Source organism: Pteronotus mesoamericanus, unplaced genomic scaffold (genome assembly GCF_021234165.1).
Source record: "Pteronotus mesoamericanus isolate MK-2021 breed Mesoamerican mustached bat unplaced genomic scaffold, CSHL_Meso_final scaffold_408, whole genome shotgun sequence".
NCBI classification, from domain to species: domain Eukaryota; kingdom Metazoa; phylum Chordata; class Mammalia; order Chiroptera; family Mormoopidae; genus Pteronotus; species Pteronotus mesoamericanus.
Genome location: NW_026555315.1, coordinates 4,999,682 through 5,136,933, shown reverse-complemented (window position 1 = coordinate 5,136,933; position 137,252 = coordinate 4,999,682). Strand labels below are relative to the sequence as shown.

Genomic DNA, 137,252 nt, shown 5'->3' with positions numbered 1-137,252 from the left:
TTCATAAAAATACAGCTTTGGTCTTCTCAAAAATACAAAACACTTTCACATATTTGCCAGGACCCTTCCAAGATTCCAGGGAGGTAAGGAGGAAAGTAGTGACTCACTGCAAAGAAACAAAGTAACATTATTTTGCAAGGGATTAAATTGGGACTCACGGAGAGGAAGGGACCTCACCAGAGCTTTACATGTTTAAAAAATAAGCAGTGTTCATGGCAGAGAAGTTCAAACACATCAATAACTTAAATGCAATATTTGTTTAATTGTTAAATAAAAGAATTCCTTCTGGAAGGTTGATGAGATTGTCTCAGGACGCATCTCACAAAGACCAGAGGAAATGAGTCAAGCATTTCTCAGGCTCTGGATTGGCAGGAAAAAAGTGAATATTTATGGCTTTGGGGTTTGGAGCTTCTTATCCAGATAGTTCATGGCCTGCTGGACCCACTTGTCCTTGGGGTTGGCACAGACCTCCTTGGCCTGTTTGGTCTTGAAGCTGTGGGAGAGAAGGGGAGCAATGAGAGGCATCCTCTTTGCAAACCATGCCCATTTAACCCCCAGATCTCCAGGACCACCTGCCATGGGGTGAAGGAGCTGCTATGGGCGAGGGGGAACGGGACAGAGGGAGGGTGGGGCTCTGGGATTAGCTGTTGCTCTGGATGACCCAATCGAGCCATCCTGGCTCCTGACTCGAAGGATTGGGCATGACCCAGACGTGCTTGCAGACAGAGGGCTAAGAGTGGACACGCCCTGCAGTGAAGATGCGTATGCTGCGTGGTAGAGCTCGGACTCTCTGAGCCTCTGCCTCCACGTGACTCTGCCACGGTTCTTGATCTCTGCCCCTAAAAATGAAGCTAGGGGCTGGGAGACGGTGAGCGCTCTCCACTTACATCACAGCTTTCTGGGGACATCTGCTGCCAGTGAGTTTCCTATAGCTTTCCAGTTTCTGAAGGGAGATCTTCTTGGCCATGCTGAAGCAGCAGACGGTTGGGACAAAACCTGAATTTGGGGGAGAAACCAAAAAAAAAAAAAGATGAGCCACTAATAACATGTAGATATTTTAAAGCATGCTGTGGTAAGGAAAAGAGAACATTTAGAAGAAGGCAAGAAAACATAAGAGGAGGAGGTAGAATTCATCTGCTCTGAGAGCCTGCACTTCTGCCCCTGAGTTGGGGTCCCCAGCTGAACAGTGAGGGCCCATCACCACTGGCCAAAGTACAGAGAAAACGTGGTCAATTCAATGAGCTTGAGCTCAGTTATCAGAGATCCACGCAGTTAGGTGACCGTAATAGTACCGTTCACCACATGTTCTCTCTGCTTTCTGGACACATGGTAGACTCATAGTTCTGGGCCACTAATTTTGGCCCAGAAGTGAGAAGCCAAAGTGACAAATGCCACTTCTGAGCCAGATTTAGTAGTTTCCAGTGCAAGAACACCTAGAGCTTTCTTTCCCTTTTGCTTTGGAAGCTGCACTTCTCTCTAGGGCAGTCGCTCCATCAGCCTGGAATCCTGAGAATGTGAAGCAGAAGGTCCAGCCAACATGTTACATAGATGTTTAGTATGAAGTTCAAGTCACTGATCATTTAGGGTCGTTTATTACCGCAGCATGCACGGCCTTATTTGTGCCAATAACACGCAGCACATCCAAGTCATCAGAGGATGAAACAATGAGTTATGAGAGAAACACTCAGATGCCCCCCGCCCGACAGAGTCAAAGTGTCACCTCGAGAGATTCCCGAGACACCTTGTTCCCTTCCTCTCACCACTGCTTCTGAAAGCTGCCTCGGAGTCCAGTCTAAATGCTGGGCCACCAGTCAAGCACACTTCCCCTCCAGCACTGCCCCAAACGCCCACCGCACCCACAGTGTAAGGGAGGGTCTGTCGTCCGTGCGCCCCATCTGCAGCTGCCACACAGGCTGCCCGATCACTCACATCCTCTCCAGCTTTCTCAGTACCCACGTCAGGAAAGAATGTCGGGGCTGCCCGGCGTTTCTAGTTCTAGGTCTTGCACTGATTGTGAGGCTGGGGGCTTCTTGTTCATGCATGGAAACCCGGGGTGAGAGTTTTGGAGGTGGTCGGCTCCCCCACGGGGAGAGCGGGGGCTCACCTGGATGAGCCACCACCTGGGTGCTGAGGGCGGCCACTGCGAGCAGCAGGCACAGCGAGGCTGCAGAGACCTTCATGGCGGGGCTGTGGGTGGGAGCTTCGGTGTGGACGTTGCCGGTGTTCCTGCTTGTCTCAGCCTCTCTGCTCCTCTGGCTGCTCTCTCCGCCTTTTAAAGATGCCTGAGGGAGTGGGAGCTCCAAGGAGGCTTCTGCTTTTGCCAGGTCATCGCCAGGTCATGGAGGGAGGTCCTAAATGGATAACTTCTATATCCAAGCAAGCAGCAGTGCTTAGACAGGCAGAGGAACAGCAAGACACTAGGCACATTATTATCCAATCTTGGGGCTGGAATGGGGAAGGAAGAGAGTTTGTGAAATAACTGAGCAAGGAGAGTAATCTGAGAAGGTCATTCTTAAAAGCTCTCCTTAAAGAGAAACATATGGAGTGCGGAAAGAAAGAAGGGAACGGAGGGCAGGGAGAGATGAGGAGCTCTAAGAGCCCCATTCCCCGGTGCCTGTGTTCACGTGGTGGTCTTCCGGGTGTGGGAGGTCCGGAAGGGGCCCTCAGACCTCTGCTAGGCTCCCACCAGAGGTGGGGAGACCCCAGCCGCTCTGAACATGGCCAGCTCTCTGGGAACCCAGGAGTGTTAGCACATGAGAACCTCACACCCATTATTCAATCTAGTGGTCACAGAACCTTAGTGCCCTGGGATGTTAGCGTCAAAGGACATCAGAATGGGGGTAGCTCGTTACTGACCTTGACTTTCTGTTCATTTCCTTCCAGCTTTATTGAGGAATAATTGATGAATAAAAGTAGTATGTATTTAAGGTATACAATGCGATGGTTCGATACACATATACATTGTGAAATGATTACTGCAATCAAGTTAATTCACATGTCCATCACCCCCATCACCTCAGATAGTTAACCCCCTCTTTTTTTGGTCACGAACACTTAAGACCTAGTATCTTAGCAAAATTCAAATATATAATATAATCACCAAGCAGTATATTTGATTCCAAGCACGTAGTCATCTGAAGCTGCATCTTCAAAGCAAATGAACCACGGCCACCAAAGAACTATTTGAGGACAGTCAATCCATGTGCACTGCTTTATCCCCCATACTTATTATAACACTCAAGAAATAGTTTTCTTTTTTTTTTCTTAAGCCCTGGCTGGGTATCTCAGTTGGTTTGAGCCTTGTCTTGATACCCGAAGGTTGTTACTGAACGAAACTGGGGTTTGGCTACCTGCTGCCATTCAGAGACAAATTCCGGAAGGAGAGTTTGGGGAGAACAGAAAGAGGTCTCATTCAAAAGCTGCCCGGTCTGGGTGGATAGCAGTCTCCTGTCCCGAAGGCCCTCTTTTCTGGAAAACCCCGCCACCCGCTGCCAGGCACGTCCAAGGCTGCACCCAGAGTTCCTTCTCCAATTTGAAGTCCCATCCTTCCGCAAGTACTGTCCCCAGGAACCTGCAGGCCACTGCTTAGTCATCCTCCAAGCAGCTCATCTTCCCTCCTGGCCAGGGCCGGCGACTCCGAAAGCCCATAGCTGCTCATCCGTGAAGTGGGTGCAAAAGAAGAAGTGCGTTCCCTACCTTTCGTTTATTTCCCCGGCCCCCCCACGCCGACCCCCGGCCAAACTTTCACGCTGGGAGGTCCTGACCCCTATCGCCAATGCTATCCTTTTCCCAGGCTAGAGTGACAGGTTTTTCCTAGCACAACACCTCCCCCTTTGCCCACGTTGACCATTAAGCTGTGTCCTCTGGTCCCACCCTCCATCAGGGATGAGGAGTGGGGAAGGAATTACTTAGCCAATTACTCTCACTGGCCTTGTGCACACTCCATGCAAGACCAACCCACCGCCCCTCTTCCTGCATTTTGCCCGGGGATGGGGGAATGCGTCCTCGTGCACCAGGCTGGCTTGGTTACCAGGGCAATGCAGCTTCACCCGCGGCTCCTCCCTGGACCCCTCCCTCACCCTCGTGACACAGGCGCGGCTGCCATGGAATCAAAGTTATGAGTTTGATCCTCAGTCATGGCACAGGCGGGACTCGCCAATGCGTGTGTAAATGACTGGAACAACCAATCAACGTTTCCCTCTCCCTCTCCCCTTTACTTCTCTCTCTAAAATCAGTAAATTTAAAAAACAAATACTTTTTTTAATAAAATAAAGAGTAAGACTACTCTTTAGCAGGCTGTATGTTATGCGTGTACCATTTGACAAATGTCTCCACGGAAATACAAATTAAAACCACGGTGACACAGAGCTTCACACCTGTTAGGACAACTATGGTCAAAAGCGATGCATAGTATGTTGGCAATGCTGCGGAGAAGAGCGACCCCTTGTACCCTGCTGGTGGGAACAGAAGTTGGTGCAGCCTCTATGGAAAACAGTGTGGTGGTTTCTGTGCATTTCTAAACTATTTTTTTTTAAGCCCCTAAAGACTTTTTCTATTTCCTAAATGGAATCAATAGCAAAAGCCTGTTCATCAAATACCCTGCAGTGAAATCAGTCTGTCTGAAGCACAGTGATGGCTCCCAATACCCTCACACCCCAAGGATTCAAGGAACCATTTGGAAAACCAGTGATTTCATTCACCCTTACTCCCTGTGCACACGTGGCAGACTGAGTGCTCAATGGTTAAAAAATAACGCAGAGAAAGAGGAAAGCAAGAAGAAGAAAGAACATATGAATTCTCTGCATGCAACAGGAGACCCCTGGTAGGAGGAGGCACAAGGAGAGGCAGCCTTTCATGGGGTTCTTAATGAGGTCCTTAATCAATCGAGGCCCTGCAAGGTCCTCTCCTGGCTTTTTCTGCACGCTCGCACATCAAATCAATTGGCACAGGTTGCGGGGTGAGATATGTTGAGAGAGACTCTGCAGCCTTGCCTAGGGCTGGGGGAGCGACCCAAGGCCTCAGTCTCATCTGATTGCCCATGCCCATTATGAGCAAAGGATTAAGACATTCTTGGTGGCCTCGATGGTCTCTAAGCTTCCATCTAAAATCATCGGTCCACAGTCGCCTAGAAAGGGACCAAGTAGAGGTCAGAAGACTTGGCTCTTCCTTGTTCTTTCCTGTTCATCGCCAGGCGAGGTAGTCTGGTGTGGACCCTGTAAGAAGGGTCCCGAGTTTGAAGAGTGGCTTTGCCACTCACTAGCGTTAATACTGTGGACAACTTACTAACCACTCGCTGCTAAGTTAAGGTAGGAAAAACGATCATTTCTGCCTTGGAGGACTGTTGTGAGTTAAATTAGTGTGAGAGAGAAAGAGACAGAGATAGAGAGAGAAAGAGAAAGAGAGTGTGTGTGTGTGTATGTGTAGTACTCGGAAGAGTGGCCAGGTACTTGGTAAGCAGAAATCCATACTTGTTATTATTAGGAAACAAGACAAGTTTTGTGGGCCAGCGATGCTGGAAAAGGACTCAGAGTCCGGCCACATTGCTTTCTCCATATGGTTCCCCAATTTTCCCACTATGTCCAAGCAAACACATGTTCCACTAGGGGCAGCTTTCAGGAAGGTCTGCGTTGCCCATGTGGAAGATGTGATTCTCAAAAGTTGTGTCAGGGTGAGTATAGAATGCCTTTGACCTTGGAAATATTTGGCTGATATCATCAGGAGATCGTGTTCCCGTAGTAAGGATTGTGTAACTCTTCTAGGGGTTTGGAGAGTCCTATCCACAAGCGGAATTCCTTTGCTGAGTTCTCCTCGAGGCCTTGGGAGTAATCTAAATGAGAAAAACCACAGTGGGAATAAATAAACTAAATCTTTAGACATCAGAGTTCAGCAGTTGTTCCATCTGGCTGGCTGCTGTCCCTAATATGTGGGAGCAGCTGCACCGACGAATTATTCTCTCTTCTTTGGAAGTAACCGGAGATAAATCCACTGCTTGCCTGTGGGCTCATGCCTGGGAAACGTGAGGCCTGGGCCAAAAATGACTTTGAGCGATGGGCAGAAAGTCAGTTCTCCTCTGTGAAACCAAATCTTATCTTTCTGAGCATTTTCCAAGGCATGATAGGTAAACAGTGGGCAGCATCCTGGAATCGGTACTCCTAGTTTAGTTTTGCAGCTCTGCAACGGATTTCCTCTCATAATGCAAAGTTATATACAAATTAGAGACCAGAACATTCATTTTATTCCAACTCTCTTAAAAAGAAATAGAATAGAGACCTGAGATTTAAGGACCAGTAACAGAATCCCTAAGGCAATGCAGCATATTTTAGGCCGAGCTGATTCTAGAACCTCAGTTTCCGGACTTCCTGTCTAGTGAAACCTATTACCATATGGTAGCCCTTGGACTCGGTGTTCACTTCTGCAAAACAGGACCAGGAAGGAGCTGCTCTCTCTCTTTCTCAACACCATGCCTGCAGTTTCTTGTGACTATGGGAGGAAAACGATCCCAAACCTACATCAGTATAAAAATTCTAACAATGTGTCTAGCAAACAGCACGTTCTCAGTAAGAATGCTAACTCAGTGCAATCTATGCAAGCCACTATTACGGCATTTTGCATGTGTTGGCTTATTCAGTCCTCCCAACAAACCTGTGAGGTGGGTATTCGCACTAAGTTCATTTTAAAAATGAGAAGAAAAAGGCTTGGGGCAGTTAAATGACTTCATCTCCTGTGAAACCATTTATAGAAGTGAAGGCTGCTCCTCCGAGTTGCCATGAGGAAAACCAAAGCTCTTTTTACAAAATATTCTTACTGTTGGTTCCATTATTACATACAGTCCTCTTGGGGTGATCAACTTGACTCTTGTGTACAAAGCTGAAAATTGAGGCACAGCATGCTGAGATATTTCCCCGAACCAGCTGGTCACGGTCATGCCAAGCTACGCTTCAACAATAACAACCAACAAAATCTCAGTGACTCATTGAAACTGGTACTTATTTTTATGTCATGGCCTCATATTGATAAGGCATGTTGAAGGTACTCTCTTCTGAGAAGTAACTCAGAGGTCCAGGCTGCTTGTAAGTTACAGCTGCCATGTGAAATACAGGACCTCCAAGTTCCCCCAAAACAGTGGGAGAGAGGCTGGGAGATCCCACAGGATGTTTTAGGGAACCAGTCATAGAAATAGTTTATTTCAACTCTGCCTACATCCTGTTGGCCTTAACACCTCATATGATGCTCATCTAAGTACCGAGCGAGTTGAGAAGGGAAGCAGAGGACATGCATATTTGGCAAGGACTAATAGTTTCCATCACAGTCTGTTCTTTGCTTACTTTTACTCAGCAGAGATGAATTAACCCATTTCTGAGATGATCCCATGGAGTCATCGCATCAGCCTAAATGGCCAGGACCTCCGGATGGCAGGTGGTCCTTTCTGCCAGGTGAGGGCATGGATCTACTTTGTCAAGTGACTTGTGAACTAAACAGACAAGTGGGTTGCCCCTTGCCCAATTCTTAAGTTTGGAAAAGACACAGTACATGCAATCGACATCTTCACTGACAGAGGGGAGGACAGCGGACGCCAGTGGCCAGCTGTCTGCAGCTGTTCCGCAGGTCTTCAGGCAAAGGCTGGTCGACCCCACGCCCCTGACGAGGCTCGCTGCTGTGCTCGGGGGAGCTCTTCTGTCTTTAGGAACCTGGCTCCTGATTGCCCTTGTGAGGTCCCTCCTTTGACATTAGGCCTCTGGGCCACTTCACGTGTTGGGGTAGAGGAGAGGCAGTTCTTGCAGGGGCCTACGCGCCTGTGAAGGCTGCTTGCTATGTCACAGAGCTTGGAGCTGGTTTTTATTTTGGACCGTCAACGGCTCTTTCTGCCTCCCAGTTCAGGACCATTCACAGTTTCATTGGCAATATAATGTCGTTCTCTTGATAACAGGTTTCTGTTCTCTTTCTACCCAGTCAGTTCCATGTACCAGCTGCCACAGCCCAAGCCTCTTTCTAAACATACTTCTTAAATTACTTTTCTGCTCATTCTCTCTCTCCCTCCCTCCCTCCCTCCTCTTAAAGAGGCTGGAAATGGCACGGTTACACCTTCCACTTAATTGTTTTTCTGCCACTTCACCTGATCGTTCTTTTCTGAATTTTTATTACTGAGATCTTTTTTACTCTTTTTTTTCCTCCTTAAATACCACCTCTGAAAGTTTGAGATCTAGGCACAGATGGCTTTTCCAGCAATGTAAGGCCCTGAATTGGTAGATTTTATTCCATTTTCTGTCTAGTTTAAAGTCAGCTCTTTTCTGAAATCATCTCTCTCTTGCGATACGTTAACAGAGAAGACAACCGCCACCGCCATTTCACTAACACATACCTTTCAAACTTCTTGGATCCACAAGTGCGGCAGACAGGACCTGAGCGTTCAGCACTTTGTAACCTGAATCTCCCTCCTTTTGATTTGAGATATTAGCTGCCTTACTGCCTGCTGCTGAATATCTCGGGCCAACACTACATATTTTAGATTTTTAATGGCAACCCATGATCATAGGACCAATTCCTAAGCAATTATTTATCAATGTTAAGGTCCAAACTTCAATGGCTTAACACAGCAAAAGGTTAAGGTATTCTCTCCCATGTCACTGATCAGGGCAGGCCAAGTGCCTCTCCTCCAAGCAATGACGAGCAACTTGGGGACAGGGGCTACCTCCACCTGAAAACTGAGCTTTATAGAGCACACTGCCTCCAAGGTCAGCGTGACAGAGGATGATGAGGCTGGAAGTATGTAGGTCATATATAGGGACAAGATCTGGAAGTGGCTTATATTATTTTAACTCTCACCCAGTGGTTAGAATTCAGTCACATGGTCCTGATATAAATGAAACTTAGGCTGGAAAATGTAGAAAAGCACATGAATATGTATGTGGTGGGCATCTGTAGCCTCTGCTACTCCAGGACGGTGCATGTCCAAACAGCCAAGTCTAGGCGGTAGGAGAGGTCCAACGAAAGGCACAGGTCAAGCCCAGAGACCGCACTGACCTGAGAGGGAAATTATCAAGGAACCTCAAAATATATCCCATTGCTAGTCCACAGACACAGCAGAGAACTAGTTAAAGAGATGCTCCGACCAGTGCAGCTCAGCTGGTTGGGCGTCGTCGCACAAAGCAGGTAGTTGGCGGTTCAGTTCCTGGTCCAGGCACATGCCCGGGTTGCAGGTTGGTTCCCCTGCCAGAGCGCGTGCGAGAGGCAACCAATCAATGGTTCTGTCTCACATCGATGTTTCTCACCCTCTCTTTCTCCCTCCTCCCTTCCCCCTCTCTAAAAATAAATTAAATTAAAATCTTAAGAAAATTAATAAATAAAAAGATGGGAAGGGCACTTTCCCCACCCAACATTCTGCATCAGAATCTTTTCTGATGGTACCTGGAAATCTGTGTCTTTCTTAGTGTCTAAGTGAATGCTGACACCAATATGAGAGCCATTGATCTACTATAAATCTCCAGTGATGGGGATCTCAACAGGAAAAGCAACTTCCCCAAATTTACTAACCACATTAGCAGTATATAACCAGTCTCATCTTTGAATGCTATTAAACCCAGTGCTCAGATATGTATCAGAGCTGGTTGTGGTTTGGGATTTCTCTCTAGACCTCCATACCCAAAGGGATCAAGAGACCCATGAGGGCAAGGACGTTTGGAATTTGTTGAAACTAAAGAGACATGGCCTGACAAAGAGAGCGTGAGCAGGTTCCGTTCGGGCTTGGGCACACGGAGCCCCCTCTCCACGCCTGTCCTGCTAGCTGGCACTCGGCTTGACATGTGCCCGTACCAGGCGGCTTGCTGCATCTCATTGCACTGAAGCATCTGTCCGGTTCCCCTCTGACTCCTGGCTGGCCTCCTGGTCTCCCCTGGAATTGAGATGACTCTGCTTATTGGCGTCTGGGGATGAGAAACTGAGGAGAGGCAGAAAGGGCTTCTAGAGCATCCATGGTGGCAGCAAGTTGTCACCAATACGTTGTCTCATTGCCACGGAGGTGTCTAAGTTCTCCCAACACCTTGACATTTCTACTGGGGCTTAGATGCAAATCCTCTGTCTCCAAGAAGCTCAGCATCATGTTAAGGACTGTCAGTATCCACCTTGGGTTTAGGATCCTCCCCTCCTGGCTCTTTCTCAAGGTAGAAATTTTTAAGACATATCGTTTCCAGATGCGGGGGGAAACTTATGAGGTCATGTCAGGCCCCTTCCTGATTTCTCAATGCAGGTGATGTGGGAATTATCCTGAATTCCAAGCTTGATGAGAAAGGGGAAACCCAGCCAGTCACGGGCCTGATGCAATCGAGGAGGAGGAGGCGGCTGGGTTGGGTATTGGGTGATGAGAAAATGAATGGATTTGGAAGGGAAGGAGGTATTTGAACAAGTGGCTGAAGCTGATGTCATATCTGGAGCCATGGAGCTGGCTAAGCGTGGCCCCGGCCTACCTGCCTCTCCTGCCTTCCCAGTGAGCCCAGCCGGTGGGCAAGCCCAAGGCCCATAATATACTCATTCCTCCAGAACAGCCTTTACAAACCCACCAAAGTCAGGTTGCATCCAAAAAATAGGTTATGTGAAAATTCAAGAGTCACGCATATAAAAACATTCAATTCTATAATAATATCGTGGCTTAATTGGAACATCAGCTCCTAAAAATAAAAATTAAAAAAAAAAAAAAGTTGCACTGATTCTTGGAAGGACCTTCCCAAGAGCACAGTGCGAGAGAAGGAAGAGGAACATTCCACTGCTCCAAGGGGCCTGACATAGCAGGGTGTGTCCGGGAATTTACGCTGAAAATCCACCCAAATCCAGGGCACATTTGATTAAAATATGAACTTTAAAAAACGATGAACTGTGATTTAAGAAAAACTATGATTCTTATTTTGCAAAGCTCACATTCTTTCAAATTACAATAAAATAACCTCAGAAGGCACCTTGGAAAGGACAGGGAATGTGACCTTTCTCTCAGGCACCGGCTGGGCTCCCCGGTAGGTGTGTGCCGAAGGGTTCGGAGTTTGGGTTTTCTGGTCTAGGTTTGCTGTGGAATCCCGGACCCACTCCTACTTGGGGTCATCATGGATCTCCCTGGCAGGTTTGGTCTTGAAGTCGTGGAGGACGGAGGGCACAGCGAGAGGCAGTGTCGTGGGCGTTTACCTGAGGAGGGGAAGCCTGTGGGAACACTTCCCGGCCGTCCCCCCGCCCCGGGGGAGGGGACTGCCCCAGGGATGGAAGAGGAAGGAGGGGCCTCGGGGAAGCAGGGACGCAGCTGCTTCTTTGGCCCAGTTGAGCACCGAACCAATGGCTGGACAGTGAGCTGCGAACAGGATGTCCTTCTTCTCTGGCATTCAGTTTTCCCATTGAGAAATTTCTGGAATTGGATCAGAGATAGTCTATACATTTGAAGGTTTAATTCCAGCTTAGTCTGGTAGGAACCCTTTTCCCTGCTTGAGGGTAAAGCGCAGGCCCAAGGGGTAAGTGCTGAGGCTCGTGGTCCAGTCACGTCCCAGCTTCTTGGCGACAGCGACAGGTGGTGGCTCCTCCGTAGCTCTCCAGCCTCTGGCCGGGGTTCCTCTGAGCAACGCATTGATCACAGCGGGTGGCAGTGGTATCAACCCATCTGCAAGAAGACAGCAACAACAAAAGGTTATTTGAGGAACATGTTGGGGACTTCCATTTTAGAAAGTAGGAAACAAGGACAAGGAGGCCTCAAGGAGAAAGGAAACTACCCACCCCAGGCCATGTCTCTGTCCTTTGAGGTGTTCCTTAAACGCTCGGTCTCGCTTGCGTGGACTCTGAAACATGAAGGCACCGTCCCTGAGCGAGAGGGGACAGAGAATGGGTGACAATGCTGGGCGGTGCCAGGAGCGGCTGATAGAACACTCCGACTCCCTGGGGCAAGGGGTCCCCACTGCGGCCCCCTGCGGGCTCCGGTCCGTGCCCAGCCATGAGCTCCCCTCGTGCTCGCCCACCCTGCAGAGCCGCGTCCCTGGAAGCTGGCCCGAATGAAGCACAGCCCGGGTTCCGGGTCTCCTTCTCCCTCTTCCCTGTGTCTGCACAGCGCCACCAAAGGCCCTGCTCTTTGGTCACCCAGACCCCAGTCTCTGCTGAAAGGCGCCAGCTGTAACGGCACAGAGAGCTGGAGGCCTGGAAGGAGCTGGATCTGGGCGCCCGAGCTGGGCTTCTCGCCCTGGCTCTGCCGGGCGCTCCCGTGTGCGCAGGCTCGCTCCTCCTCCTCCGAGTTTCCGGATCTGGGGAAAGCCGAGGGGAAGTGAGGCTGTGGGCGCCCCTCCTGCGGGGAGCGCCGTGAGCCCCCGGGGGCAGGTGCTTCCGAGGGAAGGAGGGAGGGGCCTACCCGGCTGAGTGAGAACCTCCTAGTAATATGTTTTTTGAATATGTTTTCTTGGGTATTGTTTAACAAAATTAAACAATAAACAAATGGGACTACATCAAACTAAAAAGTGTGTGCATGGTGAAGAAAATCAACAAAACTAAAAGACAACATACTGAATGTAAGAAGATATTAGCCGATGACATATTTCATAAGGAGTTAATATTCAAAATGTCTAAGGAACTCATTCAACTTAACTCCAATAATAATAATAATAATAATAATAACTCGACTAAAAAATGGGCAGAAGACCTGAATAAACATTTCTCTAAGGAAGACATAGAGATGGCCAATAAACATTTGAAAAGATGTTCAACGTCACTAATAATCATGGAAATGCAAATTAAAATCACAATGAGACATCACCTCATAACCTGTCAGAATGACTATCATCAATAAATCAACAAACAGCAAGTGCTGGTGACGATGAGGAGAAAGGGGACCCTTGTGCACTGTTGATAGGATTGGAAACGGATGCAGCCACTACGGAAAACAGTCCAGAGGTTCCTCAAAAAATTAAAAATAGAACTACCGTATGACCCAGCAATTCCGCTGCTGGGTATTTATCTAAAGAAACTCAAAACACTAATTTGAAAAGATATATACACCCCTGTGTTTATTGTAGCATCATTTACGATAGCCAAGATACGGAAACAACCAAAGTGTTCCCTGCTAAACAAACGGACAAAGAACCTTATATATATATATATATATATACACACACACACACACACACACACACATGGGGTACATATATACAATGGAATAGATTACTCAACCAACAAAAAAATAATGTCTTGCCATTTTGTGACAAGACCTAGAGTCCAATCAGGAGCCCCAAAATAAACCTTGCATTACAGTCAACTGTCTCCTAAACCAGATAAAACAAAGGGATAAGGCTCTGTTTCTTGGAAGCACTAAGTAGATGGAATATACACACTGGGTCAGAAAATGAGCTGTTATGATGGGTTATAGCAACGTGATCTGAGAAGACTCCCTGGAGGAGGAGGTAGGATGTAGACTGAATATTTACCAATTTTCGTACCTGGGAGTAATAGAAATTTGAAAAAGAGCCAATCGAGTAGCATAAGCAATATCAGAGGCCAGAATAGACTTGAGGTAAAGCTAAAGCCAGAATAAAAGCCTTGACTTGCTTCCAAGTCAGCTTTCAAGGCTATATTGTAGAACGCTGCAGTGAAGATCTTCCCTCTCTTGTATCCATGCCCATCGTGGGTGCTGCAGTTATGGGGGGTGGTTGGGGGGAGGCCACACAGGGCCCCTCATCAAACCTGTCAAGTGAGCTCAAAAAGAATCTGGAGGCTCTGCCGGAAATAAATGACGAAGATTTATTCAAGTGTCTTCGGGTTTGTTTACACACCCAAAACACAAGCAATACTCAGAGTGTTCCAAAGAAGAAGAAAAAAGCTGAGCGTTCTTATGGCAAAAAGTACAATTTAAAAAAATCCTCACCCTAGGATTTGTTTGTTGATTTTGAAGAGAAAGGGTGGGGGGGGGGAGAGAGAGAGAGAGAGAGAGAGAGAGAGAGAGAGAGAGAGAGGGAGGGAGGGAGGGAGGGAGAGAGAGAGAGAGAGAGAACGCCTGTGCAAGGGAGAGAAACATCAGTGTGAGAGAGAAACATTGATTAGCTGCCTCCCCTAGGCACCCTGACCAGGTATGGAGCCCACAACCCAGACGTGTGCCCTGACCAGAACCAAACCTGCAGCCTTTTGGGGTCCAGGGCGACGTTTCAACCTACTCTGCAACCTGGCCAGGGCAAAAGTACTTAAACAAACTTTAAAAACAATGACAGCTGACACACAGTATTAGTTTCAAGCGTGTAACATAGTGACCGACTTCTCTCTAACTTAGGAAGCACCCCGGCAGGCTAGCGCCCATCTGATGCCACGCACAGTCTTTACAATATTGTTGGCAACAGCCTCTGTGCTGCACTTCACATCTCTGTGACTCGTTCTGTAACCAGTGATTTGTACTTAATCCCTTCACCAGCTTCCCCCTGAGCCCTGGCAACCATCAGTCAGTTCTCTGTATCTACGAGTGTGTTTCTGTTTGGTTTGGTTTGTTTTTTAGACTTCACATGTAAGTGAAATCACACAGCATTTGTTTTTTCTGTCTGACTTATTTTACGTAGTTAGCATCATACCCTCTAGGTTCTGATTTTGCTTATGCTACTCGATTGGCTCTCTTTCAAATTTCTATTACTCCCAGGTACGAAAATTGGTAAATATTCAGTCTACATCCTACCTCCTCCTCCAGGGAGTCTTCTCAGATCACATTGCTATAACCCATCATAACAGCTCATTTTCTGACCCATTGTGTATATTCCATCTACTTAGTGCTTCCAAGAAACAGAGCCTTATCCCTTTGTTTTTTCTGGTTTAGGAGACAGTTGACTGTAATGCAAGGTTTATTTTGGGGCTCCTGATTTTGTTCTATGGGCCTATGTGTCTATTCTTATGCCAGTATAATATTAAATACTATAGCTTTTAATATAGTTTGAAATCAGGACCTCTGATGCTGCCAGCTTTGTTCTTTCTTAGGATTGTTTTGGCTATTTGACGTTTTTGAGTTTCCATATGAATTTTAGGACTTTTTTATTATTTCTGTGAAAAATTCCATTATAACTTTGAAGGATTTTCACTGATTCCATAGATGGCCTCGAATAATATGGAAATTTTAACATTAATTTTTCCTATCCATAAACATGGGATACCTTTCCATTTTTTTTTTAAATTCCTTTCATCAAAGTCTTATAGTTTTCAGTGTACAGACCTTTCACCTTCTTGGTTAAATTTATTCCTAAATATTTTATTGTTTGGATGCTATTGTGAAAAGGTTTGTTTTCTTCATTTTACTTCAGATATTTAGTTATTATTATATAGAAATACTACTGATTTCTGTATATTGATTTTTGCATCTTGAAATTTTACTGAATTTGTTGATTATTTCTAACAATTTTTGGTGGGGTCTTTAGGATTTTCCCTGTAGAAGATTACATTGTCTGCGAACAGAGAAAATCTTACTCCTTCCTTTCTGATTTGAGTGCTATTTGCTTACTTTTCTAGGCTAATTTCTCTGCCTAGGACTTCCAGTTCTATGCTGAAGAGGAGAGGGGAGAGTGGGTGCCTCAATCTTGTTCCTACTCTGAGAGAAACTCCTTTCAATATTTGAGTTGCTATCAGCTGTTTTTGGTATGTGTGTTTCCAATTTCATATGAAGATTTTGTTCGTTTCTCTTTTAATTGCTCTTTTGGCCCATGGACTGTTCAGAATGTGTTTAATTTCTGTACTTGTGTTTTTCAGGCTTCTTCCTGTCATTGATTTATAGTTTCATACCATTGCAGTTGGCAATGATACTTGACATGATTTTGATTTTGAATTTGCTTGTTTTGTTAAAAATGACTTGTTTTGTTATATTACATAACCTGTCCTGGAGAACGTTCTGTGTGTGATTGAGAAGCGTGTTTATTCTGCTTTTGGATAGAATGTGCTGTATATATCTATAAGGTATATTTGCCCTGATGTTTTCTTATTCATTTTCTGTCTGAATGATCTATGCACCGTTCAAAGTGGGTACTGAAGTCGCTTCCGATTGCCTTGCTGTCTATTTCTCTCTTTAGATCTGTTAGTATTTGCTTAATATACGACACTTAGGTGCTCCAATATTGGGTATGTATATGTTTATACTTGTTATATCCTCTTGATAAATTGACCCATTTAACATTATATAATGACCTTCTTTATCTCTTACAGTTTTTGGCGTGAAGTCTATTTGTCTGATACAAATATAACTACCATTGCTCCCTTTCGGTTTTCACTTGCGTGGAGTATCTTTTCCATCTTATTCCCTTTGAGTTTATATGTATCCTTAACCCTCAGATGAGTCTCTTGTAGATAGAGTAGAGTTGAGTCTTGTTTTTCTAACTCATTCACCCACTCTATGCCTTTTGATTGGAGAATTTAATCCATTTACATTTAGAGTAATGATGGGCAGGTAAGAACTTAATAATGCCATCTGACTAACTATTTTCTGGTTGCATTGTAGTTCCCTTGTTTCTTCCTTCCTTGCTTGCTGCCTTCCTTTGTAAATCCATGCTTTCTTATAGTGGTATGTTTTGATTCCCTTCTCTGTGGCTTTTTTGTATCTATTGTAAGTTTTTGCTTTGTGATTAGTTACCACGAGGTTGACATAAAACATCTTATAGATACAATAGTCTATTTTATGCTGACAACAACTTCAATTGCACGCAAAAACTCTACCATTTTACTCCCTTTTCTGTTTTTGATGTTACAATTAACCTCTTCTTTGTATTGTGTAATTATTAATAAATTATTGTATCTATAATTATGTATTTACTTTAAAAATTTTGTATTTATTGCTTTGAGAGAGAGAGAGATTTCTTGTTCCACTTACTTATGCATCCATTGGTTGATTCTTGTGTGTGTCCTGACTAGGTACTAAAACCACAGCCTTGGCCTATGGGGACAATGCCCTAGCAGACTGAGCTCCCTGGCCAGGAAGCTATATTTATTTTTAACATTGTTGTCTTTTAACCTTTGTCCTAGAGTTAAGTAGTTAATATACTGTCATATTACAGTGCTAGAATATTCTAAATTTGACTATATACTTAGCTTTACCAGTGTGTTGCAATTTTCATATGCATGTAACATATAAGTGTCCTCATTATTGCAGCCCGGAGAACTCCTTTCAGGGTTTCTTGTAAAACAGGTCCAGTGGGGACAAATTCCCTCAGGTTTTGTTGGTTTAGGAAAATCTCTCCATTTCTGCAGGACAAATTTGTCAGACAGTGTTTTGGGTTGACCTTCTTTTTTCCCAGCACTTCAACAGTATCAGTCCACTCTTTCCTGACTTAAGGTTTCTCCTGAAAAACTTGCTGATGGCCTTTTAGGGGTTTCTCTGTAAGTTACAAGCTCCTTTTCTCTTCTTCCTCCTAAAAATAACTTTTGGCTTTTCTCTTTGACAGTTTATTACACCGTATCTTGGTGATCTCTGGGGACCCATGCTTCATAAACTTGGATGCCCAAATGCCTCCCCGGATCTGGAACGTTCTCAGCCATTATTTCTTTACATAAGTTCTCTCCTGCTTCTCTTCTGCCTTTCCCTAGGACTCTAATAATTTTCAGACTGTTTCTCTTGGCTCTATACCGCAGATTACATAAGATTCTATCACTTTTTCATTCTCTTTTTGGCTCTTCTCTGTGTAGATCATTTCAAAGGCCCTGAACTCTAATTTAAATTTTTACTCCTTAATCCATTCTGCTGTTGATAACCTCTACTGTATTTTTTATTTTATTCTTTGTATCTTCAGCTCTGTAATTCCTTTCTTTCTTTTTTTTGTTATTTCTATCTGTTAAACTTCTAATTTTGTTCATGTGCTGTTTTCCTTATTTTGTTCAACTGTCTTTCCCTGCTGTCTCGTAGTTCATTGAGTGCCTTTAAAATGGCTATTTTGTGCCCTGGCAGAGTAGTTCAGTTCATTAGAGCATCACCTGGGTACATCAAGGTTAGCGGTTCGATCCCCAGTCAAGGCACATACAAAAGGAAACAAGTGAATGCATGAATAAGTAGAACAACAGATTGATGTTTTTGTCTCTCTCTCAAGTCAATAAAATTGCTACTTTGAATTCTTTTTCAGGTGTATTGTTGATTTCCTTCTTTTGGGGTCAGTCACTGGAAGATTATTGTGATCCTTTGGTGGTGTATCTTCTTGATTTTGTGTGTGTGTGTTCCTGAAGTCTTGCATTGTTAAAGTAAAAGTTACCTGCTCCAGTTTTTACTGACTGATTTCAGGAAAGAAATACCTCCCATCAGCCCTGCTAAGGATTTTGAGGCCTTTTCTCCGAATTTCTACGGGTATGCCTCCTCTGAGCTTCTTGCTCCCTCTTGTGGCAGATTTCTTCAGTTTGCAGGCCTCCTCTCTGCCCTGCCGCGCACTGGGCCAGTGCTGACAGCCTCTCTTCTGCTTTCCAAGGGCAGAGCTAAAGGGCAAGCTGGGTCTCTCCCTGGCCCACAGAGTCAGGCTGGCGTTCTGTGCACACACGGGATGGCTACCAAAGCCTGCTCTCACCGCTGTGGACAGCACTTGCAGGGGACCGGCCACCAGGTGCGTGTGCCTGTGGGCTGGTCAGGGGCATCTGCAGGGGAGACCTGCATCACCAGCAGGCTGCAGGTGGGTTACTGGATGGAGTTCACAATGCCCTTAATAACATCTGTATCGCTCTAATACCTTCCAAAAGTCCTGTCTGCTGCTCTGCCAGCTTTCTTGCTTCCCAGTCATACTGCTCACAGCTCAGTGCCACGGTGGCGCAGGAGAGCAGTAGGTCTCTTCGGCAGCATTCGGCACAGTCGGGGCGGGGAGTTCACACTCTCTCACTCCCCCCACCCCAGGAGAAAAAATGGGTGAAGAAGCTCTGGTTGGGTGCTGAGCTGTGCCTCTTTGGAGGAGGGAAGGTCAGGGGAACGCCAAACTGTCCCTTTTAGTCTCTCCAGTGTGTCTAGCCTTGTTTGCTTTTGCTGCAATGGCGTGCTGGGACTTCCGCGCTGCAAACCTGCACTTGTGCAAAGGCTCCCTCAGCTGGGAATGGCGGCCCGAGTCAGCGTTCCCCAGCGGCTCCCGGACCGCGGCCAAGAGCGACTCGTGCCGATCTACGTGCCGCGGCAAATTCTCCAGCAAGGACTGAGATCCGTGTGCCTTCTCTCTGATGAATGAGTAGGCTGGGCTCCTTCCAGCCCCCTTGCATGGCCTGCTAGATCTCACAGCTCCCAAAAAGGCCCCGTTGTCCACGGATGGATGCAAAGCGGTGGCTGAGGAAGAGAAGTGAATTCACTCTTCCTTCCCTGACTGTTTTGTGATAAGTAGTTTCGAACGTACCATTTCATTTCTTTTTCCCTTTATCATACGTGTTTAAGTTATTTTCTTAGGGGCTGCTCCGAGGATTATCATTATCATTGTAATTGACCACAACCTCGTTCGGGTTTATACAACTTCGATTTCAACAGTTTATGAAAACTGTAATCCAGCAGAGCTCCCCGACCTCCTCACGTTAAAGCTGTTCCGGTCGCAAAATGCATGGCCTCCCTGCCACGTAGAGTTATAATTATGGCTTTATGCACATGTCTTTTAAATTAGATGCAAGAAAAATAGTTTAAGCAGAACATACACTTATCCTGTCTTTTATGTGTATGTGGGCAGTTACTTTTGCTGTTATTTCTTTGAGTTACTATCTGGTGCTCTTTTCTTTTACCTGAAAGACCCCCTCCCCCTCAGGATTTTTTTGAGGCTAAGAATGTCTTCTTTCTGAAGGGTAATTTTGTCTGAAATAAATGTGTGGGTTGACTTTTTTTTGTTTCAGCACTTTGAATATGCCATGTCATCACTTCCTGCGGGCGGGGGGACCTCCATAGTTTCTGATGAGAATTAGCCGCTCATCTTACTGAGGACCCCAGTATGTGATGAGTATTTTCTCCCTTGCTGCTTTCAGTACCTTCTCTTTCTTCTTGGTTTTTGACTGTTGGATTATTACATATCTTGACGTGGATCTTTTTGAGTTTGTCCTACTTTGAGTTTGTTGATCTGAGATGTGTAAGGCAATGTTTTTCATCAAATTTGGGGAGTAGACGGTCATTATTTCTTCAAATATTATTTCCTCTGTTTTCTTTTTTATCTTCTTGGGGGACATTCCTTAGGTGTTCACTGGTGCACTTGATGGTGTTGATAGGTCTCTGTGACTGTATTCATTTTTTTATTCTGCCCTCAGATTAAATAATCCATTTTTCTTGTTGTTAACATCTTACATAGCCGTAGTACATTTCTTAAAATCGGGGAGCCCACATAGGTACATTACTACTAGCTAAACTCCAGTCTTCATATATTTCATCAGAATTTTCACTAATGTCCTTTCTCTCTCCCAAGATTCAATCCAGGATACTGCATTGCATTTAGCAGGGCTTATTTTGAGTTTGAGGGGACTCGAGTTAAGATACTATTCCAGCCCTGGCTGCTGTGGCTCAGTGGATTGAGTGCCAGCCTGTGAATCACAGGGTGGCTGGTTCAGTTCCCAGTGAGGGCACATGTTTGGGCTGTGGCCAGGCCCCTGGTCGGGGGCGTGCAAAAGGCAACCAGTCGATGTATGTTTCTCACATCGATGTTTCTCTCTTTCTCTCTCCCTTCCCCTCTCTCTAAAAATAAATAAATAAAATTTTAAAATCAATAAAACAGGAAGTAGTAGTTAAAAAAAAAAAGCTACTATTCAAGTTCCAACTATGTTGTCTGGTAAGAGCTGCCCAGAGAGATATCTTGGGGAGGGTTACGCACCTCCTCTGGGTCTGGGTTTATGGTGTCTTGATTGACATGCGACATCTGCCATGAGCACAGACTTAGGAAGTGGCCCCATCTACATCCTGTATTTGCCTCAGAGGGATCTTGGCCCTGTGTCCCAATGAAGACAGTTTCCGTGTGACATTAACGTTCTAGCTTTGGCCAACTGGATGTGAGCAGAAGTTACCTATGCCATCTCCAAGCAGAATTTATTTTCTCTCTCTTGGTTCCACTATGGCTTTTTCCCTCTTTACCATGAGGATGGCCTGACCCAGATGAGACTTCCCCTTCAGCCTGGATCACGTGCTGACGAAGATATATGCAGCAGAGACACAATAACCTTTACAAGACATAAAGAAAATAGGGTGCTGCCCTGGCTGGTGTGGCTCAGTGGATCGAGTGCTGGCCTGTGAACTGAAGGGTCGCCAGTTTGGCTCCGGGTCAGGTCACATGCCTGGGTTGTGGGCCAGGTCCCCAGTAGGGGACGTGCAAGAGGCAACGGATTGATGTGTCTCTCACACATCGATGCTTCTCTCCCCTCTCTCTCTTCCCCTCTCTCTAAAAACAAATAAATGAAATCTTAAAAAAAAAGAAAGAAAGTAGGACATTAACATTGGAGGAAGATGAACAAGGGGTAAGGGAAACCCTCTGTATTATTTTTGTAACTTTTCTGTAAGTCTAAAATTTGCTGAGAATAAAAACTGGGATCCACAGCATACCAAAACTTATAAGATGCAGAGAAAACAATACTAAGAGAGAAGTTATAACTGTGATTACATTAATAAAGAAAATTATTCCAAATCATCAATCTAACTTTACACCTCAAGGAACTAGAAAAAGAACAAACAACCCAGAGCTGGCAGAAAGATGATGATAATAAAGATTAGAGGCAAATGAAGCAGAGATCTGAGAAACAATAGGGGAAAATCAATAAAACTAAGATTTTTTTAAAAAGATTAACAAAAATGACAAACTTGTAGTAGAATAATTAAGAAAAAGAGAGAAGACTCAAATTACTAAAATCAGAAATAAAAGGAGGAACATTACAATGGTTACCACAGAAATAAAAAAGAAATTATAAAAGATCACTATGGACAATGTTATGCCAACAAACTAGATATCCTGGAAGAAATGGATACACCTCCAAACACAAGATCATGAGAAATAAAAATCTGCACAGATGATGACTATTAAGGAGATTGTATCAGTAATCAAAAACCTCCCAACAAAAAAAAGATCTACATCAGATGACTTCACTAGAGAATTCTACTGAACATTTAAGGAAGATTTAACACCAATCTTCCTTAACATTTTCCAAGAACTTAAAGGTGGGAAAACACTTCCAAATGCATTTCATGAGGCTGGCATTACTCTGATACCAAAGCTAGACAAAGACATTGTAAGACAAGGAAACTACAGACCAACACCCCTGATGCATATTGATGTAAAAATCCTCAACACAACACTAGCGGCTGAATTAACCAGCACATTAAGAGGATTACACAGTGCAACCAAGTGGGATTTATTCCTGGAATGGAAGGGTGGTTCCACATAGAAAAATCAGTCAATGTAATACAGTACATGAGCGGAACAAAGAAATAAAAACGCACATGATCATCTCAAATGACACAGAAAAAAAATCTGACAAAATTTAACACCGTTTCAGGACAAGACACGTAAGCTAGGAAGAGTTTGGAAACAGAAGGAAACTACCTCCATGTTGTCAAGGACACATATGAAAAGCCCACAGCTAACATCACACTTAATAAAAAAATGAGAGGCATTTTCTCTAAGGTTAGGAACAAAACGGGATGCCCACTGCGACCTCTTCCATCCAGCACAGCACCAGGGGTGCCGTCTGGGGCGGTCGCACAAGAAAAAGAAGGAGAAGACCTCTAAATTGGAAAGGAGAGAGTACCATTACCTCTGTTTGCAGGATGTGTGTATATATGTAGAAACCTCTAGAGATTAAAACATCTGTTAGCAATAATAAAAGAATTCAGCAATGTAGCATATTAAAATCAACACAAAAGCAAGTTGCAGTTCTTTGCACAAACAATAACAAAATCTGAAAAGAAAATTGAGAAAGCAATTTTCCATTTCACACAGTGTCAAAAAGAACACTTAGGAACTGAATAATAAGTTGAAAGACTTGTTCAACGAAAACTACAAAGCATTGTTGAAAGGAATTAATAAGTGAAAAGACATTTCGTGTGCACGGGCTGGAAGATTTGATATTGTTATGATGTCACTAACCACTCAAAGCCGCCTTGCAGATTCACTGCAGTCCCTGGTAAAATCTCAACGGCATCTCTGACAAAAAAAAAGTGTGTGTATATATATTTTGTATATTATATATAAAAATATGTATATATATTTATATGCATATATATATGTCCTAAAATTCATATGGAATATAAAGGGACTCCAAAAACTCTTTAAAAAAAAGAACAGATTTTAAAATTTCACACTTCCTGATTTCAAAACTATTAGAAATAGTTTTCTAATAACTATTAATAATAACTAATAATCAAAATAGTGTGATACTAAAATAAAGACAGATGCAGATGAATAGAATAGAATAGCCCAGAAATAAACCCTCACGTACATGGTCAAATGGTCTTAACAAGGGTGCCAAGACCACTCAATTGGGAAAGGACAGTCTTTTCAACAAGTGGTGATGGGAAAATTGGATGTCCACATGCAAAAGAATAATTTGGACAGTTATCTTACACCATATATAAAAATTAACTCAAAATGAACCAGAGACCTAAATATGAGACCTAAAGCTGTTAACTTATTAGAAGAAAACATAGGGGGAAATCTTTATGACACTGGATTTAGCAACGATTTCTTGCATGTGACACCAAAAACACAGGAAATAAAGCAAAAATAGACAAATGGAACCCCATCAAACTTAAAAGCCTCTGTGCATTGAGTTATATAACCAAGAGAGTGAAAAAGCAACCTACTGAATGGGAGAAGACATTTACAAAGCAATGGGTTAACTTCCAGTGTATATAAAAAATTCCTGCAACTCAAAAACAACAAAATAACCCAATTTTAAAGATGGGCAAAGGCCTCGAACAGACATTTCCCCAATGGCTAACGGTATATGGGAAGATGCTCAATGTCACTAATCATTAAAGAAAAGCAAATCACATTAAGATGAACTATCACTTCATACCTGTTAGGATGGCTGTTATTTTTCAAAAAGTCTTGGCGAAAATGTGGGGAAGATGAAACCCACGTGCACCGCTGGTGGAGCGTAAGATGGAGCAGCCACTGTGGGAAACAGTGCGACAGGTCCTCAAAAGAGTAAAGAGAAGATTACCATACGGTCCAGCGCTCCCACTTCTGTGGATGAGCCCAAAAGAACTGAACGTAGGATCTTGAAAATACATTTGCACAACTGTGTTCATTGCAGCATTATTCACAATAGCCCAAAGGTAGGTGCCACCTAATGTGCACTGACGAACAAATGGGTGAGCCAAATGGGCACATGGACAATGGGATACTATTTATCCTTAAAAAGAAAGGAAATTTTGTCACATGCTAGAGCATGGAGAAATCTTGAGGACATTATGCTAAGGAAAATAAGGCGGTAACACCACGACAACAAAAAGAAATGCCCTGTGATTCAACTTGTGTGAGGGACCTGAGGCCGTCAGATTCATAGAAATGGGGAGCAGGGTGGTGACCGCCGGGAGCTTGAGGAGGGGGTAGTGGGGAGCTGTGGTTTAATGGATAGAGAGGTTTAGGTTTGCAAGATGGAAAGTTCTGGAGCTCCATTGTACAACAATGTTAATACGCTTAACACTACTGAACTGGACATTGAAACATGGTAAATATGGCCAATTTTCCGCTGTTCTTTGCTAACCACAGATTTTAAAACTTAAGTTTTTAAAAATGAGATTATGAGGCCCCGGAGAAGTAAATTTTATGCTTCCACTGCTCAAAAGTGAACGATTTGCCCCTGAACCCCCCCGCACACTGGGTGGAATAGTACCAGCAGAGTTACGGTGACTGCTCCCTCTGGGACACCAGCAGAGCCGGGTGACAGCCGGCCCCGAGGCGCGGCTGGGCGGGCCTCGGGGCGTCCGGGTCCCGGGGCGGGGGCTCCGGATCTGCCTTCGGCCCCGCTCTTCTCGTCCTCCTCCTCTCACTCACTCTGGGAGAGGAACTCAGGGGACATGCCCTCCTTTGGTGGCTGCCACTGCTTGTCTCTAGCTCATGGGAGATTCAAAAGTTGTTCTCCAGGTAGGACAATTAAAGCCTTTTTCAGTCTTGGCTTCTGACTCCCTCGGCCACACAGTTCCCTGCGCAACCGCCCACGGGGGCTCTTCTGAAATAGGGAAGCCCCTCCTGCGGGCGGCTCTTCCCCGCCCCGGGCTCGCTTTCAGCCTGGCTCTCCCTGGCTCCGGTGGGAACGCCGCACCCTGACCTGCCATCCTCCCGAAGCTGCCCTACCCAGCTCAAAGGCTTTACGCATGCTTTGTTGTTTAAAACCTTTTTAAAATGGCACCTCTCTGCCTGGGGTGATGAAACAGTTGGATTTTTGAACTCTACAAGGTCTTAAATTTCTGGCCTTCAGAGTCCCTTGCCCTCCTGCTTGGAAACTGATCCTGTCTAGGTCGGAACAAAGGACACTAAGAAAGTCCAAGGCTGGCACCTCCGGCGCCTTGGCCTTGGGGGACCTGAGGAATACAGGACCCCATGCCTGATACAGGAGGTACCCGAACCTCCTGAGGGTCTCATAAAGTGGACCACTGGGAAGAGGGGCCTTCCTCCATTTCAATATCCTAAGTCAGAACCCTTGGGGAGGTGCTGACGTTTTTAAAGGAACTCAGGGGGACGTTGATGCGTAGGAAACTTAGGAACGACTTGCTGCACAAAATAAGTCCACAACCTATGAGCCCACTGATGGAAGGTGATTTTGCAGTTATCTCAGAATTTACACACCAAACCAGGTCCAGATCTCAAGGGCCAGGCCACAGTGCCCAGCTCCCTGTTGTAAACTGGCACCTGGTCCCTAACCGAGGTAGCCTGAATAACGCCCGCTTCCCGAGGATGCCCGCGTCCTGACCCAGTCCCTGGACATGGCGATATGGTACCGGACACGGCAAAAGGAACTTTGCAGATGTCATTAATTTAAGGATATTGAGATGGCAAGATTACCTTGGATTATCCAGACAGGCCCAGTATAATCACAGATGTTCTTATAAGATGGAGGAAGGAGGACAAGAATCAGAGACGAGATGTGATGTCTGAAGAAGAGGAGGAGGAAGGGGAGAAGGAGGAGAGAGAAAGAGAGAGGGGGGCAGAGAGAGAGAGAGAATATTTAAAGAGGCTTTGAAGATGCAGGAAGAAGCCCATGAGCCAAGGGATGCAGGAAGCTCTTACAAACTGAAAAAGGCAAGGAAATGAATTCTGCCTCAGAGCCTCCAGAAAGACTCCTGACCTCCAGAGCTTAAGATAATATATTTGTGTTGTTCTAAATCATTAATTTTGTAATAATTTGTCACAATAACAATAAGAAACTAACAGCATTTTGCCTCTGGAAGGAGGGTGCTGCTGTAATGGGAAAAAAAAATGTAGCAGTAGCTTTGGAGTTTGACAATGAACAGAGGCTGGAAAAAAATTTTAGGCTGTTAGGAAAAACCCAGGTTTCCTGGAATAGACTGTTGGCAGTGACAGGAAATGAATATGTTGCACTTGACATTCTGGCCTCCAACAGCACCTGTTGCCAATGTTTTGTGCTCACATTTCTTCATGCAAGGAGCAAAGACTCCCGCACTTGGCTAGTTTCCGAAGTTCCTGAAAATCTGCAGATGGGGCTTGGAAAGGGACTGTGAGCGGGTTATTGGGGGGTCTGAGCACACGGAGCGCCCCTCTCGCGGCCCCCTGCCTCGTCCAGACCCCACACCGCCACCCGCCCGCATTTCAGGGCCTGATGCTCGGTAAACTCCAGGACGCTGTCCCATCCGTTTGCTTTGGCCCCCTGGCGTCTGTCCCCTGCCGTCAGAGGCTCCCTCCTGATCGCGGGTGCAGGCCGCAGCCCATAGGAGAGGGAGAGACCGGGAGGGCTGCAGGGCCCCACATGAGGGGCCCTGAGTTCCATAAACAGCTGCCAAGAGATCGCCTGCTGACTGACGGGCCAGGGCAGTTTGGAAAGTGCTAACTTGAAGCTTCGATGGAATCCCTCAGAGGACGCCGAATCCCCTCTCCTCCTCTCCTGCTCCAGCGAGTAGAAATTAAAGTTTCCCAAGAGCCACCTTCTCGGATCTGAACACCTAGGCACCACGGGGCTCCTATTCGTAACACGTTATCATCCCTATTCTATGTATGGAGACTCCGAATCCCCAATCTGCCTCGCGCAGTCGAGCGGGTCGGTGCCAGTTCTGCAGCTGGAGCCCAGTCTGGCAGCCCGGGTTCTTCTCCCCGCACCTCGCGCTCCAGGAGGCCCGGCCCAGCCCGGCCAACTCAGCAGCCATCTCCCCATCGGGCGGCGAAGGTCACTGCCATGCAAAGTGTTTTCAGTAAGGCAAGCAGCATCCTTTTCTAGGAAGAGGGACCACCTGTGCCTGCATGGGCCAGACGCCTCACACGTAGGTGCCGCGCACAGAAGTGCAGACGTCAGGTGACGTTTGGGATAAAAAGGCTCTGGGCGCGGCCCTCTGAGCATCGCAGCGATGCCCTGGCTTCCGGCTGAACCAGGCCACCTGGAGGACAGCCTGCCGAGTGGTCCTCGCCCTCCCAGTGCCTGTTCCTGAGCTGGAGACACGGGTGGCTTCCCTCGGGACAGCAGCGGCCAGCATCCGGGGGGCAGGAGCCCAAAGCCCACCCTGGGAGGGGCCGAGCCGTCTCCGGGGGGCAGAGCTCCTGTGTCGCCCTCCCTCTGCTTTTCTAGTTGCTCCTGGATCAGACCGGTGGACGCACTGACGAGTTGACCAGAGAGACACCAGGAAGAACACGGCTGCGCACGACTACCCACGACCCGTCCCGTTGTCCTCCCCACCCGGCTCCCCAGGCACCGGCTTTTGCCTGGAGCACAGCTCCAGGCACCTCTGGCCCCAAGGGGATGATGTTGCAGCTGTCAGGTCACCCGCCAAAAACACGGGTTTCGTCCTGACCCAGCTCCGGCCTCGCCTGGGCCGTCTCCTGGTCTCCGCTCTGTCGTCGGCCGCTGGAAGCCCCGTCCCTCTGCTGGGCGCCCTCTCCCTCGGGCACGGCCCCACGGCCAGGCGGCTGGAGACGCGGTCACTCCCTCCTGGGCGAGGTTCTAGAGACACAGTGGGAGTTCCTGTCGACCCAGCTGTGTCTTGGGTGCAAGTGTCGAGAGGTGTCGCTGGCCCTGAAGCTGGTGGTCAAGGGCCAGGAGGGGGAGGGGACCCTGGGCAGGGGTATGGATGCCTCCTGAGGCTGGCCCAAGCGAGGGGACCAGCTTGTTCACCAGGGGGCGAGATGGGGAGTTGGCTCTTTCAGGAGTCTTCCTATGGAACAGAAATTGGGGTCCCACTGCCTGCCACCTCCCTCTGGGCAAAATTCCAGAGGCAGAGGTTTGGTGATCAAGGAAAGGAGTCTTTATCTTTATTCAAAAGCTTCACAGTTTTGGAATAGCAGCTTTCTACCTGCTTAGTCACTTAAGCCTGTCAATTAAGGCTAAACCCTTTAATTCTTTAGTTAGAGCCTTAATCACTTAAGCCTGTCAGTTAAAGCTAAACCCTTTAACTCTTTAGTTAGAGCTTTAATCACTTACACCTGCCAATTAAGGCGAAACCCTTTAACTCTTTCATTAGAGCTTCAACCACTGAAGCCTATCGATTAAGGCTAAACCCCAACACCTGAGTTCTATCAGCCCCTCTCTTAGTTTTAATTATCTTATTTCTAGAGTGTTAGCTTACAAACTAAAACAACAGAAGATACCAAAGCTGCACAATTTTGGAAGAGGGGCACGCTTTCGCCTCAGAGGTCGCCCCTTCTAGAATACCCAGAGAATAATCCTGCCGCCCTCCGCCAGGCCAGCCTGACCCTAGGCCGCGGCCGGAGTTCCCTCCTATCCAAACTACCGCCTGCCGGAAAATGCAGGCAGCTGCTGTGCACACGTCAGCCGTGCCGCTGCCATCTGGTGACAGGCCCTAAATCAGATTCTGGCCGTTACTTTAATCTGTGTGTGGCCGGTCTGATATTTATTTTCTTTACTGTGTCCGCCCACGCCTCTTGCACACACCATGTACTTGTCTCCTTCACAGTGTTGGTAAGCCCACAAGCTAACCACAGCCAAGATGAGTCAAAAGACAAACATCGCTGGAGGGCTTTGAACAAGAGGAAAGACCCAATGAGGAGGCAGCCAAAGACTCCAAAACTGCCAACAAAAAGACAGCTGCATTTAAAAGGAAATGCCACTAGGTCTTACTTAAACTATAGGCTCATTGCAAGAGGTGACTCACACTTTCTAAATGTGCTTTGTATAATATGTGGCAACTGGCTCTCTACCCAAGGAAGCCACGAGGCCTTCCAAGCTGCTTCGCCACATGGAGACCAAGTACATTGCATTGAAAGGCAAGCCTTTGGAATTAAAACAAAAACAAAAACAAAAGCAAAACCATGAACGTAAAGAACAGAAGCAATTATTGAAGGCTACCACTTCATCAAATGTGTCTGCACTGAGAGCATCATTCTGCACTGAGTGGCTCACCACGTCGCTAAAACTAAGAAGCCCTTTCCTATTGAAGAGTTGATCCTGCCTACTGCTAAGGACACTGGTCATGAACTTTTAGGAGAGGCTGCAGCTCAAAAGGCGGCAGGTGTTCCTCTTTTGGCCAGCGCCGTGACTAGACGAATTGATGAAATAGCAGCAGAATTGAGGCACGACTGTTAGAGTGAGTCACCATGGAACGCCCTCCAGGTTGCCAAGGCTACCTGCCACGTGGACAACAGGGCTTGTTTTTGCCGTGATATATTTTTCAGGAGGATGTGCATGAGGATCCATTATGTGTACTTTTGTTGCCAACCAACACCGCAGCTGCAGAACTGTTCAAGTCTCTGAGTGATTCCATATCAGGAAAACTGGGTCGGTCATTTTGTGTCAATATATGCACGCAGGGACCGAGCAGGTGCCATGACTGGGCGGCATTCTGGCTTCACCGCTTGAGCCAAAGAGGTTGCTTCTGAATGGGAGTCTACGCACTGTGTCATCCATAGAGAAATGCTGGCTGGCCAAAAAATGTCACCCGAACTTCACGTTTTGCAGGGTGTGGTTAAAATTATCAACCACATTAAAGTAATGCCCTTAACGCACGTCTGTTTGCACAACGCTGTGAGGAGGTGGGCGCAGAGCACACGCGTCTTATACACACAAGTGAGGTGGCTTTCTAAAGGCAGGCCGCTACAGGTACATCTAAAGGCCGCGGTTCTTGAGGTACAAGAGCTGCTCCAGAGATTCCTTTTAGGAAAACAGTCACCGCTGGTAGCACATTTCAGTGACACAAAATGCGTTGCAAAACTTGCTTCCTCGTGTGACACAGTCAACCTGCTCAATGAACTCAGTCTGTCACTTCAGGGCGGAATGACAACCGTGTTCAGATCGGCAGATAAAGCGGCTGCACTCAAAGCCACACTGGAATTACGGGGACAACGAGTGAACACCGGGATTCTTGACATGGTCCGAACATGAGCAGAGGTGTTGAAAGAGGCTGAGCCGGGGCCTCCTCCTCCCAGCGGGCGCGTGGCCGCCCATCTCAGCTTGCAGGGGAGGCTGAGCATTACTTCCCAACCACAAAAGACCCCAAACTGGGAAGGAAGAGATCTGGGACCCATTTGTGAATAAGGCAGGTGAGTACTTTGTCCAGGTTAGAAGAGAATCAACTGCTGAGGTCGCAAATGACGGTGGCCTTAAAAGTATGTTTGAGAACAACCTCGGGTCTCCCCCCGTTCGAGGTTAAAGTCAAAGCGGACATCCTGAGATCGCCGCAAAGGCACCGAAAAGCCGCTTCCATCCCAGCTCCTCTCTCTGCGAAGGAGGGCTCCCTGCAGTGACAGCAACCAAGACGAGATTAGGGAGTCGACTGGACACAGCGACACGTTCCGGGTGTCACCGCCTCTCCTCACCCCCACATGGGACCGTCTACTTGCAGGAAAACGAGCTCAGGGCTCCCACTGACTCTGCATTATGGCGAGTTGTAGAATTATTTCATTATCTATTACAATGTAATAATACTAGAAATAAAGCACACAACAAATCAATGCAGTGCACTTGAATCAACCCGAAAACCCCTCCCCCACCCCCACCTTGTTTGCAGATAAACTCTCTTCCACGAAACTGGCCCCTCGTGCCAAAAAAGGTTGGGAACCGGTGAATTCAACAAAAAAGGGTCCGTCCTGGTGGTGGAGGAGCTGGGAGCACAGGAGGCTCTGGAGGCCGCCACTTCAGGGGAGAAGCGAACCAGCGCTGCTTGGCTTCGTGAGAACTGAAGGGGACTTCTTCATAAAGGCTGACAGATTTTTTTTTCATCAAACACTAAATATTTTAAGCAAAACCTCCCTAGTGGGCTTAATTTCCAAGCTTCCGCAAGTACAAAATCCAGACAAGCAACTAACTCAAAATGTATCTTCTGGGCGACTCACTTTTTTTTTCTCTGTCTTGCTCTAGGTCTGGCAGTGAAGGAGCTGAAATGAACCAGATGTTAAAAAATTCCCAGTGTCTGGTCTTTGAAGAGGGGAAGGGACATGTTACTTGGCGACCGCTTCTGCTGGGGATGGGAGGGCCGTCCTGGCTCCAACCTGCTTGCATCCCTGATCGCGGGCTGTGGTCCCAGGGGACCAACACAGCCATCCTTGTTTCAGGCTGAGTTTGAAAATGAACTGATAGAAATAGGCAGAAGAGCCAGCCACGTGTGGACGTAAGGCAGTATGCGCTCAGGAGATTCAAGTCACCTCAGTCAGATGAGCTCCCCGATAATGAAGCTGTCAGAAGCGGGAAGGGATGGGCCTCGGACGTGGCTGCGAGCCAAGCGCCCCTTGGAGCGCGGCGCTGCTCTCCTGCCTGTCCGCCGCGCTGAAGCCGAAGCCGCATTTTATCCTCCGACACTGCGTGTTTCCTAAGTGCCGTTCGTGAGGAAGGAGTCCAGGGACCGGAGGCTGCGCAATGAGACCAGGGCAGGTGGGAGGGCGGCTCAGATGCTGGGCTCCGCGGGAGACTCTGGAGCGGAGAACAGAAGAGGGGGTGTCGGTCAGAGAAGTGGGTCTAGAGTCCCCAGGGAGGGGGCACGTCCTGAGACAGGAAAGGTGGCCTTGCACAGAGACAAGCTTTGAAATCAGCTGACATTTAAGGGGAGGGGCCGGGGTCCTGCCCGAGGTCAGACCCTGGGCCTCCAGGGCGTGGGCGTGGGCGGAGGCCGAGCTCACAGGACGGCGGGTGTGTGGATGCCGAGCTGCGCCAACGCGGCAGGTGGGCCCACGCCCAGCGCCAGTGGCAGTCAGGCCCCAGGCAGGCCTGGCTCCTTGGGATTTAAATCCTGGTTCTGCCCCTGTGTGACCCGCATGGTCTTGACAAATCCTCTCACCTCTGAGCACCGCGTGGACGTAGAATGTTCGTTGAGCCTGAAGTGTTCCAGGCCCACTACGCACTGCGTGGCCTCACTTTCCAGATTGTTAACGGCAAATAACCATGATACTTATTCCCATGGTTGGTTGTAAGAGTTAAATGAGGTAACATCAAAGGTTTAGAAGTGCTCTTGACGCTGGCAAATTTGGAGGTGGAGACGGGGGTCATGTCAGGATCGGCCACAAGGTGGAGACAGACTCCACCAGATGAGCAGCGGGCCGGCCGGGCTGGTGCCGGTTCACAGGCTGAAATGGACTCCCGAGGAGCCAAGCGCGCCTGAGACGAGTAGCCAAGAGCCCGCGACCGCTGATTTTTCTTTAAGAGTCAAACGAGCCTGATATACGGGCCGTGAGGGACGTGGGTTTGTTTCCTTCGGGGGAGGGGCCCACGGGTGCTCAGTGACTTGACAGCCACACATGGGGGGCACCCCCAGTGAGTTGGGGCTTCCCCTTTCCATGTTCAATTCCCGGGAGGGAGGGTGCACTGGTTGGGCTTCCTTTGCCCCAGCCCAGCTCCCAGGAGACATGCCCTCCGCCCCTAGAGAGGCACCCTTTCCTGCCATGGCGCTCAGCCCTGGACTTGTGCCTGGGAGTCACAATCTGCCGTGGTGGCAGAAGCAGGTTCCAGAGACCATGGCTAAGCTGGTCTGTGACAGGGGTCTAAGCCCTCCGGCGGCAGGGCCCCTCCCCACCCGCCGACTGCCTTGCTGAAATCAGCCTGTGAGCCCAGGCAAGGGCAAGCGTGTTCTAGCCACAGCAAGTAAGGCACGCGTGTGGTTTGGGAAGGGCAGGAATGCTGGTCTCTCTTCAACTCCCTGAGGAGTCCTGGGAGGTTCCTGTTCAGCCTCTTTGCCCGGTGCACCTGGCTGGCCCCAGGCCTCCGGCGGAGCAGCTAGAACGCTTCACTGTCCGGCCAGGCGCACGCCAGCCAAGCAGGCTCGGGGTTCCACTGCGCCGGGCAGCGGCAGCCGTGGCTCTGAGAGCCGGCCCCTGCAGGTGCCGCCAGCCCCCCAGCAGGTGCGTGGGCCTCCCCCGCCCCCGCCCACTCCGTCCCCGACCCGGGCCCAGCCCCGCAAAGGTGGCCCTGCTCCACATTCAGGGTCCATCCCGAGGGCGCGACTCCTACACTGACCAGGAGGTAGGCCCTTGCCTGGTCCCTTGTCCTGGCCCTCCTAGAGATCTGACATTCCCCAGGTGTGACTCTCGCCTTCCTAGAGGAATGCCAGGTCCTCGTAACCCACCGGTCCCTTGGGAGGCTTGGCAGGGACAGCAGCTGTCGCCCTCTGTGGCTGTTGACATGGAGGAAGGGGGGCGGTGGATGTGGCACCAGGCTGTGCCTGTCCCGGAGGTCCCTGGGACAGTGCGGGCCGCGGCGGCACGGTCACGCCTGTCATTGCCGCCACGGAGGGCCCCACGAAATTGCTCCAAGTCCGTTTTCCTCTGCAGCCAGCGACAGCAGCTCCACAGACCAGAACCCTTACCAGGACCTATGGGACCGGTGGGTCCTGACTTTTGCCTTCCTTACAGCCTCTTTCTTTCTTAAAAAATAAAGGTGTATCTTTTATTTTTTACAAAGGTATTTATTCTAAAGTAAGGTTTATAGGGGGTACAATTTACAGTGACAGTCACCCTTTTTGGTGCACAGATCTATGAATTTTGACAAACATTCACAGGTGTGTGACCACCACTGCCATCGAGAGAGTGTGTCTGTCACCCCCAGAAGCCCCCTTGCACGCGGGCCCCTGGCAGCCAGCCGCTGACCCACTCTCTGCAGCTTTCCCGTCTCCTGACCTTGGGGTTCGCACTTGCTGATCGCCCTTCAGCCCCCTGCCCACCGTGGTCCCTGATCTCGTGGTTACTGCTGCTCCGCTCAGAACCCCTCTGAGTCACCTCCTTTCCATCATCTTTCAGCTCTCGCCCCATGTCATTCTCCAGGGAACACCCCTGGGCACCCCCGCACCCCATACTCCGTCCCCTCTTTTACACACTAACAGGGACCCTGCGTGGGATCAGAGGCTAACCCCTCACCTGTTAGACTCTAGACCCCACGCAGACAGGAACCTGTGTGTTTTATTCTGTTCTGTGTCCCCAGGACAGAGGCGGTGCTCAGTCAAACTTTCTCGAATGAAGGGAAACCCCTGGGAGAGAACAGCTGTCTCTGGCCTGGGCCACCGCAGTGCACCGGCCTTGGGCGTGCGCAGCCGAGACGGCCCCAAGCTCTGGGAGCTGAGACTCGGACTGACAGGCAGGAGGAGAGGCCAGGACCCGGGCCAGGACCCCCTCTCCTGGCGCCAGGGTCTCTGATGGCATGGGGCTGCTGTGGGCTGTCCACGGGCGCTGGCGGGTGTTTACGGACTCCCACGTCCGCCTGGTCCTGGAGCCAGGAACCTGGGAGTCTCTGCAGGGTCTCCAGTGTCCCTGGTGTCTGCCCCTGTGGCTACCACCCCTTAAACTGGCTGCCAGGGCCCAAGCCCCATCCCCTCCCAACTCCTGAACTGCTCCACTCCCATCTTCCCAGCCCCAGAGGGCCCTTGACCCTGCCCTGGACCGTCTCAGCGTCCCCTCCTGCCTACCCCGTGTTCTCCGGTCACACACTTTACTCCTTCCAGCTGCAGACCGGCAGCGCACTCCTGCCTGGGGCCCCTGTGGGCGCTTGGAGGTCTCAAGGGAAGCGCCCTGGAAGCCTCGGTCGGGTCTGTGGCTGCCCCCAGCCGCATCCTGGGGCTGACCTGCCCTGCCTGTGCGCTCCGCAGTCCTTAGGCTAGGCTGTGGGCTATGGCCAGCCGCTCTGAGGGGCCATCACACCCTTGCGCAAGGGCTTCTCCGCCGGAACAGTGCCAGCACACGGCGGGCGCCCAGCAATCGCACGTTGCTGACCTCGCACGCGCCGTCCCCCGGCTCAGGACAGCTCAAGGGGCTTTTCCCGCGGGAGGCCCGCCCTGCCCCCCCCCTCCGCCTGCCGGGGAGAATCACGCTGCTCTCCGCCGTCTCCAGGGCTTCCCCCGGCGACCACCACTGAACTCTGCCCCTTCCCGCACCCGTCTTTCACTATCACCCTCTGAAAGCCCTAGGAGCGGGCAGCCTGGCCTCTCTCGCGCCAGCACTGCTGGCTGCACTCAGTGACACTTTATATCCTTAATTAGATAATAAGTAATTGATGAGAAGCCCAGGGACTTAGAGATTGCTTTTTAAGAAACAGATTTGGGAACTTTCTGGGGCTGTTTTCACTTCTTCCACCTTTCTGACCCGTAGAGCCAGGACAGATCCCAAACCACAGAAGGGATCTTGGGCGCGACGCCCTGCACTCCGCGGGCGCCCAGGGGGCGGGGTCAAGACGGGAGCGGGCGGGGATCTGGGCGGGGCGAAGTCTGGGGCGGGGTCAGGGCAGGGCGGGGCGGGGCCTGGGCCGCGCGCTTCCTGGGCCGGTGGCCGCGGGGCCGCAGCACCGAGCAGCCTCTCGCGGCCGAGCCATGCCGGCCGCACGCGTGGAGTACATCGCGCCCTGGTGGGTGGTGTGGCTGCACAGCGTCCCGCACCTCGACCTGCGCCTGCACCGGGTGGACAGCACCTTCAGCCCCCGCGATGAGCACTACCAGGAGGTGAGTCCGCGCCGGCCGCCCCAGGCCCGGGCCACCCCTTCCTCCTCCCCAGCCCCCCGCTCTGCACCAGCCTCTCAGACCTCCCCCCGCCATCACAGCCCCTTCTCTTCACCCCTCTGCCCCTTCCCCCCAGGACCCTCGGCCCTGGGCCCTCCCGCCTGGGAAGCTCGTGGGTCCGGAAACCTGGAAGGATGGGAGTTGAGCCGCTGGTGGGCAGGGGCGCGAAGACAGCCTGCCGGGGGTGGGGCTGACCCTCCAAGGGAGGGACTTTGTGTCTGTACCCGGGTGCTTCCTGCACCGGCCCAGGGGCTCCCGGCGTTTTCCTTCTACGGTTTCAAGACTCACGCTCCCTTTCTGGGGCTGGGTGCGGAGAAGTTTGGTCAGAAACTAACGGGAATCTCCCAAGTTCGGCCCCACGGCACCTCCCCCGAAGCCCCCGCCTGCTGCAGGAGTCGTGCCAGCCCCTCTTCCTGGGCCACTCCTGGAAGTCCGCAGGGCAGGGGGAGGTGGCCGAGAGGTGCCTTCCCTCTGGTCCCCTGAGAACCCACAGCCACGTGTGGATGTTTTGGGGGAAGGCGGCCTGTGTCAGCCCCATCTCACCAGCAGCACCCTCCTGTCCTGTCCACACACACACACACACACACACACACACACACGCTCCCCAAACACACCTAGACCCTGAATGGTTGACGTCTTGGCTTCTTGGCCAGCCACTGCCCTCCTTGCTCCTTGCACCACTGCCCTTTCGTCTTTGGTCTTTGCACCCCGCGGCTGGGGGTGGGGTGGGGTGGGGTGCTCTCCCAGGCGTCACGTCCCAGGCAGAGCTGCAGAAAGGTCCAGCCTCCTCAGGTCCGGCCTGTCCTCACAGAGCCAGTTCTCTGCCTGTCAAAGACGGGCTGGGCAGCCAGGGCCGGGGCGCTGGTTTAGAGCCGTGGGCCCTTTTTGGGACTTTGACCCTCCCGCGGCCTCTGCCTGCAGTGTCGGGTTCTCAGGCGCCGTTTCCTTGTGTGGGGCCGTCTGCTTGGGCCAGCGGCGACTGAGCCTGGAGTCAGCTGTTGGCCTCTTCCTGCCAGGCCTTCCCCTGCAGGTCTGGGGAAGGTCCAGGAGCGTGGGCAGTGGGAGCTGCCTGGGAGTCTAACAGTAACCCCTGGTGCCCCCAAGCCCCAGGCGGTTGGTGCCGGCCCTTCCAGAAGGAGGGAGAATCAGGACCTTCCCTGCCTCCACCTGGCAGGTCCAAGGGCTTGCCTGGCCCGCTGCCTCCGGATCCGTGCTTGCCCCTCCCTCTCCCAGAGCCCCATGTGGCCTGGGCAGGTCCCTGTGCCCAGGGAGGCTCTGGGGAATCTTCCCTCCCTCTCCCTACAAAGGCGAGAAGAGAGGCAATAAGATTTCAGGGACAGCTGTGTTGTTGCGTGTGTGTGCGCGCGCGCACGCACGCGTGTCCTAAACCCTGTGTCCCAGGTCCCCGGATCCTGCACCCAGGGTCTCCCATCGTAGTTTTCTCCTCTCCACTGGAGGAAATCCAAACCGCTCACTGGATCAGCCAGCTCACCCCTGAGGCCCCCAGGGACAGCACCTGTCTGGCCGGCAGCGGTGGCCAGCATGGCCTGGGCCTGCTCCATCCCCCTCCGTCCCACAGAGAGGGGGCATCTGAGCTAGAAGGACCCATTCACAGCCCTGCCCCTGTCCTCCCAGGATTTGGAGCCCAGTGCACTGCTGGGTATCAGATGACCAAAAGGCATCCCCTTCCCATGGGCCACTGCTCCTGGGCAGCCGGGCACCCAGCCCCACCCCCCGCGCTCCTTGCCCCACGGCTCCTTGGGCCTCCTGAGGGCGCGGAGTGCGAGGCGAGATCGATGGGCTAGGCCGGGATGGGCAGTCTGGCTCTCGTTGTTATTTAAGACACCTCCTATTTTGATAAGTCCCCCTGCTGTCTGACTGGACGTCCCCTTTCCCCTGAGCGGCAGTCATAGCCAGAGTCCAGCAGCAGGCCAGTTACCGCCGTGGATCTGACCGAGGCAGCCAGGGCCTGGGGCTGGGACTCAGCCACCTGACTGTCTGGGTCGGAATCCCAGTTTTATCACTTACTGTGTGACCGTGGCAGGTGCCTGCACCTCTCTGAACCTGCCTTCCCTCACCTACGAGTATTAAACGAGATGTCCCATGTAACGTGCTTAGTACATAGCACACAGTAGGACCCATAGTAGTGGGACCCAGTGATATGAATCATCATCCGGACTGGCGTCAAGGTTCAGCAACCTGCTCAAGTACATACCCCATAGGGGATACAGAGGCAAGAAATCTGCAGACACTGACCAGGGAAGACTGCAAAAACACTTGCAAAAATGGACAGCGCCAGCTTGCGGCGTGGTGTGTGTGTGCACGCACATGTGCGCACCAGAGACTAAGTGGCAATGGAAACGGCGGCGCGGGCCTGGAGCAGCGCTCAGGGAAGGAGATGAGCTGGGCGGGGATCTGGAAGGCAAAGGGGGGTCATAAAAGAGGCCAGGTGACTAAAGAGCAAGTCGCCTGGTAAATGGACTGTCCCGAGCAAACCCAGCTCCCAAGCTCCTCTGAGGAAGCAGGGGCTCCCGCCCACTTTCTGGGGTCTTGGGAGCAGTGGAAGCCCCCTGGTAGTGTGTCCTTCCACCCCTCCGCCCCAGTGGGCTTGCCCCACGTCCTTGCTCAGGCCCTGGGGAGGTTGCACTGGAGCCAGCAGAGCCAGGTGAGCCGAGCAGGGGGGCGGGGGGAGCCCTGGCCCCACGGGCACCCCCTCCTTCAGGCTGCCCCCTCAGCTGTGTGCCCCGAGGGGAAGCAGCCCTGAACTCCTAGCCTGAGCCTCCTCCCCTTTGACTGGCTAGAAGGAGTGGAGGTGGGGATGACGGGGAACCTGGTAGGTTAGTGGCTGTAAAGCATGTGGCCAGGGCCTGGGGCACCACAAATTGCTACATCCCCTGCTTGGGAAGGAGGAGGCCCCAGCTGTCCAGGTATCTGCTGGGCAGAGGCGGGGACAGCAGAAAGGGCCCCGGCACTGCCTCCAGCTGTGTCTCACAACACAAGCCACTTCGCTTTCCTCCTTCAGTTGCCCACCTTCCCCTGCCCCCTCATGGGGAGGCCAGACACTAGTGAGCTAATGTACTTGAAATGTGCTAATGTCTTAGGGCTCCAAGATGCCGTGCAAGCGTGCACCGTGGCTGCTGTCAACACGCAGGGGCCGCGTGTGAGCTTCCTGCCCGCCCTGCTGCGTCACTGGACTAGCCATTCTTTTGGGACACGCATGAAGGAGCAGTGGTGTTTTTAACTTTTTATATTTAGGCGTGCATTTTCATGTCTTGACTTCAGGTGATTCTGTTTATAGACTCCCTCAGAGAGTGCCAAGTGTGTGTCCCCAAGCCATGGGAGGGGACAGAGTGGGGCCTAGACCCAGAACTACTGGCCCCCCACTCCCCCCTCCCTGCTTTGAGGGCAGACCTCAGAGGAGAGGCCAGGCAGGGAGCCCCCAGAAGGATCTGGGAGGAGCCACGGTCTGCGGGTCTGTGGGTCTGTCGGGATGAGGAAGCCCCATTCATCCAGTCCAAACATTGAGTCATGGTCATCAGCTGGATGATCACGCTGCATCCTCCCCCACCCCCAGCCCTGGGGGAACAGGCTGGTGCTTAACCCTTCCCAATCTAGCCTCCAGCTCCCCTCCCCCCAGCCTGACCCCTAGGCGGGCTCACTCTGCGTCCTGCGTCGGGGAAAGGGGCTCAGGTGGCTGCCCTTCCCCCACTGAGTGCAGAAGCCCCTTGGCACCCAGGTCTAGCCCTCAGAATGCCATTGGTCACTGCTGCCCCAGCTTGGGTCCTGGGTTCCTGCCCTGGGTTTCTCATTACGAAGTGACAAACCAGAGCTAACCAAAGGCCCCCTGACGAGGAGAGAGGCTGGAGACTGAGCCCTACTGCACGAGGTGCTGGGCAACGTGGTCAGTCGTCCTTGCCAGGCACTGTCAGGGCAGGACAGTGTGTGAGCGGGGCTCCCGGCTCCCTCTGGACGAGGGCTGCTCCCTCCTCCCCTTGTGCCTTGCACATGGGGACTTGCAGTGCTAATTAGCATCAGGAACATAATTGCCTATTAGAAGGCCACAGGGGACACCAGAGGTGGCTGCGGGAGATGGCTCTGTGGTTAACTCTCCCCACGCCCTCCCCCGCCTTCCTCCTCTCCCCTCCGCTCCGCACCTCCTTCTCTCCCAGCCCCCTCTGCCCTGCCCCACCCTTGCCCTCCCCGTACCTGGGAGAGTTCCCGAGGTAAACTTAACCACATCCTCGGAGTGTGGGCGTCCGGGCAGGACTGCATTATCTGTGACCCGAGCGAAGCCCACTGCCCCGCCCGGAGAGGCCCTGTCCGCCGCCCACCGCTCCGGGCTCCCAGGAGGTCCGGCGGCCCAAGTACACTGTGAAAATAGGAAACGAGGGAGCCAACGCAGGGACCGAGGGCGCGGGCATGGCCTGTGCTTGGAGAGACTGAAGTGGCACAGCCCCCATGTTGCAGTTCTTGGAGGCTCTCCCTTGTGGGGTGGGACACACGGTAGAGTCGGTGGGTCTTCCTGTTTGGGATGGATTGGGAGGCAAGCTGGAAGTCAAGGGTAGCTGGGAGGAAGCCTGCGTGTTAACCGGTCTCTGATCTGTACAGAAGTTTTGTCTGGCTTCACGTTACTTTTTTTTCCCCTTAGGAATAACTTACAGGAAAGTGAACAGCAGGGGCGGGGGGGGGGTGTGGGGGGGGGGACCCCATGCCAATCTAAGTCTGTTTCTGATCCCCAAGAGGCTCACTCCCTCATGCTCCTCCCCAGTAGTCAGGCCCACCCAAAGGTAGCTACTGTTCAGGCCTCTATTGCTGCAGATGCGTTTCTCTGACTTCACGGTTTACAGAAATTAAAGTGCACTGTCTCTGCTGTTTTGTCTGGTTTGTTTCCTTTCACGTGGCGTCTGAGATTCATCCATATGGTCGTGTGTGGCTGCCGTTTACTGCTCATGGCTGCGTCGTATTCCACGTCAGGACTGTAGCACATGCTCTGTGTCTCTCCTCTCGTTGAGGGCATTCTGGGTGTTCCCCGTGTTTGATGCGACCTTTGTTAAACTTCTGTGGATATTCGTGTCTGTTTCTTGTAGGGGACACGAGCCCCCCTTTCCGTAAGGCAAACATTCAGGAGCGGGGTTATTGGGTAGGCTCTAGGGGATGCACATGGTGCAGTGGTTTGCAAAGTGTTGAGGGGATCCCTGGGTTTTAGCGGCGGGGCCCAAGAGGCCAGCGAAGGGGTGGCCAGGATGAAGCCAGGCACTTCCGCCTGCTCCTCAGTTAGGCGGGCAGCATACCCGTCTCTGCTAAGCCAGCCTGTCTGAAGGAAAGATTAAGCCACGTTCCCCGTCCCTCACCTCCTGCCCAGCTGACCGCAGCTTGTTCGTTGTTCGCTGGTCCTCCCCCAGCCCAGCCCGATTGCCTGGCGCTCTATTCAGAGCAGGAGCTGCAGTCAGGAGGAAGGACGGCAAACACCCACCTTGTCCCAGTTCCTACACCCACTGCCCTGTGGGAGCTCCAGGCCTGAGGACAGGACCCTTCCCAACCCTGCCCCCTCCTACCACCCCGAAGGGACCTGTGCTGACCCCAGGCATCTGCCTCTGCAGTCGCTGCTGTTCCTGGGGCTGGTGGCCGCCGTCTGCCTGGGCCTGAACCTCATCTTACTCACGGCCTATCTGATCTGCGTGTGCTGCTGCAGACAGGACGGCGCAGAGCAAACCAAGCAGCGCAAGTCTTGCTGTGTCACCTGGTCAGCCGTGCTGGCCGGGCTCGTCTGCTGGTGAGTGTCCCCCTGCGCTGGGCCTGACGCATATTGGCTCGTGGTTCTCAGTGTGCAGGAGAGCGAGGCGGGCCCAGTGGGAGGAAAGTGGACCTGGCCACCTGCATCCTGCTGATGGCTCGCCCACGACCGTGAACCTACAATACCTGTGACCGTGGCTCCACCACCAGCGCTCCCCACGAACCCCAAGTGGTTGGTTCGTCAGCTCTCTGGCCATGTTCTCCTGGCTGAGCTCTGGGCACCTCAGTCGGAGAGCCTGTCCCTAGGGTGCGCACTTGCCAGGCAACAGGAATTAGAAGCCCAACGGGGGTGGGGGCTTCTCTAGTGTGGCCACGTGAGAGCCTGTCCAGCCTTGCAGGGCCGGGCTGGCAGCCCCAGAGGTCAACTGATCAGTTTATTGAGTGTCATTGCCAAGCGGCCTCTGCTTTCTGAGTCCCTGTCCCCTCCCAACTGCTGCCTGAGTCTGTGAGGTCAGAGAAAGTCTGACTCCAGCCCAGATCTGCTCCACCTTCTTGCAAGATCAATAGCTGTTGCTGCCATCGGCAGGGCTTCTTTGCTTTGGATGAAGAAGTGTGACTCTCTAACTTCAGGCTAGAGCCCACGCTGTGTGCACACATGCACTGGCCCTGTTGTGACCTGTGGCATTTTTCCTGTTTTCATGTCTACAGTGGTTTCTCTAAGAGCCTCAGGTCTATATCCTAAGACCTGCTGGGGGCAGCCACCCTCAAGGGGTAGAGTCCCTTAGGGCTTAGCACCCCTTTTAGGCAAGAACTCCTAGCGGGAGTGACTCCAGCAGGACAGAGGGCAGATGGGACACCGTGAGCCTGGGAGTGAGGATGCTGGGCTCTGCGTCCTGGGAGGCTCACCTCGCCACTGCAGCTTCCTCCATTAGGGCGTGTTCACCGTCATGTCCTGCCTGCAGTGCCGTGGGGATGATGAAGCACTGAGCACATGGGCAGGACAAAGGGCTGGGTGAGCCAGCCAGGAGGCCACGGCTCCAGTCATAGACTTGAAGGCAAGAGTTCCAGCCCAGATCTGAAGTTGGAAGACAAGCGTGGGTCCCTGCAGAGAGGCGCTCCTTCAAAGTCACCATGGTGGAAAGCCCTTTCCTGGGACTGAGCGTATGCAGGTGGGCAGGGGAGGCGGGACCTGAGGCCGGCAACTGAAGGAAGTGCTGGCACACAGACAGCCCTTTCGTGTGAACTTAGAATTTTTTTTAAAGATTTTATTTATTTATTTTAGAGGAGAAGGAGAGGGAGAGAAACATCAATTGGTTGCCTCTCGCATGCCCCCAAACCAGGGACCTGGCCCCACAACCCAGGCATGTGCTCTGCCTGGGAATTGACCTGGCGACCTTCGGGTTCACAGGCCGGCACTCAACCCACTGGACCACTCCCACCAGGCCCACCAGGCCTGACTCAGATTTTTTAAAACACGACAAAAGACAGAAGAATACTATGGAGAAGTAAAAAATAACTTTGGAGGGTCAATTCCAGTAAATTATCATTACCTGCCATTGAAGGGAAGCTCAAAACAGAAGGATTGCACTTGGCATGACTCATTCTAGAGAACTCAATGTGTTATTGGTGCCGGGCAAGAGGGAGCCAGTGGTGAGAGAGACAGGCACCCTTTCTGCTTCCTCTTAGTTCCCGGTGTCCTGGGAAAGGCACATTCCTGGGCCACTCTGGTACCTGGGCACAGGTTGGGGGCCCCCAGCCTATGCTTTCAATAGGCACTTCAGGCGGTCTGCTCTGGGCTCCTTGGACCCCTTCTCGTGGGACACTGAACTCGGGGTCAAGGGCACCCGGAAGGAGGTAACAGTTTCCCAGGAGACTGCATCCTAGCTCCTGTCCCATTTAAAGAAAACAGGAAAAGCATGCATGTACGCATGTGTGTGTTTGTCTTCCCCCCAGGACTGGTGTTTTAGAAGAAACCTCAGGAGGCTGCTTGATGAATGTGCAGATGACCCCCAGGGGTGCAGGTCGGATAAAATGTGCTATAGATGAGAGGGAAGATTTGAGATGATTTGTTTAGCCTGGAATGTTGGACTAAACCCAACCAGATGAAGTTTCATGGAGACAAAGTGCTCTTCTTGGTTAAAACAAAACAAAAACCAATTCAGCACCCCAGGAGGGAGGAGAGACTGGGCTTCGCCGCAGTTCTAGGAGGGAGTCCAGGGTGTTTGGGGACCACCAGGACAGGGGCAGGGAGAGGGGAGTCCCAGGATATCAGCACCCCCACCCATACCCAGAGCTGGACGGGCCACCTGGGCTTGGGCTCTTCGCTCAGCAGCCATGTTTAAGGGCAACGTTGGCCGGTTAGGGCAGAACCTGGAGAACAGGGGTGATGCAGACAAGGGTCTCCAGGGCCCGTGTCTGACTTGGGAGCAGGAGACAAAGGGTGTCACAGAGACACATTTAGGCATCTGACGGTGTGTCTTGCAGAAGTGGAGACAAAGGGTGTCACAGAGACACATTTAGGCATCTGACGGGGTGTCTTGCAGCCGGGCTGCCCCAGAGGGCACCCGGGAAGCAGCGGGTGGGCTTCAGCTCAGTGTGAGACGGAACTTTCTAAAGCTGGAGGGTTTCATGGGGACGGCTGCCCCACAGGGGCCCTGGGATGGGGGAAGGATGGAGAGGGACTCCCCGACCCCTGGAGGTTTCAAGGGAGACAGGTGTGGTTTCAGGAGGCCTCATTGGTCCCCTGCCCAGTTGTGCCAGTCACCTGGGGAGCTGGCGAAGATCCAGGGTCCTGGGCCAGCAGTCCGCTAGCCTTTGGAGTCATGGGACCAGAGGGCAGGAGTCTCTTCCTGCTGCCTAAAGGAACTGTGCTGCCTAAATGAACTAGTCCACCAGGTCAGGAACAAGCTGGCCCTGACCCCTCACCTCCCACCCCACCTGCCAGAACTTTAGCCATCGTCCCCTGCCCACCGCCCCCCTGCTCAGGAAAGAGTGTTTTAGCTAAAGTGGAAAACCCACCCCGCATGGATATTTGACCACCTCTGTTCATAATCAAAACCTGGAAGCAACCGAGATGTCCTTCAGCAGGCGAATGGATAGGTAAACAATGGTCTGTCCAGACAGTAGTAGAATACTACTCAGCGCTGAAAAGAAATGAGTGTCAAGCCACGCAAAGCCATGGGGGAGACTTAAATAAATGCGTGTTAGTAAGTGAAAGAAGCTGATCTGAAAAGGCGGCATCCTACGTGATTCCTACTATGTGACCTTCTGGAAAAGGCAGAACTATGGAGACAGTGAAAAATCAGTGGTTGCCGGGGCCAGGGAGGAGGGAGGGGTGAGTAGACTGATGGAGAGGATTTTGAGGACCAGGAAAATACTCTGCATGATCCTTAATGGTGGACGCATGTCATTATATATTGCCCAAACCCACAGAATGCACACGAAGTGTGAACCCTAATATGCACTATTAACTTTGGTGATATGACATGTTGATGTAGGTTCATCACTTGTAATAATTGTCCCACTATGGCGGGGGCTGTTAACAACGGGGGAATCTGGGGGTGGGGAGTGGCAGGAGGTATATGGGTCATCGCTGAACTTTCCACTCAATTTTGCTGTGAACCTAAACCTACTCTTAAAAATAGTATATTAAAAAATTCTCTGGTGTCACCTCTACCTTCATTTGGGGTCTTTCCCGTAGTGCTGCGGTAGGCGTTGGTTTCTATGGAAACAGTGAGACCAACGACGGGGTGTACCAGCTGATGTACTCCTTGAACAACGCGAACCACACCTTCTCCGGGATCGACATGCTGGTAAGATCCTGGGCAGCCGGCCGGGCCAGGCGCAGCCCGCGGGGTCAGTGTGGTCAGAACAAGGGCCCCAGTCAGATCCCGGCCAGCTCGGCACCAGGGGGTGCTGGACGCCCTTGGGGGCCGCAGTTGGCCCTGCCAGGAGCAAACCGGCAGCCTCTGCTCCCCGCGTAGCGGGAGGAGGGCATCTGGGGTGTGAGTAGGGACCGAAGGAGAACAGCTGGTGGTCCTGTGGGGGCACGAGGCAGCGGTGGGGTCCGGCCCCATTTGTCTTCGGGAGAGCCGCACACTTCCCCGTCCCGCCTGGGGGACCCTGAGCTTGGAGAATGGGCCCCATGCTATTTCTGTGTCCACAGGAAGTGCTGCGTGTTGACTACTGTGGGGTCCGGGAGGTGTCATGGGGAAAACTCTGCAGAAACAAGCCAATGCCCCTGGGGGTGGGGGGCAGGAGTGAGACCACCTGAAACCCGGTGAGATGTTCCGGGCACCGTGGGTCCAGCTGAAAGCTCAGGGCGAAGGACTGTGCTGGGCTGGCCAGAGGAGATGCCGGACTTTTAGGGGACGAAAGAGCCACTCTGCTGAGCCTTCGGCCCGAATGACGAAGACCAGGAGGGTGGGGGGACCAGGGTCTTCTCAAATGTAGACCAAGTGCGCGTCACCTTCGCTGGAAGCACCAGGGCCCGTGGGCTGATTTTCCGGGCAGCGCCGGTGCCTAGAAGGGGCAGGATCTAGGGAGCTGTCAGGGAGACTGGTCCTTGGACATCATGCCGTTCCCAAACCCCTGCGGCCCGGCAGAGGGTGACCTAAGCAGGTGGCCCACTTGTGTCAGACAGCCTCAACCGTAAAAGGCAGCCCGACCGAAGCATTTGGCACTCACTGGAAGAGGATTCGACCTCGTTGCCTCTCCTCCCTTAAGCTCCTCTAAAGCTTTAATCTCTCAGCCCTTCAGGAGGGGCTCGCCTTAAAGAGACAGCGGAGCTGCCTCTCAGCGCCCAGGATGGCAGGGGCGGCAGCTCCGGCCTCGGAGAGAGCTTTCTGGGTGCCAAGGGACAACTGCCTGGCCAGGGCCCAGTTCTCCCACAGAGCTTGTCCCTCTACACCTTCTGTGCCCGGAGACCTGTCTGTGGGGACGGGGAGCTCCCTGAACACTGAGTCTGGGCAGCTCCGTGGGGCCAGGAGAAGTGGCTGGAACAGGGACGCTGAGGGTGGCCTTGTGGACTGAATGCACCCTGACCAGTGCAAGGAGGCTGGGGGACGGCCGGGCCTGCAGGGAGCTTGCCCTCGGAGCTCCCCCACCCACACCCCTGCCCCAGTAGTGGAGGGGCACCTGGTTACTGCCACGGGATTCTTCCTCCACCCACCAGCATCAGGACCCTGGAGGAGGAACTCAGCCCCGAAAGGAGAATCCCCTGCCCAGGGGAGTCCCAGACCCATGACCTTCACTGGCTGGCTCGTGACCATTGTAAAGAATGGCCTTTTCTCCCCCAGAGGAAGAGGAAGAAAGCCCCAGAGCCATCCCGATGGAGCACTTGGGTGCTTCATGCCCTTATCCTGGGGGAGGAGAGCTGTGCAGGGAGATGAGCCGGGGGAACAGGACCCCCGCGGGGCCCATCCGCCAAGGGAGGGGTGAGTGCTCCTGACCGGGCTTGGGCATTCGCAGCTGCCCCCCACCCCCGTTTCCCTCAGTGCCCTCATGTTCCCAAAGGGAAGGGCTCTGTGTGTGCCTGGGGGGAACCCCTCGTCCTCTCCATTTCTGAAAAGGGAGGGCAGAACCCCAAGTTTTGTGACGGTCCAGCCAGTAGGAGCCCCTCCCATTCTGACAACAGCCGCCTCCTGCCTCCTCTGGCTGAGCCCCAAGGCTCCCGGCCCCTGGGCTCCAGCAGAGAGGCAGGACCTCCGGGGCTGCTCGGGGCCTGGGGCCGGGCACCCAGCGTTCCCGGTCCCGTGGGCTCCGGGGGAGGCAGCAGATCTCTGAGGGCCCCTAGATCCGAGGGGCAAAGGCCACATGTCAGACAAATGACGTTAGTTAAGATACAGTCCATGAAAGTGCCTGGTAGTCTACAAAGGACCCTCCGAATGGGGCGACGGTGACAGGGAGTGCGGTTACAATAATTACCCGTGGCACCGTAACCACCTTAGGCGAGAGAGAAGGCTTGAATTGGCAGGAGGACTTGGGGAACAGGTCAGGTGACTCAGACCTGAGCCCGAGAGGTGGACCCTTTCCTGGACCGGAAGCCCCTCAGGTGTCCCTCAGTGGGAGGGGGCCCAGGCTCAAGCAACGCTCAGCCAAGCGGGGTTCTGGGTCAGCTACACGCTCTGATCTGGGGAGTCGGGAGGGGTCCTTCGGGAGTGCCGGTGGGTCCTGTCCCTGGATCCAGTGCCCCCTATCTGTGCCACAGTGAAAGGGGCCTGGGCTCCAGTCACCCAGGGGACCAGGCCCACCTCTCTCCCCTCAGGGTTTCAGCCTAAAATAAGGGTCTTGGGCTCTGCCGCCCCTGAGCCCGGCTGTCTCCACCGCTCACGGTCCAGGGGCCAGTGTGGCTCCTCCGGGCTCCCGCAGGAGCCTGCAGCAGGGCCGTGGCCGAGACACGAGACAGGCGGGCACAGGACGGTGGCATTCCCTCCCCAGCCTGGAAGCTAGTACTTTCAGAGCGAGAAGTAGGATGGACGAGGGGTCTGGTCTCCACCCTCCCCTGCCGGGATCTGTGATGGGGCTCCTCCCCACCCACCTGCCGAGGCTCCACCCCTTCGACTCCTAGCACACCTGCCCTTCTAGGAAAGCTCGCGAAGGAGAGGAGAGTCCTCCCTCCCAGAGGCTGCATCAGGATCCCCTGGAGGGCTGGATAAACCCCGAGGGCTGGCCTCGCCCCCGTTTCCAGGTCCGGAGGTCTCTGTGGGGCTGGGAATTTGCATTTATAATGAGTTCCCAGCTGATGCCCCTGCTGCTGGTAACCCAGGACCACAGCTCCATCCAGTGGGAAGACAGTGGCCCCTGCCTGCTCACTCACTCGCCTCTAACCCCGCCCCAGCCTGGGGAGCTGAGCTGGCACCCTCGGCCACCGACCTGTTCCTCTTCTGAGGTGTCCCTGCTCTGCCTCCCTGCTGGGAACTCTGCCTGTGCTGAACCTCTGAGGAGCTGGGGGCGATAGGGAGTAGGGGCTGTAGTAAGAGGTCAGGGAGGTGGGTTTTATCTTTTTATTGTTCTGTTTCCTATGAAGAGATATCAGGAGGAAAGCGGGCCTGGCAGATGTTACAGCCTTTTGTTTCTTTTTTTCAAGGAGAGATTTAAGATAATAGAGAAGTTAAAAATGTGGAGCTATGGAAGGGAATAAAGCAGTCTTACAGAAAACGTTTACAAATCATTTATAACGCTTTGTCTCACGTTTATCATATAGGAATATGAAAATATCACATGGTACGAGGTTTTTTTGTGTCAGATTAGCATGTAATAACAGTGCGCTTTGGATCAATGGGTGCAATACACTTATACGTTGTTCTTATTGAATTAAAAAAGGGCAGCTTATCAGGGTGATGTTTACTCTCTGTATTTACTTTCACATGGTTTTCGCCCTTGAGTGAAGCTAAAAGCTGCCAGATCGTTAAGGCATGGGCCCCCCCGACCCTGCACCCCAGTATCTCGTCCTAAACCAGCTTGTGAGAACTAGGAACAAGCCAGAAAACGGAACAAGCCACTGACAGTTACAAAACAAAACAGCAAGACAAAGAGGGCTATTCTCCTTTCTGGAACCGGGAACCCACAGAGCAGCGCAGATGTGAAAACCCGCGAAGGGGGCTGTCCCACCCCCGCCCCTCAGTCAGGAGCGTCATCTGCCCCTCCTGCTGAGCGTGGACTGCGGGAGGTGCGGGCCCCTTCTCCTGTGTCATTTTATCTTCCCTCCAGGCCCGGGATTAGCCGCACTCCCCCTTCCAGCCGGCTGTGCTTGTTGGTTTAGCAGCAGAACAGACAACTTCAGAACAGCATAGCTCTTCTTCCTCTTAGGGCCAGCACCCCGCCCTGAGAACGCCCGCAGGGAGGGCTGCCCCGGGGGGTTCTTGGGCGGTGTCCCTGGGTCTCACGGGACCCTACACCTGGGCTGTCTGGGCTGTTGGAGCGTCTTTCTAATACGAAGCTCTGCACATGCCTCTTTGTCAAGCCACAGGCAGTCACTGCCGCTGTTCTTTCCTCTCTGCCTTTGAACAGCAAGCTCCTCTCTTCAGGGTCCACTCAACTCTGGGCCCTTCAGGCCCAGCCAGGGGGCAGGAGCCTGTCCTTCCGCCTGCAGGACAGACGCACAGGGCAGGGCACGGGTGCACAGGGACGGTGCTGGTCTCCCCTCCAGCACGTGCCACTGTCTGCCTTCACTCGGGCTCTGGGCATAGCTGTCGCTGGCTGCGCAGCAGGCCTGGCTCCCGTGGGGAATTCAGAAACCCTGCCGTGGGAACGAGAGGTCAGGCAACAACAGAGGGGCTCCTTGGCTTAAACGTGTGATTCCTCACTCTGAAAAAGAACTCATCCGCCAAAGTGTTTAAGGTTTTAAGGGCATCTGCAAGGAGAAAACCTGGGTATGCGTTCGTTTCCCCAGCTGGGTCTCCCTTTAGAGTGAGGGGCCGGATCTTGGCACCTAGGGTAGCGGCCTGCCCCCTGGATGCAGGGACAAAAGGGTTGGGTGGGTCGTGGCGCTTCTATCTGCCATCCCTGCTCGGAGCAGCAGCCTCCTGAGCCGTTCAGGGCGGGGGGTGGCGGGCATGCAAGGTGTCCTGGTCTGAGCCCAAGCAGCTGTCCTCTGCCACTCATAGGCCTTCTCCAGAGTCAAGGGCTGGACCTCTCTGGCCTCCTTCCGCCCCACGGCCAGATCCCCAACCGCAGCCTCTCCCTAGGTGTCCGGAATCACCCAGAAGATGAAGGTGGACCTAGAGCAGCACCTGGCCCGACTTAGTGAGATCTTTGCCACCCGGGGCGACTACCTCCAGACACTGAGGTTCATGCAGCAGATGGCCGGCAACATTGTCGTCCAGCTGTCAAGGGTGCCCGTGTGGACAGAGGTCACAGCCGAGCTGACCGAGCTGGCTGACCAGACCGGTTACGTGGAGTACTACAGGTGAGGACCCCGCGGGGCGGCAGAGGCAGGGCGGAAGGGCTGCGCCAGCATCCTTTATCCAAGCCTGCTTCCCAGGGCCCAGGCAGGGAGTGCCACCACAAGGTCTTAGTAAGCCATTAAGTGAAACCGGAGAATGCAAGCGCTTTCGGCGTCGAGTGGTGAGCATGTAGAACAGCCTCCTGAGACAAGCAGGCGCCGCGGGCCGAGGGAGGCAGTGCTGTGCCCGGGCCCCAGGGCGGGGGTCCGGCCGTGGCCTCCTGGCACGCAGCGCGGCGCTCCCCCGGGACTGCATTCTCTGCAGCGGGGCTGGGTCAAGTGCAGGCGGCTTACCTGCTCCTCACTGGCCAGGTCTATGGGGCAGGCGCCCCTGCTCCTATAGACACAGCCACAGGTGCCGGGGGTCAGGGAGATGCTGGCCTCTTTGCCTGCACAGAGCCCCCCGATGCAGTCTCTTAGCAAGCACAGAGACGCCCCCTGCCCGCGTGAGGGGAGCCGCGGGAAACTGCCACACCTTTGCCCTACTCAGGCGTGCAAACCCATGCCTATGTCATGTATTCTTTGGGGGCCTATTTATGTCTGCCCTGCCTCCCCATTCCTCAGGCCCCATCCCGGGTGAAGACACCGGACGTAGATCAGCTGACCGGGGACCGGCTGCCCTCCACCCCATGTGCAGGGTCTAGTGGAGGTCCCTCTGGGACAGCCAAGGAGGGAGGCAGCAGTCTGGGCTTTGGGTGTCCCCTGGCTGAGGGTCAGCGCGCACTCACGCAGCGCATGTCACCCGGGCCGCACCCGGGGCCCAGGCGGAAGAGGCATGAGGGTGGAACGGATACGTGAATCCTCACCGATACGTATCAGCTCTTTGGACCCCTCCCCACCCACTTGTTGGCTCCTTTTTAAGCCCTTTGCAAAGGTCAGAGCCTTTACCTCAACATTGCACAACGTACTCTGGTTTTCTGGATTCATTTCCCCTTTATGAGAAAGCCCCACCCTGGGAGGAATCAAGACCGCAGAAAATGCCCCTCTTGGCCGCTGGGCGGAGACCTCCCTGCCCTGGGCTCCCGCCTTCCGGCGAGATGGCAGGGCCCTGACGAGGGGGAGCCCTGAGGTCCCGGGTCGGTGTATCGCTCCCCGTCCCTCCCCTGCGGCGCGTCCCGTTCCTGCATTCCTGGGTGTCACGGATGGCTGGATTGAGAGGGACCTTGGTCCGGCCTCCCACCGGGTGAATGCTTATGTGGAACAGTGCCTTTTTCCCAGGCGACGGAGAGAAACCATCAACTCTAAGGCCCTGTGACCCAAAACAGTGGCATCTGATTAGACCCGTGACATGAGGGCCATTCATTGCATGACCCTTTGAAATCTTTTTGTTTCCTGAGAGGTCTGGGGAGGTCAACATGGGCATCGATTCTGACCCTGCCATTCTGTCTAAGTGGACCCAGAGTAGGACCGTGTACACTTAAGGGCCTGATGTAGGCATTTTGAAAATAACCAGGAGGAAATAAGTCAGAAGTTCTAAATCAAAAGGAACTTAATTTTAAGGTGATTTCATTTAAAAATGGGAAGGAAGGGTGGTGGCAACTGCCCAGAAGCTATTTCAGTCTGGCTGCTTGACAGGGACCGCTAGGAGTCCCATCCCCAGCCCCTACCCCTTGTTCAGGTCAGGGTAGCAATTTCTCCTCCAAGGCTGGTACCTGCGGCTCCTGAACACCGACGACACTCTGTCTCTTGTCCTCACCTTCTGCTGTTTGCTCGCTTCTTCCCTCACCTGAGCTGCTCTAGAACAAGGCTTTATTTTATTCTTTAATAATTTTTCTTTAGATTTTATTTGTTTTTAGAGAGACGGGAAGGGAGGGAGAAAGAGAGGGAGAGAAACATTGATGTGCAAGAAACATCAGTTGGGTGCCTCTCACGTGCCCCCTACTGGGGACCTGGCCCTCAACCCAGGCACATGCCCTGCCTGGGAATTTTTATTATTATTGGTTTTAGAGAGAGAAGAAGGGAGGGAGACACTGATTTGTTGTTCCACTTATTGATGCATTCATTGGTTGATTCTCATTGGATGTGCCCTGACTGGAGGTCGAACCTGCAACCTTGGTATATCAGGGTGACGCTCTAACCACCTGAGACACCCAGCCAGGCAAGGCTTTATTTTGTTCTTGAACTAACCAGCCTTAGGGGCTGGGTCTCCTCCTGACAACCTCCCCATTTTTGCTTTTTGGATGGCCCTAGATCATAGCCATCCAGCTAAGCAAATATTTTTTAGCACTTTTTTACAAGGCCTGGCTAAGTATCAGAGGTGATTAAAAGCCTGAACAGACTGCCCTCTTGGAGAGGTTTCCTGCAATGGAGCAAGCAAGCCAGCAAGCGAGAGCTTCACCGCAGGCCGGATGTGGGAGGGGCTGGGGGAATCGGGGCCTGAGAGGCTTCCTGAGAGCCCAGCTCTGGGCTGGAAACACACTCCCCAGGTCATCACCCGCCTCGTCCGGGAATGTGCATCTGCCTCGCAGAGCCGCTCCTGGGAACTCCTTACACCAGGAGGCGTGGCTGCAGAACAAGGTGCTGAAACGCAGCCCTAGGCCTGGAGAGTGTTAGAAGCAACCCTAACTCGATTTCCTGCCGGTGGGAAGAGACGCAGCAAGAAGGCTTTGGGTTTGAAACATGACACCAGGACTCCATGAGGGGCTGGCTGGCTGGCTGGCCTGGCCCCTTGCAGGAAGCCTGGGAGGTGGAGAGCCGGGCCATTCCCAGGCCAGGCTCCCCTGCCGACCTTGGTTTCCCAGTCTGTCAATGTGGGATCCTCACCCCAGATGGTGCCCCAGGTTCCTCCAGCTCTGGCTCCAATTCTAAGAAAAATGGCTCCTTGGTGGCCTCGTCCTAGTAGAGGGCAGGCTCTGCACTGTCCCAGAGCCCCCAGCTCCGTTCCTGGGCACCTGCAGTGGGCCCACCCTGCTCTGTGCAGGGGGTGAGGGCTCTGCTCCGGCTCTTTGGGGATGGAAAGAGCCACACTTGGCTGCCCAGGGGCCTCCAGCATGTCCCACCCCCTAGGGACCCCGCTGTCCCTTCCTTCCAGCTCCGTCCCACTTCCTACCCGCACTCAGACTCTTTTCCCCTCTTTATGGTATGAGTGAAGCAAAAAACTTGCTGGAGAGAAGGGATCAATGAGTTTATTTGGCTCTTGCATCCAGAAAAATAATGAGCACAAGACTTCCTTTTGGGGGACTGGGAGAAGTCCCTTCTCCGCCCCAAACCCCCTCTCTGGGCAGTTATAACCGGGGGTCAGCAGGCCTGGGGCTGCCGCCTGGGCCTGCCTGATGGGGAGCTTGCTCTGCTCCACCTGAGCGTCCCCCCTCCCCCCAGGTGGCTTTCCTACCTCCTGCTCTTCATACTGGACCTGGTCATCTGCTTCATTGCCTGCCTGGGACTGGCCAGGCGCTCCAGGTGTCTCCTGGCCTCGTGAGTAGTCCCACCTGGGGGCTGGGGACAAAGACCTGGGCGGGCGTGTGGGGCGACGGTGCCACGATCAGAGAGATGCGCTGGGGGGCAACAGCCTGAAGCCACCAACGCGTTATCTGGACACCAAGCAAGGACTGGGCTTCCCTCCCTGTGTCCTCTCCCTCCTGGGCCAGCCCAAGCATCAGAGCCTCCCGCTGTCACTAACCAGGACCTCCTCCTTAAGCCAGCGCCCTCCCAGTGGCCTCTCCAGCCCAGGGGCCTGTTGCCAGGGCTCGGGGTCCGTCTCCCTGTCCCAGCGGTCAGCAGGGGCCCGGGAAAGCAAGCTCATGCCGAGGGGAAGGGCACTGACGGTGGTGGGGCAGCCGCCACAGGGCCCCTGCCCACCGGCCTCTGCCCGGACCCCACCCACAAGCTGCCTGTCTTCCAGGACGCTGTGCTGCGGGCTGCTGGCCCTGCTCCTCAGCTGGACGTCCCTGGCCACGGACTCCGCCGCAGCAGTGGTGAGCTGGGGGTGGGGGCGGGCCTTGGTCCGACCAGGACCATCTCAGGTAGGCGGTACGTCGTCCGCGTGTCCTGTGCAGAGCCCCCAGGGCAGCGGCAGCTTCCAGCCTCAGTTCCTCAGCTAAAAATCCCAGAATCTCAGAACCAAAGGGGCTTCGATCTCCCACACGAGGCCTCTCACTCTTTAGAGGGAGACACAGGCCCAGAGAAAGGAAGAGGCTTCCCTGAGATTTGGAAGCATTTGGGGCCAGAGCCAAGAGAAGACATCTGAACCTTATCCCTTAGTCACCTCGCTGGCCTGTGCCCGGCCACCTGCTTGTAAGGACATGCACGGATGACCTGGGACTTCTCTCTGGGTCTGGTGGGGTGGGCGGGTCAGGCCCTCGGCCTGGAGGAGCCCCCCGACACCCCGCGCTGGCTGCACGCCCCTGGGGCACGGGGGATGTGGAGGCGGCACTCAGCTGGCCTCGGTCCCCTTGCCCTTGGACTCAGCCCAGCCTGACACACAGTGCTGCGTGCTCACGGCTGTGGTGCCTCAAAATGTTAAAAGAAAAACAAGAAAGCCCAGGTGAGGGAGCTTCCTGTGTAGGCGTTTGAGTTAAGCTGTGTGCGTGAGTCATTCGTTCATTCATTCACTCACTCAGTCACTCAGCTGTTGCGTGGCTCTGGGGCAGGCAGTGGTGCCCAGAGCGGAGGACAGGTTTGTTCCTGACTGAGCGGCAGCCTGTGGACGAGACTTGTGGGCAGAGAGTGGCAGCCCCGTGTGAGTCAGGGCAGCGGAGATGTGTGCTGTGCGCGCGTGTGTGGGAGGCAGGATGTACCGGCGGATTTCGGGGAACCCCTAGCCGACTCAAGGGCCACAAACTAACTGCGTCTGTTCTGCCCAAGCTCCCTAGAGACAAAAGAACGGGGCCCCTGCTGGAAGCCCTCTACCCAAACTCCTGCCCTGCCCGGTGGCCTGGGGGCTGGCGCCCCACGTGCCCCCATGGTACCCACGGAACACATGGGTCCTGGCGCTTCCTGGCTCATATCGGCTTTCGGCAGAGCTTGTCCGGAAGGGAGAGGAGGTGGGCAGCCCTGTGTGGTTTCTTCCCCTCCAACCACGCAGTGTCCACCCTGGGCAGAAGGGAGAACAGGACAGGAGGTGTGAGCCTGTGTCCCAAGAGCAAGGGCCCCTTCCGATACTGGGAGCGGCCGGTCGGACAGCGCACATTGATCTCGAAAGCATGCTGACATCGGGAGCGGGGCGGGATGTTCACAGTCCAGGGGCCTGGCTGCTGTTGGAGCAACACGTACAGCTGCCTGGCCCCCAGCCTCTCCTCGGGGACAAGGGGAAGTTCAGGGAGGCTCCCATGTGGCGCGCCTTCCTGGGGCTCCCTCCTGGCCCCGGGCAGCCTCGACCTCCTGGAAGCAGCGGCAGCGTCCAGCTTGCCCCCCCCCCCCCCGCCCCGTAAGCTGCCATTTGGGAAGCAGGCTCCTCCTGGCTCCTTCTCACCAGGCTTCGGTGTCTGGGGAAACCAGAGGCGATTTAATCTCCCAGACGGCACTCTGGAATGCAAGTGCGCCAGAGAGAAAGGCCACTTCCCAGACTGGTGTAGTCGGGCCCCTGTGTGCCAGAGCCAGCGTGAATGAGCCTTTGACTGGGCTGCGGAGCCTGCTGCATGTTAATACAAGTGGGGTGAGGAGGAGCCAGTGCAAGGGAGGGGTGGGGGGAAGCAGAGAGTCAAAGGCTACTGCAAGCAGCTTTTGTGCAGCCTTCCTGCCCCTTCCCCCTCAAGCCTGGCTCTTTTTTTGAGAGCTGTAGGACCAGACAGACACTGTGCCCTGCCCTGTCCCCCACCCCCTGCCTTTCCTGTTCCCGGAACCTCCACAGGGAGGGACAGGGCCTCAGGAGCTTTGGCTGCACACCAGTGCTAACTTAAGGGGGAGCTCCCTGGGAATCCGGGCACCCCTGGGGGAGTCACGGAGGTTCCCCAGGGCTCTGCTTTCTCTGGCGTGAAGCGAGGCAGGTCACAGCCCTTGCGTCAAAGGGCTGGACGAGGTGGGGGGCCCGTCCGTTCATTGGCAGGACGAGGTGGGTGGCCCGTCTGTGGGAGCATATAGGAAATGTTCGATAAACAGTAGCCATCGCTGGTTACCACAGTTATTGTCATTACGTGAGGGTCCCAGGCGGAGTCCTTCAGGCTGTGACCTCCAGTCCCAGGAGCTGCCTGCAGCCTCAGCCACCACCCGGGCGGGGCACTTGGGTGGCCTCTCCACCTGCCCTAACTGTGCTCAGCGCCCCTTTCCCTCCCTGCCCCACCCTCATCCTCACCTCGTGGATAATGCACATCCAGGTCCCCATCCTCGTTGACAGGGAAGCTGAGTCCTCATGGGAGAGTCTGAAGAGGACTGGCCTGGGGTGGGGGACAGAGAGGCCACCTCCCTGGTGGAGCCTCTGACAGGGCCTCCTGCCCCTCCTTGAATCCCAAACTTGTTGGGGTAACCCAGACCAAGATGGCGGCCTTGCTCTCTCTCCACCCCCAGCTCAGACAAGCTCCCCTTGCTCTGCTCCTCCAGTAACAGCGTGGGGGTGCACCTTGGCCAGCTGTGCTGTCTCTCCAATTGGCAGCAATAAACCAGCCTGACTGCGGGTGCGTGTTATTGATTTGCACATAGAGCAGTTCTCTCCAGACCTGAGCGCGTGGCTGTTTGAGTAGGTGTGTGCGCACGCACAGATAGGGCTCTGTGGAAGCTCTGTGTGTAGAGGGGCGTTAGTCGCAAAATACATCCACTGTCTAGAACATACGTGTCACAGTATAGCTTGCTACTGTATCCCGTGCCTAAGACAGTGCATGGCGCCTCCTAAGTGTCTATCGACTACATGGATGAATGAGTGATGCCCCAGAGGGGGGCCCTGAGGCAGCCGCTCCTGAAGGAGAACAGGGCACTGGCCGTGCAGGGCCGTGGAGAGGGGTCCGCGGGGAGGGGTTCGCGGCTCAGGTGCACACGCTGGAGCAGGGGTGGCCCCCAGGACCCGGCTGGAGGACCCGAGCGTACGCTGTCTGCTCTGAGAAGTGGAGGTCCCCTTTACCCAGTGCCCCGCCGGACCCTGGCTGGGTCTGGGGAGGGCCTGGCTCAGAGGGTGACCTTCCTGCTGCCGCCTCTCCCAAGGCCCGGAGCTGCTCCCTGGGGTCACCTAGCCAGGCCGTGCGGTCCAAGCCCCCAGGTCGCCATTGGCAGAGCCTGGAGCGCACGTCCTCGGACTCACAGCGCCCCATGTTTTTGTGAGCAGGACCTGCCCTCAAAAGCTCAAACACGGGCCCGGCACCAACATAATTCTTTAAAGAGAGTCCGGGGAAGGCTTCATCGAGGGGCACCCCCAGAGTGTGGGGGACTTGATAACAGCAAGACAAGAAATCAAACAGAGATGAGCAAACGAGGCCAAGGGCAGACCGCTCCCTGACACCCACCCTGCAGCCTGCGCTTGCCCCGGCCCGGCCCCGTCCGGCCCAGAAGAGGCATCGGAAACGCGCGATACTTGATACAGATTAATTCATAAGTCGAATAGTGTTTTTCTCTCCATATTATAGAGGAGGCACCTGAGGCACAGAAAGAATAAGTCACTGGTCCAAAGTTAGAGAGCTAGGAAGGGGCGGAGCCAGGACTCAAACCCAGGGAGGCTGGTGTCTGAGTGCTCTTGTCCACCCAGGACTGAGCCGAGGTCCAAGTGGCCAGGGCTGAGGCCACATGCCCTCCTCCCCAGGGCCCAGGCGTCGTGACTCCCCCACCCCCTTCCCTCTCCCTGGCTTAGGGCACCAGTGACTTCTGCGCAGCTCCTGACACCTTCCTCCTGAACATGACAAAGAGCCAGCTCAGCACAGGTAAGGCCAGCCAGGCTGTGCTCTCCTCGCCCATCTCAGCCCTGTCGCCGCCCAGTCCCTCCCAAACCCCGCACTTCGTGACCAGGGGCACCTCTGGGCCATTTTGTAGAACCCACCTCCTTTGGGAGCTCGGGAGTAGCCCGGTCACCTGCGAGCTCCTGCCTGACGTCATGTTTGCCTTGCAGAGGTGACCCGCTACTACCTGCACTGCAGTCAGAGCATAAGCAGCCCCTTCCAGCAGGTACAGCTGACCCTGCCCACAGCACCCCCGTCCACGTGCTCCTCTAGCCCCCAGCCCCTGCCCCGGCCAGGGAGGTGGAGGCGGCTGGTGTCCTTTGCTTCGCTGTGGTCCCCTGAGGGAGGCCGTGCTCTTGGTCAGCGTCTAGATCAGTGTTTCTCACACGTGCGCCCAGCACCCAGGGCGCGGTTAACATGCGGATGCTGTGAAGCAGGCCTGGGGTAGGGGCTGAGAGCCTGCATTTCTCGCAAGCTCCAAGACGAGGCCAGTCCAAGGACCACACTTTGAGTAGCAGGAAGCAAGAGGCCTCTCAAGAAGCTTGAGAGATGAGGGGAAGCTTTCCTGCAAGCAGGAAGGGCCGTAGTCAGGGCCATAGTCAGGGGCGTGAGGGCCGTAGTCAGGGACGGGGGTGCAGATGCAAGCCGCGGGGCGGGGCGGGGCTGACGCGGACAGGCCCTCGGCAGCTGGGGGCGCTGGGGAAATGAAACCTCACAGTGGGGCCGCCGTCTGTCCTGGCCCAGGCACTGACCGTCTTCCAGCGCTCGCTGACCACCATGCAGATCCAGGTGGCGGGACTGCTGCAGTTTGCTGTGCCCGTCTTCCCCACGGCAGAGGTAAGGCGGGCTCCCCGGCATCCACGCTGGAAGAGGGGGAGCCCCAGGGCCAGGGCCTCAGAGAGCCCGGCAATGGAGAGTGTCCTTGCCCCATCGCCTGGCCTTAAAGGTTGCTGTTTGTGGTTTTATCCACAAGCCCTGCCCCCCCCAGCTCAGCCCCTGCCTCTCTGTCTGTCTGCATGTTTGCCTCTTCCTCCCGCTTCAGAATGATCTGCTCAGAATCCAGCTCCTGTTAAATTCCTCGGAACCCAGCCTTCACCAGCTGACAGCCATGCTGGATTGCCGAGGGCTGCACAAGGTGCTGGGCTGGCCTGGGGGGGCAGGGGTGAGTGGGGGCGTGGGGACGCCCCAGGTGGCGACATTTTCCCAGAGAAGCCAAGAGAGGCTGGAAGAGAGCTTGCCTGGCCTCCCTGCAGGCCTGGGGACGGGGGAGAAAGCTGGGCCACAGGAAGTTGGAAGAGGTGCTTGGCTTCTTGATTCTCTCCAGTAGCTGGGACAGGGAGACTCAATAAAAGTGCCAGGGGGCGAGGTAGCAGGACTGGATCAGGTTACCTCTAGAACACTGGTGAGGGCCATCTGGTCAACCCATCCATCTCCCTGAGTTGCCAGTGGACATTCCAATCTTGTGATGACCAGGGTCGTCTCTCCAGGAATTTGAACCATCAGACACTAATGCAGGGAACACACTGGGAGCATGTGAGCCCCGCCCCCCCAAAAGCGATAAGCCAATGTACGTTGACAGCTTTCACATCTCGTGAATGTAGAGCAGTCACACTAATGATCATGGCTGCCATTTACTGAGTACTTGGTTCTACACTCAGCCTTGTTCTGTGTGCTTTATATCTGATATGTCATTTAGTCCCCACAGTTATACTGTGAGATACATATCATTTCATGGGAAATTTTATAGATAAGAAAAACGTGTGTGGATGGATGGAAAGATAGATTTGTGTACATATGTATACATAGATGAGAGAGAGAAGTATGTGTGTGTGACTTGAGAGTCCAGAATTGGTAACTCGAGGCTTGGGTGTTGGGTCTTGGCAGCCTGACTTAAGAGCTGAGACCATGGGCATCTCCCCAGTACCCTCGCTCCCTCCCCCTCCACATCCAATCAGCCCCTTGGCCGGCGCTCGCAGCTACGCTCTCAAATACATCCCGCATCCATTTATATCACTCTCGCCAGCCTCCGCCATGGCCCTGCCTTCCTATCTGGCCTCCCACCCATGTCCTTTCGTATACAGCAGCCAGAGAGGTTTAAATTAAGAACAAATTGGATCACATCCCTTGTACCCTACACCCGCCGGTGTCGTCCCGTCACGCTGTGATAACCTGAGACCCCTCACCTGCCCTGCGAGGCCCAGCAGGACTGGCACCTTCTCAGCCTGTGTCCTGGTGGCCTCTTTCCTCTTTCCTGAACGTGCCACACTTGTCCCTTTGCCTCACAGCTCAAGGTGCAGTCCATTCCTTCTTGCCATCCTGGCCTCAGTAAATGCCCCCCGCTCCTGGCTCCCCTACCCAGATCCCCACGACCTGGCCGGTCTTGTTCAGAGCCCACCCTCCAGTGCCTAGCACACAGTAGGTGTTCAGCAAATGCCTGTAGAGCGACTCAAGGAGCCCCATTATGTTGGGCTCCAGAGCGTGGGCCCTTAGAGGCCGTACGAGGTGCTTGGGATGCAAAGGGGAGGAGATGGAGATCCAGGGCCAGGCTGAGGGACGGGCTTCCCAAGAAAAGTGCAGACCCTGGGCTGTGCCCCGCTCCCTTCCAACTGCGTGTACCTCCTCTTCCAGGACTACCTGGATGCCCTCGCTGGCATCTGCTACGACGGCATCGAGGGCTTGCTCTACCTCGGCCTCTTCTCCCTCCTGGCTGCCCTGGCCTTCTCCACCATGATCTGCGCGGGCCTGCAGGCCTGGAAGCGCTTCACCACCAGGTGGGCTGCCTGGAGGGGGCTGCCTTGGGGAGCGGGAGAGAGGCTCTGCTCCAGCTGAGCTGAGGGCTGATAACCCACAAGGGACCAGGGCCCCCGAGGGCCCAGGCACCCGGCCCCAGCCGGCGGCCTAGCTTTCTACCGAAGCTTCTCTGAGAGTCCAGACAGACCCCCAAAAGGAGGCTCCCGGGGAGTCAGGGCAGAAGTGGGTCTGAGGACGGCGACAATGTCATGCTAGAGTCTGGCATCCTTTGCTGTTCCCCTCCTCCGCAGGACTCTGTGGTGTGAGAAAATGAGGAGAGCTTCCACTGCTGGGGGTGCCCCCCGCATGCCAGGAGGCATAGATTGTAGCAATGTCGCTGGGGAGATAGACAGAGATGAGGTGGTAGATCAGACGAGAGGAAGCAGGTTAGGGAGGGTCAGTGTGCATGTGGTCAGGATAGTGGGCTGCCTGGAGGAGGTGGATGTGAAGTTGGGACCGGGGCTGAGTGATCTGTGGGAGGCGGGGCCAAGGACCATGTTTTAGGCGAAATTCGAGCGCACACCTGTGGCCAGGGGGAGAGTCCTTGGAGGGAAGATTGGGAAGCAGACCGGGACCCCGCTGCCTTGGAGCCTCCGCCGCCCTTCATGGTCGCCCCTGTTATACGTGTTGTTCTAGGGAGAGAGACTACGATGACATTGATGAAGACGACCCCTTCAACCCCCAGGCCCGGCGCATTGCCGCCCATAACCCGCCTCGGGGGCAGCTCCACAGCTTCTGCAGCTACAGCAGCGGCCTGGGCAGCCAGGCCAGCCTGCAGCCGCCAGCCCAGACCATCTCCAACGCGCCTGTCTCAGAGTACATGTACGCAGGGCTCCCGGGCCTCCCCTCACACACCTGGTCCAAGGGAGACAGGTCTGCGGGTCCAGGGGTGGGGGGCGGGGACGAAGGCATCAGAGGCTGGAGGGGGTCCCCTCTCTGCAGCCACGGATGCTTGGCAGGAAGGCATCTTGGGAGCATTTAGTCACATGACCCCTGCATATCCACAGGTGTAGGGGGAGGAGCCTGCTGGAGACACCGGGCCTTTCTCCACAAGCCCACAGGGTGGGTCTGGGGGCCGAGAACCTGTTTTCTCACCGGCCCTCCTGTGGAAGTCAGAGTCCCTTCCCCATGCCTCCCTGCCCTGAGCTCTCCTCTCTGCCCCGCAGGAACCAAGCAGTGCTCTTCGGTGGGACCCCCCGCTACGAGAACATGCCACTCATTGGGAGAGGCTCCCCGCCTCCCACGGTAACCTGGGCTCCCCCAGTGGGTGGGCAGGAGCTCTCGAGCCAGGTGTCTGTCGGGGAGGGAGCCCCTGCCTTTCCTCGGCTGGACGAGGTGCTTCACCTGCCCCCAGCAGGTAGCTTGGAAGGGACCGTCCGGTTGATACCCAAGGAGCACTGGAGACTCAGGGACAGGGCTGGGCCCTGAGGACCAGGATGCTCATGGGTGTCCAGCAAGTGCTCCCGGTAGCAAGCACAGTGCCAGGCCCGGGGAAAGAGATGGGACCCAGCCCCGGTCTTCAGGAAGCGTATAATCTGCAGAAGGGGACAGTCAGCAGAGCTGCTGGCTATAAGTGCCACAGGGCACTTTGGGACCTGGAGGGTAGAACCATCCCCGCTGCTCTGCGGATGGAAGATGACAGATGACACCGAGGCAGACATTAGCGCACCAGGCCTTGCCCTGGGCGATTATGCCCCCGGGGGAAGTCTGGCCCGGTCTCTTGGCACTTCTGGTTGTCACACCTGGGAGGGGTGGCTGCTGGCATCCGGTGGGTGGGGACCCGGGGTGCTGCTAGCCCCCGACAGCACACAGGATGACTCCCACCACAAAGGCCGGCCCCAAAGGTCCCTAGTGCTGTGGTTGGGAAACTGTGCTCTGACCAGCCAACCGTGTCCCCTTGTGTGACCCCACCTTGCTGTTTCTGCCCCGGGCACCTCACCTGCTGTCCTTTCATAAACGGCTCCAGAGCCGGGCCAAGCTCTTGAGTCCAGGGTCCTGAGGCCAGGAGGCTGGGTGTGTGGAAGTCAGCACCTTTCAAACCCCCGCCTGGCTTTTCTCTGACTGAAAGCCTCCTGGGTTCCTTTTCCTCACCACCAAATGCTGGGGACCCAGGAATGCAGACTGATTTTAATATGAATCTGAGGTAATGAGGGGAAATCTGCTGCTGTGAAAAACGAATTACTCAAAGCACCATGATGCCAAAGAAAAATGACTTCCGGATTACCTTCTCCTTGGAAAGATCCAGGTCACTGTCCCTGACGTTAGCAGAGACAAGCAAGAACTGACCTTGTTTGCAAGGCTCCAGAACTGAATCAGCCTTGCTCCCTGGAACTAAGGCCCGCCCAGGAACCCTCATTGCTCTGGCAGAGTTGACTGCCCTGCCCCGGGAAGACTCCCCACGCCACCCTCCTACTTTTGCAAGGGGCATGAGGGGACCCTCCCCCACAGCACAGAGGTGTGGACAGGCGCTCCAGTAGCGACCAGATGGCCGGCCGGTCCCCACCCTCCCTCTGCCCACTCCATCTTGCTAAGGTGGCTTATGTCAAACAAGGCCATCAAAATGTACAGCCCATTCCCTTGGCTAGAAATGTGTCTTCTCTTAGCTCAGCCATCCAGAGTCCCTCCTGTCCTTCCGGCACCGTGTCCTAGACTCGAGGAACAAAACAAACAGGGCAATTGTTAAAAATACCAACACCGGGACTTCAGCCCAGACTCCTGACACTGTCTCCAGGGAGGGCTCCCGGCGGGTGGAGCAGGCAGCCCAGGTGATCTGCCTGGCTGGCAAGTCCGGGAAACACGGCTCCCGGGGGCGCGCAGCAGAAGCCCCCGAAGGACTTGTTAGTTGTTTCGCAGGCCAGGGTGCCCCTCGCTGTTTCTGATTCAGAAAATCCGGGGTGCGGCCCAAGGATTTGTGTTTCTAGCATGTTCCCAGGTGAGGCGGAAGCTGCCAGTCTGGGAACAGGCGGGAAACCCCCGCCCTGGGGCATGGCTTCCTCACCCTCCATACGGCTGCCGTCATTCTTCTGTCATGGGAGCCCAGCCATTCTTTGCCGTGGGCCCGTCCTGGGCACTATCAGATGTTGAGCTGCATCCCAGTTCCGCGCACTCAATGCCAGCAGCGCCCTCCCTCCATAACCCCACCCCCGCATTGTGACAACTAAAAATGACTCCAGACACTGCCAAATGTCCCGGGGGGGCAAAATCGCCCCTGGTGTGACCCTTGCCCCTTCCCCTCCCTGCCAGCCAGACGCATGTGCTCCCTCCCTGGTGTGAATGGCCTGCGCCCGGGCCCCGAAACTTCCCTGAGGCCAGGAGACAGGGTCCCCCCCCAACCACCACCCTTGCTACTTGGAGTCAGCAGATCGGCCGCGTGCGTGCGGAGCTGGTCAGAAATGCAGGTGCTCAGGTCCTGTGACGTGAGAGGTGGCCATGTAAGAAGCCACGTCTCTACGTCTGAGCAGCAGCTGACGTCTGCTGAGCACGCACTTGGTGTCAGGTCCAGCCCTTGGAAGAGTTTCTAATGCACAGCCGAGGCTGGGAACCTCTGCCTCGGGGGGTCTTGCCTGCTTTGTATCATTTTATCCTTTCAGTGTAAGAGCTGAGTGCTCTTAGGTCCATTTTGCAGGTGGGGAAACTGAGGCTCAGAGGGATTAGAGAACCTCAGCCAAGGTTGTGGGATGAGGAAGACACACAGCTGCGACTGGAGGCTGGCTCTCGGGGCCCACGCACCTGTGCCTTCAGCCGGCTCGCTGTGAGGGCTCCTAAGCGCAGAGGCGCACCCCGGCGCTGTCCCTGCTGTCAGGGTGTGCACAGGAGTGGACTAGGCAGCCACAGCGGAGGGACAGTGGCTGGTCAGTGAGGGCGTGGCACGTTTGAGGCTGATGGCCCTGGGGCGCAAAGCATCCCAGACAGGAATCCTGCCTGAGCCACTCTAGTACCCTCCAGTCCCCCCGATGCCCTGTCATTAAAACTTGGTGCCCACCCTGGCCGGTGTAGCTCTGTTGGCCGGGTGTCATCCCACAAAGCGAAAGGTCACCGGTTTGACTCCCAATCAGGGCACATGCCTGGGTTGCGGGTTTGATCCCTGGTCATGGCCATGGAGAGAGGCAACCGATGGACATTGCTCTCCTTCTCTTCTTCCTTCCCTTCTCTCCCAAAATAAATAAAATCTTAACAAAGGAACCTGGTCCCTGACCACTGTGGCTGGCCTGGCTCTCTCCCTCGGCAATTCCCAGTGCCTTTGCTAGTAATTGTCCAGTTCAGCTGGTAACATGGGATGGCCCTGTTCTGACGGTCCCCTCTGCTCTCTCCCACAGTACACTCCCAGCATGAGGGCCACCTACCTGTCCCTGGCAGATGAACACCTGCGGCACTACGGCAATGAGTTTCCAGCCTAACAGCCTTTCAGAGGGCCCTGCCTCCTTGATCCGTTTTGGTTTGTCATGAATTCACATGAGAGCTGCGTTTCTTCAATAGAAACCAAAGGCACGTGGACGCTGCTTGCAGGACGGGATGGGTCCTGTTCCCACTGAGGAGCCACCGAGAGTCCGGCAGCGTCACCCCAGCTCGGCTGCCCCAGGCAGACGGAAGACCAGCCTCTCCCTCTCCAGCCTCCTCTCCACACCAGAAACAGGTCCTTTCAGTGTAAGAGCTGAGTGCTCTGAGGTCCATCAGCTGCTTGGCTGTCCCTAAGCGGGCAGCCTGGTTCGGCTCACCCCACACCCCGCCCTCGCCAGGTGGGGAGGAGCAGTGAGGAGGGGCTAGGCCAAGCGATCTCTCTCTCTCTCTCTCTCTCTCTCTCTCTGAGTTACCCGTCTCCTCCTGGCTGCATGGATGGGTCGCATTTTCCTGTGGGTAAAGGCAGAATGCTGATCTAGAGGTGCTTTTAAGGAAGGCAATGTCCTCAGTGAGACCAGAAACTGTCCAAATCAGCCCCCCGGAGCTTGGGGGCCCCTTCTGAGCCACAGTGGGGAGGTGCTCTGCATCGGAGGCAGGGGGCCCCAGGGCCAGGGGACCGCAGCCTCATGCCTGGCAGGTTTCTACAGGGACACCCGGCGGGAGTAGGGGAGACTGCCAGCCTCGCTGCGACCCTCCCTTCCAAAAGCGATGCTGCGGTGGTTCACAGCAGACAGGGACGGTCTCAGGTATTAACACACTTTGAAAGCAACTGTAACTCTTTTTTTTTCCCCAGTGTTTTACATACTTTGATTATCCAAAGAGTTGAACCTCAAAGCACATCCCGTTTTTATAACAGACTTGGGGCCCGTTCCATACACTAGATTTATGTCGCATCCCTCTTCAGATTTTGCTGACACCCGCCAGCTCTTTAAGGATCCAGGGTTGGGGGAGGGGGGACTTTAAACAAAGTAAAGATGAGACTTCCAGTCCTAAGCTGCTGTTTGATGGGAACGTGTGTCCATCCCCCTCCCCCAAGATCCTTTAAGAGAGGAAGGAAGGGCAAGCAGCATGGACGGCCCCCTCCAGGGGAATGGCCAGCCAGTGTTCCCCTCCCTTTTGTCTTCAAGTGAGTTTGTCCGTAAAGGTTTTAGCAAAGCTGGAGAACTGTGTCTTGAAACGAAGACAGATGTCTTCCCTACCTCCCCCACCTCCCTGTCCCCACCCCATTGTCCCAGGCCCCCATACTGTACCTGCTGGGTGAGAAGGAGCTTGTTCACCAGGAGAAACTAATAACCCATCATTCTGCCTGTTGAGGAGCTGGGGTCAGGGTCTTCGGCGCTGCCAACATCCTGCCAACTCGGAGTATCAGCACGGAAGCCTCCACTGCCTCACACGCCAAAGCAGGGACACTGGGTGGCATGGCTTGGGACAGGGGCTCTGTTTCCATTTTGGAAGAGCCACCTTCTCCTCAAAACAATGACAGCAGAGTGGTTCTCAGCCCCCAGCCAAGCCCCCATAACGCAATGGGGCCGCAGGGCAACCAGCACTCTCAGCTGCATTAAACCTCTACGAACCGTGTACCATAAACACACCTTTGTATGGCCACGTCGTGGACAGGTAGAAGCCCCGTGACAACAAGCTGTTGCTTCTTAATCTTTCATTATTGGCCACTAGAGAGTTGTTTTTAATGCATGAAAACTAAACTAGAACCCGTGCGTGGTTCCTGGAGGAGCCAGGCAGGCACCGCTCTGCTTGGTGCCTGCGCGCCCTCGCCGGGGGACAAATAAACCACTTGTACTAAAATGTGCGCTCACAGTGTCCGATTTCCTTGGCTGCGGGGATGAGGAGGGGACTGAGGGGTCACTTTTGGCTGGGTTATGCCGTCGAGAGCTTCAAAGCAGATGTCAGTAACGATTTCAGTGTGAGGACTGAAAAACGGCTACTGAAGGAACGTCCCAGCCTCTCATTTGGCCCCTTAGCTGCTCTTTCACTCAGACCCTGTTTCTGCCCTAGTCTTTCTCCAAAGTTCCTTGTAACGGTCATTGCTCTTAATGTTGCTAATAATAAGAAGCATGCATTGAACACCTGCGATGTACCAGAGACTGTCCCAAGTATTTGTTCATTGTTAATCAAACCCACAATAACCCTATGGGGTCACTCATTTTGCAAATAAGCCAACAGAGGCGCAGAGGGTAACTTGGAGCAAGTGCCAGAGCGTCAACCCAGAAGCCCAGCTGGGTGCCTTTGTGCAAAGCTGAGGGGGCGGGGCAGTGGCCCCACAGCGGGCCGCTGCCGCTAGCTCTGCCATGGGTCCTTCCCGTTGTGGCCATTTGGTCAGACTGCGGATTCTTATACGACCTGCGAGGGCAGCTTGGCAGCAGAGAGGAGGCTGGGGTTATAACTTCCACGTCGTGGATGAGGACACTGAAGAGTGGGTAGTCAAACGACCTGCCAGGTCACAAGCAAGTAAATGAATACCAGAGCCCGGCATCACCAACCAGGGCTCAGGGCTCGGAGCACTGACTACAAATCGGCGTTTTCTCCGGATCCTGCCCAGCGCCCATTTGTAGACTTGGGTAAGCGCCTTGGCAGAGCCCCTACAAACGTTTATTGTCACCCGCGTGTGGCTAACTCTCGCTTAATTTCCCTCCTAACTCTGGAGGCCTCCAGAGGAGAGACGAGGGAACCGCGGCGCTTAGGTCTTTCCGGGCCCCGAGGTCACGTGCTCCACACCCCTGCGCCGCAGCGTCCCCCGGCCGGTCAGGTTGCTAGGCAACGGGTCGACGCCGCGGCTCGGAGCCGTTGGAGCGGCGCTGGGGAAGGCCCTGCAGCTCGCGCGTTCCCCCGGCAGCCCGGCGGCAGCAGAGCGGACCCAGAATACGGGCGGCGCGGGAGAACGTCTGCGGCTGAAGAGGAGAGCGGAGAGTGAAGGCGGGAGCCTCAGAGGGTAATAATCACCGAGAGAACGAGGAGTTCCTGCTGGGGGCGTCCTCCGGGGATAGCTCCGCCGGGTGGTGGATGTCAGGACTAGCGCTCTTAGGGGGCCCTCCCCGTTGGCCCTCGCTGCCCTCCGAAGTTCCTTGTAACGGCCATTGCTCTTAATATTGCTAATAATAAGTAGCGTGCATTGAGCACCTGCAATGTACCAGGGACTGTCCCAAGTATTTATGTTCATTGTTTTTAGACGCGGGACCCTGCAAGTGCTCAACACCTTGCCTCCTGCACCCCCTACTGCCAGTCAGCAGTCCTGCTACGCCCTGCCTCCGGGAGGGGGCGGGAGGCCGCTGCAGGATTTAACAGCTGAATGGATGGGAAATACAGCCTGCGCTGGGGTGGGTGGCGCGAGGGTGGGCGTCCAGAGGAGAGCTCGCTGGTGAGAATGGAGGGAAGGGCACTTACAGCGGCTGAGCACCTAGTGGGCGGCAGGTCCTGGAAATGCACCGGTCCATCTAGTCCTCAAGGCTAATCACCAATTCAGAGCCAGACGGGTCCGGGTCCTGGCTCTGTCTGCACTTATGTGCTCTTACCTTTGGCAAGGTACTTGATGTCTCCACGCACCGGTTTGTTCATCTGCAGAATGAATTGTGGTAACTGTTTGGGGGGAGGGGGCTCGCAGAGTGCCTGTGGCCGCGTTCACAGCGCGCCCCGCAGGTCCTTAAAGATTCTGGGTCTTCATCAGGTATATGAAGTTCAGATATTTCCTCCAAGTCTGTGTCTTGCCTTTTCATTTTCTTAATGTTGTCCTTTGAAGTGCAAAAGCTTTCAATTTTAATGAAGTTATTGTTTTTTTCTTTTATGAACTGTGCTTTTGATGCCACATATAAGAAATCTGATCCAAAAAAGCCTTAATTGGGGTCACAAAGATTTTCCTCTATGTTCTTCTACCTAAGATTTATGGTTTTTTGCTCTTACATCTATGCCTGTGATCCATTTTTAGTTCATTTTTGTATGTGGTGCGAGGTAGGGGTCCACAGTCATTCTCTTACGTGTGAATGTCCAGTTATCCAAGCACCATTTTCATGCTCAGCTAGCTTGTGAGTTGCCTTAGTACTTTTACTGAAGATCGGTTGACCATAAAATGTAAAGGTTTGTTTCTGAACTCTCAGGTTCGTCCCATTGATACATATATACATCTATCCCTATGCTAGTACAACAGTGTCTTGAATATTCAGAGAATATTCAAAGAAATTTAATATTGTTTGCTGAAAAAGTGAAGTAATGAAACTATAATTAGAACTAATACAAAGCATACAGTTGGTACTCATAAAACCTGTGGATTCCTAGCAAAGTCTATGTAATTAGATTTTTTTTAATAGACTCATTTAAGAGTGCCCCAGAAGGCATTCATAGATGCCAACTGCAGTACAAAGTTGCTTGGTAAAGCAAATGACTACTGTAACATTTCTGTTGCATTTTTTAATCTGTTCCCTAAGTTTAGATATTTGTCTATAGGGTTTACATAAAGCAGGGAACATGTCCTCCAAGCATTTTTCTACCAGGTCCCTTTATCATTCAAAGATATCCGCACCTGCTCACAGGTGACAACCTTCGGGTGACAAACTCTCAGGTGTTGAAAGGCCTCCGATGTGAGTCCTACCGTGGCAAGACTCTTGTAGAATCAACCTTCCTCCTGCCCCCACCCCCGTCCCCAGCCACTCACCCAACGGCTCCCTCCCTCGCCCCCGGCAGGCCCCACGGCCCCACAACCTGAGCCCTCAGGGACTTGCCACCAGAGGCCCGCGTTCCGAGAGTTAGGAGTGGCCAGCACAGGAACAGCTCCGCGCAGCTCCACAGCTGGCAGACCCCATCCATCAGGTGACCGGCAGTTTAAGCCAGTGAGGAGCATCAGCCCCCCTAGAGTCTGCTGCTGTGAGAGGGGTTAGAGGGGTCTGGGTCTCTTTTGGGCCGAGAGGAGAACGTTTTGTGAGAACTGTCCACTGCATTTTTAAGTCTCCCAAGCAGCACCAGTAAAGAAAACCCTTCCTTGCATTGCATCCGAGCACTTGCTTTTTCCACACTCTTCCCAAGCGTGTCAGGTCTCAGAATGACTGAGTGAGTGGCCCGGCCAAGGTCAAGCAGCTGGTGAGTGTCAAGGCGAGAACTTGAAGTCCAGACCTGGCCCGGCCTGCTTTCCAGTTCCCCGCTGTGCCTTTACAACCCATAGCACAAATCAGAGGGTTTCTCGAAGGCCTGACTATTCTGCCTGTTGCGGAAATGGTCCGGCCTTCCCTCCTCCTGTCCTTGGCGGAGTGGCATGGAGGGAGGAGGTTCCAGGGGGCTGCAGAGGGTGGCAGAGGGTAGAGTCCGGTAACCTAGGACTCTGCCATGGGCGAGCCTTTGGACAATCCGGTGGTTGAGTGGGACACTTTCTAGAAAGGCCCAAGGCGCTCAAATTTTTGTGCTGTATAATCAGATCCAGTGCCAGGCAAGAAATTTAGCCCAACATAATCACCATCCTCCTGCCTTTCTATAGACATATTAGCTCAGTAAAAACTGGATCTTTTCAAGAGCTTTGTAGTTGGGCAGCCCAGCTCTACCCAGCTCTACTTACCATCTCTGTGATCCCGACATCTCTGAACAGCTCTGAGTATTGGATTCCTCCCAGGTAAAATGGAGATTTTATGGTCCACTCAGAGGGCAGCGGCAAGGGCTGAGCAAGATAATGCCTAGCACATCGTCGTAACTCAGTGAATGATTTCTTAAAATAAAGATTCAGCTTCTGGACAAATCCCCTAGAACCCCTCCCCTCAACCAGATTGGGGACCTGGAGCCGTGTCCCCACCCCCGGCAAGGCCCGTGGGCCCCGGGCAGCAGCAGCCAGGCAGGCCCCCCGACCCCCCGCCACTGCACACTCTCCCTCTGCCCCTGCAGCCGCCGCCACCATGGAGATCGTGTACGTGTATGTGAAGAAGCGAAGCGAGTTCGGGAAGCAATGCAACTTCTCCGACCGCCAGGCAGAGCTGAACATCGACATCCCGCCCAACCCCGAGCTGGCCGAGCAGTACGTGGAGCGGAACCCCGTGGACACAGGCGTTCAGTGCTCCACCAGCATGTCGGAGCATGAGGTGGGTCCCTGCCCTGGGGCCTGGCCAGTGAAGGTGTGGTCTGGGTGACTTCCGCCACCTGGAAGCCAGGTAGAGAGGACCAATGTGGGCGCTGGAAACGTGGGGGCAGGCGCGCCCCACGGAGGCCAGGTCGAGAGCAGACGCAGCGCCCAGCAGTCCCTGGACCAGGCGAGTGCCCGTCAAGATGTTCTCTCTCCCAGGGCCTCTGGCCTTCCCTTTAAGACTCTAGCGTCGCTCAAAGCATTTGGTACAGAAAAAAGACATGTTCTGAGAGGGTGGAGTTTTGTTTTATTTTATTATTATTTTTTTTCTTAGAGAGAGAGAGGAGGGAGAAAGAGAGGGAGAGAAACATCAATGCAAGAGAGAAACATTGAGTGGTTGCCCCTCACACACACCCCGACAGGGGACCCAACCTGCAACCCAGGCGTGTGCCCTGACCAAGAGTTGAACAGGCGACCTTCGCTTTGCGAGGCAATGCCCAACCAACTGAGCCATGCCGGCCAGGGCAGGAGGGCGCAGAGATTTCTCCCCACAGTCAACCGCCCAGCTGTGAAAAGGGAAGGTTGCCGTAGAAAGTTCTGGTCAGAGGGACCCCCAGATAAGGGAACTGGGTCACGTTGCTGTTCAGTCTCCCAGCGAGTTCCCCGCCTGTCTGAGCCAGATGGTCAGCTCCTGATTATATCAGGAACTGCTGAGAGAAAATTAGATTGAAGGCGATAACCCATTTATCATGTCCCAAATCAACCGAGTGAAAATCACATTTGATTCAATCAAAACACGTGGTGAATGGGGTGAATGGCTCCAATAACTCACAGTTCAAAGGAACGGCAACGGCAGGTCTTGCTTTCCCAGGGCTAATTGCTGTCACGGAGACCAGGGCCATTTGGCCATGGCATAGAGATGACGGCCACAAAGGCCACACATCAGGGTCTCCTGTCAGCAGCTCTGCCCTGCGAAGACGTCTCCCTTTTGTGGGAGCTGCTTAAAAACGGACAGGGGAGGGAAGGGACTGCCGCGGGGGCACGGGGTTTCCACTGGGGGTGACGAAGACGTTCAGGAAGCAGAGAGCGGTGTCGGTGACACAGCGTTGTGAATGTCCCTAACACCACTGAATTGTGCCCTTTACATATTTAAAGCGGTGAAATTCATGTCACATGTATGTTACCACAGTTTTTTAAATGGGAAAAGATGGAAAGGAGGCAAACTGGTAAGTTTAGGGGGTAAAACTGTTTCCACCCCCCTCCCTGCCACGGAGAGTAATGGGCAAAGCAAATCCAGTCTTGGCTGTTCCTATGTTCCATTCCTGTGACACCGTGGGTGGCGGGGCAGGGAAGGAGGTTCACTTCTTTTTCCTTTGGGATCTTACGGAACAGACGGGTGGGGCCCCGGTAAGGTCGGAAGTGGGTTTTCCATGGCCAGAGCATCAGCTGCAAAGCTGCTAGCCCCACACAGTGGCACGTGCATGGTTGCCTGTGGCCCCTGACGACCAGTGACCACCTTCCTGGTCCCTGAAAACCTTGTGGTTTTGGCCGAAGACACTTCATCGGTCCATCCCTGAGCGCTCAGGGCCTCCAGATCCTGGGTTGCAGAAGCGGCTGCGTGCTCACACCAGAGGCAGGTGTACTCACCCGGGGTTCTCTGTTCAGGCCAACACAGAGCGAATTGAGATGGAGACCCGGGGTGTCAACCACATCGAGGGCGGCTGGCCCAAGGATGTGAACCCCCTGGAGCTGGAGCAGACGATCCGCTTCCGGAAGAAGGTGGAGAAAGACGAGAACTACATCAACGCCATCACGCAGCTGGGCTTGGTGAGGCTCCCTCCGGCTCCAGCGGCCAGAGCCGCGGCTATCACTCCGCGTCCCCAACCCCATGTCAAGCCCCGATGTGCCTGGCCCTGTGCTCAGCTGCTGTGGCCACACAGGGGAAGACCACAAGCTACCTTAGGGACCTTCTGGCTGGGCGCGGGCAGACAGTCCCCCACAGCCGACCGGAGGGGAAGGTGGGGAGGTATGGAGGCTGAACAGGCTTTAGAAAGAGTCTGAAAAGTAGCCCTTTGGGCAAAGAGAACCCCCAAGAACCCCACCCACCAGCTACCTACCAGTAGAGAACATTTGTTCATTCAACACACTTGGACCAAACTTCTGGAGCCAGACACAGTAAAAGAGTACAAAAATAAAACTCACATACACCCTGCACCAAAGAGTTGATAATCCACCAGAGGTCAAAGACAAATACAGAGAGATCACTTCAGAATGTAGAAAGACATGCTGTAGAAGAAGGGATGACTTGCCATTTTGCCCCATAATGAGAGAGAGTTGATTTCCTACTGAAGGGATCGGGAAGGCTTCCTGGAAGAGGTGGCACTTGAGCTTGGGCTTTTCCCTGATGGACATTTGGAATAATGGGACGGGCTTTCTGGGTGAAGGAACCAGAAGATGGGTGCTATATATGGAGTCACAAGTACTTCTGTTTGGCTGGAGCCATGTTTCTTCACCTTTTTTTCATTGTTGTCCCCAAGGAACGTTTTTAGACATGCTTTTCCTAATTGCCTCCCCCCATGAAATTTCAATGCCACAGGTATGCCAAGTATCTGTTCATGTACTGTATGTACATCTGTGCTTTGTACATAAAAAGTAATATTATTTTACCACTGAGAACCAATTTTCATCCTGTTGGGCGTGATGCTGTCTCACTGAAAATGTGTGAGCTGGAAGGGCGCGGAAGGACCGCCCTTTACCACTGATAATGCCCGGTGTGTCCTCAGATCATGGAGCACTGCATCAAGCAGAACAATGCCATCGACATCTACCAGGAGTATTTTGATGACGAGGATGCCGTAGAAGTGACAGAAGAGGCCCCTTCAGCTAAAACCATCAATGTTTTCAGGTATTGCTATAGTTAGGCACGTGCTGGCCAATCCCTGTCACCTCTGTGGGTGGGTGTTTCCAAACATGACTCCTTATCGAGCCCTCTGTGCTCCCGGGTTGATCTGGGGCAGGGCAGCATAGCGCCCAGCAGCCGAGTGGTCCCTACCCTGGGGGCGGGCCCGGTTGGTGGGAAGGGAGGACGGAGGCTGGCGAGAGAGGACGTGAATGCGCAAAGCTGTGCGCAGGGAGGACCGAGTCACGCGGCAGAAAGCGAGCGCGAAGTGCTGAGCAGCAGCGATCCAGCTCCCCGCGGGCAGTAGGACCCCGTGCCCCACTCTCAGGAGAGTGGACCTGGGAACAACCTCTAAGGACAGCAGCTTGACGGCAGGAATTATCACACAGAGACACGTGTGTGACAACACTGTGCATGAATGGATCACAATTTATCCACTCACTGAAGGACAGTTTGGTTGTTCCAAATTTTAAGAACTAAGAATAAAGCTGCTACAAACATCCGCATGCAGGTTCTTGTGCGAATGTAAGTTTTCCACTCATTAGAGCAAAATACTGGAGCAAGGTTGCTGAATTCTGCAGGCTCCCTTTTATTTTCCTATTAATGAGAAATCAAGCCTCAGGCTCAAAATGTTCAGCAAATAAAAACAGCACACTGGAATTTCATATTTTCTTTCCATTGTTTTCATTTTTATTGTTAGCTTTTATTTATGGCTCTTGAGATTGGTGTTCTGATAAGTCTCATAAACTTTGTTTCTGTGTTTATGCTTAAGTAGGTTTGAAAATTTTAAAGAAAAGAGTAAGTAAGACATTTGGGGGCCTTGCGCCACAGCTTTCCGCCCTTTGCTCCCCCGAAGGGACCCCCAGGAGATCAAGCGGTCAGCCACACACCTGTCCTGGCACCCCGATGGCAGCAGGAAGTTGGCAGTGGCCTATTCTTGCTTGAATTTTCAACGGGCACCGGAGGGCATGAGCCACGAGTCCTACATCTGGGACCTGGGTGAGAACCAGAAAGGCCCAGTGGCCAGGGAAACCTGAGGGAGAGGGCCAGGGGAGCGGCAGGCTGGGGGACCCCAGGGAGGGACGGGCACCAGGAGGAAGCCTCTCATTCCATCCCTGTTGGGGGTTCAGGTGCAGTCAAATCAGGGAAGCAGCAAACCCGCTTCATTGCCAGGTCTGTAACCAGGGCCTTCAAGACCATATCCCATGCGGTCCCAATTCTAGGCCCCTGAAGAGAGTATCAGCTAGAACCACATCAGGAGACTGAGAAGGGACCCACGGGGGAAGGGAGAGGACTCACCTCCGCCCTACCTTTCCAAGTGCTTGACCTTAATTCATGGCAAATAGGAGCAGCATGCCCCGCCCCCAAGCACGGACCATTGTTGACAGAGGGGCTCACTCCAATGGCAAAGCCTGGCAGGAAGCAGGCGATGGTGGGTGTCACGCTCTCCCATGTCCCTTACTGTTGTCATTGAGAAAATGAACGTAAGCCGTTAGTAGTAGGGGTAGGTGCCAGGCAGAGATCTGGGCACTCTGCCCTTGAGCAGCTCAGCGTGCTGTGTGGTGGGCCGTCAAACCCTCAGAATACAGACAAGCAAACCTTAGGCTCAAACCCTCCTCCCGCACCAAACCTGGGAAATGGACTTGAATTACAGTTACACGCGCACACACCCACAGCTGCGATTCCCCAAAATAAAGCCATTAGAAGAGCGCTAGGGTCAGACCCTGGCCGTGGGGCCCGGGGTGGCAGCCCCGGGAAAGGCTTCCAGGCCACCCCCCCAGCCCCCGCTGTTTGGCCCCTTGCTCTCCTTTCCAGGCCTGGTGGGATATTCTGAGATTTTCCCCCCTGCTCTATAGAAAACCCCAACAAGCCCGAGATTGTCCTGAAACCGCCATCTCCTCTCATCACCTTGGAGTACAACCCCAAAGATTCCCACGTGCTCCTGGGAGGCTGCTACAACGGGCAGATCGGTAAGCGGGGCTGGGTTCTTAACCGCCAAGCGCCTTGGTGCAAAGACCTTTTTCACCGGGCAAGCTCTGAGTCCAGTCGACTACTGGCAAGCTTGCAAGTGGGGTCTTCACGGGGAGCCACCAGGCAGGTCTGAGAACGACAGTTCTTTGGACAGGAGACCTGACAGAGCTCCAACCCCACGGCGCCCCTCCTGTGGCTGCCGGGCTACGGTCTCCCCAGGAAAGCGGGGTGTCGTTTTTTCACAGCTCCCGTGGAATGGAGAGCGTGGCGTCTTACATAGGACAAGTTAAAATGCAACAAAACTCACTGTTCTTACCAAGGGTCAGCTGTTTTTCTTGACGCAACGCATTTTGGACTCCTGCAAGCCTCTGCCTAATTTCCAGAGTTCTAAAAAAGTCTATTGTGACTGTTTTTTAGTAAGTTTTCTCATTACTTTTATGAAAGAGAAGGTTTTCAGAGGTCCTTGCCCCACTATCGTTGCTGGTCGCGCACCCAGAAAAGCGAGCCTTTGAATTGCTAGTGAGATCGGGAGAGACCCACCCACGTGGACGCTGAACGCCCCTGGCTGCTCTCCACCGCTGTCCCTGGAGCAGCCAGTTGCTCACCCCGCCCCGTCTGCACCCCAAGCCAGACTTGGAGGCGGTGGGCATGAAAGGGCTCCCCACCCTCCTGCCTCCAGAGCCTCTTAGCCTCCCCTTCTTCTTCCGGGGGGCAGGAGCCAATTATGACTGGGCCAGTTCTTGTCAGAAACGCTCTGGGGCCACCGGCCGACACCGCTGATCTCCCTCTCAGACCTGCTGCCGCCTTCCTGGGGAAGCCGCCAGGTCAGGGAACAGACGCGGGCTCCTCTAACCCCCCTGCCACGTCCCCAGTGCCAGGGCTCTGAGAGCCGGAAGTGGAGCCACGCTGCCATGTTTTATTCAGGAGCCCTGCCTCGCTCATCATTCAGTGCCCGCGCAGTGGCTACCCTGTGCCTGCTCGGGCCAGCCCGGGCTCCGGGGCTCCGCCGCCTGTAAGGACCGCCACAGCGGGACCCACCCTTGGGCTCTCCTTTGCCCAAGCAGAGCAAGCTCAACTGAAAAAAAACCCTTGCCAGGCCAGGGTGGTGCGGGGCGAGTGCTCTAGACTTGGATTCCGTAAATCAACGCTTAAGGGCCAAGTACTTCTGTTGTTTGTCTCACAATGTCAGCTTTCCTAGAAACAGCTCTGAGTAACAGGGCGGGTCCTTGCTGTTCACTTGTGGGAAAATGGAAACAAAATCTATTAGGGCAGAAAGCAGATAAGCTTTGGTGTTTCTGGTAAAGCAGAAGAGGTGAAACACTAATAGGGGTCGGAGTAAAGGGCGAAGCTGCCTCTGCGACTTATGTTTTCCCATCAGAGGCAGCCAAGGCACAGCGGATAAAGGGAATGTGTTTATGCAGCAGGAGACATGCACCAAATGCACGTTTACTTTCGGGAGCTTCTCCCTGTGGCGGAGGCGCTCCTCTCTCTCTGCCTAGCTCACTCCATCCCCGGCTCTTCCTCTGTCTTCGTTCCCTCTCCCCTCCTCCAGGAAGCTCTCCTGGACCACCCTCTTGTGTCCCCCACCGGAGAGATTGCATCATGGGCTGTGTTTGCAGGGCCCCTTCCTGCCTCCCAGGCACAGTGCCTGTCCTATTCTGAGCAGCTTCCCCAGGGCCCAGGGTGGCACTCAACGCTGGCAGGAGGTCAGCAGAATGAATGCCACGTGCACTCTGGGAGCCTTTGCACAAAGCTTGTGTGGGGGCTTCAGGGCCCCACAGGAAACTCAGGCTGGTGTGAACCAGGCCCCGGTTCTAAAAAACCGCATACCTGCCAAACCAAGAGAAGCAGCACCCCTGTGCCCCCTTCTCCCCGTACCAGGAAAGGAGGCCTGCGCCCTCGTTCACCTGCCCCCGTTTCCTCCCCGCCAGCCTGTTGGGACACCCGGAAGGGCAGCCTGGTGGCGGAACTGTCCACCATTGAGTTTAGCCATCGAGACCCCGTGTACGGCACCATCTGGCTTCAGTCGAAGACGGGCACGGAGTGCTTCTCGGCGTCGACAGACGGGCAGGTACAGACGGGCAGGCCCTGACCGGCCAGGCGCCGTGGGGGCGGGGGATGGGCAGCAGTGACAGTTACCAGGTCCCCAGCCGGACTCACCACGGGATGTTTCCTTTTGCTTCTTATTTTTAAATTGAAAAACAGGTAATACACACACGCGGGACAAAATGCAACAGGTACAGAAGGGCCGGCGAGCCTTGCAGTGGCCCTCCCGGCAGGCACCCGGGCGCCCGGCTCCTCCGTCCTCCTGCAGAGACAGTCTCTGCGAACGGAGGCACACGCACGTGTCTCCTTCGCCCTCTCTTTGCACACCTTACACATGGACCGTTCTTCATTTGATGTATCTTGGAGATGATTTCACATTTCCTAAACCACTGCCCTGGGCCTGTTAAGGGCCGCAGTGGGTATGGGACAATTTATTTAAGTGGATGTTAATACTTTGTCGTTACCAAAAAATGCAGCAGAGTGTTGTTATACTCATGTGAAGGTACACCGACAATATCCGTTCCTGGCAGAGGGCTTCCTGGGTCAACGTGCATGCGCATTTATAACATTGCCCTGTTGCAGGGGGCCTGTGAGATGCAGGTGCTGGACCACACCTGGTGACTTTGACACAGCAGGTCTGGGCCGAGGCCCCAGCGCCTGGCTTTTGTGACGCTCATGCATGACCCTGATGACCAGACCGGCTTGGGACTGTAGACCAGGGAAGTCATTCTCAAAGCGTATTTGTCCCAGTGGGCTGTACACCTCTGTCGCATGCCCTGTTGACCACAATGACGGACGCCAGGGAGTTGGAGGAGGTGTGGGGGACATGAGCCAGGAGAACGGCAGGACCTCAGGTCTTGAAGTTGTCCCCCCCCACCATCAGGTCATGTGGTGGGATATCCGGAAGCTGAGTGAGCCCACCGAGGTGGTGATCATGGACATCACGAGAAAGGAGCAGCTGGAAAATGCCTTGGGGGCCATCTCCCTGGAGTTTGAGTCAACTCTGGTGAGTGTCCCTTCCTCTCTCTTCCCCTGCTTCTGTAGCCAGGGCAGCTGGAGCCAAGAGCGGGCGGTGGCTGGTGTATCAGGTGCTGGCGAGCCCCAGGCTGCTGCTTGCCTTGCGCCCTGTGCAGGTCCAAGGAGCATCTTCCTGGAGCTGGAGGGGCTTTTACAATGACTTGCCAGCAGGGGGCAGCAGAGCTTCCTGAGGAAGGAAGCCATTGTCATTCCCAAGAAGTTCCTGGCTTGGCTAGTGGCTGAGCTGGACAGAACGCAAGCTTTCAGACAGGGCCAGATTCCAGAAAAGCCCCCATTCTGTGTGAGAGGACCACCCCGGGACCAACATCAGGAGCCAGGCTCTGCCTCTGCCTTGCATGGGACCCTGGGCTGGTCACTGCACTTCCTGGAGGGAAGTACCGGACAAACCGTAGCACAGGCGTCATAACAGAACTCAGTAATGAGAAGCAACAGTAAAGACCAAAGGTGGACAGTAACGTGAATGTGTCAGAAGAGGGGAGCTTCTAGAAACAGCTAATGAAGACTCCCTCCAAAGGCGGGGGGCAGGGAGGAATCCAGCTTTCTTAGATGGCCCTTGGCTTGGGCTGGCTTCTGGTTTATGACTCTCTGAAGCCCAGTCCTGCACCCCCCCCCCACCTTGGAATTGCTACTGGTTTGCTCTTGGTTCCCGTGGCATCGTGTCTCGGCCCCTGAGTGGGGAGGTCCTCTGCCTCGCGCTTGCCCTGGGCACCCTCACCCGAGGCTGGGGGATGGACGCTGACAGGGTGAGGTGAAAGGCAGCCAACCCCGGGCACAGAGGTCGAGGAGGGAGGGCTCAGAGACCACTCTGCCCTGGAGCCAGGCGTTTCCGGGCCAAGCGCTAGACCTCGTGACTGTGCCGCCACCAGTCCGACCTCCCTCGTGCCTGTCACTGAGTGCACACCCTGTGCTGGACACTCGTAACTGCCTTATGGGATGTGCTTGTGGAATCACCTGTGACCATCTTGGGAGGTAAAGTTATTATCCCTGATTCACTCAGATAAGCCTCGAGTCTTAGTGAGGTCGAGCCGTGTGCTGCAGAACGTGAAGCTGGACCCCCTCCAGGGCTCCGACTGCAAGGCCCGGACCCCACCGGACCCGCGCACCCCGGGACCGCGGCTGGAGGCGTGACAGGCCATCCAGCTCTGGGGTAGCGCGTCTCCCCTGCCAGCTTGCAGGAGCCCTGTAGTCGTCTTTATTACTTACTTTCCAGGACCTCTTACGCTGTCTCCTCATTTTCCTTTGACCACCCAACTTATAGATGTTATTTTTTTTTAATTGTATTTTTTTACATTTTAACACGAAATTTACCATCTTAACCATTTTTAAGTGTGCAATTCAGTAGTGGTGAGTGCATTCACATGGTTGTGCAACGGGTCTCCAGCTCTTTTTCATCTTGCAAAACTGAAACTCTATACTATATATATTGAACAACAACTCCATGTTGTCCCCTCCCCCAGCCCTTTCTACTTCCTGTCCCTATGAATGTCACTCCTCCAGGTACCTCATTTAAGTGGACTCTTACGGTATTTGTCCTTGTATGACTGGCTTATTTCACTTAGCATAACATCCTCCTGGCTCATCCACACTGTGGCAGGCGTCAGAATTTCCTTCCTTTTTAAGGCTGAGTGATGTTCCGTTGTACAGACAGACCGCACTTGGTGTACACGTTCATCTGCCGCCAGACCCTTGGCCGCTTCCAGCTCTTAGCACGTGAATAACGCTGCCATGAACTCAGGCGCGCAGCGTAGCCCAGTTTTGCAGGGAATAGCTGGAGTTGGGGGAGGGGCTCTCCCAGACTCACGTTTTATATTACTCATTCAATCAATTGCTCGGCCTGTAAAGAGACATTCAGGACCTTTATGCCAAAATACCTCGTGGACACAGTGGTGCGGCGTGAAGAGGGCTGGCGATGAGCCTCCAGAGCTGGAAGAGTCAGGGGGGCCTCATTGAGCGCAGGGCCCTTGAGCACGTTGTTAAGAAGGGTGGGGCCTGATGCGGCAGGGAAGCGGGGGCAGCTCTCTAGGGGTGGGTGGGACACAGCCCGAGCGGAGGCTGAAACCGGGGGTCGCCCCGGAAGGCTGCTCGCCATGCCAGCCAAGTCGGGCCTGGCGTTGCGCGGAGGCTGCCACTCCTGTCGCCCCTCCACAGCCAACCAAGTTCATGGTGGGCACCGAGCAGGGCATCGTCATCTCCTGCAACCGCAAGGCCAAGACACCGGCCGAGAAGATCGTGTGCACCTTCTCTGGCCACCACGGCCCCATCTACGCCCTCCAGAGAAATCCGTTCTACCCGAAGAACTTCCTGACCGTCGGCGACTGGACCACCCGCATCTGGTCAGAGGAGAGCCGCGAGTCGTCCATCATGTGGACCAAGTGAGGGGGCAGTTGGGAGGTCGGCAAGGGATGCAGGAGGGTGGAGGGGACAGAGAGGGCAGCCCTGCTCAGGAGTGGCCTGAACATCTGCATGTCCACCCATAAAATGAAGAAAATGCCCCTCTCCAAACACCCATGCTTATGCCAGGAAGTGGCCTGATCCAGCCCCTTCACAGGGGAGCGCGCTGCAGACCGCCTGGGTCGGCGATAGCGACAGCCAGGAGTCCCTTTCCGTAACCCTCAAGACAACTCTAGGTGTAGGTGGCATTGCTGTCCGGTCACCTCATCGTTTGTGTGAGGGAACCGACCTTCAGGGAGGCAAAGCCACTTGCTCCCGATCTCCCAGTGGGCGACCACATATTGATTATCCATTTATATGTCCGTGGACACCCGGTTGCTTTCACCTCTGAGTTGTGACTAAAGATTCTATGATCTCAGGCACACAGTTTTGCAGTGAGTACCTGGAGGTGGAGGGCGGGGGGGGGGGGGCTCTTCCAGACTCACGTTCTGCATTACCTGTTCGATCATTTACTTTATCTGTAGTCACGCATGCAGGATCTTTATGGCAAAATGCCTCATAGACACTTTTTTTGAGGAACCTCCATACTGCGTCCCACAGTGGCCGCACCCATTCACATTGCCTCCAGCAGTGATCGAGGGTCCCCTTTTCCCTGCATCCTCGCTCGCACTTGCAATCTTTTGCTTTTCTAACAGTAGCCGTTATAACAGGCAACGTAGTATCTCGCTGCAGTGCTGATTTGCATTTCCCTGATGATGAGTAGTGCTGAGCGCCTTTTCATGTACCTGTTGGCCATTTCTATGCCTGTTTTGGAGAAATGTCTGTTCAGATCCTTTGCCCATTTTTAAGTTGGGTTCGTTTTTGTTCTTTCCCCACCCCCACCCCCATTCAATTGTATGAGTTCCTTATATATTTTAGATATTAACCCTTTATTAGATATATGGTGTACAAATATTTTCTCCCATTTCATAGGCTGTCTTTTTATTTTGTTGACTATTGCCTTTGCTGGGCAGAAGCTTTTTAGTTTGATGTCCTCCCACTTGTTTATCTTTGCTTTTCTTGCCTGTGCTTTTGGTGTTATATCCAAAAAGTCACTGCCAAGACCAATGCCAGGGAGCGTTTTTCCCTCCTTTTTACACTTTCAGGCCATACATTTAAGTCTGTACTCCATTCCAAGCTGATTTGTGTGCGTGCTGTAACATAAGGATTTCATGCTTCACTGCAGAAACCATTTAAAATAAAGATTAATCCGAGTGGGGAGTAAATACTGATCCCAGTATTAGGAACTCCTCTGGGCACCTCTTTCCTCTGCTTCTTTCGACGAGTCCCAGGACGCAGACCCAGCAACACGTGCCCCTCCCCTGGGGTTAGCTGCGCAGAAAGGCCAGCGGCCAGCCTGCAGGAAGGGCCAACCCCGAGCCCTCTGAAGTGCAGCACGTGAGCTCTGGGTGGGCGAGGCTGGCATGGCCGGAAGCTGGACACAGGAGGGACTTCCTGGCCAACACAGAGATCCCGCAGCCCAGGAGGGGCTGGGTGAGCAGAGCCGTGGCTCAGCAGCCTCCCCGTGCCTCCCCGCCCCAGTGGCCCCTGACTGGCGGCACCGGCCCCCCCCCCCCACCGCAGGTACCACATGGCGTACCTCACCGATGGCGCCTGGAGCCCCGTGAGGCCGGCGGTGTTCTTCACCACCAAGATGGACGGGACCCTGGACATCTGGGACCTGGTGTTCAAGCAGTGTGACCCTGCCCTCAGCCTGAAGGTCATGCACACGCCTCCCTTTGCATCCAGGTCCTCAGGCCCAGGTGGCATGGGCGACTGTGAGGCTGAACGAGGGGTGGGGGGAAGAAGAGGCTGGGGGCAGGGGGTCAGAGGGCCGCGACAGCCAGGCTCAGAGTGCGAACTTCACCCCGGGGGTCAGGGAGTTGCCGAGGCTGCTTGAAGGGGGCCAGGTGGCTGGCCTTTCCCAGGAGCCAGATGATCAGAGGCTCACTTTGCTGCTCCCTCCTTCTCAATGCGTCTGCCTGGCCCTTCCAACAGGTGTGTGACGAGGCCCTCTTCTGCCTCCGGGTGCAGGACAATGGGTGTTTCATTGCTTGCGGCTCGCAGCTGGGCACCACCACGCTGCTGGAGGTCTCGCATGGGCTGTGCACGCTCCAGAGGAATGAGAAGAACATAGCTTCTTCCGTGAGTGCGGGCGCCAGGGACGAGATGCACGCACGGTTGTGTCCCGCCTGGTCACTGCAGAGCAGGCCGGCCGGGAAACGTGTACGGCCGCTCCCTCTCGCCTCCAGGGAAGCGGGTGGATGTTCTGGGGAGGCAGCGTGGTGTCCTGCAAGGAACGCTGTAAATGGCGGTTGCGGGGCAGGGGTGGGGGTCTGAATCTTCCCTGGCTTAGTCACTAAGTAGCTAAGTGGCCTTGGGCAAGTCACTTTACCTCTTCAGGCTTCAGGTTTTCATGTCAATCAAAGTGGTTTGACTCGCTCAGTCTGTCTAGTTTCAAGCAATATACAGGGTCCGGCCCAAATAACACCCTTTTTTATTACAAACACGTTTATTACAAAATCCTAAGCATGTCATTCTGCAAGATAGCAATGCCGCACTCAAGCACACTCTACGGCATTTTAGGTGACATATGCAAATTGCTGTCCATCTTGTGCCCCACCAACCACACACCCAAGCAAGCCTTCTTCCTGCCGGACCCTGTATATTTTTTTGCGGCAAAACTTGTCAAATGAAGACTTAGGAGACTGCCCAGAGAGGAGACAGGTGGCAGGGGACGGCCCCGAAGATGGGACCCTGGGGGCCGGGACCCGTCACTAGCCCTCACGCTGGCAGGGAGCCCTAGAGGCACCTCCCCAGGACTGGGCGGCAGCCGGTGCAGAAACCCTGGTGCTGAGACCGAGGAGGGCCTGCTGGCTGTGCCTGAGCCTGTGGGCCCACCTTTGAGCTGGCCCTTTGGTGGCCCGGGGCCACCGTGTTGTACAAATGCAGGGGGCGTTCTTCACGCTGGCGCCCGTGTCCTTGGAACCCCTTAGAACTGAGTGACTTGCCCCCCTGCCCCCGCCACCTTCCAACCCGTCAACATTCAGCCCTCCGTCCTTGCCCGTAGCCCTGAGTCCAGGCCTCTTTGGGGGCTGCTGTGAGTAGAGCAAGGACCACCCAGCCTGGCCCCTGTGCTGGGAGCCCTGGCGGCCACCCTCTTCCCACGGGCCTCTCTGTCCCCCTGTGTCCCAGATATTCGAGCGGGAGACCCGGCGGGAGAAGATCCTGGAGGCCAGGCACCGAGAGATGCGGCTGAAGGAGAAAGGCAAGTCGGAGGGCAAGGACGACGACCTGAGGGAGGAGGAGTCCGCCGTGGACCTGCAGGAGCTGGTCACCAAGGCCGAGGAGGAGTTCTTCGACGTCATCTTCTCCGAGCTGAGGAAGAAGGAGGCGGAAGCCCTGAAGAAGTCCAAGCCTGTAAGGGGCCCTGGTGGGGCCCATGCTGGGGCGGGTAGGAGGCCTGGCACCGGGTTCCGCCTGTTTGCTGCTCTCCTGGGTGACCTCGAGCACATAACGTCATCAGATGAACCTTAATTTGTCCATCTGGCAAATGGGAGGCATTGCCTTCCTCCAGAGGAATCCTGAGTCTCCGGTTGGACGCAGGCTCCGTGAGGGCAGGAGCCGCGCTCCGTGCTGGTAGGAATCCTCCCCTTCCCCCCGCCTGCGGTGGGCGCCTGGCACACGCACTGAATGAGGATGGGGCTAAGGGAGGTGTCAGACAAGAGTGAGCCTTGAGGCCCGGGGCGGGGCGGGGACGCTGTGACAATGGCGGAGTGGAGGGCGCTCTGGTGTCACGGTGCGAGCCGTGCGGAGCTCATGTACCCATGGCCTGGCTCCAAGGCACTTCCTGGCTGTAACAACTGGATTGGCTGCCTCACTTCTTGTTCCTTAATTTTCATTTGGAAACTGAGGAGATATAAAAAAGGTGCCTGGTCACCTTCCAGGCCCTCTTCAGTGCCAAGGGACAGAGGAAGAGAAGGACGTGGTCATTCTGGGTCACTGCCGTGCAGGACTCACAGATGAGGTGCCACGATGGGGAAGTGCAATGAGCGGCACGGAAGGGAAGTGAACAAGGGAGTGTGTCCGTGTCCACGCTCCTGCGCAAGACCTGATGCGTCATTTGGGGGTGTGGCCCAGTACGGCATGAAAATGAGGGGCCCCTTGTTCAGAAAGTCTTGAGAATTTAAGACCATGACAGCAGAGCAGGAAAGCAGGTGTGGGACCTCGCGTGATCACGGGACTGGGCCTCTCCTCCCCCGCCCCCCCCTTCTGACTCTTGGTCTCTGAGCTTAGCCGGCAGTTCTGGGGTCAGAGCTGAGAAAGCACCGTGGGGTCCTCACGCTTGTTTCCAGTCCCAGCTACAGCCCTGTGAGGAATGCAGGCGAGGGGACCCTGGGGACTCAGGGGCCGCAGCCGAGGTCACCCGGGCGGCAAACGCCAGAAGCAGGACTTGCACCTGGGCCTGTCGGATGCCCCCGCGGGCCCCACTGTCCACACCCACTGGCTCTGAGCAGCCCCGGGCCCTCGTGGCTGGCACCTCAGCCTCCCGCCCCTTGGCTGCCTTTGGCCTCAGGGCGCGGGGTGGGTGGGGGCCCGCCCCCATCGGTGATTCTGCGCTGTCCCTCTCCAGCATCAGCCGAGTCTGGAGGGAGAGGAGGAGGCAGAGGAAGAGGAAGAGGCGGAGGGAAAGGAAGAGGCCGAAGAAGAAGGAGGTTCTGAAGAGACTCCAGCCTAGAAGGTCAGCCCTGCTGGCAGCACCCACACGTGGGTGCCTCCGTCTCCCACTGCTTGGCACTGCCTCGGCTTCATAAGTTGGGGCTGAGCTCCTGCCTTGAAGTGCCACTGGGGAAGGGCAGGGGGAGCAAGAGGGCCCTGACCCAGGCCCCACCCATCGCTGGCCCCACCCACTCACTGACCCCTGTCCCCAGCCACCCCCTGCAGGGGAGGAGGGAAGGGGCAGGGCTGGTCCCTGAGACAGGTGCCCCTGTCTCAGCCACCGCGGAACCTCCACCTCAGGTCTCACCTGGCCTCTCAGCCTGGCCCCGCATGTCCCCCTCAGCTTCTCTAGGGCTGCCTGGCCATCATTTTCCTCGACAAGCTTTCAAAGCCTCATCTGGGCTTGTCACAGCCACGTGGGGCCTTGGACAGACCTGGGGCGGGCAGGGCTTCCCTTCTCCCTGACCTTCCCTGTCCACCTGTGACCTGGAAAGAGAAAGCCCACCTGGGTTCAGATGTCTGTCCAAGCAACGCCCCCAGCCTGTTTACCTCCACGAGGGTCGGAGTAGGTCCAGGAGTCGAACAAGGCTATTCCTGTGCTCTGCAAGCCTTCTGTCATCTTAATTCTTGTCAATTAAAGCAATGAGGACAATGCTAACGGTTAGTGCTGCCTGTGCATCCCGCACGGGGAGTCGCGGGGTCCCTGGAAGGTTTGTTCTCTGACTATCCTTACTCTGCAGAGGGAGGGCCAGGTTCCAGGAGAGGTGTGGGGGGACTTGCCCAGGTCGCAGAGTGAACAAGGGGCCCACAGGGCCAGAAGGCCAGGCCGCTCACCCCCGGCCCTGAGCATCGGTCACTGTGGGCCAGGCCCCAGGCAGGAGCTCCGGTGGGCTGCCCTGAGCCCACCGCACCACAGAGCACTCAGTGGCCGTTGCCAGAGCGTCATAGGCAAGAGGGCATTCAGAGCAGCCTCGTCCCAGGAGAAGTCCCCAACCACCATTCATCCTGTGGGTGTCAGGTGATCCTGACAGGACTCTAAATGTCCTTTTTAAAATGCCTGCGTTGCAGATCTTATTGGGGGGAGAACCAGGGCCAGCCGCTCTTATGCCCAAAGGGGAAAAAAAAAACATTGAGCATCCACTGTGGCTAGATCTTGATAAAATAGTCTTGGCGGATCACGTTTATTGGGCACTTGAGCTTCAAAATAGCCCCAGAAAGGGTGCTGTCACCATTCGCCACCCCTGGGTCACAGGTGTGCCCAGTGAGACACAGAGACAGAGAGACAGAGAGACAGAGTGAGCGGCAGGCCCGGACTTCAGCCCCCAGTCCCGGCCCAGCGCCCACGCCCATCCGCGTCTATGCCCAGGTCTCCCCGGAAGAGGCTTCCAGGCAGAGGGTGGCCACAAGTCACGCATCCCTCCCTGTAAGGTCTCCTGTGATGGCTCCGTCCCTGTGTGAGGACACAGGGAGCCCCGGAGCCATCCATAGAGCAGTGGTTTCAGCTGGGGGCGATTTTGCCCCCAGTGGGGCACCTGGCAACGTCTGAGCGCGTGCTGGAGTAACGTGACTGGTTGTGAGAAAGCCACCGACATCCAGTGGGTAGAGGTCAGAGATGCTACTCAGCAATCTATAGTGCACAGGACAGGCCCCAGACAAAGACTGAGCCCTGACTTAGAGAGGAAAACCTGTCCAAATGAAACACGCCGGGAGAACGTCACAAGCTCCCTGCTGGCCCAGGCACGCTGATGGAGCTGCCAGGACGATGCGCTCCAAAGGAGGCTGTTCTTTTACTGCCGTAGAATTTTGGCTTTGGCTTGTACTGGGAAAGGCGGGCCCCCTCCTGGGGCCGGGAAACTTTTTGCTGTGGATACCGAGCGCGACACTGTGCTGTGAGGGCCTTTGTGGAGCGGGTGTGGGGGAGGAGAGGCGGGCCCCGCGGGTGTCACAGGGCCAGGGGCGCGCAAGCTTGGGGAGCACAGTGCCCATCACTGCTCGTCCTCACAGCCTCGACCTGCCCTCCTCATCGCCAGCCTCACACGGTTTCTCCCAAGGGGAGCAAAACAAAGCCACGAAGCCTCATGGCAGAACCGGAGGCGACTGGGGAAACCCCCGGCAGTGGGCGTGGAATGTGGAATGTGGAATGTGGATGACGGCCCGGTGCAGGGACACATCCAGGCAGGGTCGGAAAGTGGCCAAAGCAGCGGCCAGACCCACGAGTCCGTAGCACAGTTAGGTCTCTCCGGCCCACACACACGTGGGGAGAGTGTTCTTCTCTCGGACCTGCTCTGCTCAGCTGACCTGGTAACTAGGACACGTAACTGATGGCGCTTCAACTTGCTGTCAGACCACCCAGCGGGCCACGGCGGGATCGCTGTCCCACACTCCCTTCTGGGTGGCAGCTGGCTACCCAGGACAGGACCCTGCAGAAGGACCCCCTTGCCCTTTGTTAGAAACAAAAGAAAGTGTCCCTGGGGTCCAGAAGCCCCTGGGATGACGCTGTCCCAGGGGAGCAAAGGTGGCTGCTGGTAACCCACAGGCTCAGACTGGCACCCCCTCTTGGCTCTTCCCTGGCTCCCAAAACCACAGACCTAGGGGCCAGCGCGTCTGGGTGCCAAGGGCCTTGGGGATGGAGATGGGAAGACAGGCAGCGTGGCGGTTCATGGAGCTCCCAGGCAGGCGGGAGGGTCTGGGCTTTGACATCTGCATCCAGCGAAGGCACAGGCCCCAGATGGCAAGTGCCTGAGCATGTGCCAGGGCACGTGCCTTCGCTCCACACTGCGCCAGGCACCGGGCACCGCTCTGTTCTCCCGGAGCTTGTGCGCTAGTGGGAGAGACGAAGAGCCGACAAACGCCGATAAATACAGAATGACAGTTGTGCAAAGTGACCGTTTAAGGGAAAGTCCCAGGTGCTATGAGAGGGATAATAGGAGGAACTAACTAGACTCTATAGAGGAAAGGAACTGTCAGAAAGGCCTTCATGTGAAAGCGACAATGAAGCTGAGACCCTGAACGAGTATGAGGAGACTGGGCAGTACGTGTGCAGGTGCGCGTGTGGGTGAGTGTGTGGGTGTGTGTGCGGGTGTGTGTGCAGGTGCGTGCACACGTGTAATTATGGAGATGCACAGCGGAGGGGGCGTTCTAGGTAGAGGAGAGGAGACAGCTGGTGCTGCTGCTCCGTGACCGACAAGGAGAAGTCGCTGTGGCTGAAGCGCAGCCACCGAGGGCTGGAACGGACCTGGAGAACACGCAGGGACCTGACGGTCCGTGAAGGATTTTCACTTTTCTCCTAAGATCACTGAGAAGCAGGGAAGGTGGGGTCAGATGTGCTTTTTTTTTTTAAAAAACAAAAACCTCTGAGCTGGTCATGGATGATGGCCTGGGGGAGGCAGCCCTGGGGCTGGGTAGGGGGACAGACACAGGGTGTCCGGTGAGAAAAGATGGCGGCTTGGAGGGCGGTGGTGGCTGGAGTCCGCCTGCACCTCTGTTACTTACCTTGTGGGGCCGGGGGCGGGGGTTAGGGAGAGCAAATGAAATAACACATCAACAACACAACTGCGTTCAAAGTGAACACTCTGTCAGCTGCTGTTACCTTCCTCCCTCGCGCGGAAGCCTCCAATGTCCGTCCAGGACAGCCTTCCCCGTGGGCACCAAGCTCCAGATCAGCGGGAACTGCTCTGAGGACGGTTTCTCAGGATCTCTGCAGCATCAGAACCCCAAAGCTGGAGGGACGCTGGGCTTCTCCAGGGAAACACCCTCCGGAGGTGTTTGCTTCTCTTTCATTTCATCTCCCAAGCTCTAAATAGTCGTATGCAGCTCACAAGCAGGGGCCTTTGGTCCCTTGGGCCCTAGGGGTCGCAGGGCTTTAGGACGTGCTCAGAGCTCATCGAAGCCAGTAGGTTCCCACGGCAGGTGGGTTTGGAGGGAGGCGGAGAGTGTCACACATCTCTGATGAAAAATATTGTTGCTTCTGAGGAGTGATGGTCACCAATGGCACGCATGCTCTGGGGGGCAGCAGCGGCCTTTCATCAGGTGAGGGAGCTTTTTTTCCCCTGGAACCTTCAGGGACATGAATGAAGAGCTTAGTGTGCTCAGAAAAGCCGGAAAACAGGGAGGAGACAGGAAGGTGAGTCTGAAGGAGTTAGCCAGACAAGTGAGTGGGAGGCGGACCTCCGAGACGGAGAGGCAGGACCAACGCCCAGGGACGCCGGGAGAGGAGCCCCTTCAGGAGGGCGCACGTGCGTGAGCGCGGCCGGGGCAAGGGCAGGAGGAGGGGACGAGCCAGAGGTGAGGCAGACGAGACCTGGACCCCAGGTACAGGTCGGACTCCCAACGGAAGGCAATGGGGAGCCATGGCAGGGTCTTAAGTGGGGTACCGGCAGCGACCTGACTTCTAGAACAACAACGGTGTCAGTAGGTTGGCACGTGGAGACACCATGCAGGCTGCTGTGGCCATCTAGACGGGTCACAGAGGTACTCCAGCAGGGGTCGAGCCTCAGGATTTGATTGCAGAGGACGAGAGGAAAGAGGAAGTCAGAGAGGCTCAGAGGGGCTAGAGAGGATGGGACGGGGGAGGGGGAGGGTACTGACCAAAACACAGAAGTCAAGCAGAGGCAAGGCCTTGAGAATAACGTTGACTTTGTGACGAATCCCCACCTAAGATGGGCTGGGTCCTCCCGCTTAGAAGCTGCTCTTATTCTTACCACCCTGGGCCATCCTGGGTGGGGTTTCCGTACCCAGAGGGGCAGAAAAGAAAGAGAAAAACAGCCCAGGGACCTCCTGTGGGTGACCAGGATAGGTTAGGCTCAAGGTCTGAAATATAAGTTGGGAGGGTGTTTTTTACCCAAAGGACACACCTTTGAACTTACCTGATGCTCGTTGCTGCCATTTGCAACCTGGCCTCTGCGTGCAGCCTGGGTCGGAGGGCAGGACAAAACCCTGGGCAGGGGTTTTTGTTTCTACTAAGCTTCCCTTGCTTTGTCTACTTACCAAATCCAAGGCCAGGGGGCTGGGGGGGGGGGGGGCGCTTTCGGTGTTGCTTATTAATAACAATAACACACAGGCTCCCAGGACAGCCAGGGAAGCCAGTCCCCAGACACAAGCTGGCATCACGCTCTGCCTGTGGCTGTGGGCCAGGCTGTCTGAGACGGCCCCCCAGGGAGCAGCTCTCCCTCACCCAGCCCCTTCCGCGGGAAGTGAACCCCCCCACCCCACTCTCCTCGCCCAGTCTTTGCGGGGGTGGGGGGCTGCCCTGCTCCACTTCAGTGGGAGGCAGGAGAAGGCAAGGAAGAGGGACTATCAGAAGCAGAGAGCTCCACCATCCCCCGGAAACTAAGGCCCTGAGGGGTGGGACCCAGTGGCTCCAGGTGGTTTGGCAAGTAGGATGCACGGCTGGGACTAGAATCCTGTTTTCCCGGGGCCTCCTGAGGCCAGGAATCTTTCCACTGTGCTCCCTGGTTGTGTAAGAGCTGTTATTCTCACCAACAATGGAGGTGGCGGCGTTTGGCCTACGCTTTCTTGCCCAGCCTGGGGGCTCTTCCAGCAGGCGGGGAGCCAGAGGGCACACATACCCACCATCCTGACCTAGATTTTGGGTTTCCCCATAGGGCCTTGTTTGCCAGGAGGTACATTGAGGCAGGTTCTTAGGTGACATGCCCCTAGCTAGTAATGCAGGTGCTCCAGCTATGCCTCGGGTGGGCAGCCAGACAAAGGGGCAGCTGTTTACCCCTTGTCATTGGAGACAGAGACTAGACACCAGCGACAGCCACGATGCACGCAGCGCCCATGGAAACGAGGCAGCCCGCCGCCGCCCTGGAGACGCCGAGAGAAAGACAGACCGGCAAGCAGGCAGGCAGGCAGGCAGGCAGGCAGAAGCGCTAGCGGCGTGGGAGCGCCGCCGTCCGGCGAGCGGCGCGGCTGCAGGGCGCCCCCTGGAGGGCAGTGGGAGCGGGCCTGGGCCGCGAGAGAGGGGGCGCGGGGAAGCGCCGAAGGCCACCAAACCGACACGGCGACGCTGGGCGGACGCAGGGCCGTGCCCAGGACCGGAGGGACGCACAAGCGGACTCTCGCCGGGAAAGCGGCTCGGGTTAGAGCGCTTCCCCGGCGGAGGCGGCCGGCTTTCGGCCGCAGCGCCGGAGGGGCGGGGGCGCCGTCGAGGTCCTCCCCTCGCCCCGCCTCCCGGTCAGCGCCCTCGGCCGCGGGCGCGTCGTTGGTTTCGGGTTGTCAGGCAGCGGCAGCACAGGCGAGGCTGCGGGGGACCCGGTGGCGGTGGGGGTGCGGCTCGGCCCTGCCCGCGCTCACGGCCTGAGCCCCTCCATCCCCGCAAGCATGAAGGACGGTGGGGACTCCAAGGACCAGCAACTCATGGTGAGACGCCCATCAACCTCCACCTAGACCCCATCTGTGGCCCAGGCTCCCACTCCCCACCAACAAGGCAGCCCTTTCCGCAGCCCCCCACACCCTCTCCCCACTTAAAGCACACCAGGACAGGGGAATGAGACTGTCCAGAGCAACTCTCCCCAAGCCCTGGAGGTTAGGAAGGAAGCCACCCTGCCATCCTGCTGAGGCCCGAGAAGTGGGCCAGCTTCACCTTCCCCCCAGGGGACCCCCATCCCCAAAGCCTGCGCAGATGGGTCTCAGGGCAAGACTGTTCTCTGACCCAGCAATGCCAGGGCAGGCTTGACCCACCTGTGCAGAGGAGGAAGATGGGGGTTTCCTGGGGAACCAAGGGGTCCCCAACCCCAGGGCACTCAGGAGTTTAAAGGGACCAGGGATCTCAGGCAGCCAGACAAGAGGCTCCAGGTGCCAGAGGAGCTGGCTCGGGGTTGGGAGTGGCGGGGTATTGGGTTGCAGCAAAGATGCTGTCCAAGTCAGGACTTTAAATATTTCAGAGAAGTGCTGGAAGCGTCTGAGCTGGCCCCCTAGAGCCCTGGGGTCTGGGGCGGGTGAAGAGGTGTCAGTGGGGAATAGGGGGTTACCTAGAGACTAAAGACAGATTCCTGGTTATCACTGGCGCCCCGGTCGGAGTGATGAGGGGGGAAGTCTCAGTGACCCACACGGCCCTGGCCCCCTCCTAACCTCTGAGATCTGGGAATGGGCCTTTGTTGCCAGCGGGTGGGTGGTCATGGAGCTAGAGGACAATGCTGGCCCCAGACACCCTGCCTATGTAGGGCGAGCTCGCTGCTCCAAAGATGGGCCTGAGCCCCAGCCCTCGAGCAAGCGCCAGGCTCCGGAACATCCTCTGTGGCTGTTTGGAAAGTGTCTCTTGGCAAATGGCTTGATCAGCGTGTGTGGTGTGCCCCCCACCACAGGGAGCGGGGTCCTCCCCTCCCACCAGTGGAGTTCGGCGGAGGAGTCCGGCCCAGGTGATGTAATAGGCCTGTGACAGGCCCTCGGAGAGTGAAGTTCTACCCTCGATCAGCGGAAGCACACACGCCCCCGTTCTTTTGGGGAGGCGCATGCAGAATGACAACCCACCGTCTCTCTGGCTGGAGAGCAGAGGGAGCAGGGGGCCCCATGGTGCTGTCCTCAGGCAGGAATGCAGTCCCCAGTTTAGGGTGAGGAGGGGAAGCTCTCCGGGCCCCGGCCCCACCCTGCAATCCTCAGTGCTGCACCTGTACCTCTGGCTGCAGTTCCTCGTTCACGAAGCAGACAGGCTGCTCCAGCGCCAAGGGCTCCAAGTTCAAAGCCCAAGGGAGCTGCAGTTGCTTAATTTGGGCATGTAACTGATGCAGCCCAGAGGAGCAGACAGCTCTCTCCCACGGGGATCGCCCTGAGTCACGGGCTCCTGGGGGAATTCATAGACTCAGATGTAGCCCGCGGTCTCTGGTCCTCCTACCCTTGACCCAGGCGATTGCCCCAAACCACTGCATTTCCCTTAAGGCAAAGGAGACCTGGGGCTTGCCCCAGGGGAATCCTGCGGTCCTCTGCTCCTTCTCTCTGTGGCCCAGCTTTGTCTAATCTCAGTGATCTGGCCTTCCCTCCCAGGTGGCCCTCCGGATTCGGCCCATCAGTGTGGCGGAGCTGGAGGAAGGAGCCACTCTCATTGCCCATAAAGTGGATGAGCAGGTATGCGGGGCTGTGGCTGGGAGCTGCAGGCCAGGGCAGAGGCCAGTTCAGACCTCACGGGAGCAGGTACCTGCTCACCTGGCAGGGACAAGAAAGGCTGCTACGGCTTGCAGCACCCTTCTTCCTCTACCCACTGAACTCTTGGCTAACAGTGAATTGGCAACATCGTCGAGGAAACTAGGGTTCTTCTTCCAGGAAATCTTCCTCGATTGCTCCCAGGAGAGCTGAAAGCTTCCCTAGCCTGGGTGGGCCCTGATCCCCAGTCTAGCCCTAAAAGTTTCACACACTTTCCAGGTGCCCGTGACATGACTTTCCCACCTTCATGTGTCCTCCACCCGTAGAGCATGTGTGGCCTAGAGCTAAAGCCCGCCTCCAGAGTAGTCCTGTCTTGCAAAGTCCCGGGGTGTCCATTTGTTCTCTTGATCCTCATGTCACCACGATGAGGTGAGCAGGGCAAGTCCCACCTCTGTTTGCACAGGAGGCAATAAATATTTACCAAGAACCCACAACACGCCGGGAAACTATGGCAAAGAGAAGAGACCCTGTCCTCCCTTCGTTACCTTAGAGTCCAGCGTGGGCAGACGAGACATTAATCAAAACATTGAATCGCAAACAGGTGTGGGTTTGCAGCCAACAAACTGAAACAGGAGGGATGATAAAGAGGCAATTAGGACTGTGCTGGAAGGGAGAAACGTCACCCAGAGGGCCTTGCATGTGCAAAGGCCCAGTGGTGAGAGGGAGTGTGGCGCACTTGGGTAACTGAGGAAAGGCTGCGGTGGCTCAGGCAGCAGAGAGATGCAGAGAGAGGGCTAGAGGTGTGAGACGAGGCCGGAGGCGTGGGCAGGGGAAGCCAACCCTGCATGTGGGCAGCAAGGCCTGCGATGCCTGCCGGCCTGTGGGCTCCCCGAGGGGCGGGTGCCCACCCCCGGGGGGGAGCTGTGGGCACGGCAGAGCTGGGAGGCACGGGCCTCCTGCCGTCTCCTCCTGTGCTCCCTCTTTCATGAGTAGCCTTCCCCAAAGACCTCAGGGAAAGCAGGGGATGACTGGGAAGGTTCTGTCTAAGCCGGTTGGGTCAGCCGGAGCGGGAGGAATGTCAGGACAGGCGTGTGGGGTGGGCTCTGCCATTTGCCAGCTGTGCTGCGGCCTTGGGCGCGCTGCTTCCAAGACCCTCAGTGGCCTCCTCTGCAAGTGGGGACAGTAATCGTGATGCCTCCTCCAGAGGGGCCTCTCTGGGCTGACGTGTGCACCAGGCTTCCCCAGTGCCTTGCACGCAGCAGGAGTCTAATAGGCATGCGATCACTGTCTATTAGAGACTGACAGTCCCCAGGGCTGCTAAGAGGGGCCAGCGTGCAGAGCCAGAGAACACGGGAGGAGAAGCTTCCTTCCAGGCGAGGCCACTCCCTGTTTGTCAACTTGTCCCCAAGGGTATCAGGTCCTCGGTGTTGGGACAATAATGGCTCTCTCTCCTGGCTGCTCCTGGCTTCTGGCCGGAATGGGGGCTGAAAGATATTAACTGACGCTGATGGAAATACTCCGGTCTGGGGACAGCCCATTGTGTGCCCACACACGGCAAACACTGGCTCCTTTCTGTCCCTGCACAGTGATCGGGCCCAGCCGTGCCCCCGAGGCGGGCCCGGGAGAGGCAGCCCAACAGGGCCGCCCCTTTTTCAGCCTGGGGATGCGGGAGGGCTGTCTGAGCAGCGTGGGCGCGGGGCTCTCAACACTGGCTCTAGGCCCCCAGGGGCAGCGCGAGGCTCCTAGTCCCGAGCTCCTCCTGTCCCCAGTGGGTTCCAAGATGTGCTTGCCGGGCCTGCAGTTGGAGGTCAGCCACAGCAAAGGGCAGGCTGCGGCTCACCCAAAAAGCCTGCTGTCCCCAGTGGCTCCATCCCTCCGGCCAGTAAGGCCCTTCAAGCAGGAGGCGAAGACCCCGGAGTCCAAGAAGCACAATGGGCCCCTGGACAGCTGCCTCTCCTTGCCTCCCACTCTGACCAGTCCCCACCCTGGACCTCTGTCCCCCTCGAGCGACCCCCGCAGCCTGTCTGTGGCCCTGGCCCGGAGAGAGCCTTGGGGTGCAGGCCCGGGCAGCAGCCTCAGCGATGGGCCAGCTGGCCGGTTGTGGCCCCGTCCCTTCCTCCTGAGGTCTGAAGCCCAGCAGGCTGGTGGGGTGAGTTTGGGAGTGTTTCCAGGACAACATGGCCATGGAGTGTCTTCCCAGCAAAGGTGCGGCGGGGCCCTCATGGCCTGCACAGCGCCCGGCCCCCTCTAAAGAGACAGCCGGTTGGGATGCAGAAGTATTTCCCCACCTGCTTTCCATTGTTCCCCCAACCCCCCGCCCTGGGGGCGGCTGTCAGGGCGCACGTGGCCCAGGCCCACAGAGGGGCTCCGCAGCCCAGCGTCTTCTGCACTGGGCCTCCGGGCCCTGCCTCTTGCCCCGGCCTCCCCTCTGTGATGGGGGTGATCCTTTGTCCCTGCTGGTGCCATCTGGGCCTGGGGGTGGGGACCTGCTGAGTGGTCACGATCGAGGGCTCAGCCCCTTGGTGGTCAGCAGGACGGTGGGTGCTGCCAACCCCCTGAGTGGGGAAAGGTGGGCCAAGGACCCTGTCACCCACTGGACTGGGCCACCGTGAGGGGCCCTAGGACAGCCTTCCTTAGAATCAGGCATTGTTGTCCTGGGGACGTGGGAGATCGCCACGACTAGGCTGTGCAGAGGGGGAGAGTCCCACAGGACGAGTGTCCTTTGGAGACAAGGGGATGGTGTGGCCTGGTTCCAGGGAAGCTGGGGTTAGGGTTTTGATCTGTAAAAGGGGTTCAGCTGCCTTGGCAGGCCCGTGATCCTCAGGGCAAGAATCATAGCAACACCTTCTTCAGACGTCGGTGCGTCAATGTACGCACGGCACTTATCCCAGCACCTGGCACACAGTAGGGGTTTAATCGATGGTAGTCTATCTCAAGGGCTGAGCTAGGGGGTGGTTGTAGGCCACAGAGGGAAGTGAAACGGGGCCCACCTCCTGCCTTCCTGTGGTCCGTGCCAGAGCTCTCAGGCCGGGGGTCCCCACATGGCCGCCCCCGCATGTCTGTGCTCCTGGGAGTGTTGTAGGAGCTCAGTCTCCTAGAAGCACGCAGGGTGGAACCTGGCCCTGACACCAGACCCCTCCGGAATGCCATCGATGACCACAGAGCCGGGGGCGGGCAGCCTGAGAGGTCTGGGGGGCCCAGGACTTCCAGGGTGAAAGCCAGAACCCCGGAACAGCCACCTTCTCCCTCCCTTTCTCCCCCACAAAGCCCGCAGCCTGCTGACCCTCCTCCCAGCTTTCCTGACGGTGTGTACCCACGGGACTTAAGCCACCTGACAATACCTGTAATCCCATAATTAGCCTTTATCTGCTCAAAGACCCCCTGTCGCCCCCTGTGCTCCAGGGGTCCTCCCTGAGGGGCCCTGCAAGGACCCCCGCGTCCTGGGTGGGTCTCCTTTTCCTCACCAGCAGGCAGGACAGGAACCTGCTCCTCACAGCTCAGGAGCTTTGGAAGGATTACAGGCCATCCTATACAGTCAGGGGAGCAGCGGCCACACAACTGGGAGGCTATTGTGAAAGACAAAGTATAAGGTGACAGACGCTGAGTGTCAGGGACAGCGAGTGCCAGGGGCAGGCAGCCCGTCATCAGCCACATTCCCACCTGGGCGGGTGCTCCCTCCACACCCACCACCTGGATACTCCGTGCCCCGCTGCCCCAAAGAACGGGGGCTGGTGGCGAGCGACTGGGAGGAGGGGGGCGGATTGTTCGCTACCGGTCCCTGAGCCATCCCCTGCCCGCCTCCCCAGGCCCCTCCCAGCCCCAGGCAACCACTAACCTACTTTCCATTTCCCCAGAGCCCCCGTCCCGGGCATTTCATGTAAACGGAAGCGTACGGTGTGTGGTCTTTGTGTCTGGCTTCCCTCACGGAGCGTAATGGAGCAGCTGCCAGAACTTCATTCCTTTTTGTGGCTGAATAATATTCCGTGCTATGGGGACACCCTATTGTGTTCCTCCTTCGACCAGTTGATGGGCATTTGGGTCGTTTCCCGCTTGTTGGCTATGGTCACTCATGTTACCAGGAGGCTAGGGTCCTTATACTCAGCACCTGGAAGGCTGAGAGGCAAGAGTGCTGGCTGAAAAGGCAGATTAGTGGGCCTACTTCTCTGGAGCTTGATTCAGGGAGCCTGGGTGGTGTCGGGAATCTGCATTTCGCACGCTCCTTGGGGGTCTCGGTTGAAGGGTTCTTGCAGACCCGGGAGAGATGCAGCCCTTGACTCTCTTACAGGTCACGCCTCTTCCTGTCCTGGGCCTCGGGGTCCTCAGAGTCCTGTCAGCAGGTGGGGACTGGCCAGGACATTGGCCAAGCGCCGCTCTGTTCTCAGCAGCCGGCAGGGCATCAGGGGCTTTATGAGCTCAGCAGGCTCCTTTCCGGTCTTTTCTGTGTATCCTGAGGGCTGCTGGCAGGGCCAAGGGATGGCCTTCCTGGATCAAGGTCTCTTTCTGGAGCACTCACAGAATGACACATTTACAGCTCGAAGTAGGACCAGCAACAAGCTCTCCTTCATAAAGAAAAAACTAACAAAACTCCAGAAACAGCCTTCCAGGGGCACTCTCCTCCCAGAATCAGGCTTCCGATCGGTTCTGTCTAGTTTTCACCCAGAGATGAAGGGGGCCTGGCTCCCTGGACGGGAGGTGGAGCCCTCCAGGCGGGGGCCTTCCCCAGTCACGGTCCTACAGGGGCTTTGAGAGTAGCCTGGAGGTGCCGGTAGGATTTCTTCTCTCCAGCCCTAGCGGCCTCTCCCTCGATTTCCAGCCTGGAAGAACTTGAGGCTCAAGGGGTGATGCCATTTTCTCGGGGCCACACAGCAGTGGGAAGCTTGCACCCCATTGCTGTCCCCTCCTCCCTTGGGTATCTTGGCTGCCAGGTTTGGAGGCTGGAGGAGGAATAGTCTAGGTCAGAGGTTTTCAACAGGGCGTGGGGGGTGATTTTGCTCCTCAGGGGACAGGCAATGTTGCAACACGGGGAAGGCTGTACTACTAGCACCTGGTGGGTAGAGGCGGCTAGACATCCGAGAGCGCGCAGGGCAAGTCCCAATGTGGTCCAGCCTGAAGGGTCAACGGTGCCAAGACTGAGAAACCCCGGTCCAGGTTTAGCCGCTTGGAGGCCAGAAAGAAGCCGCTTCAAATCCCAGAGCTGCTCAGAGCACGGGCAGCCCTGTGGGGCGTGGCAGGAGGGACTCCCGATGTGCTTTCTTCACGATATTTCTCCCCTAGGAGATGCTGAGGACCCGTCTGGTCCCTCACAGGGACACAGTTTACAGAGCAGCCACCCTCGCCCCCTACGTCCCTCGTGGAGCTGGGGTTTCCGGGCTCAAAGTCGAAAATTGTAGAAAGGTCCAAGTCCACAGTGAATTGAGGGCAGGTCTGGGAGTGAAGGCAAGGGGGGCAGGGAGAGGTCACGCTGGGGCCTCTGCCAAATTAGGAGGCCTGGGGCTGTGGGCTGGAGGCCCCCACCCCGGCGAAGCTGCCTGCCTTCCCTGCTCCTGGCCCTGCCCCCCTGCCACTTGACCCGCAGGAGGGGCTCCTGTGTGTCCTCTGTGAGCGATGTCACCATTGAAACCTACCTGAGACAGGTGCCCAGAGTGCTTGGGCATGAAAATTGGGGGAAAAGAATGCCCACCCCCTTAGGGCCGAGGCAGGCGCCGGCTGAGGGCCCACCTGGGTGTGCGGCGAGCCGCACCCACCTCCCTGCCACAGGTGAGCCTGCCTTGGGAGGCACATCCGTTCACAAAGCTGCTGTCGCAAAGTGCCAGAGACTGGGTGCCTTGAACAACAGGAATCTATTCCTTCACAGTTCAGGAGGCCGGAAGTCCAAAGGGTCAGTCCCTTCTCCGGACTACGAGAAAGACTCCGTCCCAGGCCCTCCTCCTTGGCTTGCTGACGCTGTCTTCTCCCCGCGACTCTCCATGCTGGGTCTTCCTTGCTGGGTGTCTGTGTCCAAATTTTCCCTTTTTATAAGGACACCAGTCATTAGACACTCCTGTATGACCATGTTCTAACTTAAGTACATCTGCCTAGACCTTGGTTCCAAATAAGGCTGCGTTCTGAGTACTGGAGCTTAGGACTTCGACATTTGGACATTGGAGAGACACCATTCAACGTATTCACCCAGCCTGGCCACTGTCGGTCCGCACGTTCATTTGAGAGGCAGGGACAGGTGGCCTGTGGGTTAGGAACCAAACAGCCTGAGTCCCAGAAGCTCCGGGTTTGCCAGGCAGCTCCAGGCACGTTCCCAGTCCGATTCCTCGTCGCCACCCTGCCCTAACGTGAGCGTCCACTCTCGGTCATCAGAGAGAACTGGAAAATGTGTGCAAAGCACTTAGCGCTGTGCCTGGCAACTCCAAACGCCCCCACAGGCCGCTTTATTCGGCAAACACCCCTGGGGCCTGGGCCGGGTGCCAGCCAGGGTGACATGTGGGGGGGCCTTGGAGGATGCGCAGGCTCCCCGCCTCAGGGGGGATAAGCTTGTGCCACAGGGGCTCAGACATCTCTCCTCTGTGGCCACGTAGGGTCTGTGCTCTGCAGAGTCCTGCTGTGAAGACGGGGGAGAACGTTCCTCAGCTTTCTCCCCAGCTCTGGGTGGGTTTCTCATAGGACCCCCTGGAGATCCTGAGCTGAGCCTTGCTGCCCGCAGCCCACCCTGCTCCTTGAGGCCCCACACACACTTTTCTCTGGAAGGCGCTGCTCCCCTCACATCTCCCTGCCAACTCCTGCTCATCCTTTAAGACCCAGTGCTGGCGCCACCTCCTCCAGGAAGCCCCCCTCTCGGGGTAAAACTGGATCAGGCGCCTGTCTGCTCCCACTGCCTCCTGGGGCCCAGCACTCACTATGAAAATGACCTGTTCCCACTCGTGTCAGAGGCAGGAAGCCGCACCTCTCTCTCCCCAGGGCCTCGCTGAACGCCTGGTCCATAGAAGGGGCCCAGAAAACATGCTCACCTGGCCCGGCCACCTGGGCTCTCTCTGTGGCAGCCCAGAGCACCCCTTCCCAGCCCTCAGCGGCTCAGCTCCAGCTCACCTGGCCCCAGGCACAAGGGCGCCATTGTGTACCAGAGCGGACAGGGAAGGGGTGCTCTGGAGGCGGGGGCGCGGGCCGGGGCCCAGACAGCTGGGGACCCAGACTGAGCCCTCTTTAAGGGGGGACTATGGCGGCTGTGCTGACAATGCCCCAATTCAGGAGCCTGGCTATCAAAGGAACCAAATGCCCAGGCACCATGACCTTGGCAGCGCTGGGAGGTCGTTTGGAGGGGATCGGCAGGTTAGGGACAGCAGTGAACACTGCTCTCCCCCCTCTGCACCGAAGCCCCCCTGCTCCCCGAGGGTGTCCTCAGGCCCCGCCTGCGTCCATGCTGGCACCGGAGAGGTGAGAACTGCCACTGCTGCTCAGGCTCCCGTTGCGTCCCGCTGGGGCCTACGCCGGCAGCGTGTTGCTGGGTTTATCTTCACTTGGCTCTGAAACGTGATCAGGGCTCACGCTGCTGGCTTTAGGGCGTGAGCGGGGAACTGGATCCTGGAAGAGGCTTACAGGGCAGCGGAGCTGCAGCCCTGAGGAGGTGGCTGGGGACAGGTGGGCACCCCAGGGAGCCGCGCAGATCCCCACAAACTGTGTCCGCCCGCCTTTGGCAAGCCGTGAGGGGGCCTGAGTCAGTGGCCTCAATCTCGCCCTGCACAAAGCCTGAGCTCAGCCTGTCTGGAGCCGGCCCCTCCAGCTGGCTCCCCCGGAATCCTGTCGGGCTGGATGAGGCTTCCAGGTGAGGCTCCTGGGGCTGGGCCTCTCGAGGAGCCACTTCGCCCCTCCTCCACCGTGCTCAGCCCCTGGGGGTCTTGGGCCCGTTTAGATGCAGTGAGCTCAGGCGTGTGCCTGCTGCCGGAGGCCAGGTGGTGAAGGCCGGCGATATCAGGGCGTGTGCAGAATGCTGAGGAGAGCCCGGTGGCAGTCCCAAGGCTGTGGCCCTCCCAGGCCTGGGCCTCCTGTTTCCCCACCCCTGTGACCGAGCCACTAGTGGCTCTTTGCCCCACACCTGGTCTGCCCACTGGCCGGGGAGGCAGGTATGGGGAGGGCAGGGCAGGGTCCTAGGTGCCTCACGGCTGCAGGGAGCTGGTGAAGGTCTACAGGCTTTGACCCAGATGCTGGTTTCAAGTCCGGTCCCGCCACTTGCCGATGTGCAAGCTCGGGCAAGTCCCATCTCCTCCTGTGGAGAGTGTGACTAACAGTGGGCCTCACCGTCTGGCCTGAGCGGGAACTGACAGAGTCCGTGTGCCTAACATGCCCAAAATAAGTGCCGGCAGAAAATCAATGCTTACTGAATGCCAGCCCGTGTTAGCTCCTCCTGCTCTGGGGAGGCGTACAGGGCGTGGTGTTGCAGCTAGAGGAGGGGGACCGCGGCGCTCTCAGCTCCTTTGGGCGTCCAGAACCCAGCGCCCGGACAGGGCACCCGGGAGCTGATGGTGGGCCCAGGCCTCCAGGGCCTGGGGCTGCCCAGCTCTGGGATGTCCTGCAGGGCAAGACTGTGGCCCCTGGCTCCAGCCCCTCCCACATCCTGAGGGAGGAGGGGCGAGGTCAGTGTTGATGGCGTGGGCCCCGGGGCTCCTGAGTGACTGCCCCCTGCCTCGGGGCCTTTGCAGATGGTGGTTCTCATGGACCCCCTGGAGGACCCTGATGACATCCTGCGGGCACACAGGTCTCGGGAGAAGTCCTACCTGTTCGATGTGGCCTTTGACTTCACTGCCACACAGGTGAGAGAAGGCTGGGCCTGGGCATACCCTTTGCCCCACCTGTGAGGGAGCCCTCAGGGGACCTGCCACCAACCCTCAGCCTCCCTCACCTCTTGCTCTCTGGCCTCCACCCTACCGTGCGCGGCCACATGCATGCATGTGCGTGCTTGCCCGCGTGGCGTGTCCACACCGCAGCGGCCCCTGTGGGAGCTGGAGGAAGGCACTTGAAGCCCATCTGCTGTGGGGAAGGCGTCTCGGGGAAGCTGACACCTTCCCAGGGACCCCCATCTTGCCCATCTGTGGGACGTTCCCAGAAGCAGATGCAATGCGTCCTTGAGGCCAGCCAGCCGTCGGGGGAGGTGTCTCAGGTGTCCTGTGCTCTCTTTCAGGCTGGCGTCCCCCCATGGGGTGAAAGTAGAGATGTCTATCCTCCACTCCCACCCCTACTTCTCCCGGCCCAGGGGAGAGTGACTGTCCCTGTTGGGGACAGTGAGAGAGGGTGCTCTGCTCTGCCCAAGCCCCAGGCTCCTGATGGGTCTCCTCTTCCTGCAGGAGATGGTGTATCAGGCCACCACCAAGAGCCTCATCAAAGGCGTCATCTCAGGCTACAATGCCACCGTCTTTGCCTATGGCCCTACAGGTGAGGAGGAGCCGGTGCAGTGGGGAGGACCACATGCTTGTGGTCCCCTTCGAGGAGCGAGCCCCTCGCCCTTTGTCAGAAAGCCAGCCTGGCCCCAGCCAGGGCAGGAATCAAGGACGTGGCTGATCCAAGCCCCCTACCAGGGCCGCACCCCCAGCGGAGACACGTCCTCCCCGATCCCCACCTCCCTGCCATTCCGGGGGTCCCAGCCTTGAGGACACCCCCAGGCGTGCCAGGAGACCCTGCCCAGCAAGGCTGCGCCCCCGACCCACCCTGCTCACCCACCCCCTTGCTGTGCCCAGGCTGTGGGAAAACCTACACTATGCTGGGCACAGACCACGAGCCGGGCATCTACGTGCGCACCCTCAATGACCTCTTCCGTGCCATTGAGGACACCAGCAATGACATGGAATATGAGGTGTCCATGTCCTACCTGGAGGTGAGCCCTCCCCCCATGCCAGCTTAGACAAGCCGATAGGACAGGGCTGGCCCACCTCCCCGGGCTGCCCGTCACTGCCGCTCTCCCCCACACACCGCGGACCCCACTTTACAAAACTCTGAGGCTGAGAGAAGTCAGGCAGCTAAGCCAGCGTCCCACAGTAAAGCGAGAGAGCCAAGATTCACACTCAGGAGCCCTGCTCACGGTCCCACGCGCCCTCGCAGCCTCGCCGCTGAGCCAGGCGTGGCCGCCCTCCCTCCCTCAGGTCCATTCCTGAAGGCCGACCCTGTCCGCCTGCCTCTGTGCGCGTGGGGGCCGGTGGGGACTGCGCACACAGAACTGGGCAGGCTGGAACCTGCCGGCCTCCCTGCCTGGCCACAGCCCCCGGTGCCCACCTGTGGGAGCACCACGGCCAGGCAGCGGTGGGGCAGCGGGGGTGGGCGCTGCAGGGGCCTGAAGAGGGGAGAGAGCCAGTGGGCCGGACTCCATCTGGCTGCTGGCCGCTCGGCTCCCTTCGGGGCTGATAATCTCCTGGGTGACAGCTCGGGAAGGGTGGCACGAGGCATTGCTGCTGGCAGCTGCCCGGACACCGGCGGCCAGCGTGGTGTTGACTTGGCCAGTAAGGCGCACCTGCTGTGGGGGTCGGGGAGGAGTGGCTAGGGGTTGCCTAGCAACAAGCAGGGCTGGCCATCAGTCAGGTCCTCATCCTCTGCCCAGGGCCCTGCCGGCCCCGCAATGGGAGTCCCGCTTGGTGTTGATGTCTTCTGTCTGTAGTCCTGGCAACTCGCTGTATCCCTGTGGATGCTCAAGTCCCCCACCCCCACCCCACAAAAAGGAAGGGGCCTGTGAGCTCCTGTCCCCTTCTTGCTCAGGAAGGATGGGGAACCTGGCCCTTGCCTGGACCTCCTGCCCTGACCTAGTATTAACACCCGTCACCCACCTGTCCCATCAGATCTACAATGAGATGATCCGGGATCTGCTGAACCCCGCCCTGGGGTACCTGGAGCTGAGGGAGGACTCCAAAGGGGTGATCCAGGTGGCTGGGATCACCGAGGTCTCCACCATCAATGCCAAAGAGGCGAGTCTGGCGCAGCCAGCCAGGGCAGTGGGGATGGACCCCGACCCCAGGGGGGTCAGGAGTGGACAGAGGACTGACCAGACAGCCAGCCCCCTCTGTGTACACACAGCCCCTGTCCCCGCCCCCAGGCCCCTCCACACACAGAGGCCAGCCCACCGCCACCTGGGCGGTTTCCCAGCCTGTGGCCCCCAAGAGTGGCCTCCCTCCCGCCCTCCCAGATCATGCAGCTGCTGATGAAGGGGAACCGGCAGAGGACCCAGGAGCCCACGGCCGCCAACCAGACGTCCTCCCGCTCCCACGCGGTGCTCCAGGTGTCCGTGCGCCAGCGCAGCCGGGTCAAGAACGTCCTGCAGGAGGTACGGCACGGCCGCCTGTTCATGATTGACCTGGCCGGCTCTGAGCGTGCATCCCAGGTGAGGCCAGCTGCCCTGGAGGCTGGGGAGGCTGTGTGTGTGTTGGGTGGGCGGGAGATGTGGCCTCACAGGTGAGGTGAGCTCCCCCAAGCCTGGGGAGGGTGGTTTTTTGAGGGGGGAGGGCAGAAGAGGCTATGCCAGGGTGGGTAAGGCTAGGGGGGCCCAGAAAGAGGGATGAGGGTGTTGCAGAGGACCAGGAGGGGAGGGTGGGGGCATCCTGGGGTGACAAGAAGCTGGCTCTCTCAGCTCTCCCAGAGTCTTCAGTCCATCACTGTCATCAGAGGCCTCCTCCTTCCCTGACCTTGGAGATTGTCCTTGGGGGAGGGCAGGACAACGCCCTCAGTCACCTGTGCATTTCAGAGTCCTCGGTGAGCGGGAGGGGTTTGTATCCCAGGATCCCAGGGCGTTGGGGGTAACAGCCGTCCCCTGCCCGCCCCCAGACCCAGAACCGTGGGCAGCGCATGAAAGAGGGGGCCCACATCAACCGCTCCCTGCTGGCCCTGGGCAACTGCATCAACGCACTGAGCGACAAGAACAACAACAAGTACATCAACTATCGCGACAGCAAGCTCACTCGGCTCCTGAAGGTACCGGTCGCAGCTGGAGCCCGGCCCCAGGCACCGAGGGCGGCCGGCCAGGCTTAGCAAATAAAAACACAGGAGGCCCAGCCACATTTGAATTCAGATAGACACCAAATGGATTTTTTTTTTTTTTTTTAGCATAAGTATATCCCAGAAACGGCATTGTATTTTATCTGACGACTGTCACCAAAGAGTAGGGAGAAGACAACACCTGGATCCCGCAAGGCTGTGGACTTGAGGGAGCCAAGAGCTACCTCGATTCAGAGGGACAGGCGGCCTCGTGGCCCACAGAGTCCACTGCTCCGGGGCCCGCTCTGCGCTCAGCGCTGCACCTCACTAGCTCACTTCATGCTGGCTGAGTTAGGGGATTAGCACTTCCATCTGCAGGTGGGGAAACAAAGGCACAAAGAGGCTAAGCAGTCTTCCCAAGGGCTCTCGCTAGTGAGTGCTGGAGGCAGGATCCAAACACAAGTCTGTCGGGCCTAGTGTCCTGGCTGCAGTTAACTTCCTGCCCGCCGCAGTCAGCCGGCCTTCGTCACTGTGCCCACGATCTGGGAGGCAGGGACAGCTGCACAGTTGGTGCTGGTTTAAAACGCAGGGAAGCTGAGGATTAAGGCGGGGAGGAGCCTGCAAGACATCACTCAGCCGCATGGGGCTCCAGGGCACGGTCAAGCCTAGGACAAGGGAGGGGATGGCCACAGGCCAAGTCCAATCTTCACTCGAGGTCCCCATTCCTCACTCCAGCCAAAACAGTGCCATCAGCAGTCTGCAAACTGGGGACCCGGGAGGCTCCCAGGGGTGATGGGAGGGAGGAGGGAAGGGCCCCCTCTGGCTCCCAGCCAGCCTCGGCTGTCTTGCCTCGTCCCTCTGTGTGAGGGGGGCGGGGGGGGGGGGAAGACAGCCAGGAGGCCCCACCCAGGATACTCGAGATTTCCCACTGAGAACTTTGGAGAAGAAAGTGGAAGTGGGAAGGGGGACACAGGAGTGGGGAGGGGATATCTGGACTCAGGGGGTCCATGTGTTGCTTAGCACCAGGACCTGTGTGTGTGTGTGTGTGTGTGTGTGTGTGAGAGAGAGAGAGAGAGAGAGAGAGAAAGCACACCACAGGACACCCCGAGCAGCCAGGCAGGCGCAGCATCGTGGGGAGGCAGTTCCTGGCCGGCCACAGGCGTGCCCTTCTCCCTCCCAGGATTCCCTGGGCGGGAACAGCCGCACCGTGATGATCGCGCACATCAGCCCAGCGAGCAGCGCCTTTGAGGAGTCCCGGAACACCCTGACCTATGCCGGCCGGGCCAAGAACATCAAGACCCGGGTGAGGGACCCTCGCCTGTCCCCCCAGAGCTTGCCTTCCTGGGCCAAGATGGAAGCCCCGCGGCGATTCCAGACCCTTCCACTCCTCCCTGCTCCCTCTGGAACCAGCCACCTCTGCACTGACCTCATTCCCCACCCCCGCACCAAACGTGGCCCCCATGCCCTCCCCCTGCACCTGCTCACCGGCCAGGAAGCCCAGAGCTCCCGAGGGTCCCCCGCCCAGCCCCCTCCACCTCCCCCTTTCCCTCTTCAGCTGCCCGTTCAGATGGTTACTTTTCGAAGCACTTCATCGTCACAGTCCTCGACGCCGAGCCCTCTAACGTTAATACCATCTCACGGGCTCCCCAAGTGAGGCGGGAGTTACCACTCTCACATTGTACGGTTTAGGAAGATGAGGCTGCGGGAAGCTAAGCGACTTCCCCGCTGGGCAGTGATGGCGGTGGGACTGTCCCCGCTGTCTGTTAGGGCGTCTGAAGGGGCAGACGGCTAAGTGCCAGATAGGCACACTCTCACGACACTGCAGTCTTCCAGGCAACGCCCCACTCCCGCCCTCGGGGCGGGGGGGCACGCCCTCGAAACGGGGGGGCAACCCTCGAAACAGAGGGCAGCTCAGTGTGTCGTTAATAGCAGGTCAATGGTGCCAGCCGTCGGACTGGTGGGATTCCGTGGATCTCTTTGGAAAGTGTGGGCAGGACTCTGAAGGATGGGAGAACCTTCCAGAAGGGGGGAGCGGCAAGGGTAGAGGTCCCAGACACAGGACGGAGAGGGTGTCTGGTAGGGGTGGGGAGAGCAGGAGAGTTCCTTGGCTATCACAGAATGTTCACGACAGAGCAGTGAGTCAAAAGAATATTCCAGAAAGACAGTCATGGGTCTTCAGCACCAGGTGAAGGGATTAGGGTATTTCCCTAAGCAGTGGCGAGCCCCTGAAGGTTCAGCAGGCAAAGCAGCATCTTAGGAGCAGGGCTGTATTGAGGGGCCATCGAGAAGGACTGGGGAGTGTGGGGAGAAAGAGAGAGGAAGACCCAGCTGGCAGAGGCCAGCCCCTGGGGTGACCGTACCCGCTCTGCGCCGTCCCATGCTCCCCGCAGGTGAAGCAGAACCTGCTCAGTGTCTCCTACCACATCGCCCAGTACACCAGCATCATCGCTGACCTGCGGGGCGAGATCCAGAGGCTCAAGTGCAAGATCGATGAGCAGGGCGGGCGAGGCCAGGCCCGGGGACGGCTGGAGCAGGGTGGCCTTCGCCACATCCAAGGTGTGTGCTTGGGCCTCCGTTGGGGGCGCCCCTCCCCCGCGGCCCTTCCAGGCTGTCTCAAATTGCTCAGGGGTCAGGCAGGGCTGGGTTCAAAGCCAGACTCTGGCTGCGTAGCCCTGGGCTAGTCACTCAGCTGCTCTGGGCCTTCAAGTATAAACAGAATCAGGGTCTCTGAAAGTTAGGTGGGATCAATCACGCGAGTGAGAGACACGTGAGCATTTCACTGTGTAGAACGTCCCCCTCAGGCCTGCAGCGTAGGGTCACACTCAGCATCACCGGAAGGGGTAGCTTCTACGTTCTTTTGTAGACTTGTGAATTTGCAGCGATGGTTTTCCAGCTGATGGCAGTGAAGTGTTGAAGGGGCACCTTTTTAAAGCAGATACAAAGGTGCCGTTAGGGCCCGTGGGAGTCCGGTTCACACAGAGTGGCTGGGGATCCCCTTCGGGCCACAGCCTGAAGGCTCAAGGTGGTAGTATCATGTGGGAGGAGGTACTCATCCAGGAGGTCTTTCTAGAGGAGGTGGTTGGACAAAGTGGTCTGGGGAGAAAGGGAGGCGAGGGTCCCAAATGGGCCCCTGCTTTCTGGCCTGATGCTTCCCCCTTTACCGAGCTCCCCCGCACCCATCTGATGGGCAGCCGAGGTCCAGCAGTGCCGCGGGCCGGGGGAGCAGGCCGACATGGGACAGCTGCGGGAGCAGCTCATCAGCGCCTTCCAGGAGCAGATGGACGTGCGGAGACGCCTGCTGGAGCTGGAGAACCACGCCATGGAGGTCCAGATCGACAGCTCCCGCCACCTGCTCACCATCGCCGGGTGAGCATCCCCGCCCCTGGCCTCCTGGCCCCGCCCTGGGCCCCCGGACAGAGGGGCTAGGGGCTGTGCCTGTTTACAGCACCCTGCTCCCCGTGGCCTGAACCCCACGTCTCCCCTTGGGGACGGGGCTGCAGCAGCTGGGAGCAGGAGAAGTCGCGCAGGGCGCTCAAATGGAGGGAGGAGCAGCGGAAGGAATCCTACACCAAGGACGACAGCGAGAAGGACTCGGACACCGGTGATGACCAACCAGACCTCCTCGAGCCCCCGGAGGTGGCCTCCGCACGGGAGAGCATCGCAGCCCTGGTGGGCGAGCAGAAGAAGCTGCGCAAGCAGAAGGTGCCCAGGGTGCCGGGGCCGGGAGAGTGGGTTTGCGAGGCAGGAGCCAGAGGGGCTGGGGGCAGGGTGGGGGGGAGCGAGCCCTGGGAGCTCGGGCCACAAATCCTGTGTGGCGTGACTTGCAAAGTTCCTTAGTAACCTCCTTGCACCTCGCGTTCCTTATCTGTAAAATGAGAGGCGTCATGGTACAGCCTTCATGGGGTTGTTGGGAAGAGTAAATAAATGCCTTTCACATACCAAGGATTCAAAAATTTTAAAAAAAAAATTTTTTAAGGTAGCCAATATTATAATCAAGGTTTTCCGGATAACAGATTTTCTTTGCCTTCTGTACTGAAGCATGCGCAGACCAGGGGCCTTCAGGGTACCATGAGCCCTGAGGACAGTGGACAGGCTGGGGTTCAGGAGTAGGTTGTGGTCAGAGCAGCCAGAGGTGGGCACAGAGGGGACACGGGGGAGCAGCCCCTGGTTGCAAGGCCCAAGATATAGCTTCAAGGGTTGGCCTCAAAGTGGAGCTTCCGCCCCTGGAACTTCAGCTGGGAGCCTGGGAGTCCGGGGTCAGGAGGGGCGCCGACCTGCTGGGTGCGGAGGAGCAGCCCCGGCCCGCTGCCTGGCGCTGACTCCACACTGCCTCCAGCTGGCGCTGGAGCAGCGCTGCCGCGAGCTGAGCGCACGGGGGCGCCGCCTGGAGGAGACGCTTCCGGGGCGCATTGGCTCCGAGGAGCAGCGGGAGGTGCTCAGCCTGCTGTGCCGCGTGCACGAGCTGGAGGTGGAGAACACCGAGATGCAGTCGCACGCGCTGCTCCGCGACGGCGCGCTCCGCCATCGCGGCGAGGCCGTCCGCCGCCTGGAGCAGCACCGCACCCTCTGCGATGAGATCATCCAAGGCCAGCGGCAGATCATCGACGGTAGGTCCTGCGACTCTGAGCCACCCCGGGGCCCCATGGACCCGCACAGAGCCAGAAGGCTCGGCCTGAGCCCTGTCCTGCCTCCAGCAGACTACAACCTGGCTGTTCCCCAACACCTGGAGGAGCTTTATGAAGTGTACCTGCGGGAGTTAGAGGAGGGCAGCCTGGAGCGGGCCACCATCATGGACCGGGTGGCCTCTAGGGCCCTGCAGGTGGGCTCCTGGGCAGGGGGTGAGGGAGGGGCCAATGCCTGAGGCAGCGCCTGCAGAGAGCTGGGCTGGCCAAGGGACCAGGCTGGCTGACGCCCCACGAAGCTGACTCCCTTTCCTTCTCACCCCACCCAAAGCCTTTCCAAGCCTGGGTTCGCTCCTCTTCTTCACTGAGGGTCAGAGGGTCAGGGTTAGTATCTGAGAAATCAGGAAGGGCCCTAAATTCCCTCGTGGGAAACCAAGCCATCAGGCACGAGTGCCACTGGGGAGGCTAACAGCCACGCTTGCCCCTGGGGACCCAGAACACTGTCCTCTGGGGCTCCCAGCCCACATCCCGGCCCTGGTCTTCCTGTGTGCCTTTGCCACCCAGCGCTGTCCTCTGGTCCAGGACCAAGCCTCCTGACTCTCCACCCCGCCCCCCTCCCCAGGACAGCTCCTTGCCCAAACTAAGCCCAGCAGGAACCATGCTGACGCCAGAGTCGGACCTGGAGGGCGTGAAGCCGCTGAGCTCCGGAGCCCAGCGCCTGCAGAGCAGCGCCCTCCCTCCCCTCGGCACAGAGAGGTGAGCCCCGGGGCCACTGCCCACCTGCCCAGCCCGCCTGAGCCACCGCAGACGCCAGCCCCGACGAGGGCTTCCCGGGGAAGATGGAGCAGGAGCGAAAGGGAGGAGGTGGCCCAGGTCTGGGGCCAGGACTCCTGGGTTCTCTCTCCCCTGGCGTGGGGGTGGAGCCTCTGTGGGACCAGCTTGGTCATCAGAGGCCCACCCTCCTCTGCCAATCTCAGTGAAGCCAACCCCGCGTTCAAGGCCAGTCCCCGGGCGTGGCAAGTGAAAAGCTCCTCGGTGCCCACCCCGCCTCCCATCCAGATCAGCAGCCTGGTGACCCAGGAGGTGAGCACCGGGCACCCAACGGCCCCATGGGCCCCTCTGCCGGGGGTGACGGCACAGGGGTGGACACCCCGCTGTTGGGATGGAGCCTTTCCAAAACGGCCACCACCGCTGACACCCTGCTGTCTCTGCCAAGTGGGGCGGGGGTCTCGGCTGAGTTCAGTGTCTTTCTCTTCCCAACTCCTTCGTCCAGCAGGTCGCTACTCAGGACAGCCTGCTCAGCCTGGGCAGCCGAATCAACTCTTCCCCTGACAGCAGCGAGAATCTGTCGGAGATCTCCTTGTCCCACAAAGGTGTGCCCCCTGTCCCCCCGTCGGCCCGATCCTGGCCTCATCTGAACCGCTCCGGCCACCCAGCGTAAAGCCCTTCCCTACCTCCGAACGCACCCGCGCCTCAGGCGCTGCCCATTCCAGGAAGGAGGCCCCGATGCCCAGAGACTATTAACCACTGGGACACACAAGTTAGGGGCACAGTCAGGAATCAGGATGGGAGATGCATGGCACTTGGGACGTGGTCCCCCTTCCCACTCAGTAACAGCTGCAGTAGCAACTACAGAGCGAATCCACACCACTTGGCCATAGGCTAAGCCCGTTATCTCCGTTAATGCTCACAATAACTCTGTGGGGCTAGTTTTATCACCCCCAGTTTACAGATGGAAGTGAGGCTCAGGAATTTGCCCCAGGTTTCTTAAACAGCAAGCAAGTGGGGGTGCTGGGATCGAAACCCAGACATTCAGGCTCCTGCCCGTCTCTGCCTTGGCCAAGGAGGGGGCTGGAGGTGCAGGCGGCAGAGGACTGGGAGGCCTAGACCCCAGGTTGGCTGCCCCCTCTGTCCTGCTGCAGAAAGGAAGGAGATTCTGACCGGCACCAAGGGCATCTCTGTGAAGGCTGCCCGGAGGCGCTCCAGGGCCCTGGGGGCGGAGGGGTGCCACCTGCTGGCCCCTGTGATGCAGCGCAGCAGCCTGTCCCTGCACTCGCTGAGCGAAGCTGACGACTCTCGACCCCTGGGCCCACTGGCCTGCAAGCGGCCGCCCAGCCCGACGCTGCAGCACGCTGCCAGTGAGGACAACCTGTCCAGCAGCACGGGCGAGGCCCCGTCCCAGGTGGCCGGGCATCGTGGCGATGGCCCTGGGCCCTGGCTGCGTGGCCAGAAGAAAAGTCCGGGCAAGAAACGGGAGGAGTCGCTGGAAGCAAAGAGGAGGAAGCGGAGGTCCCGATCTTTCGAGGTCACGGGGCAAGGGGTGAGGCCAGGGGTGGGGCGTCTGGGCCCCTTCCTCGCGGGCGGGGGCCTCAGGGCTGGATTCCTCCCGAGGCTCAGAAGCACGGGCACCAGCCCTGCACCGCCCCCCATGCCCCGTCGCCCCGTCACCCCGTCACCCCGGCTGACAGGAGCTGGGGCAGACGCCTGGACGTAGCACATCCCCACGCAGCTCAAGCCTCACCTCACTGTCCCCCAACCAACACAGCTCGCCCGCTCCAAGACACACCTCCTGGACCCCCGCCCGCTGGGGAACATCTCAGACCGCAGAATGCCAGTGTGTGGGCACCCAGCCCCTGGTATCCGGCATCTGGGGAAGGTCACGCTGCCTTTGGCCAAGGTCAAACTCCCTCCAAGCCAGAACACAGGTCAGTGTCAGCAAGAGGGGGCGGGGGAGGGAGACCTTGGTTTGCCCGAGGAGGCGGTGTGTTGCGCTGCCTGCCTCTGTGGCCGCCCCTGGCTGGAAACAGGGTTCTTGCAGAATATGGTGGGACTGGCATTTTGGGGTTGTGCCCCTCCCCCCAGGGAGTTCAGGACCACTGGGAGACCAGAGAGGGGACAAGCGGATTCCTAACCCCTGCGTCTGGCCCTTCCCCTGTTCCAGGCCCTGGGGTTTCCTCCCCCATCGCTGTTCCCTCCAACCCAGCTGGAGTTTCCCGGCGGGCTACGCGAGGGCCACGCCTGCCCCACGGCGCAAGCACCCATGGCAAAGACGGGCACTTCCGGCGTCACTGAGGGACCCTGCCTGGAACCGGCTCTCCTGCCCCCCCCCCCAAGACTGAATGGGGCATAGCAAGGAAATGGAGACTAGGCAGATGGGGGTGACGCGGAAGCAGAAGCTCAGGATGGCAGACGGCCAGGGCTCCGGAGACCCGGGAACTGTGAGGGGGGCTGCCCACCCCTTCCATGTGTGCAGTGCCACCGAGGAAGGGAGGCGAGCCCAGGAGGCACCGCTGTTGTGACCGAGCTCCCTGGCCTCCCTGCCCTGGACAGAACCCTGTTGCCAAAACTCTGCACAGGCCTGTGGCCAGACTTGGCCTCGGAAATGGGAGAAGAGAGTTGTTGGTGGGCCAGGGCTCCCGGGCCCCCGCCTGGGCCTTGGGCATCCTGGACGGTGGGGGAGGGGCCCGTGGGTATTCCTCATACTTCGGGGTGCGGCGGGGTGGGGGGAGGGAATCTGGTTTCCTCACTTGAGCAGTGGTTTCCTTTTTAACAGTAAAATCTCATTTGGGTCTTGACAGTCGTGCTGGAAACAAGCCCTTGTCTGGACCGGGGTGGCCATGACTGATGAAGATTAAGCCCAACTCCCCTGCCCCTCCCTCCCCTGCCACTCTAGCTGGCAGCGGAGCACCAACCTACAAACACCTGGGGGATGGGGGTGTTTCCCCGAACCCCCAGCTGCGCCCCCCATGAAAGGCGGGGCTCGCAAGGCCCGCTCACATCCCAGCGCTGCTGTCCAGGCTCCCTCGCAAGTGAGGTGGTTCCCTGGGCGAGTCCAGGCCCAGACGCTGCCCAGCTAATCCCCTCGGCTTCAAAGTGAGAAAACCCCTGGGTCCGGGGCTGCCCAGGCTTCCCAGCCCGGCCCACAGCCCTGATCACTCAGATGCCCTGTTCCATGTCGGGGCTGGTGGGGGGCGGGGGTGGGGGCTGGGGGAAAGCTGAGGAAACACAGGGACCCCCTAGATCTGTGGCTGATTTTTGCCGAGGCCTGGGTGGTTCAATCACCCCCTTGCTTCTCTGAGCATCGGTTTATTCAACCAAAAGCATGGTCTTCAAGTCAGCTGTGAATCAGCTTCTGTATCCAGGCACCTGGTCTATCACCCCTCACCTGGCCTCCATCTGAGGTCACCAGCACCTGGCTACTCGGGGAGCAAGGGTAGGCACCGGCGCCTGCCTTGCCCTTCCCAGTCCCTCCAGGCCATCTATGCCCAGCCTTCATTTCCCGATCCCGAATCGCCCAGGGCGCCAAGCTCCCCGTCCCCACCCTGCTTGGCTACTTGGGGGTCCGGATGAGGGTGTGGTAGACAGGTTTGACGATGAGGTGGAGGTGCAGGGCGTTCTCCACCAGGTACTCGGAGTTGCGCCGCTGCAGGTCGGCGTGCGCCAGGAAGTCGCCCGCCTCCTCGCTGCTCTGGTGGAAGCTGTAGGCGTGGCGGACCAGCAGGCGGCCGTGCTGGCGCGCCCCGACCAGCACTGTCTTCTGGAAGCTCACGCCCGCCGCGTCGCCACCGCTGCTGGCTGGCGTGACCACGAGCCGCGGCCGGCCATCCTCGGGGCGCGCGGCGGGCAAGGCGGTGCCCGGGGCGTCAGCGTAGACGGGCCGCAGGCTGACGGGCAGCCAGCGCGGCGAGAAGAGCACGTTCCACGTGACGCGGCGGCCCGAGTCGTGGCCGCTCGGGCCCAGCTGCGTCTGGAAGCTGGTGCTGCGGTCGTCGCGGGCTGGGTTGTTGATAACCCAGGGGGCGCCCCAGGCGGGCGCGAGGTAGTTTCGGGGCAGGAAGGCGCTGCCGTTGATGTCGAAGAATTTGGCGTAGTGCAGCGGCGAGGCAGCGTGGAACTGGTAGGCCTGAAGCAGCAGGTCAGCCACCGCCTGGCCATGGCGCGCCAGGGCGGCCGAGCGCGCCTGCAGCTGGAACAGCTGCGCCGGCGGGATCATGGGGTAGCGGATGGCGCGCAGCGCCCGCTCGGCCACGGCGGGTGGAGGCCGCGCGCGGCCCAGCCAGGCCTCTAGCGCGTGGAAAAGCTCCAGCTCGTCCTGCAGCACCAGGTCTGAGCGCAGCAGGAGCTGCGCCAGCAGCTCGGGGCTCACGGAGCCCCACTCGGCGCTTCCCGCCACGGCCGACAGGTTCCAGGCCAGGAACTGGAGGCAGCTCTGGCGCAGGGCCTCGTCCCCGGTGCTCACCGCGTAGTGGTACCAGCCCACCGCTGGGCCCGCGCCGCCTGCCAGGTGCGCGCGCATGTAGTCAGCCACGCCCCGCTGCAGGGAGGCCACACCGTACTTGGTGGCCAGCTTATGCAGGGGGATGGCCTGGGCCAGCAGCACCGTCAGTTCCCCGCAGTAGAGGTACCTGCGGAAGAGGTGCAGATAGGGGGCGGGGTCGGAGCGCAGCCGCCTCCGCCCCCAGCCTGCGGCTGTGCCTTCTGTGTCCAGAGGGGACCTGGCCTGAGGTGGTGATCCCTGCGATCAGGGGTGCAAACAGAATGGCGGGCCCTGCGGCTTCCTGTCTTTTCCTCTCTTGCTCATTCTACCTCCCAGCCTCCTCTTTCCAGTTCTCATAGGGACATAAAAAAAGCATGTATTTATGGAGCTTCTACTAGACGCTGAGCTCTACACTGGAACAAGACAGATGTGGCTCCTACAATTCTGTGTCCAGATCCAAGTGTTATCGCCTGCTTGCTGTGAGTGGACAAGTCATTCAGCTGCACTCACCACTCGGCCTCATGCTGAACCTCTAGGAAAGGGAGAATAACATCACCCCTCAGAGTTACTGTTACAGTTGGAGAGAGACTGGTACTTGCTACAAAGCAGGTGGTCACACAGGTTAATTCCCATTTCCCCTCCCCCTTTTCTCGCAGCCTCAATTTCTCATCGTGTCTCTCGCCCCTCGTTATCTGCTATCACTCTTGCTCACTCATTTGTTCTCCATCTGCTGCGTCCCCCTGTCCACGCTCCTGCCAGTCCCCACTGGCACACACTGGATGGGCGTGTGGCAGCAACTGTCAGCCACCAGCCCCGACACCCGGGTCTCCCCTCTCCCGGAAATCCTGCTCAGCAAGTTTGCCTCTGGGAATAAAGGATGTCTCCCTGGGCTTCCTCAGAGTGAGTGTGGCCGTGTGACTAAATTGCAGCCAGTAAGAGGTCAGCCCAAGTGCAGCATGGGATCGAGGGGGAGGATGGTTAAGGAGAACCACCTGGGGTGAGGGGAAGACCCTTTTTGCTCTTCTGTGTCATCCGTCTTCCTGTTGTCCTAGAACTTGGATGTGATGGCTGGAATCCTGGCAACCACTTTGTCTCAGCCATTAAAACAGTTGCTTTCTCGCACTGTGGTGTGACTGGCAGCCCTGGTGCTGTGCGCACTGGCAGGAGGCAGGAAGGGGCCGAGCTGGCTAACGTTCGCAGCCCCCGAGCCCTGTGGTTCCAGACCGGGCTGGAAAACAAGCCACATGGAGGCTTTAAAGATTAAAAAATGGCTGCGGAACCCCGACCGGAAGCCAACGATCCGGGGTATAGCGCCAGAGTCTGTGGCTCCGGTAAAGCCTCTCCTGGCCAGGCTTGGAGACAGCTCTGAGGGCATTTGGTAACTGACGTCAAACGACCGAGCTCACACGCTGGGCAGGGAGTCACGCTGCATTTGCAGGAAAGAGGGCAGAAGAGAAGGGATGGGGAGGTAGTGGCATCCTCATCCTAATGACATCGGGAGATGGACATAGTGACCTCTCCGTGACCCTGTGAGTGGAGGACCCTGGAGCCTGGGAAAGGAAGAAGTGCCCCCGCCCGCCCCTGCCCCTCCCCACCTGAGGAACTTGTCAAACACGGCAGCGCAGTCCCTGGGCTCCTGCAGCACCACCTCGCTCTGGTTGCTCAGCAGGTCCCGGAACAGCTCGCTGTGCAGCCCCAGCAGCAGGCGGTGGGCATGGAAGACTCGGACCTCGTCGGTGCCCGCAGCCTGCACCCGCAGAACCACGTCGCTGGCGTTGCCCTGCCGCATCAGCTCCTGCAGGCGCAGGAGCAGCATCTGGGCGTGGTTGATGGAGGCGCCCGCAGCCTCGCCACCCACGTCCGCTCTCTGGGCTGCAGCGGGAAGGAGCACAGCACAGTCGGAGGAGGCCCCGGGCCGGGAGCCGTGATCCAGGGGCACAGAGAGTCCACCTGGAGGGGCACGTGCCTGGATATGGGCAGAGGGTGGGCAGGCCTGGGAGGCCGTGCACACCTGCTTGTGCCCTTGAAGTGCGTGGATCCCTGCGTGTGCACACGGCACTTCCTGGTGGGGAAGTCGTGAACCTGACCCTGAGCAGACCCTGCAAGGATGCTCTGGGAAGGGAGGGGGATTCCTGGCAGGGGAGGAGAGAGGTGCATGAACCAGGGTGGGGCAAAACGCCCAGAACGGGTCCCCAGAATGCCGACCCCCAGGCAAGCCCCGCACTCCTGAAGAACTGCCCGCCTAACGCCCAGGACGAGCTGTGTGCTAGCCGCTCCCCCGGGAGCTTGGACTATGGCCGAGACCAAAACGAGCCAGGTCCTTATGCTCATGAAAGTTCACAGCAAGTACCCAGATAAGCACTCTCGCTTCAGGGTGTGATACACAAGGGAGGTGATGATGGTAGTGGGACTGGGGCTCCTTCAGGCCCAGGAGCCACGGGTGGGCTGGCTGAGGGAGAAAGAAGGACCCGGAGGAGGAGCGTCAGGCTGAGAGCCAGCCCCGTGGCGAAGGATGGGCTTGGGGTGCTGGGAGCCAAGAGAAGGTTAGGGGGCCAGAGGCAGGGAGGGGGGGGGAGGGGCGCGAGACAGGCTCCAGGCATGGAGGGGTCCGTTTCCAGGCCCAGCCGCCCTCTGGGGTACCCCTCTGTGAGAGGGACCAGAGGAAGTACAGAGAGGAGCCGCTGCTGGACTGGGACTCTCGCGGTACTTGCGCATTGAGGTGGCATCGCCCTTGGAGGCTGGGCCCTTCTGTCGTGTTTCCAGGGGCGCCATGAGGGTCAGATGGGGACATGCACTCAGTTATAGAAAACTCAGTGACAGAAAATGGTGCCAGCAGCTTTCCCAAGCTGAGAGGGGTGTGCGGAAGAAAAGGGGGGCGTCTGACTGCAGTCGGTGGGCACCCGCCCCCTCCCCCCCAGACCCCCAGCCCACGTGAGCTATTGGAGAAAAGGCTCACCCAAGAGCCGAGCATCTGTGGGTAAGAAAGAGAGACAGCAGGAGAAAGGGGGGCGGGGAGCTGGGTTAACTCCCCAACCCCGCCTCCCCAAGCTGTCATTTTGAAGGACCTGAATGCTGATGGCACCCAATCGGCCTCTGCCTGGGCCCGCTGCCCAGGACAATGGACAGCAGAAGGGTCTCCTTGTCATTAGGACCCCGGCCCATGGTCACCCCTCCACCCCTGAGGCAGGCTGCCCTCCTCCCAGGCTGCGTGGACTCGGGCTCCTCCTGGCTGGCTGGACACTGTCCCTCCAGCCAGTGTGCAGCTGGGACAAAAAGGGCCTGCCCTTCCTCCCTGCCCCACCCCCACCCCACCCACTGCCCACTCACCTGCGCGCGTAGCCAGGCCCACCAAGGTGAGCACGGCCCAGAAGCCACCCCAGGACCCGGGCTTGGTGCGGCCCAGCCTCAGCATCTTTGTGCCCCTCCCTGGAGCCACTGGAGGGACAGCGAAGCCCAGGCCACTCCTCTCACATCCCTCCTCCTTATATAGGACTGAGCACAAGGGGATGGCACCCCCTTCCTGGCCGGCCGCCCCCCCCCCCCCCCCCCAGCCTCTGCCTTGGATTGGTAGAAACTGGCCCCAGCTGTTGCCCAGGCAACCTCTTAAGCCCCAGAGTGGCAGCCCCAGGGGCTATTGTGCTGCTGAGGGCCTGAGCAGGACAGATCCGGCACCCTCCCCCACACCTCCTGCCCCCACGCAGAGCTAGCCCTCCTCTCCCGGGAAGTTTTAGGCTCCGTGAAGGGCAGGCAAGAGGCTCCAGGCTGACTGACAGCGCCGGCCCAGAGGGTCCCCAGCCCCCTCCCCCAAGCTCCAGGCCGGGCCTCGGCGCTGGCTCAGTGCGCGCTTGGCAGCCTCTTGGCTGGAGAACCGTGGCGAGCAGGCTGCAGAGAAGGGCCTGGGAGAGGAGAGGGACAAGGCGGCTCGGGGCCCCCACCCCCTCCCATTTTGGGCTGGGCCAGCTCTCCAGTGAGGACAGGGGTGTCGGTCAGGGCCCCATGGGTAGCTGGTGTCATGTTCATGATTTTTGTGGGAGAATGTTCCTGGCATGCTCTGGGGAGCATGATGTGACCGTCGACCCCATCAAGGGTCAAGGTGAGCCAAGGTGGCAGGGCTGGGCATAAGGCAGGTGCACCCTACCCTCTGTGTCAGCGCAAGGGGACACCCCCGCCCAGAGCAAGGCTGGCCACCTTGGCGGCAGCCCAGCCAGCCTGGGCCTGGGCATGGGGACTGGAGGTGTTGGGATGCACCCCTGTCCGCCCTGTCACCCCTTCCTTGGATTCACCTTCCCAAGTGGCCTCAGGTGTCTGGGGTCACCTGCTTGTCCCGCTTCTCTTACCGGCTGCTGTCCAACTGCCAGCTATAATGTTTCCCTTCTCAGAGTTCCAAGGAGACCCCCAGTGGACGCGGCGCCCCGCCCCAACCACAGGAGACACCCAGGCGGGGAGCTAGGGCAGTCTCTGCCGGTCAGTGCGGATGAGTGATCTTGTCAGCACGGAGGAGCAGAGACAGGAGAGAGGGCCTGGAGGCTGGGGGAGTGAGGGTGGGTGGGTGGGCAGGCCCTGAGGAGACCTCGCGATTTTAGGGGGTGAGCGGGGCTTGCCTCAGTCCTGGCGGGAGACACTCCTCCAATGAACTGAAGACCGGGGCTCCCCGGAGGCCCAGCACAGAGTGTCCCCTGAGGCCAGGTTCTTGACGGAGGCCGGCCTGAGCCCGCCCTCCCTCGCTCTCTGGATCCCAGGGAACCGCTCGATGCATTGATTTCTGCCCCTGGTGGGTGCAGGGGGACCAGCAGCTCCGCCCCCTCTCTGGTGCCACAGACAGAGCAGAAGCTGGGTCTGCCCCATCCGGGTTGGCAGAGATGGAGCAGACCACCCCAGTGGAAACCCCTTCCGGCTGCCCTGACCTTCACACTGGTTCCCCTCGTCCAGAGCCACCATCCCTTGTCCGCTGGCTGCCCACCTGCCCTCCCCATGGGCTGCGCCATCGCCCCAGCCCAGCCCAGCCCTGCCCGGCCGGACCAAGCCTCCGTGTGACGGGGATCCGGGCCTCTGAGGGCGTGAGATTTCCACACGCAGTACTTTTCAGTGGGAATGTTTCTGATGAGAAAGAAGTGGCGATAAGAGAACCCACTACTCAGAAAGTGGTATTTTAGTAAGCACACTTCTTAACTCCAGCAGTCTTTCTAGAAGTGTAGCCCACCTGCACTGGGAGGTAGACCCAAGCTAAGGTCCACCTCCCAGGCCTAGACAGGTGGCATTGCAAGTGTGCAAGGGCTGGAGGAGCCCCTCTGACCCTCGTCCCTGCGAGGCCCCACTTCCTGCTATTTCTCACTTCCGTTATCCCCGAACTTCGTCTACTGATTTCGAAACTGGCTTTCCAGAATAGGTGTTCCCTGTTCTCATTTTCATAATCTGAAGGTTGCTGGAGCGTGTGCATACATGTGGGCAAGTACATGTGTGTGCAGGCATGCACGTGTATGCGTGTGTCATTTGCAAGTGTCTTGGAGTAGAAGAGAGGAAAGAAGACCTTTGCCCTGCACGGTCCTGGAGACAGAGGATTTGAAATACCCTGTTTTATTTTGCCCTGAGACTCTGGAAGCTCTGTAATTCCTTGAGAGCAAGTCTAATGAGCTCACAGGCTAAACCAGTTCCCAGAGGGCTCTGCCACTTCCTGCCCAGGACACGAGTGTTTATAACCTAAGTGACTTGGTCTCACGGCCAGGAACAGGCAGAGCCAGGACTCAGATGTCGCTTTTCAACTCAACTTTTCTTCCCACAGCCCCACGCTGTCGCTTCTGGGCAGCTCGCGCAGTGACCCTAACAGACCCCGCTGGGCAAGTGCTCTCTCTAGCGCTATAAAAGCAACGGAAAATCCTTGCAAGCTTGGGGCAGGGAGGTGAGTTTCTGAACCTCTGGAGCGGGGGCTCAGACGCTGGGCTACAATGACGCCTGCCCGCCTCAGCCCTGCCCGGACGGCAGCCTCTCTTACGCTGTAATGTCCCCCCTCCTGAGCTAGCGTTTCCTGGGGCGCTGAGCTTCGGGAGCAGGGAGTCACGAGTTCAGGGTCCAGGCCCCATGAGCTCGGGGGTGGGGGGCACACTAATAACGTGCAAGAAAGCATCTTTCCTTGAAGTCACTCACGCAGTATGGAAAGCTTCCCCGGAGGCCAGGCTGTTGGTCCACGGGGTACACTCGCTCTTCAGCCTCGGCACCCCCGTCAGCGGTCCCCCCGACTGGAGCGGCCTTCCGCGGCCGCGTGCTGTCCATCTGACCCGGGTCCCCCTCCTGGGCTCACAGTGGCCTCGCCTCCCCCTCCTCCAAGCTCCCAGAGTAGGTGTGGGAGGCAGGAACAAGGGAACAGCTCAGGCAGAGGGGCAACCCAAATTCAATTCCATCGGCCGCTCTGCGGCCTTCACCTTGTTGCTGAGCTCTGAGGCTTGGGCCCCTCTTGCGTGAGGTGGAGATAACCAGAGTTAGCATGGAGCTGCCACAAGGGCAGCAAGTGCAGGGACAAAGTGGGTGCTCAGGAAATGCTGGCGGAGCCCCTCGCCCATGGGCGCTGGCCTTTCTAACTTGACTGTGAGCAGCTCCTTGCTCACGCGGTGCCTCGTGGTGCAGGGAGGTGGCGGCCTGGGGATTATCTGTGCTTGCTGGGGACTCGCTGCACTCCAGGGCTGGCATCCTGGACACTCTCCCTTGGGGCCTGGGTGGGTAGTTTCTACTCTGGTCCCACTGTGCCACCCAGGGGACCTGGCCAAAGGCAGGAGATTCTCAGTCCTGCAGGGTCAGGATATGGCCACCAGGGGGCAGCAAGACTTCTGTGGTTGTGGCCAGGGCTGCCCTGGAGGTGGATGGCGGTGGGAGTCCCAGTCGAGGTAGCTCCAACCCCAGATGTGGGCTCTAACTTAGGGAAGCTGGAAGCCAGGCTGCCACATTCCCAGAGGGCGAAGGTGGGAGGCGAGTCCAGGCTGGGCCTCAGCTCCCCTCCAAGTCCGCCTGTGCGTTGCTCGGAGCCCCCACTGTGGGCTGCGCTCACGACTTTCCCCCGAAGTGGCGGGAGCCAGCCAGGCGCAGATTCCAGCTCCCCCACGGTGCTCACCCACCGTCTGGTGTTTATTTGCCAGTGGCTGATGTTCTCTGACGAATGGTCCATTTCAGCAGGGCCAGGAAAACAGCAGCGTGCGGGGGGCCACCAGACCTTGGTTTCCCAGCACGGCTGGCAGCCTGCTCAGACTTCTCTTAATGGTACAGCTACCGCTGTGCATGGCTTCCTGACACCCTTCCAAACCAGCCGCCCCTCAGGAGCCTCCTCCTGATCGCACCCCCCTGCACCGCCTGCAGCAGAACCAACTCCCCCAAACGTGGCCATGAGACTTCTCTCCGGAGCTGGGTGCTGTCTGCGGCGACCTCGCCTCTCTCTCCTCAGCACTGGTTTCCCCCACCTCTCTCTGCAGACCGAACCGCCACCCCTGATGCTGGTAGTTGGCTTCCCAAACCCTTCTGCCTTTCCCCGAAGGCCTCCCCAGGGCGAGCCGGCCTGGTGGAGCGCAGGCCAGTTCCCAGAGTGTAAGCACACAGAGGGAGCATGAGGTCTCCCATCCAGACCCTGCCCCCCAGCCTGTGCACCACCCCCCGCCCCGCCGGCCTGCGCCCCGGGATCCTGGTGCACCAGGCCCCCCTCACTGTGCAGCCGTCTTCCCCTGAGGCTCAGCCCCGCCCTTTCCTTCCTCCTCCACCCTCCGCCCTCCTCCCCACCATCCCACCTCTCTGCACTGACGGCTCAGTGGGGCTGGAAAAACCTCAGAGCAAACAACTGCCTGGAGAGCTGGCGATGCGGGGAGGGACCTGCAGGGACACCCAGGAAAAGCCCCACGGTGACCCTGGATTCAGGACCCAGGAGCATGAGGCTTGAGGGACAAGAGACAGGTAAAGTATATAGAACGGGGAGGGAGGGGAGACTCAGGTGGAAGGACACGTGTGGAATCCGGAGACCAGGACTGGGGAGCTAGACGCTGATGATGAGTGGGCGGTGGGATGGGGGAGCCAGGTTGAGCAGGGGGCTGGGGAGGGGGCTTCAGCAGGAAACCAACTAGAAGGTAAAACCTACAGACCTAAAGTGTGGGCTGAGGGGCACAGGGAGGTCACCTTACTCCCCTGGACTGAGGTTTCCCACCTGAAAACCAGGGCCGTTCCAGCTCCAGCAGAGTTAACCTATGAGGAGGGGTTTTCTTTAGCATAGAAAAGAGGGGAAACTAATAACATCTCTTGTTGAAGAGGGGTGGCTGTCTCAGAGAGCCGGGCAGCTGCTGGGGGTCCCCGTGGGTCAGGACCACCTGGATCCTCATGAAACACACAGCCCCAGCCAGCGTGGCTTATTTGGTCAGAGCATTATCCCTGGTTTAAACCCATGATTCCCCATCTGGGCACGTACAGGAAGCGACCAATCGATGGTTTCTCTCTCACATCGATGTTTCTCTCACTTCCTGCAATAAAGAAATGTCCTTGGGTGAGGATAAAAAAATAATAATATGTAAGTAAATAATGAAAACGACAGCTGCTCAAGCCCCCCAGCAGACCCTCCGGCGTAGACTGCCTGGAACGAGGTTTGGGACGCTGCTTTCACAGGCAGCCACTCCCGCGCCCCCTGTGCGTGAGGTCTGCGGCAGGACCCAGCTTTCCAGGCTGAAGACGCACCAGGAGCGACATGGTGGAGAGGCCACCGAGGGCTTCTTCTCATCCTTGGGGAAGCCAGGCCACTGGGGGGGGGAGTGAGGACTTGGCAATGGGGACAGTCATTTGGCTGGACCTGATCAGAGGGCCTGCCCAAAGCAGGGCGAATAAAGACCTCAGGGTCCGGGGCAGGGTCGGGGTGGGGCGGCTGCCAGGCCAGACTGGAAAGAGACCAAATGCTCTAACCCACACCCTTCCGCCCTTCCTAGCCGGGCAGCTGCAAGTGACCATGCTGTCCACACCCAATGGCAGCGGGCCCAGCCAGGAGTTTGGAGGCCATTGGCCAGAGACCCCAGAGAGGTCCCCATGTGTGGCCGGTGTCATCCCTGTGATCTACTACAGCATCCTGCTGGGCCTGGGGCTGCCTGGTGAGTGGGGAGCTGGGGCCTGGGGTCTTGGGCTGGCTGGAGATTGGGGTCCCCCTGAGACTCAGGGTCACAGACCCCATAGGCCCCCCGGGCTCCTGTTGCCTTTATGGGGATGATCTGGGTCCCTGGGGAACACGGCATAGTGGGGAATATAAGTGGAGGACAAGAATTGGGGTCCTGAAGCTACACCCAAGACTTCAGCAGAGCAGTGGGCCCTCTTCTGGGGTGACCAAGCTCGCACAGGACAGCCCTCGCTCGGGCGAAAGCTCCCCGTCCCGTCCACTGCCTTCAAACAGCAGAGCTGGGGTGGCGGGTGGGGTGCAGGTGCGGGGAAGGGCAGGTGGGCTAGGCCTCGGGGAATCACCCCTCCCCACCTGTCGCCAGGGAAGCCTGCATGTCGGGCAAAGGCCCAGCCCAGCGTGAAGTCAGTGGCCGGTGGGACAGAGTTTGGATGGACAGAGCAGGGCCGACCCAGTTAGCCTTCTGACAAAGTGAGTTTTAAGAAGAGTCTGGAAAGAGGAAAAGGATCCAGAACAAGCAGGCAGGGAGGCACGGTGGTAACACCTTGGGAAGCTAAGTCTGAGCCACCCTCCTAACCCTCCCATCTCTCCCCTCGGTGACCTGGGCCACCCTCAGTCAACCTCCTGACCACGGTGGCCCTGACCCGCCTTGCCACCAGGACCAGGAAGCCCTCTTACTACTACCTCCTGGCGCTCACGGCCTCGGACATCGTCACCCAGGTGGTCATCGTGTTCGTGGGCTTCCTCCTGCAGGGAGCTGTGCTGGCCCGCGAGGTGCCCCAGGCAGTGGTGCACACGGCCAACATCCTGGAGTTTGCCTCCAACCACGCCTCCGTCTGGATCGCCGTTCTGCTCACGGTTGACCGGTACAGCGCCCTGTGCCGCCCCCTGCACCACCGCGCGGCATCGTCCCCAGGCCGGACCCGCCGGGACATCACCATTGTCCTTGGAGCTGCCCTGCTGACTGGCATCCCCTTCTACTGGTGGCTGGACGTGTGGAGGGACGCAGACCCTCCCAGCACGCTGGACGAGGTCCTCAAGTGGGCTCACTGCCTCACCGTCTATTTCATCCCCTGTGGCATCTTCCTGGTCACCAACGTGGCCATCGTCTGCCGGCTACGGAGGAGGGGCCAGGGTGGGCTGCAGCCGCGGGTGGGCAAGAGCACGGCCATCCTCCTGGGCCTCACCACGCTCTTCACCTTCCTTTGGGCGCCCCGGATCTTCGTCATGCTCTACCACCTGTATGTGGCCCCCGTCCACCGGGACTGGAGGGTCCACCTGGCCTTGGACGTGGCCAACATGGCGGCCATGCTCAACACAGTAGTCAACTTTGGGCTCTACTGCTTTGTCAGCAAGACCTTCCGGGCCACCGTCCGAGGGGTCATCCACGACGCCCACCTGCCCTGCACGGTGGGGTCACAGCCAGAGGGCACAGGGGTGGAGCCTGTGCTGAAGCCTCCAGGGCTCCCCAAAGGGGCAGAAGTGTAGAGGAGAGGCCCAGCCAGCGAGCTTGCAGTGCCTCAAGGCCAGATGTACTGGGCCTTTGTGGTGGTGCCCACAAAACTTAATCAACACCCTACTTTGCAATCTGAGGGCGGAGGGAGAGGCTCCTTCCTTTGGGGGGGCCCCCAAATAGAGGGGAGGACATTTTATTGAACTCTTGCGCTAGCTTCACCAGCGAGTCCCGTTTCCTGGGACAAAGCTAACCATGTCAGCTGCTATGGGCATTCCTTTGTGAGGGACATGTCACCTGGCACATCTGAAGGCCAAAGTAATGCTTGGCTGAACGTGTGAATGCGCGAATGGAAGAAAAGACGGATGGATGATGGATGGATGGACAGATGAATATGACTTGTTTCCAGCCCACCCCTTTCCTGGGGCCCACCTCTCATTCCCTAAATTGGTCACTTCTCTGGCTTCCAGTGACAATGCCAGTATGAAAAGGAAGGTGTCCCCAGGATTCCTGGGCTGGGGAAACCAACTGCGCTGGGCCAGGCGCCGCAAGGGGGCTGCTCGGGAAAGGGGGTTAGTCCTGAAGCAGAGCCCCAGCTCTAAGGAGACTCGACTCCTTGGGCTTCCTTCATTCTGGTTTGATTCCACTGAACTCCCTGCCCGGAGCCAGAACCCATTCGGAGGCCTGCAGGTTTCCTGGGGCTTCAGTTTTCATTGTTGCCATGACCACGCCCAGAAGGAAGTGCCCTCTCAGCGCAGGGGCCAGGGAAGGGGGAGCGGGGAGGGAGGACGTGCCCCCCACCCCCACCGAGCCCACTTCACTCAGGGAAAGGCCTCTTCACCACCGGGAGGAAGGAGATGGCTCCGCTGACCTGAGCCTGACCCCAAGGGGCTCCGCGGGGCCCCTCCAGCCTCTCCAGGGCCCCTGGCTCCTGGAGTAGCAGCTGGGAGAGACCAGCAGATGGACCGCCCACCTGCTCCAGGCGCTGGGTAAACACATTAGCAGCGGCAGCTGAGCTGACCTTTCCCCTGAGCGGGAGCTGCGGGCTGGGCCCCCACCCGTACCCAGCCCTGTAATGGGGTTACGTAAGTGCAAGAGCCAGATGTATGCTGGGCATACAGTCAGTGTACAATAAATGCTCGGCTTTTCCCCGCTTTGCATCTCTTTCTACCCAGAGTAGGGCCATCCGGGAAAAGACAGCCGCTTCCAGAAGGAGGAAAAGACAGGTCCTCCCAATCCCTTAGCTACAATTCTCAACTCCAAAAAAGCTTGAAAAACCTCCTGAGTTTGCCACTAACGTTCAGTGGCGAAGCCGGACCCGAACCAATGGGAGGTGGCACACACTATGTCTCTGCGCGGACTGGCTGCCTGGGCTCTCCTGCCGACAGCGACAGCACAGTTACAGGCTGCAGCCCCACGCCCACTAAGATCGAGACCTAACACCTAGACTAGGCCACCTGTGACTTTATTCTGAAAAATTCTGAATTCTGAGACACATCGCGTCCCAGGAGCTCAGGGGAAGCGCTGAGGACTTGTAAGTCCTGCCCTTTCTGCCACCACATGGTCTCAGCAGACTCTGAGTGGATTGGGGGCATGGGGGTCCCCCCGCTGGTAGAGCTGATGCACCTTTCAACTGAAGACTGAAGCTGGTAGGGCTTCAGTCCTCGCTTAAGGAGGAGGAGGTGCAAGTGCAGGACCCCCCGGAGGGAGACGGGGACCCTCGAGGGTGAGAGGATGTCTGCCCCCCAGCCTCGCCCGAGGGTCCAAGTCCGCACGCTGCTGAAGGAGGCTCCTGGAGGAAAGGGGCTTTGGGGATGCAGGGCCAAATAGAACACAGCTGGAGAGGGACCGTCTTCCCGCTCTGTATAAAATTGACAGGACCCTAAAGAGAGATCCCCCAAACCAAGGAATACCCTTGTCTTGGAAGGCAGCTGCTGGCGGGGGGGGGGGGGGTGGGTAGCAATAGCAGGAAGCCCCTTTCAACTGGCTGGTGAGCTGCTCTCCAGGACACAGATTCACTCACTCGTCCCCGACACCGGGGAAGCCAGGAGCCCCCCAAAACAGGTGGGGAGGCTCTGCAGACCAAGGAAACCGATGCCCAGGGAGGCGAGGTGACGGGCACATCGCCCTGAGCTGGTCAAGAGAAGCGTAGGTTCAAACCCGAGTCTGCAAGCTCGGGGTTCGTCCACATCCACCACCTCAGGTGCGGAAGACGGAGAGGAAGGGCACCTTCAGGGACGCTTGGCATCACTCACAACCTTTAGTCTTGGGCTTACCAGATTTGGGAACTGATAACTTATTTTCCTATTAAGTTGCGTTAGGTAACAGTTTTCTTTTTAACATTTTGGTAACCTTTACTGAAATGAAGAGACCATGGCTTTGATAAGCACGTCATTGAAATGTAAATGAAAAGTATTATTAAAATTGCTCTTGCCCTGGGGGTGGGGGGTAGCTCAGTTGGTTAGAGCATCCTCTAGATACACCAAGGTTGCAGGTTCGATCCCCGGGCAGGGCACATACAGGAAGCAACCAAGGAATGCATGGATGGGTGGAACAAGTAGATGTCTCTCTCCCTCTAAAATAAATAAATAAAAATTAAAAAAATTAAATTAAAAAGCTGCCCTTGTTCCTCTTATGTGTTTTTACCATTAAACTCCCACGGGCTCCTAGAGAAGGAGACTGAGGTACTGTGGGTCCCGCTTCTCTCAACCCATCTGCTGAAACACCTCGGCGGACGGGACTCCTCTACGACGTCCTGTTTCTCCCTCACGCTTCTCCGCTGCTGCCCTGTCTGTCCGTGGCACTTATGTTCTTAGCATTAACTCTCGGTTACTGTTTGAGGGCAGTTATTTTTCAAGCATCTTTCACATCTTCCCAGACTATATATGATTTTTGCTCTTTTGGAAGCTGGTGGAAAAATTGGTTTCTGGTCTGTCTATCTGTGTGTATTGGTGTCCTGCGGTTGCCATAACAAAATACCGCAGTCTGAGTGGCTAACACAACTGACATTGATTTTTGTATAATTCTGGAGGCCGGAAGTCCAAGATCAAGGTGTCGGCAGGTTTGTGTCTTCCCGGCGCTCTCGCCTTGGCTTGCAGGCGGCTGTCTCCTCCCCGTGTCCTCACGTGGTCCTCCCTCTGCGTGGGTGTCTCCCTGGGGTCTCTCCACGTGTCCAAATCTCCTCTTCTTGTAAAGACGCCCGTCGGATTGGATCAGCACCAACTCTAACTGCCTCGTTTTAACTTAATTACCTCTTTGAATTCACATTCTGAGGTACAGGGAGTTAGGGCTTCAACTTAGGAATTTGGGGTGGAGAGAATCAGTCCATAACGCTGGTTATTTTAAAGAGAAATGTTAGTCTATCTAGGTATCCAGTTTTTTGATGAAAGTAACTTTTCTCTTAACTTTATTTTTTTAATTTTATTTTATTGATTATGCTATTATAGTTGTCCCAATTTTTCCCATTTGCCCCCCTCCACGCAGCAACCCCCACTCCCTCTTATTGGTTGCTTTTTGCTTCCTTATATTCCAACTCATTGATTTGATTCTTGGCTTCATCCACTCTACTGTTATTCTCTGTAAATTGTTTTTTATTTGAATTTCAAGTGTATCCTTTGTTTCTGACTGGTTCTTTTTCATGCTGCTGAGGTCCTCACAAAGTTCCTTGAGCATCCTTATAACCAGTGTTTTGAACTCTGCATCTGATAGGTTGCTTATCTCCCTTTTGTTTAGTTCTTTTTCTGGAGTTTTGATCTGTTCTTTCATTTGGGCCATGTTTCTTTGTCTCCTCATTTTGGCAGCCTCCCTGTGTTTGTTTATATGTATTAGATAGAGCTGCTTTGACTCCCTGTCTTGATAGTGTGGCCGAATGTAGTGGGTGTCCTGTAGGGCCCAGTGGCACAGCCTCCCCTATCACCCTAGCTGGGTACTAGAGGTGTGCCCTCCATGTCGGCTGAGTACACCCTCCTCTTGTAGGTGAGCCTTGATTGCTCCTGGCAGATCAATGGGAGGGATTTACCCAAGCCAGTCAGCTGCAAGGACTGGCTGTGACCACTGACTACCACCCTCCGCCCTCTATGGAGAATCAGCTGTGCAAGGGCAGGGCGGTGGTGCTCTGATGTGGTCTGTAGCTGTCCACCGGGTGTACAGGCTCTGGGGTTTCTCAGGTGGTGCAGGCCAAGGTCAGCCCCAACCTGCGTTCTGTCCGGGCCTCCCTGCCTGAGCTATAAAGCAATCTGAGATGGCTGCTGCTACTTGGGCTGGGCTTGGAGATTCCCAGGTGAAACCAAGCTGTGAATCTAGGCTGGCTGCTGCTGGTGCTGGGCGTGGGGCCAGTTATGGGGGAGCTAGGGGCTCACTGAGGCTGGCTGTTCCTTGTTTGAGAAGATTTAGGAAGTTGTGAAGCCTGAGCCAAGGCCGGCCACTCATATGGAAAAGCAGCTTGGGCGGGCCCATAAATTGGGTGGGATGGAGCCTCGGGGGGCCTCCAGGGGGTGGGGGATAGTGTCAAACAATGTTAGCCAGGTTGATGGGTTCTCAGATATGGCACAGCCTGCCGGCTCTGTGGCTCTGTTGGGGGTGGGGGGGGGTGTTTAGAAAAGTGACAATAGCCTCTACCCAACTTTTTGTCTGGTAGAAAGCTGTCCCCAGCTCTTGCCTTGATGCCAGACACTTCAGTTCCTCCCCATGTGCCACTGGTCCCTTCCAAGTTGCCTCCCCAGCGCTGGAGCTCAGAGGGAGGGAGGGAGTCTGAGTAAGTCTGTGTGTGGTCCTTTAAGAGGAATTGCTTGGCACTTCAGAAGTTTCTTCTGCTGACTCAATCCCTGCTGGTTTTTGCAAGAAGAAGTTACAGGGATTTATCTTTCTGGCCCTGGAACCCTGGGCTGGGGGCGCTGGTGCGGGGCTGGGACTCCTCGCTCCGGAGATATCCCTCCCGAATTTTAATCCACCACGCAGGGTGTGGGACCAGCTCACTCTGTATCTCCCCCCGCCCCTCCTACCAGTCTGAATGGATGTGGTTTCTTTAATTCTGTAGTTGTCAGACTTCCATTCAACTCAATTTCTGACGGTTCTGAGTAAGGGTTGTTGTAATAGTTTAATTGTAATTTCGATGTGGTTGTGTGAAAAGGTGAGCCATGTTTACCTATGCTGCCGTCTTGGCTGGAAGTCCTTTTCTTAGCTTTAGATGAAATTGAGGCAGGAGATAGTCAGGAAGGAGGAAACTCCAGAGGTGCCCCAGGGCTAAGATAAAGAACATGGATAAAGAGCTGAGACCCTGTTCTAAAACTGGTAGTTCCTGCATCAGGAAAAGCACTGAATCCTTGTGAATCAGGAATGCACCTGCGCAGAAGATGCTACCTGACCCCTGCTTCATTATAATAGCATTATAATAAATTAGCATTGTGGGACCCCCTTCCCAGTGGCCAATCAAGGAAATCACGGGAGACTCAGCCTAAAGGAATAAAAGCCCTCTAGCCCCTGAGGTTGGGGCCGTTAAGCTCTGCTCTGCTCTGCTCTGCTCCGAGGTGGACTGCTCCCCTGTTCTGTGTAGCTTAATAAATCTGCTTTCTCTCGCTTTCTGCTATAAACTCTATGTGTTCGGTTCAATTTTTTGTCCGCGATCACCAAGAACCTGGTTACCTGTGCCCACCTGTGACAAAATGTCCCTCCACCTTTCTCTTGTTTTTGGTTGGTGCAGCAGATTTAGAGTCAGCCTCGTGTCTTTACATGTGACCTCTCCTATCTTCTTGGAAGATGGCAGGACTCAGGCGGCTCCCAGAGCTTGTCCTCACTTCCCTGACGCAGGCGCTGCCTCCCCCCCGCTGGTGTCTTTCCCTTGAGGGGCTTCACTGTTTTTTGCCTTAGTGTTTTTTGTCCCCCGAAAGAGGCATGCTGGCTACGGAAAAGGGCCCACAGCTGCCCACCTCCTTCCAGCGTGGGCGTGGGAGGGGACACGTTGGGGGTGGGGAGACAGGCACTGGAGTATCTGCTGGGGTTGCTCAGAGGGCAGGACCACACTTTCTGAATTAGACATTGAGCCGTTTGGTTGTGCAGGTTACAGATGTGCTGCAAGCGACACAGAGACAGTCTTTGACACGGCTCCCGCGCACCCCGACGCCCTGCCGCCTTTGTCCTGGGGAAGCTACAGCAGCTCCGCGGCGCTCGATCCGCCGTTCGCCTGTCGCTATCGGCTCAGACAGCAGGGGGCGCTACAGGATGGCGAGAGGGGCCTGGGAGCAGCTGGCCGGCTTTAGGACAGACTTGTGAGAAGATCCAAGCTACTGGGACAACACTGTCTGCCCAGGGGCCCAGCGCCAGCAGAGAGTAGCTGGGTGTGGGGGCTCAGCTGTTCCCTGTCACTCTCCTCCACCCTGAAGCCACGAAGGCACGTCCAGCTGCCAGGCGTGGCTGTAGTTTTCTCAGGTCATCCTGGTGGTTGGAGAGGTTTCCGGTGCGTGGCACTGTGTGAAGGGCCCTTTCATGGCCCTCCTCCCTCCGCCCTCCATGGGCCAGCCTCAGGGGCCTCAGGTCTGGCTGGCCTGCCAAGGCTCAGAGCCCCGGGGCCTCCGTCAGTGCCTCTGGGTTCCCCCGCGCCCCACTCCGGTCCAGTTCCATCCGACCCACCTGGGCGCCCTGCCCTCTCTGAGCCTTGGCAGCGGCCCCGCACGACAGGGGTGGAGGGACAGGGCCCAGGGAGGTGAAGGAGGGAGACTGCCAACCCCACAGTGAGTCAGGAGCAGGGCTGGGACCCAGGGCCAGGCCCCATCCAGGCCGGCCACTGCTGCTGGCCGTGGCCACAGAGCAGGAGGGGCGTCTTTTACCTGCCCCAACTTTGTCTCCCCCGCCCCCGACACCCCCCACCCAGCTCTCCCCTGCCCTGGCCAGCCTGCAGCCTGAGGGGGGGGGCAGGATGGTAGGTCCAGTCCTGGGCCATTTGGGGGAAGAAGGGAAGGTGGGGGGCTAATCCTGGGCACCCTGAGCCTCCTCCCCCAGTCTGAGGCCCACTCTGGCCCCCACACCCCTAGTCAAGCAACCTGGAAAGGGCCCCACGGTGGGGGGCGGGGGGGCTCAGGCAGGCCGGCCCTCACCTTTGTGCGGCCGAGGCCTTCCCTCAGTCCTTTCTGAAGGAAGGGGCTCAGCCTGACTTAGCCTCCCCAGGCCCTGTGGTTTGAGAGCAGGGCCCCACCCGCCCTCCTGGCTCAGCGGCCTCCCTCTGGGCAGGAGTGGGGGCGGGGGAGAGGTGGTCAGGGCACAGTAGGTCTCCTCCTCACTGGTCATCCCCCCAGGGGAACCCCAGGACCCCACCCTCCTGGCCTGGTGTGAGGAGCTGGGTCCTCCCACCCCTCCAGCTGAGCCTGGCAGGGGCTCTGGACGCCTGGCCCCGTCCCTTCCCGCTTGTCCTCCATGGCAGCTGGAGGGGAAGGAGTTAATGAGGTCTGTGGTGTTTCCTCCCCGACTCCTCCTAGATGTATATTTAGCAGGCAGGGCAAGGCAGAGGGAGAGCAATGCCAAGATGCCCTCCCACCATAGCCCCTGACTCGCCACAGCTCTGTGGCAGGGGAGCGGGGTCCTGAGGGGTGGGGTGCTGGGAGACGCCCTGATTGGGGGAAGGGAGCAGGGCCGGTGTGAGCTGCTTTTCAACGAGGGCCAGGGTCTCGGAGGACTCGGAGGCTCGAGAGTGTGGAAGGTGTGGCTCATCTCTCATGGGAGAAGGGCTGAGTGACCGATCTCCCAGGGACGTGGGTGGATGGTGGAGAGCGGAGCGGACACAGCGCTCACCAGTGAAGCCGTGGCCAGGGCCCCCCGCCCCGCCTGCCTGTGGGAGTGGCGGCCTGCTGCCCTCTCTTGCCTGTCTCCTCAGTCCTGCACGGGCCTTTCCACCTCGAATACCCCTCCCTCACATTTCCAGCCCTTAACCAGCTCCTCTACTTTCCCCAACCCCAGCGCGGGATACACGAAAGCCACCCAAACAGGGACAAGCCAAGGCTCTCAGTGCCGAGCCTGCTAGACAAGGGGGCAGCCACCCTCACCTGCCCTGGGCAAGGACTCACACCTGCTCTGAAGAGGCGAGCCCTCTGGCAGAACAAAGGGGAGGCGCTGATGTGAGGTCGGCTGCACGGGGAAGCAGCAGGGGGTTAACCAGAATCGGGGCGCCCTATGGAGTGGGCTCCAGGTGCGTGTGTGGTTTTCCCTGCTTGGCCCTGGTCGGAGCAGGGGTGAGAAGTAGGGAAGCTGTCAGTTGTAAATCAAGTCCCGGCCACCTGGGGCCCGCGGCTGCAGAGGTTACCTGGGCCTCCAGGGCCGGCTGTTCGAGACAGAGGCCTGACTTGCCACTTGTCTGACTCACAGATAACAGGCGGCTCCCACGGCTGCTTTCTGCAGATAACTCGTCACAGTTCCAGCTGAACAGATAGACGCTCGGCACTGTCTGCCTGTACCTTCGGTCCCTCGCCAGCAACCTGCGAGTGTCACCCCAACGTTTCAAGCAAGCCAGCCAGTTCTCACAGAGAGGTTGCCGACTCAGCTACGTCGCCGACATGGTCCAGGGTTCAGAACCCCAACAGGAACCGCGGGGTGGGTGCCCCTGCCCCTCCTTGCTGTCCTCTGAAGGCGATCGTCTCACACCCTGGCTTCCTGCTCCTACCCCCGCATTCTGCATGTGCTGTTGAGAAATATTTCTTAAACCAATGAATCCTAGTCTGTGTGATGTCTGTGAGGGGAACCAGGTAGAAATGCAAAAAGTGCATGCAGGGTCCTAGCAGCTGGGCGGCTGTTATCAGGAAAGCCATCCAAACTCTTGGCTCCGCCCTCTGGGCCGTCCTGTGACCACCTCTGGGCTCCTTGCTGGGAGCCTAAACCACAGGCTGAGACTGCCCTGGGCCGGTTGGCCCCGGAGGAAACTGGCCTCCGGAGGGCAAGAGCAGTCTCCCTGTGGGCGTATCTACCACGCTGTTTACTCCTCTGTTACAATCCAACTCGTGGGGACTCCGGTCCTGCCTCGCTGAGTGAGGGGGGGGGCCAGCCAGAGGCACGGGATGTTTCCCCTGGGGAGCTGGCCTGGGGTCCAGCCAAGCGGGAGGGCAGGAGCCTCATGCCCTGAGGAAGGCAGAGTTCTGAGGTGGCCCCGTGATCTCCATCCCTGTCCTCACAAGTTACTCCATGATTATGTGCCACTACACAGCCAGCGGGACTTTCAGTGTAGGGGGCACGACCCCACAGGGAGGGGTCTGGCAACTGGGCTGCCTGTGTGTGTCCTGTGCTGGCCCGTTGCTACAGCCATGAGCTGAGGCCCCGGCCTGAGTAATGTCGCACTCCCTGTTGTGGCCTGCATTCTTCTGAGCCCCAGGGAGGCCAGAATCCAGGCTGGCTCCCCGGGATTACACCGGTCAGAGGGGCGGGTGGCTCCCTGGTCCCGTGGAAAGGAATGGAAGGAATCATTTCAGAGTGTGAGTGCTGTCAGCAAGCCCCTCCCACTGACCGGTCACGCCTAGGAAGGAAAAAGGTTCCAGGTGAGCCACATCTGCGATTATCCATTTTTTTCCCCAGCGGGCTTGCTGGCTCCACTTCCTGATAAGTGAGTATCTCCCAGGGTCATACAGGAGAGGTGTGGTCGCAGCCTGGTAGAGGCTTCTCGAGTTCCAGACCCGGAGACCACCCAGTCAACTTGCTCACTTTTTACAGGGTTGTGGCTCGGGAGCCTGAGCCCCAGCGGGGAGGCGACTGGCCCACCTCTGGCCGCAGTCCCAGCCCTCCCGGCCGAGGCTCACTGCGGCAGAGGCAGGGGGTCGGGGCCTCCAAGTGGCCTTTAGACATTTCAGTGGGACTCCATCCATCAGCCTCCTCTCCTCTTTTTCTTCAGAAAAGTGTCCAGCGGAGGGTTTGGTCTTTGCAAAAACTGAGGGGGAATAGACACGTCCTGTGGGCTGGGCGGACAGAGGAGAGGAGAAAAGCAGGTCTGAGGATGCT

General features: G+C 56.6%; 6 protein-coding genes across 7 annotated transcripts; 4 read left to right on the top strand and 2 right to left on the bottom strand.

The window, feature by feature from the left end:
* Positions 1-24: 24 nt before the first annotated feature.
* LOC129086431 (eotaxin-like) lies at positions 25-2,242 on the bottom strand. The gene is made up of 3 exons (XM_054592934.1): positions 2,105-2,242; positions 888-996; positions 25-493 (listed from the first exon to the last, which is right to left on the bottom strand). Exons 1-3 carry the CDS (start codon positions 2,178-2,180, stop codon positions 388-390), a joined length of 291 nt encoding a protein of 96 aa, XP_054448909.1. The 5' UTR covers positions 2,181-2,242; the 3' UTR covers positions 25-387.
* A 33,528-nt stretch (positions 2,243-35,770) lies between these two features.
* On the top strand, positions 35,771-67,450 carry TTYH2 (tweety family member 2). Its single transcript, XM_054592989.1, has 14 exons — positions 35,771-35,959; positions 41,617-41,789; positions 45,450-45,561; positions 50,437-50,657; positions 54,012-54,107; positions 54,535-54,607; positions 58,402-58,471; positions 58,657-58,712; positions 59,231-59,323; positions 59,529-59,621; positions 61,115-61,257; positions 61,913-62,098; positions 62,443-62,521; positions 65,593-67,450. Exons 1-14 carry the CDS (start codon positions 35,831-35,833, stop codon positions 65,671-65,673), a joined length of 1,605 nt encoding a protein of 534 aa, XP_054448964.1. The 5' UTR covers positions 35,771-35,830; the 3' UTR covers positions 65,674-67,450.
* Positions 67,451-68,482: 1,032 nt separating this feature from the next.
* Positions 68,483-86,842, top strand: DNAI2 (dynein axonemal intermediate chain 2). Of its 2 annotated transcripts, XM_054592937.1 has the most exons (13): positions 68,483-68,621; positions 71,546-71,739; positions 73,386-73,547; positions 74,504-74,625; positions 75,476-75,618; positions 76,476-76,589; positions 78,522-78,661; positions 79,520-79,642; positions 81,823-82,046; positions 83,689-83,824; positions 84,103-84,249; positions 85,300-85,524; positions 86,738-86,842. In XM_054592937.1, the coding sequence occupies exons 2-13, from the start codon at positions 71,557-71,559 to the stop codon at positions 86,840-86,842; spliced, it is 1,824 nt and encodes a 607-aa protein (XP_054448912.1). In that variant the 5' UTR covers positions 68,483-68,621; positions 71,546-71,556. The 2 variants fall into 2 exon arrangements, with proteins under 2 accessions (XP_054448912.1, XP_054448913.1); XM_054592938.1 differs by lacking the exon at positions 68,483-68,621 and having other exon boundaries at positions 71,554-71,739; positions 86,756-86,842.
* A 6,191-nt stretch (positions 86,843-93,033) lies between these two features.
* Positions 93,034-114,842, top strand: KIF19 (kinesin family member 19). The gene is made up of 20 exons (XM_054593280.1): positions 93,034-93,186; positions 94,807-94,887; positions 103,587-103,697; positions 104,229-104,316; positions 104,619-104,755; positions 105,708-105,833; positions 106,052-106,246; positions 106,687-106,833; positions 108,017-108,139; positions 109,227-109,392; positions 110,028-110,202; positions 110,340-110,538; positions 111,173-111,443; positions 111,534-111,655; positions 112,081-112,214; positions 112,382-112,541; positions 112,735-112,831; positions 113,381-113,778; positions 114,004-114,163; positions 114,400-114,842. The coding sequence occupies exons 1-20, from the start codon at positions 93,148-93,150 to the stop codon at positions 114,528-114,530; spliced, it is 3,060 nt and encodes a 1,019-aa protein (XP_054449255.1). The 5' UTR covers positions 93,034-93,147; the 3' UTR covers positions 114,531-114,842.
* Positions 114,843-115,516: 674 nt separating this feature from the next.
* Positions 115,517-120,147, bottom strand: BTBD17 (BTB domain containing 17). The gene is made up of 3 exons (XM_054593279.1): positions 120,043-120,147; positions 118,311-118,587; positions 115,517-116,863 (listed from the first exon to the last, which is right to left on the bottom strand). The coding sequence occupies exons 1-3, from the start codon at positions 120,125-120,127 to the stop codon at positions 115,789-115,791; spliced, it is 1,437 nt and encodes a 478-aa protein (XP_054449254.1). The 5' UTR covers positions 120,128-120,147; the 3' UTR covers positions 115,517-115,788.
* Positions 120,148-120,750: 603 nt separating this feature from the next.
* On the top strand, positions 120,751-127,321 carry GPR142 (G protein-coupled receptor 142). The gene is made up of 5 exons (XM_054593094.1): positions 120,751-120,808; positions 124,170-124,281; positions 124,520-124,641; positions 125,655-125,813; positions 126,450-127,321. Exons 1-5 carry the CDS (start codon positions 120,751-120,753, stop codon positions 127,319-127,321), a joined length of 1,323 nt encoding a protein of 440 aa, XP_054449069.1.
* The last annotated feature ends 9,931 nt before the right edge of the window (positions 127,322-137,252 follow it).

Coding starts and splice junctions, on each gene's coding strand:
- LOC129086431 (XM_054592934.1), bottom strand. CDS start 2,180: ATGAAGGTCTCTGCAGCCTCGCTGTGCCTGCTGCTCGCAGTGGCCGCC. Junction 997..2,104: donor CCAGGTGGTGGCTCATCCAG/GTGAGCCCCCGC, acceptor CCCCAAATTCAG/GTTTTGTCCCAACCGTCTGC. Junction 494..887: donor TGTCCCCAGAAAGCTGTGAT/GTAAGTGGAGAG, acceptor TCTCTCCCACAG/CTTCAAGACCAAACAGGCCA.
- TTYH2 (XM_054592989.1), top strand. CDS start 35,831: ATGCCGGCCGCACGCGTGGAGTACATCGCGCCCTGGTGGGTGGTGTGG. Junction 35,960..41,616: donor GCGATGAGCACTACCAGGAG/GTGAGTCCGCGC, acceptor CTGCCTCTGCAG/TCGCTGCTGTTCCTGGGGCT. Junction 50,658..54,011: donor GGTTACGTGGAGTACTACAG/GTGAGGACCCCG, acceptor CCCTCCCCCCAG/GTGGCTTTCCTACCTCCTGC.
- DNAI2 (XM_054592937.1), top strand. CDS start 71,557: ATGGAGATCGTGTACGTGTATGTGAAGAAGCGAAGCGAGTTCGGGAAG. Junction 73,548..74,503: donor CCATCACGCAGCTGGGCTTG/GTGAGGCTCCCT, acceptor GTGTGTCCTCAG/ATCATGGAGCACTGCATCAA. Junction 76,590..78,521: donor CTGCTACAACGGGCAGATCG/GTAAGCGGGGCT, acceptor CCTCCCCGCCAG/CCTGTTGGGACACCCGGAAG.
- KIF19 (XM_054593280.1), top strand. CDS start 93,148: ATGAAGGACGGTGGGGACTCCAAGGACCAGCAACTCATG. Junction 103,698..104,228: donor TTGACTTCACTGCCACACAG/GTGAGAGAAGGC, acceptor CTCTTCCTGCAG/GAGATGGTGTATCAGGCCAC. Junction 114,164..114,399: donor CCCTCCAAGCCAGAACACAG/GTCAGTGTCAGC, acceptor CCCCTGTTCCAG/GCCCTGGGGTTTCCTCCCCC.
- BTBD17 (XM_054593279.1), bottom strand. CDS start 120,127: ATGCTGAGGCTGGGCCGCACCAAGCCCGGGTCCTGGGGTGGCTTCTGG. Junction 118,588..120,042: donor GGGCCTGGCTACGCGCGCAG/GTGAGTGGGCAG, acceptor TTCCCGCTGCAG/CCCAGAGAGCGGACGTGGGT. Junction 116,864..118,310: donor GTGTTTGACAAGTTCCTCAG/GTGGGGAGGGGC, acceptor CCTCTTCCGCAG/GTACCTCTACTGCGGGGAAC.
- GPR142 (XM_054593094.1), top strand. CDS start 120,751: ATGTTCCTGGCATGCTCTGGGGAGCATGATGTGACCGTCGACCCCATC. Junction 120,809..124,169: donor CGACCCCATCAAGGGTCAAG/GTGAGCCAAGGT, acceptor CTCTCTCTGCAG/ACCGAACCGCCACCCCTGAT. Junction 125,814..126,449: donor GCTGGGCCTGGGGCTGCCTG/GTGAGTGGGGAG, acceptor GGCCACCCTCAG/TCAACCTCCTGACCACGGTG.